The 144,179-nt window shown below is 31.4% G+C and overlaps 9 protein-coding genes, 1 long non-coding RNA gene and 2 pseudogenes across 17 annotated transcripts; 7 read left to right on the top strand and 5 right to left on the bottom strand.

Annotated features, from left to right (window-relative positions):
* The first annotated feature begins 11,550 nt into the window (after positions 1 to 11,550).
* LOC148566378 (putative F-box protein At5g55150) lies at positions 11,551 to 13,275 on the top strand. The gene is made up of 2 exons (XM_088486436.1): positions 11,551 to 11,736; positions 11,859 to 13,275. Exon 2 carries the CDS (start codon positions 11,899 to 11,901, stop codon positions 13,117 to 13,119), a length of 1,221 nt encoding a protein of 406 aa, XP_088342562.1. The 5' UTR covers positions 11,551 to 11,736; positions 11,859 to 11,898; the 3' UTR covers positions 13,120 to 13,275.
* A 1,451-nt stretch (positions 13,276 to 14,726) lies between these two features.
* LOC148566377 (deacetoxyvindoline 4-hydroxylase pseudogene) lies at positions 14,727 to 15,949 on the top strand (annotated as a pseudogene).
* Positions 15,950 to 27,091: 11,142 nt separating this feature from the next.
* On the top strand, positions 27,092 to 29,173 carry LOC107644838 (uncharacterized). Its single transcript, XR_015883806.1, has 3 exons — positions 27,092 to 27,461; positions 27,662 to 27,720; positions 28,988 to 29,173. It is a non-coding gene; the product is annotated as an uncharacterized LOC107644838 (long non-coding RNA).
* Positions 29,174 to 38,947: 9,774 nt separating this feature from the next.
* Positions 38,948 to 68,310, bottom strand: LOC107644837 (vacuolar protein sorting-associated protein, putative (DUF1162)). 6 transcript variants are annotated; one of them, XM_088489139.1, is made up of 48 exons: positions 68,066 to 68,310; positions 67,451 to 67,587; positions 66,742 to 66,819; positions 66,452 to 66,561; positions 65,956 to 66,049; positions 65,577 to 65,620; positions 65,060 to 65,128; positions 64,860 to 64,918; positions 64,149 to 64,356; positions 63,717 to 63,785; positions 63,512 to 63,591; positions 62,070 to 62,219; positions 61,327 to 61,390; positions 61,026 to 61,127; positions 60,667 to 60,858; positions 60,155 to 60,282; positions 59,718 to 59,868; positions 59,538 to 59,633; positions 59,311 to 59,412; positions 58,187 to 58,245; positions 57,983 to 58,085; positions 57,293 to 57,481; positions 57,073 to 57,189; positions 56,424 to 56,704; positions 54,665 to 56,238; positions 53,338 to 54,557; positions 52,085 to 52,369; positions 50,512 to 51,084; positions 50,345 to 50,416; positions 49,848 to 50,252; positions 49,307 to 49,496; positions 48,450 to 49,218; positions 48,053 to 48,169; positions 46,922 to 47,195; positions 44,777 to 44,890; positions 44,608 to 44,691; positions 43,912 to 43,962; positions 43,654 to 43,833; positions 43,268 to 43,578; positions 42,804 to 43,154; positions 42,645 to 42,708; positions 41,578 to 41,724; positions 41,262 to 41,366; positions 41,059 to 41,169; positions 40,880 to 40,984; positions 40,412 to 40,481; positions 39,593 to 40,289; positions 38,948 to 39,285 (listed from the first exon to the last, which is right to left on the bottom strand). In XM_088489139.1, the coding sequence occupies exons 2-48, from the start codon at positions 67,539 to 67,541 to the stop codon at positions 39,249 to 39,251; spliced, it is 10,542 nt and encodes a 3,513-aa protein (XP_088345265.1). In that variant the 5' UTR covers positions 67,542 to 67,587; positions 68,066 to 68,310; the 3' UTR covers positions 38,948 to 39,248. The 6 variants fall into 6 exon arrangements, with proteins under 6 accessions (XP_088345265.1, XP_088345267.1, XP_088345268.1 ...); XM_088489141.1 differs by having other exon boundaries at positions 57,073 to 57,141; positions 68,066 to 68,264; XM_088489142.1 differs by having other exon boundaries at positions 61,026 to 61,123; positions 68,066 to 68,264.
* Positions 68,311 to 69,678: 1,368 nt separating this feature from the next.
* LOC107644836 (uncharacterized) lies at positions 69,679 to 71,471 on the top strand. Of its 2 annotated transcripts, none has more exons than XM_016348777.3 (2): positions 69,679 to 69,808; positions 70,693 to 71,471. In XM_016348777.3, the coding sequence occupies exon 2, from the start codon at positions 70,776 to 70,778 to the stop codon at positions 71,154 to 71,156; it is 381 nt and encodes a 126-aa protein (XP_016204263.1). In that variant the 5' UTR covers positions 69,679 to 69,808; positions 70,693 to 70,775; the 3' UTR covers positions 71,157 to 71,471. The 2 variants fall into 2 exon arrangements, with proteins under 2 accessions (XP_016204263.1, XP_016204262.1); XM_016348776.3 differs by having other exon boundaries at positions 69,696 to 69,830.
* Positions 71,472 to 73,270: 1,799 nt separating this feature from the next.
* LOC110271661 (receptor-like protein EIX1) lies at positions 73,271 to 74,372 on the bottom strand (annotated as a pseudogene).
* A 3,272-nt stretch (positions 74,373 to 77,644) lies between these two features.
* LOC148566376 (uncharacterized) lies at positions 77,645 to 80,196 on the top strand. The gene is made up of 5 exons (XM_088488613.1): positions 77,645 to 78,013; positions 78,324 to 78,915; positions 79,139 to 79,578; positions 79,707 to 79,769; positions 79,867 to 80,196. The coding sequence occupies exons 1-5, from the start codon at positions 77,660 to 77,662 to the stop codon at positions 80,194 to 80,196; spliced, it is 1,779 nt and encodes a 592-aa protein (XP_088344739.1). The 5' UTR covers positions 77,645 to 77,659.
* A 3,691-nt stretch (positions 80,197 to 83,887) lies between these two features.
* Positions 83,888 to 85,171, top strand: LOC110262681 (uncharacterized). Its single transcript, XM_021103232.2, has 4 exons — positions 83,888 to 84,126; positions 84,229 to 84,487; positions 84,670 to 84,753; positions 84,842 to 85,171. The coding sequence occupies exons 1-4, from the start codon at positions 83,945 to 83,947 to the stop codon at positions 84,917 to 84,919; spliced, it is 603 nt and encodes a 200-aa protein (XP_020958891.1). The 5' UTR covers positions 83,888 to 83,944; the 3' UTR covers positions 84,920 to 85,171.
* Positions 85,172 to 102,556: 17,385 nt separating this feature from the next.
* LOC107641520 (uncharacterized) lies at positions 102,557 to 103,753 on the bottom strand. The gene is made up of 4 exons (XM_088488842.1): positions 103,615 to 103,753; positions 103,323 to 103,387; positions 103,019 to 103,229; positions 102,557 to 102,910 (listed from the first exon to the last, which is right to left on the bottom strand). Exons 1-4 carry the CDS (start codon positions 103,666 to 103,668, stop codon positions 102,557 to 102,559), a joined length of 684 nt encoding a protein of 227 aa, XP_088344968.1. The 5' UTR covers positions 103,669 to 103,753.
* Positions 103,754 to 107,191: 3,438 nt separating this feature from the next.
* On the bottom strand, positions 107,192 to 113,685 carry LOC107644834 (uncharacterized). 2 transcript variants are annotated; one of them, XM_016348775.3, is made up of 7 exons: positions 113,027 to 113,685; positions 112,707 to 112,941; positions 109,277 to 109,866; positions 108,472 to 108,664; positions 108,182 to 108,246; positions 107,878 to 108,088; positions 107,192 to 107,797 (listed from the first exon to the last, which is right to left on the bottom strand). In XM_016348775.3, exons 2-7 carry the CDS (start codon positions 112,851 to 112,853, stop codon positions 107,444 to 107,446), a joined length of 1,560 nt encoding a protein of 519 aa, XP_016204261.1. In that variant the 5' UTR covers positions 112,854 to 112,941; positions 113,027 to 113,685; the 3' UTR covers positions 107,192 to 107,443. The 2 variants fall into 2 exon arrangements, with proteins under 2 accessions (XP_016204261.1, XP_016204260.1); XM_016348774.3 differs by having other exon boundaries at positions 109,277 to 109,869; positions 113,027 to 113,672.
* A 10,654-nt stretch (positions 113,686 to 124,339) lies between these two features.
* LOC107644833 (F-box/kelch-repeat protein At3g23880-like) lies at positions 124,340 to 127,323 on the bottom strand. Its single transcript, XM_016348770.3, has 2 exons — positions 126,008 to 127,323; positions 124,340 to 124,776 (listed from the first exon to the last, which is right to left on the bottom strand). The coding sequence occupies exon 1, from the start codon at positions 127,292 to 127,294 to the stop codon at positions 126,176 to 126,178; it is 1,119 nt and encodes a 372-aa protein (XP_016204256.2). The 5' UTR covers positions 127,295 to 127,323; the 3' UTR covers positions 124,340 to 124,776; positions 126,008 to 126,175.
* A 4,060-nt stretch (positions 127,324 to 131,383) lies between these two features.
* LOC107641519 (uncharacterized) lies at positions 131,384 to 132,741 on the top strand. Its single transcript, XM_088487519.1, has 3 exons — positions 131,384 to 131,513; positions 131,771 to 131,930; positions 132,516 to 132,741. The coding sequence occupies exons 1-3, from the start codon at positions 131,384 to 131,386 to the stop codon at positions 132,715 to 132,717; spliced, it is 492 nt and encodes a 163-aa protein (XP_088343645.1). The 3' UTR covers positions 132,718 to 132,741.
* The last annotated feature ends 11,438 nt before the right edge of the window (positions 132,742 to 144,179 follow it).

Here is a 144,179-nt window from a genome sequence, read left to right as displayed (position 1 = left end):
AGTAAAATAAAAAATTAATTACTCTCAAATTAAGATAGTTAAATTTATATTTTGTAAAAGTTACAAAATTAACCGTAATTAATTTCTCATATTATTAATTTTTTATTTTAGATAATTTAAATTTAAAATTTAGATAAATATAAATTTAGAATAATATTATTACACATTCAAATCTTTTTGTTAACTAAATTAATTTAATATAATAAAAATAATTTTTTTTTCAAAATCAATGATATTTCATTAATAGAAATAAAAAGAACAAGTGTCCATATTACAAGGACTCAACAAAGCAAAAAGAATCTCTCAATAATCATTAGAAACGAACAAAATGTTAAATTTTTTGGAGAAGAGCAGAATAAGAAGATAATAATATATGTGAAGTTGTCATGTTGAAAATACATAATACAAAGAGTCACCTTATTTATAGGGATATTACCAACTAACCTCATAAATATTTCATCTACTAATTATTGGTCATTACTAACTTAAATCTCAATTGCTAACAACACTAATAATATTTTAATATGCCTCCGCAAGCTGGTGGATGGAAGAGGTCAATAATCTCCAACTTGGATAAATTTTGATGAGATGGTTGAAGAAGAGGCGTGTGGCGCGAGACGCAGAGGAAGAAGGAAGACACATGTGTGGCAGGCTGACGATTCTAGTCACGACGAAAAGGAGAAACAAGGCTACTGCTCTAGTTCTGTGTTCGAGAGTGAGACAACCAGGAAGGAGCAGGAAGAAAAAGAAGAGAGAAGAAAGGAGACGTCGGGGACGTCGACGACGTCAACGGATTGAACAGATAGATAAAGAGAGAAAGAAAATGTACAGACAGGAGATGTTTTTTGACAGAGGAAGAAGAAGAAAGGAAAAAAAGGAGAAGAGAAGAGAAAAAGAAGAGGTGACGGTGACAACAAACTTTGAGAGGCGCGTGAAGGCGCGTTTCAACTCTCAATGACCATAATTTTAGGTAATAGAAGGAGAGAGGGAATGAAATAGCCAAGACAACACCAGGTTATTGCGAAGCTCCCCCATATTGAAAACAGAAAATCATCAGTTTAGAGGAGAAAGAATAGAACCAATGAAAAAGTTATATTTGTTTTTGGAGATGATGGCCGTAGAAAAGGATCAACACTAAGAGTGATAGTTACTGCCAGTAAGGATAGGAATGATAAAGACAGAGGTTGGAATTTTCTTAGGATAAATATAAAAAGAGCTAGTGGGATCTTGTGCTATGTTAGAAGATGATTCTACATTAGAGAGGAAGAAGACAATGGGGATTGATTATTTGGGTTTGAAGAAGAAGCATTGTGATCTTTCATCGAAAAACTAATGGCTTATCCTCTTCAAAGAGGATACCATGGCTTTGATACCATGTTAAATTTCTGGGAGAATAGCAAAATAAGAAGATAATAATATATGTAAAGTTGTCGTGTGGAAAATACATGATACAAAGAGTCACCCTATTTATAGGGATATTACCAACTAACCTCATAAATATTTCATCTACTAATTACTAAGAGAAAAAAGTGAATATTAATAATAAGAACTAAGAGAGAGAGTGGCACAGAAGATCTTGGTATAACTTTTTTATCGAAGCTACCGTTACGACGTTTGCGCTCAAAAATCCAGATATTCTATTCCTTTCAGGCCATCTAAAGAGTTATCGCAACTTGTTGCAGCAGAGATTGCCATGCGCTTGAGTTGCCGTCAACCACATGAGTTGAATTCAAGAACATCCGCACCAGGTAAGTACCAATTGAATTGAGATTGTCCCCAAATTTTTTGAACTTTTCTGCATCTGACCAAGCAATGAAGTTGGGTTTCTTCTTCTTCATGACAGCAAGGGTAAATTTTACTAGTGGATGGAAATCAGCAATGAAAAAGAAAGGAAATTAGTAGATGTTCATAGTAAACTTTTCAGAGAAATTTGGATTTTGTGGAGAATTGAGAGCTTCTACAAGGATGTCCATAGACCTCTTAGACTCAACATTGGAGAGCAAAGCTCCAGAAACTCATGAAAGAAGTTGTAAGCAATTAGGTAGCCTATAGCAACATTGTAATTGTTTGATCTGTGCAAAGTCCATTTAATTTTGTTTTTATTGACAAAATTCTACTATTAATATAACAAAAATAATCTATAGCTAACATTATTTCAAGTCTTATTGTTAATTTGATTGACTTAGTTTCATAAAAAAAACTTAAATACGTAATATTATTCTATAATTTAATAAAAAGTTGATTAAATTAAATTAAACATTTTATAATTTAAAAGTTTTAAATCATTAACTTTTTTTAAATTAAATAAAAATAATTAACAATTTCAGCAAAGTATAAAATAGAAAACAAATGACATATTTAAATAAATTATAACTCAAAATTACATAATTGCAACATTCTCAATCTAGTTACATCTCAATCTAAACTTAATCTATATAAATTGTCATACAGAGGCTTTTATAGACGGAAAAAAATTTGTCGGTAAATAATTTTTTACGAGACTTTTATAGAACAACAAAATTCGTCGATAATTTTGTCATGAACCAAAAATTCGTATGTAATAAAGACTAAATCTGTCTGGATTAAGCAATTTTCTAGTTGTGACTCATCAACCAAATTTCGTTGAATATAAGACTAATAACTTCAAAAATTTAACATATCCTACAATCCTAAACAACCTTCTTTGGTACCATTTCAAGTTATCAAAATCCAACCACCTATTAGCTTATTATTTCTAACATGCACTTGTATTAACATCACTAGAATACTCTAACTAACTACCACACGATTTATATTAACATTATTAGAATGACTAATCTATGTTTAAAAAAAGAAAATTTATTCACTAACCTCGAAGTGGATGGCGCCATCACTACGCACAACTCTATCTAGTCGATATAGACCATTCGGGTCGTCCTCCATGTGTTCAGCTTCCAATATTCCTGGGTTGCTTCTCGATGATTTCGGATCTGGATGGTGGGGTTGGATGTGGGGTTTGTATGTTTTGTAGTTCGAATGAATGAAATTCGATTTGTATATATAGCCATTTCACCATAAATCGAATCCATTGAATTTAAATTATTTGAGATAGGTGTTGCATGTAAATCAAATATATGGTTTCGATTTACACAAACTACTAAATTAAAACCATTAGCTTTGATTTACTATGGGCTTCTCTTCACGTTTATGAATTGAATTAGATGGATTTGATTTACTAGCATATATAAATCGAATCCATTTGTATCGATTTAGTATGGTTTTTTTAATTTGAAGTCACTAGCTTCAATTTATATGCAAAATCCATTTACATGCAATTCGAATCTCATGAGTTCGATTTAGTGCGTATTTAGGTAAATCGAATTTATTAAATTTGATTTATATAAAAATGCAACTTAGGACATTGAAATATTCTTTTACATTTTAGAGAATCTGTATAATATTAAAATGTTAATGGTTTATTAAAGTAAATTGTCCTAATTATTTATATCTAATAGATAAAAATTAAGATCACTTATAGCTCAGGCTTATTGTCTTTATCAAACAGCTTTGCTCTTGAACCCTATGCATCAAAAGTTTTAATTTGAATAAATTGCCAAAAATAAAAAGAGAAAAATTATTAAGAGGCAAATAATAAAGCCAATCTCAATCTCTTCATATTCTTAGTAAGTAGTTATTAATATTGATCTATAATATACGGTCATTCTCTGAACTTAATCAAATGGAATGTATTCATACCCTGCTTTAAAACATAAATCAGGTTTAAAGTAAAGAAAATTCAGAAGATAGTTAACGAATAATCGATTTTTCAAGAGGTCAAATAGAATATTATAAAGTGATAATTCTTTCTAAAGAAGTTATAACTAATCCTTACTATTTTTTACTTACTTCTATAAGAAAGATCTTAACAATTTCTAGACAAAAGAGACGGTTATTTGTCACCAATAGTAAAACTATTTCAACGGTGATTATTGACTCATCACCTATAAATACATTGATACCCTTCAAGTATAAAAAAAATCCAATATACTATAAATCTGCTCGTATTTTTACTAACTTAAGTATCAGAGTGTCTTGCAAATACCACCCCTTCACCTCCTCATGAAAAACTCAGACAGCGACACGGAGGACGAGTCATCAGACGTCGTCACAAAGAGAATATAGACCTTACGTTCAGGCCCAAATACAACCCAGTTTCAAATAACTCTTCGAATATGATGTATATTGAATTAGTTCATATTGATGAAATAATAATCCCGGAACTATTTATTTATTTGCTAAACTTTCTTAGCTTTATTCAGAGGAAAAATTATTTATTTAAATACCTCGTAGAAATCATTGCTTATTGTTCTTCGATTAAGGTGGCAAGCAATGTTATAATGGCTTTTTTACTGAAATGCGCATGAGAAATTCTTTAATTCGCAATATACGCACGGTTTGATCTTCCTCTTTAAATACGCACGGCTATTTTGTTTGGGTTAGCCACGAAATGGTTCTAGGCAGCAAGTCAAGAATGATGAGCACGAAATGGTGCATTGGGTCTGACACTGGCCACATCTTCTACAGCAGGCGAAATGGGAGACCTCGCCTATGACACACACGAAATGGTAGAATTCGTATACGAAGCACACGAAATGAACCAACTCAATGCAGACACACACGAAATGGGCAAAGTAGTGGAATACTTTGCTGTAGTCATGTTTTCAATTTTTATGTATTATTCAAGGGCCTTTTACAATGCAAATTGTAATCATGTTTTACATTACCAATAGTTTAACATAGATTTCATTTTTCCTCAGAATTTAAAAGTATCATTCTTTTAATTTTGATCAACATTTATTTTTTTTATTAGCTTACATGTTTTTCTTCTCATGATGCACTAGTTGATATTCTACTCTAAAACATGTTTAACTGGCTGCAGAAGCAACTTTGTGAAAGAGAACGTACAATTCATGAATTGGAAAAGAAAATGAAAGAGAAAGAAAGAGAACTGCACACTATTAAATTAGACAATGAAGCGGTATGTTGTGATTCTTTTTTCCTCACTTTTTTATATTTTACTTTTTCCGATACTTGTTTTTCACATATGCTGCTTGCTTGTATTTTTATTTTAGGCATGGGCAAAGCAAGATCTTCTTCGTGAGCAAAACAAATATTTTAGGCATGGGCAAAGCAAGATCTTCTTCGTGAGCAAAACAAAGAGCTAGCAACTTCCAGGTTTTCTTTGATATATACTTTGCTGTCATGAAAAGAGATACATACATGTACTCTTTCATGTGTATGGAAGCTCTCCTATTTTTAGTTGGAAAAATGACAAATTGGTTATTATCCAATTATGTTATTCTCAACTTTCAATATGCTTCAATGGATAAAATCTTTGCAGAAGGGAGCGTGTTCATTCAGAAGCTGAAAGAGCTCGGCATATGAAATAAATACATGATCAGAACATATTCAAAAAAAAGACATGCAGCTTATTGAGTTACAGGAACAGGTAGGCTACTTATATTGTGTGCTTTGTTGTATATTTTTGTTTATTCAGATTGACATTGATGAGCCGTATCCTCAATTCGTGTCTGCTGTCCCAGATTTAGTCTTTCCATTTCGCTTCTATCACACTTAAAATGTGTTTCCCATTTAGTGCCTGCACTAAGTGAAATGGTCCTCTCATTTTGTGACCACCATACCAGGAATGATGTGAAAATCCATTCCATCCTAAAAATAGCCCTGCGCATTTTGAGAAACATTTTTACATATACACATTCTGGGAATTAAAGAATTTTTCATGCGCATTTCAATAAAAAAGCCTGTTATAATCCCTGTAAAAACATTCTTCAATGTTTTGTATTCTGCCTTTTCTGATCTAAAAAACATCAATGCATAGAGATAGATTAGTGCAAAAATTTGCAATAACGATGAATTTTAATTTAGATAAACTATTATATTATGAATAATGTTAGCGAACAAAAAAGATATCAGCCAAAAACCAACTAAATACCTATAGATAAATCCAAAATCTCTACGAATTAATATATAATGTGTTTACACGTATTGATAAAATAAAAATATGAACAAATTAGAACAAGACACGTAGATTATATTTTTCACGTTAATAATTAATTTTTTTTAAATACATATTATATCAATATTTTTACTAAATCACCTTTATATTTTAATAAAAATAAAATATAATTTTTATTTAATTTTTACAAAAAAATAAATATTTTTTTGTATTGGACAAAAATAGCCGAAACAGAAGTGCGTTCATGGAACCGTGGTCAACCAAGGTGACAAGAACAGTCTGGCAGGTATCCATGCTTAGAGTAGCAGACATCCACCGTGTGCCCATTGCAAACGCAGCATTGCACTACTTGGAAGGTGCGACAGTGCCGCAACCTGTCCTGGAAGAGGGAGTCGCGACCACGGCCATAGGAGATGCGACGAGAATCAACGACGGCTGTGATGGTTTGCGGATCATCCAAGAAATCAGCAGTGGCTGACGCTCATGCTGGTTGCTAGATATAGGGGTGGCAACACTACTCGAACCTGTGGGTACTCACTTTATCCTTACCCACTTAGGGCGGGTAATTATTCGGGTTCCCGCACCGAAGAGGGTTTTTAACGGGGCGAGTTCTTGGGCGGGACGGGACAGGGTCGGCTTTAGGTTAAACCCGTCCCTATCCGCCCTGCAGTGGCGGAATTTGAAACAAAATTTTGGGCGGGGGCCAGATAGAAGATAATTGTCGAGATGCTTTTGATATGGATCCATTTAAAATAAGTCCGTCTAACCTCATCTCTCTGATTTGGGTGATATTGCCAAATTTGAAGCCGTTTTCCAGGGTCTCGTTCCAAAGAATTAAACTCATCAGATGCATCTCTTTAAACTTTTGAAGGTTGTATCTCACTTTCTTCGTGATTCATTAAAGTAGAAGAACTAACTATCCACAGGAGTTAATATTGTAAAAGTTATACGTTTTCCTTCTTCAATATTAGCCTTCCTCTTAAAAAATGCATCAATTCTTTGATTTTTTATGATTATTTTACATAAAAATTTAAATATATATCCTGTAAAATATGTAAAAAAGAAGTTAGAAATATTAAAATTTATAATATTTATTAAATTTTTTTATCATATAAAAAAATAAATTAAATAAATAGTAAAATATAAAATAATATTAAATTATATAAATAAAAAATTGATTGGGCTTACTGCGGTTTGGAATACTGAGTGCAGTTTTGCCGGTAACTTCGAGTATACTAGCAGCAGGTTTTGCTACTAGTCCTGTAATTCCTAAAGCAACTCCTGCAGTAAATAAATATGAAACAGAAAAGTAGTCAGTAGTCCGGAGAAAAGTAATACCATATCTCACGAAAAAATTATGACAGGGCATTCTTCAAGTTGCTCTAAAATTCAATTCGATTTACCTGAGAGGACACCGGGGAGACCATGCTTCTCAGCTCCACTTACAGGTGACTGGAGAAGACCAGTCAATCCTGTAAACAATAAAGTTATGGACAACTTGCATTTACACAATAAAAATTATGCTAACACAAACAGATCAAGAAGAACCAATAGTGGCACAAAAGAAAAATCCAACTAAATTGCATAGGTAAATTTCAATGTAGATGCTAATCATGTTAATTGCCATGCTAACCTATATCCTACACATTCAAAGATCAATGGCACCCATCAAGTCAAGTGGGAGCAGAAGTAATCAAGCAGGGCTCGTTAGAAGTAGGAAGGCGAGCTGCAAAAAATCGTGTCCTGTCCCCTGAAGGGAAAACTATAGCTTTTGTTAACATATCCATCCGCTGAAGGTTTCTCTTTGGACAACATGCAACACAATATTCTTATTGGATGCTATAACATGAAAATGATGAAATCATTAACCAACCTCTAAGACTTCATTAATTTCGCCTTTGTTATCTGAGGTTACAGTTGCCTGGTGTTTTTCCATATGTGAGACTGCTTGGTCGTCATATATGTAAATGCAACAATACCCTGGAAGTAAAAGATTCGCTATGGTTAAAAAACAAAGTAATGTAAATCGAATTATCATTGTGGCAAAGCAAGAAATACCTTGCGTGCAGCTTTACTGAATTGGGAAGCCGCATCACTGATGGCATACACTGTGTTGCTTAAAAGACTAGAGTTGCCTTGGGCCATGCCCGTTACAAGTCCGGTGGGACTCTGAAGGTTATACCAATAGTGCTAAATCCATTAGTTAATTGAGTATCTAAGATAACCGAAAACAAGTGAATAAGAAGAATTTAAACTTTTACATGCATAATGCACTTTGCAGGACTGATAAGAAATCTCTAATGCCAAGACCCATGCTTCTCACAAAACCCAAGGGAGTACCTATGCACTTTAGATATGGTGTACTGTCACACTCAGAATCTCTTAACATTCCTGAGGCGCCACTGCACCCTTGGCTGCTAACTACACTGTATGCACCACACCTGTAAAATGTACACTCTTTCACTCATTTGTACACTTTTATTCTACCTCTCACACTAGTCATCTCCAGGCACATAATAACTCAAAAAAATTTGGAAACTTAGGAGACAATTCCTGCGAAAAGGTTACATATGTAAAATATAATTTTTTTTTTCCAAAATTTAGGAGCAGTCTTCTTGGTGTAGAATTTTCTTGATTTTGTCATGAGTCTGAACTTTATATTTCCATATGTGAAAATAAGTGTATATTTTCACAGACCAAATGTTCACTAATGAGTATAGAAATCCTTAAAATTGAAACCTTAATGATGAGGAGAATATTTTACAAGGAAAAAGGAAGATTCGAACTCTACCTAAATAAAAGAAAGAACAGAAAAATAATAGAGGCCAGGTAAAAAGTAGTGAACTCTTAACGCTCTGAAACTCCTAAATGCTTGATGGAGTGCATAGATTTCATGAGCAGGATTCAGAAGCAAAGAAGAATTCTATTCACGTGATATATCAAAAAGAGTGTATTTTCTGACCAACTTTAATTTGTATACACCTCCATCAACTAATATTGTTCCTGGCCCCTTTTGATCCCAACTAACTTTTCTCTGTTTGGTGGTATCAGTTATTTTACGGTTTTTAATTTTATTTTCATACAGAAATATCTTCTGTGATATTATATATTTTATTATTTTGGTAAAATTTTTACTTCTTTACCTAATTGTTTCTACTTTATTTTAGTCATTTTTTTTGTCTTCCATGAATTTCAGTAAAAAATATTGTTTTATAGAAATTTTTATAATATTTTGAATGATCAAATAGATTTTCATATCAATGATTAATGTGAAATAAAATTATTATTATTTGCAGAGATATAATGATGGAGTACATGTGAAGAGATTGGAACTAATCCTGTTTGAGTTGCTATCAGAAGCATTAGGCCTTAAGCCTAGTTACTTTTAAGGACATAGATTGTGCAGAAGGACTTTTCATGCTTTGCCCATTATTTTTCATCGTGCCCTTAGCCAGAACTCACTTTAGGGTGAAGTGGCCATTAGGATACTGCTTTCTGTTCTTCTTCAACACTAAGGGTGTGTTTGGACTTCCGTTTGAAAAGAGAGAAGCGTGTTTAAATTTAGAATAGTGCTAGGGAGCCAATGGCCTAAACTATCTAGAATAAAATGAATAAAATGAACATCACTTATACTATCTAGAATAACTATCCGGATACCAGAGATAATTATTCAGATATCAGGGATAATAAACATCTCATGTTATAAAAAGTTAATTTTGGGTTCACCAAGGTTCAAACTCTTAACCTTTAGATCTGAAACTCTAATACCATGTCCTGAAACCACTCATCCCAAAAGCATAACCTGATAGGAGAATGTAACACTAATAATCATATCTCTAATACTTTCTAAACCTTCATTGTACACATTGTACGCTTAGGTCATTGGCTCCCTATACTTTCTCTTAAATTTATTGAACGTTTATTTTTAGGTGAAAATTCAGGTGCAGTCGACTTCACGTGAAGTTGATAATTGAGAGTCGTTAGATGAAAATTTAGTCAAATCAGTCAAATCATCTAACGGCTCTGAACTATCAACTTCACGTGAAGTCTACTGCACGTGAGTTTCCACCTTATTTTTATGTTTGGCAACGTTTTTATCCTCTAAACGCAAAAATAATTTATATCTTCAATCCACGTTTACCAAAAGCTACCCATTCTAGCTTTTTCGTTCACCTTTTCACCTTGTATTGAAATTTATGTTCTATGTACCAATTATATCCTTCATTATTTATATGTTTGTTGTTTGCTTTATAATATTTTTTCTAATACTCTCTTATGTATATTATTATTTTTTATAAAATTCTGTTTTTTTTATATGAGTTCTTTTACTGTTATTGTTATTTTTTTTTATGGAATATTTTTTTTACTTTGTATTATGATTCTATTAATTCTATTAGAATACTAAAAAATATTGAGAGTACTAAAAAAATATATTAAAATTTATTTAAATATTTAAAATAAAATTATAAGATAACATAAAATAATTATTTAAATTCATGTCTTTTTCTTTAATTTTTCATCTAAAAGTGATTTTAAACAATGTAATCCAAACAATATTTAGTTTACTATAATCCATTTTAAATAAAAATGACCAAATATAAATCATGTCAATATTAACTTACTCTTTATCAAAATTAATTTTATAAAATCAAAATTAATCTGCTATTGCCTATAGGATTTTAAATGATAATGTTCAAAATTTTTTGGGTATAACAATTTACATAGACTAAGTTTAAGAATGAGATGTAATTAGATTGAGAATGTTATAATTATACAAATTTGAATTACAATTTATTTAAATATGACATTTGTCCCATACTTTATACCTTGATGAAATTGTTAAAAATTATTTGTATTCAACTTAAAAAAAGTTAATGATTTAAAAATTTTAAATTATAAAATATTTAAATTCAATTTAGTCAACTTCTTATTAAATTATATTTATTTAAATTTTAAATTTAGATCTTCTAAAATAAAAATGTTGATAAAGTGAGAAATTAATTACTGTTAATTTTATCATTTTTATGAAATATGTGTTCAACTATCTTAATCTAAGAGTAATTAATTTTTTATTTAACTACTTTATTAATTTTTTATTTTAAAAGATAGTCATTTTTAAATTTTAAAAGTTTTTTTTTTAATTTTTTTTACCAAAGATAGGAGACTCGAACCCGCAACCTCTTAATTGAGTATGAAGATACTATATCATTTGAACTATAATTCATTGGCAAAATTTGGAAAGACATGTGACTCGAACCCGCGACCTCTTAATTTTATAGTTTTTATGAATTGATATCTAAATTTTATCTAATTTATTTTTTATAATAAATTTTAAATTTTTATCTTTTAAATTAAATATTAATTTTTAATTATTTTTAATATATTAGACGCTATCTTTTAGATACTATAACTATAATAATAATAATACCAATTTTAAATTATATCATTCAAAACTTCTTTGAGCAACCGCTAATTCAATATTTAAATAAGAAAATCCTCTATATAAAGTGTAACCCCAATGCAAAAGCTCTTCCGCCTTCTTTTCCATCTCTAATTATCCTTCCTTTCGCTTCAAATCTTTGTGGAACATCAATTCCGTTCACATTCTCTCTTGAACTCCCTCTTCTTAGTCTTATATATATATATATATACAGCTTCTTCAACCAACACTTTCATCAGCATCGGCTTCGGTGCAGCACAGAGTGACTTTTTTTTCTAGGGTTTGGTTCTGACGATTATTATGAATCCTTTTTCGTGTTTGTAGTTTAATTTGTGGGTGGAGTGAATTGACGTTTTATTTTCTATGAATTTTCAAATTCTGACCCTTTTTTTTTGTTTTCAGATCTGACTCTTTGTAACTCAACATAGCTTGCGTCAGAGACATGGACGAGATTAATCGATGGGCAGACATTAATGAAGATTTGTTTAAAGAAATTTCAAAACGGTTCCATGCCTACGATGATTACATCCGGCTTCGATTGGTTTGCAAAGAGTGGAGCTTGAAACATCCAAAGATTCCCAATGGAAACAAAATTCCGTGGTTATTGTTACCTGACGAAACTGTCAAGAATTATTCCTACGAAGACGAGGAGATTCATCATCTCATGCAATTAGGTGCTGCAGATGATGAAACTCTTGATACTTGTGCCCTTGAAGAGAAAGATATTTACCATATCATGCTGTCAGAGATGCAGTCGTACAACAAGTTCATTCGCGGTTCTGGTCATGGATGGTTGATTGTCCAATCCATATCTGATGGCACTATACAAATGTTAAATCCATTTACAAATCGTAGTTTGGATCTTCCTCCAGTCTCAACTTTACCCACTATAATTGATTTCCAGCCTGATAATCATGGGGATGAATACACAATGTGGGATTTCCGTGACATTAGGATCACCCTGGATAGAGATAGAACACATAGATTCCAAGTTGAAAAGGTTATTATAAACTCATCTCCTGAGCATGACATTGAAAATTTTATGGCGGTGGTGATATTCGGACCTAACCAGCGATTGGCCTTTTACAAGCCTGGCAATATGAGATGGGTAGAATTTCCAACCAGAGATAAGGGGTTTAATGACGTAATATTTTTCCAAGGAAAGATATATGCCATAAACAATTACGGGCAGCTATATGAATTTGATACAAACACAAGAACAGGGCTTAAGGGAGGAATCCATGAAACCAGACCTCCATCTGAAATTCCCGTAGGCCCTCTCAGGCTTAAATATCTTATTGGGTGCACCAATGGAAGTTTATTGATGTTGACAAGATATGTTAACCTTCCCTTGGGGATGGAATTAGGGACTTCCAAATTCAATATCTATGAGTTAAAAAGAAACGGGAAAGAATGGTCAACATTAGATAATTTAGGTGACTATATACTAGTGATTGGATATAATTCATCTGTTCAAATTTCTGTGCCTTTTCTAAGCAAAGGAAATCAGATTTGGTTTACAAATAACCAAATGGAGTTGCAATCATCATTTTACGATCCTGTTGCCCAAGATATCGGCATCTTCGACTTGGACCATGGAAATTTCCAGAGAGTATTGTTAGATGTGAAGTTCTTTTGTCCTCCTGTTTGGTTGTTATCCTAATTCATACTCCTTAAGCTTTTGTCCTTGTACTTTAATCTTTTCAAATTTCAAGTCTTTTAATTTGTTTAGACTATTTATTACATATCCTTAAAATGTTAGTTCTCCCCGTATGGTGAATACATGTTTGCAAATTATTATGACGCTTTTAGCACAACATATCTTTGACTTTTATTTATTGCTTTGGATGTTTGCTTGCAATTGAAGCGTCTCTTCTGGACTTGGATTGGGATTAGCAATGTTTACGGCTTATACTTGTCTTTCTGTAGAGATGGCAATACCATCCGAATCCGCAGGTACCCATCCCGCCCCAATCTGCTTGGGGGTGGGTAATTGCGGGACGGATTTTTACCGGAACGGGTTCTCGTGCGGAGTCGGGTTGGATTTAGGTAATACTTGCCCCTACCCACCCGATATATATATAATAAATAGAATTAATAAAAAATATAGTAAGACAATTTTTTTTATAAAAAAAGTTAATAATCATATGAAACTATTCATAAAAAAACGAAATTGATGTGATAGGCACTACATAATACTTCATATCATTTGATTTCACACATTAACCATTATATATTACTTTTAAAAAAAATTCATATACAAATATTCAAAATATTAACAAAATTATTTATAAAAAAAAATTAGTATTATATTCATAAAAAATAAGTTTTATAAGACAAAAATATGCCATCTTTATATTTTTGAATTTTTGTTGATTTTTAAATAAAATTAACTAAAATTTTTAAATTACCTTTACTCATTATCTTTAACGTCAGACACCATCTTCATTTTTATTTTCCCATATCTCAAAGACTCAAACTATCACGGTCCTCCGTCACTATCATTTTAGCCACCTTTGACACTGTAACAATAACTACACTGCCACCGGTCCACCACCACCACTAAATCCATTTTATAACTAATCCATGGATTCAATATAACCCAATTAAAAAAAAATCGGGATTCATTCTGTTCTGAGCATGTCTTCATATGAAACTGGAATTGAATGGTGGGATGGATTTTTGAAACGTTAGTTCGAGCATGTCTTCATATGCGTGCAAAAAATTTCAGCTTCAGTGACCGAAAATGTTCCTAATTTGGACATTACTACGGTTATGTATCCATTATAATCCTCAGGGAGACCATCAGTGATTGTTTGAATGTGATCATCATTATCAAGCTGGTAGCCAATTGCAGAAAGAGTATCTACGGGTTTTCTAATTTTGGATAGGTAATCAGTAATGGTGCCAGTCTTCTTGACGCACTTATGCTGTGATTTGAGACTCTGAATGCGGGTCTTTGATGTGGTGGAGAAAAAATTATTGATAGTGGCCCAGGCATTATAGAATCTGTGACAATGGAGAATCTTGTTCTTGAAGGGGTTGGTCATTAAGGCCATCAGCCACGTAGTGAAAGATAGATCATCTTGCTTCCATGCTTTGAATGCTTCGATTTCTTGAAGAAGATCAGTAGTTGAGGCTTCAATTGGTGAACCTGTTTTAGAGGTTGAATCTGCTTTAGCTGCTGATGCAGGTTGAGGCTTTGGGACTAGTTCAAATTGAGTAGGAGCATTTGTCCAGTAAAGATGATTTTGCATAGAGAAATTCTGGATGGTAAGCCAGACACGATGCTTCCATGTGTTGAAATTTGAATCTTCCAACTTCTCAGCAATAGGAAGTAAAGGTAATTCACGATTATATCTAAAATCGGCAACTTCCTCTGCTACCAATGTTAGTATTCCAGTTATTGATTTGGGATTACTACACGAAGAAGGTAATTCACGCCATGAGATCATTCAGAAAGTCAAAGATGCGGGTGAGAAATGGGGTTTCTTTCAAGTGGTCAACCATGACATTCCACCTTGTATTTTGGATGAAATGCTTGATGGTGTGCGTAGATTTCATGAGCAAGATGCTGAGGTGAAGAGATAATTTTATTCACATCATATTACAAAGAGAGTGTTCTACAACACCAACTTCAATTTTTATAAAGCTTTAGAAGTTAATTGGAGGGACACCCTCTCTTGTCTATAGGCACCAGGCCCCTTGACCCTCACCAGCTCCCTTCCATTTGCAGGTATATGGAGAAAGACTAGAACTCTAGCCTGGTTGTTGATTTGGTAGAGACTCACATGTATTTTGTCATCGTATAAAAGTTGATAATTGAACACTGTTTGATGATTTGATTTGATATGTTTGCAGAGATGTAACAATTAAGTACTTAGATTATGTCAAGAAAGTGGCACTGACTCTGTTAGAATTGCTTTTGGAGTCATTAGGCCTAGAACGCACTTACCTTAAGTACATAGATTGAGCTAAAGGGATTTTCATGCTTGGACATTATTACCCTCCTTGCCCTGAGCCTGAACTCACTTGGGGGTTAAGTGCTCATACAGATGTAGGTTTTGTAACTGTTCTTCTACAAGAACCAGTGGATTGATGTCACTCCTATTTCTGGTGCTTTCATCATTAATCTTGGTGATATGATGCAGGTGATTATAATAAATTCATCAACGTTTTTGGTAGTGATTTATATTGTATATCCAATTGTGTATTACTACGTTACTATATACCTTTGTATATAATCTTCTACAAAATTAAACAAACATTTAAGTTCTTCAATTGACCTATTAATGTCTTAGCACTTATTACAGCTGATCACAAATGACAAGTTTATGAGCGCCAAGCATGGAGTTCTTGCTCGGAAAGCAGGTCTACGAGTTTTGGTTTCATGCTCTCTGAGACAATATGTTCAGAATGAATATCCAAGAATGTATGGACTAATAAAAGAGTTGGTGACAGAAGAGAGTCTTCCAATTTATAAGGAGATATAAATGCCGGACTTGATTAAACTGGCGTATACTACAAAGTTAGATGACGATGTCTCTCCACTAAAACACTTCGGGATATGAAGCATCAAGAATTAAAGATAATCCTTAATGAAAGTATATTAATTTCAAACTTCCTTGAGGAATTCTAAAGTGAGAGATTCAACATTTACTGTTATAGAAACTCTCGTGTTTTGTATCTAAATAAAATTCATCTGGTGTATGTTAAAGTAGATTACGTGAGTTATTTATGCAATATCAAATAAGGGGTTGTAGTGTTAAGTGTTGTACCATCATAAATCTCATCTACTGAGATATTAAACCTCTCAAATCATTAAAAAAGTTTAATTTTAATGCATTGATATAGTTTATTTTTGACATACTGACAGTATAAAATGTTTTATATAAGAGGAGGTCTTTACTCTTTAGTGGTTATATTGTTTTGGACTTTTGGTGGCTAAGGTGGCCAAGCTCAATAAACGAATTTGGGATTGACATATGTTACATTTAAAGAAAGTGGATGTAGGATTTGACCCTTCTAACAATGGTAACTCAAGTAATTGAAGGGAAGTAAAATATTTCAACTTTAAACTATAGTAATTAGAGAAGTTTTATTGTGGCATTAGTTTTGGTGATTAAAAATAGTAAAAGTTTGACCGATAAATAAAATATTAACACATAATAAAAAAATTAAATTTAAAATAAAAATAATTCTCTCTTGTAATTTCTTATATATGATTATTTTTATCAAAATTATTTTTTAATTGTATTTATAATTATTATGTTATTTATAAAAAATTAATTTTTTATAATTATTTTATTATTATTATTTTTAATAATTTCTAAAAACAACACCAAAACTATTTCTTTAATTATTTTTATTTTAAAAAAAATTTATAATTATTATTATTATTATTATTGCCAAATTGATTTTTTTATATATTTTTTGTAATTTTCAAAAACTAACACTAAAATGATATTCTCTCTCATAATTTTTTATGATTATTTTTAAACTAACACTAAAAGAGATATGATTATTTTTAAACTAACACTAAAAGAGAGAATATCATTTTGGTGTTAGTATTTTAAAATTACAAAAAAAAATAACTAAAAAATTATTTTAGTAAAAATAATAATAAAAAATTATTTTTTAAAATAAAAATAATAATAATAAAAATAATTAAAAAATAATTTTAGTATTATTTTTAGAAATTATTAAAAATAATAATAATAATAAAAATTGAAAAATAAAAATAATAATAAAATAATAATTATAAATATAATTAAAAAATTATTTCATTGTTATTTTTTATAATTATAAAAATTATTTTGATAAAAATAATCATAAGAAATTATAGAAGAGAGAAAAAATCATTTTAGTTTTAGATTTAATTTTCTTATCATGCCATGTGTTAGTATTTTATTTGTAAGTCAAACTTATGCTATTCTTAATCACCAAAACTAATGCCACCATAGAACTCCCCTTTATATAATCATATTATCATATTTATCTTTTTGAACTACTATTCATACCCTCAATAAAAATAGTAATTATTTTTTATGATTTAGATAAATAAATATGATTCAAGACGACAACAATAACAACATTATTATTATTATTATTATTATTATTATTATTATTATTATTATTATTGCTAACATATTGACACATGACAATATTACTATTAATAAAAATTTTAAAATACTTTTTTAATAACTACAAAACAAATGCATTAAAAATTTTAACTTTTTGTATTTACAATAAAAAAATTAATTTATAATCTTAACATGTATTTTTAAGATACAAGTTAGCTATACAATAATAATAATAATAATAATAATAATAATAATAATGTTGTTGTTGTTTTTATTTTTATGACCCTTGTAAATTAAGTCCACATATTTTGCTCGGCCATACTAAATTTTATTTTTATTATTTTATTTAGTAAATTGTATTTAATTTTAATTAATTAAGAGCTTATCAATTAAATAATATGTCCACCATTTATTATTCATTTAGCATGTTTATCATCTACCTACCACTCATTTAAAATTACATGTTTTTTTTATTATATTTTGTATGAATTTACATTATAATAATATCACTCCTATTTTGATAATCTCATTCCTTAAAAAAAAAATCTTAATCATTTTTGGATCAAGGTGTTAGCTGTCCATTATCTATTTTTTGGATAGTAGAAACTTAGATACAGTTTGCTAACTGAAAGTCGTTAGATAACAATTTAGTTTATTAAATTATTTAACGATTCTAAACTATTAAATTCACATGAAATTAACTGTATTTGAGTTTTCACTGTCTAGAAAATGGATAATGGACAGCTAATGCAAAAAAAGATAATTAGTTTTTGTGCAAATTACCCAAAAACAGAAGAAAAAAAAGAAAATATTAACTTAGAATTCACCTCATTCTTGTGTTGTAACGCAGACACATGGGTTTCAAACTGATTAGAGCACTCGCATAAAATGGTTGAAAGTAGAATGAGTTTGCTCCAAAACATTTCTTAAGCAAATACGTGGGTGATGCATTTGCGTGGAGTGTTGCTCCAAAGCATCCTTTATCGAGAATTTTGAATTTCGGTGTACACAAACGTATCGTTGCCAAGTTTATGATCAGACATCAATTTTTAAAATTGGCGGGTCCTCGGTGATTACACTGCAAATCGGAAAACCAAGATTTGCTTAGTTTTAGAAAGAAAAAGTGAAAAACAAAGAACCGTAGAAAGTGTTTTGAGTGTTGCTCCAAATAATATTTCTCGTTAAACTTGGAGGCAGGGCAATGTGCACAAATATATTTTCTTGCAGGTTCAGGAGGATCATGAGGAGCAGACATTGCATTTGCATTTGAAATTTGGGTGAATAAATAATTTCGAACCATTGACCTCTTCTTTAGATAATGCATGCATTTCCATGAGACTAACTCACACTTCAGATATTTTAACGATAATTATGATATATAATAATAATATATAAGGCTTTCATTTAATAAATTTTATTATTTATTTTTAACTTAATTATATTTTTAATTATGCATAAATAATAATATAAATATAAATTTTTATTAAACATTTACAAATTAATAAAATAAAAAAATCTTTACTCGTTACAATATATTCTTTTAATAAATACTTATAAATATATAATAATATATTTGATATAAATTAATTATTGAAATATAAAAATAATTATTATTATAATATAAAAATAAAATTAAAAATATTTTTTATGCAAATAATATTAAAATTTTATATACTTATTTAATTATGATCGGATTAATCGGTTCAACTTGTGACCCACCAATTAAACTAATAATCTAATGACTCAATAACTTGATCGCCGGTTCGATTACCGATTTGATTCTGATAACTATTAACTAATTAAAAAGAGAAATAAAATAATTTTTATACTGATGATTAAAATAATTGGTAAATGTACGTGAGATAAAAAAATCTCTAATTAAAAATTATTAACTAATTTTTTATATTTAAATATTTGTTTATATTCTAAATCATATCTTTATAAACATATTTTTTCATGGAGAACTATTCTCATATAAATTTAAATAATTATTTAAATATATAAAAATCTAATAAATAATTAAATATATATTAAAGTTAAGCTATATATATAATAAACACTGTTACCTTTAGTCACCAAAAAAAAAAAAAAAACACTGTTACCTTTAAAGTAAATATGGACATGATCTTGTTTCTGGAACTCGGGATTTATGTTTTTAACCACTAGATTAGAAAATAATGATGTTCTATGGTTATTAGTTAGTTTTCATTGCACACTACTATTCATGTCTTTGATAACCCTCTTTATTTTTGTATAATCTAATTTTTGCCATACCTCATTTCAAAGAGGCTCTATTTATTATATTTCATTCATATCAAAATTTCACAAATTTTAAATCTTCTTTTTAGTATCAGTGAGGTAAGAAATGTCGTTTCTAATCTATTTTTTTTATTTTTATATAAAAATATAAAAGGTTAAAAAATCATTATATAAATATATGATGATCACTGTATATATTAAGTGAAATTAGAAAATAAAAAATAATCTCTGGAAAAAAAAAGGGTAATCTGAAAGGAATGTAATGACCAATCTTTTCTTTAAAACGTTAAAAATAATCATTTAGCTATGTGCACATGCAATTGAACAACGATTGTGGACAGTAATACTTGCAAATGAACCATAGAGAAGACTTTTTTGTTTGCCTGGGTTGATTCCGAAAGGAATAGCAAACTGATGCATAACTAGGAAATTTTATTCATATTAGTTACCTTTTATAGGGTTTATTATCAAGGAATAGCAAACTCTTTCAATCCAAAAAGCACATTTGAATTCCACATTTAACATTATTTCAATTCACTTTTTTAGAGAACCAATTTTGGTTGCTCGAGTTACTTCAATTCACTTTTTTAGAGAATCAATTTGGATTGGTCGAGTTATTACTTTTCAGCTCATTTTTTCGGTTAAATAAGTATTGAAATTCGAATTCCGCCTTATGCGTACAGTTGGTCAGCAGCATATTCTTAAATGGAAAGTGTTTTTCAGAATATATTAAAATTGCGATGTCAAACATGATTGCATAGTAAACTAGTGATTTGACCGATTTAATTAATAGTTTGGACCGAAAATGCAAATAAATTGTCAAGAATCGAATGGTTCGCCACGAACCGGTCCAAACTGACTGGTTCGTTATAAATCTATGAACCGATCGGTCCTACGGTGCTCATTCCATCAAGACATGCTATCAAGCTGTTTTGTTCATTTACTACTTTATGTGCTAATTATTATATATATTATATACATGCACAATTGAATTATTTTATATTTATTTAATTTAATTTTAGTTTTATATTCACTTTTTTTAATTTATAATTCTTTAAGATTTATACGATTATTAAAATACGTATTAAATATTTCAATATTTACATTTACATCATTAAAATGTTAGTGAAGATATTTATTTTAAATTTTTTAGAGTATTGAGTCAAGTAGTAGATCTTGGAGAATTTCGACTTAGGACTAATTAGTAGGGACATATAAGCATCACCATTAAATTTCACATGATAAATTGATAAAGAGACATAATGTGTCCACTGTTTACTATCGTGGAGGACCAAATTGGTATTTTATTTTTTTCAAGGGCTAATTGATCTGAAGTCGAAAATTTCAAGGACCTAATTGTCACTTTACTCAAATTTTTACTGTTTTATTTTTTTATTTACGTTGTACCGGTTTTACCAGTTCAACCAGTAATTTATCAGTTGAACTAAGAAACTAATGAACTAATAACTTGATTGGTTTGATCATCGGTTCGATTCGGACAACTATGTATGCTTGCAAAAATAATCTTTTTGGTATTTATTATAAGTGTGAAGTAATTTTTTTGAGTCAATTTTTTATTATGAGTTCATAAAACTACTTCTAATTTCTAAAATATTTAAGAGAAGAGATTTTATGACAAAATTGATTTAATTTTAATAACATAATAAAATAAAAATGATTGGAATACAAATTTCTAAAAAATTTATCACATGAACTTTCCTATTTATTTCATATTTTTTTTGGGCATTCTAATTGAATGATTATATTATAGCTTCAAATTTTGATGGACAATTTAATATTAACACACCCAATGATAGATAGGTTAAAGAATAATAGCTATAAATTAAAATAAGTCTGTCTCAAAATTTTATCACTGGCAATTTTCAACCATAATAAATTAATAATATATATATTCCATTATGAAATGAACATCTCTTGGTACTGAGATACGTGGCCAGACTTAAAACCAATTAACTTGTTGTCTAATTTTTTTAATCAATTTTTAATGCATGTACAACCATTCTAATTTCTTAAATCAATTTTTAATGCATGTACAACAATAATCTGGCAAAGAGATTGCTAGTATGTTAATTTATTTAACTAAAACCCAATTATTAAAATTTCTTCATTATTTTATGTTTTAAAGAATCGCATTTTCAATTATCAGCAATATTTAAGATTTCTTGTTGATCGATCTCATTTAACTCTTTTATTATTAATTATTGATTAAATCTTCTCAAATTTGTAATAATGTACCTTACTACCTTGCACGAGTTTTGAAACTTACTGAGTAATCTTTTCTGTTTGTCCCATCTCTCTCAGATTCCTGTGTCGTCCGTTGACCAAATTGAGGTCACATTTGAGTCAATGATGGGATAAATTTCCTGTTTTGAATTTGCCATATGCTTCATTAATTATATATTAAACCGAAGCTACCAAAATTTTGATATATTTTAAAAGAGAGCTGCTACACATACAAGTCTTTTTGGCGTACAAGTTTATACAAGTTAACCCTAACTTAATAAAATTCACTTTTATAATGCAAGAAAGAAGAAGAAGAATTTTGAATTATGCAAAATTTATCAATACACATATACCAAAAATTTTTAAACAATACAATATAAATGACTTGTATAAACTTGTATGTGTAAATAACTTGTATGTGAAGAATAATTCTTTAAAATATTTGAATAAAATATGACCTTGCTTCTCAGCTTATGTATTTTCTCGATTAATAAGGACAAATGTGCCAACTAATTTATTAATTAAAATATTTTCTCATGTTTCGTGGGCTTTAAAAAGACCATCTAAATATATGATGAAGTGAAAGTAATTTGTTAATATCAACTGAAATAATATAATTGAAGGATTAGACTTTCCATCCCCATTAGTGATTAGACTAAAATACTCCACCAAATTAAATTACAAGTAGTTAAAGGATACGTATTTTAATTTTATCCATCTCTTAACTAAGTATTCTGAAATTCATTAATCATGTTTATTTAATGAGAATAATAATAAAAAAAAGCGAAACAAAAACCTAAAGAATTTATAATATGGACATATAATATTAGTCTTTTGGGTTCTCTTTTAATATATGTGTTTGTATGTGTATTGAATAATAATAAAATTATTTATTGATTAATACCAATACTAAATAGTATAATATTGGATATATGATAGGATTAGTATTTAGTATTAGACCTATAGTCTAATTAGAGAATTATATTATAAATAGGAGTATGATGTAATAATATGAGATATACATGATATAATAGGAATTCTAAATACAGACAGAAAATTCATCTGTAAATTCGTCAGTGAGATAAAACAGAATTTTTTTAGATTTTTTCATTGCAAAATGAATACTTTAGGTTTATTTTCTAAGTTTACTCCATCAAATACACTGTAAATTGAAAAAAAGAAAGCAAAAAATCACATAGATAAACATAATATTTATTACATGATACCTATAAAGTTGGGTGTTATTTTTCAACATCATTGGCCAATATTTCACTGTGTCAATAAAAAGATACCAAAAAAAAAAGATGATCATCCCAATATTACATAAATCTCTTTCATTAACTGATGTCACAAATTATACTAAACACTTAAAAATTGGATAATCTAAAATATTAATGGTGTTAGTCGAAAAATATTCTCGACCGGAACAAGCCGATTCGAAATGTTGGAGAGATGATAAGATGGGAGTAAAGGTCTAGCTAACGCAGGTGCAGGCATTTATATGGAAGTTACTTAACACGGACTCGACTTAGACATCTTGAGGAATCGAATAAGTATTCGATTGAAGAATCAAACAAGTGTTCGAATGAAGAATCGGATGGTTACACTAAGTAGAGAAGTTGAAGGCTTTCTCCAAGTGAGAAATTTATGGGTAACGTTTATCAACAAAAAAGCGGAAACAGTTACCTAGGAGTGTGCATACAAGACAGCACCATGCAATTAATGGTCGGTTATAGAAGTAGATTATAAATATTAGCAAGTTTTAGGAAATAAGGGTTGGAACTTCTTTTCAGAAATACACTCAAGCACACTCACATCCCAGTGAATTTCTGAGTCTGCATTTGAGTTCAATTTATGTAGGGTTCCTTCCATTGTCTTTATCTTTTATTTATGATTCTTGTAAGAATTTATCTTTCAAGTAAAATTTATCTTTCAAGCAAATTTATGTTTCAAGCAAACTTTACTTATCGTACTCAATTTACATTTCATTATCTTTTAATTTTCATATCCAAAGTCCTTTGATTCAATCGAAGGCATTTTTTTCGCTTTCTTTAAATTTTAACGCAACCCTTTTCAATTCCAATCGATTTCACTTTTCGAATTCTTTGTTTTTCACTTCTTTTATTCTTTTACAATTTTTAATTTGTTCTTTATTTTAATACTGGTCTAATTCGAGACACTTTGATGCACTTATAGAAAACTGGTACCTGCAAAAGAGGAGTAGGTTTCGCTCCCAAACTATTAGATATCGAACCACCATCGATTTGTTAAAAATCGACAAAACAAATTAGCACGCCAAGTGGGACAGTTGTAAATTGAAGTGTATCAAATGCAATTGAGAAGTGGAAAGATCATTCACATGACTGATGAATTGTCAAATGTGAATGGTGGTTCGTCCACCAATAACAGCATACCAGTAATTGTGCAGTCTGCGGATGTTACTTCACGTTCGGAAGGTGTAGTTGGAAGTGAAAGTATAGTAGTAAAAGTATAGTGTCGGACGTAATATTTGTCCACGTGGTAATTTACCACCAGTCCAGCCTCCATTAACCACTAGATGGCCTCCTTATGGTCTACCTCCTAGTTATACTCCACCAGTGAGTGGTTTTGTTCCTCTTTGTTCGTTTCGGGAGTGTAAATGGAGTGAATAATTCTCAAAACCCACAACAGCATTCCAAGTATTCTCGTGATTATAATGTGGGCTCTACATCGAATGCTTCTTACTCCATAGCAGTATTTCGACAACATGTAGAAAAAAATCATCATGATTTAGTCAACTTGTTGGCTCAACAAATGACCACAATTCTAAATCCTATGATGGCTGATCACGAATAGAAATTCGAATCGTAGATTTTTTATGGTTGGGAGGCCTCATATAAGGCTCTGCCAACATGATTTGAAGCTATATGTAAAAAAAAAAACCATCAGCAGCTGTGCATTTCAACATGAACATAAACCACAATAACAATAAAGTGCTAAATGAGTCAACTCGCAATAACCACAAAGTCCCACATAGTCCATGTCTTCACAAACGATAACAAAAAAAAGGTCCTAAATGAGTCAAACCATAATAACAACAAAGTCCAACATAGTCCATGTCTTAGAAAACGATAGAAAAAACAACAAAGTCCTAAACGAGTCAAACCACATTAACAACGTAGTCCAAAAAGAAAGTCCTAAATGAAACAAACCACAAAGACAACAAAGTTCAACAAAGTCCACATATGAAGATACTACTTGCTAAAATTGATGCCGGGGTAAATCGGTTACGGCTTTTTCACGGAGGATCAGTCCGTAAGTCATTGCCCTTATCGCGAACACATGCAGCACCTATACAATGATATACAACAATAATGACATCTATATAGACTTCCCTAAATGTGAATTAAAGATAAATCCTACCCACAATACACTACAACAAATATGGGCTTTAACAACGCTTTAAAATTGTTCTCTTAGATAATTATAGACAACGATTTTTTATGGTGTTACTGTTGAATTCAACTTTTCGTTATTTTATAGCAACAAACTAAAAATGTTCTCTTTGACTAGTTTAAAGAACGTTTTATAACTGTTACCCTGGTTTAGTTTTAAGCAACAATTTTTTATTGTTGTCTAAATAATTGCACAAAAGAAACTGCATAAAAACCATGGCTAAAATGCTACACTTTAAAACCGTTCTAATAGATGGTTTTAGACAATAATTTTTACGGTGTTGCTGTTCAAGTTCAATTTTTCATTACGTTATAGCAACAAAATAAAATCGTTCTCTTTGATTATTTTAAAGAACAGTTTTATAACCATTACAACAATTTTTTATCAAACAACAATTTTCTAATATCATTTAAATAATTACACAAATTAAAAGATACATATAAAAATAATTATAAATAATCATACAATTTTAAACAATTTTCTCTATAAATACTAAATTTATAGAACACTAAAAAATTATTGTTATAAACATATAATAAATATTATTTATAAAAAAATAAATTTATAACAAATATTATATATTTTTTATTTCATTCTCACTCTAAAATTTAACATAATATTTTTTTAACATTTTAAAAAAATTTCAATAACCTCCCTTCAAAACAAAATACAGAATTGATCTTTTAATATTTATTAAATTATTATTAATTTTAAATAAGAGTAATTACTTAAGCCTAATTTATAAATTGAGAAATAAATATTTTTATGTATTCCTAAAATAATTTTATAATATTTTGTAATAAAAGATGAAGTTGTTACAAAAATTTAAAATTTTTATAACAAAAAATTAATTTATCACAAAATTCAATATTATTTATTTCAAGTTATTTGTTTATCACAAAATACAAGTATTTTTTGTAACTAAAAAAATTATTTTAAAATGTTCAAATTTTTAAGGATAAAAAAATTTGTTTATATGGTTTTTTTTTTGTTGGATAATTTTATTTTATTTCAAAAATTTAATTTTTTAAATATTTTTTATATTCATTAATTATTTTTATAAAACGTTAAAACTTAATTAATTAATTTTTAAAAAGTATAGATATTATTTTATATTTTTTAAAAAAATTAATATATAATTCTTATTAATTATCAAATTTTAAATGTTAACTAAAAATTAATTTTGAAACTTACAAAAATTTAATTACATTGTTAAACATAAATAAAAATTGTTAAATGTAAAAAAAGGGTATAAGTAAAAAACCTAAGCCTCACTTTCACTTCTTTTTCACTCTCTGCGCCTCCACTCCTTTTTCACCCTCTCTAGGTCTCCATATAACACTCCGATTTTTTATTGAATTATTCTCAGAAATTCTATGATGAGAAATTCGTTAAATATATAAACCATCCCATCATAAAATAATACGGCAGATTTAGACTTGATAAGTGAAAAAATTTAATACACCATAAAAAATAAGAACGTGTCCTAAGTTAAAACCGTATCAAACCACTCTTTTCCCTTCTCACGGTTCAACCGAACCATACTCCCTTTTAACTAAACCAAACAAAAGGAAACCCTGATTAAAACTCATTCTCTCTTCTTCTCTCACAACCGAACGGCGCTTCAAAGGGAACCATAGTCATCTCTTCAAGCATTCAATGCTGTGGTGTGGTGTTACAAGAGGAGGAAGCCACGAAGCTTTCTGCACCAGCTCACCTCTTCCCTACCTCCTATAGTATATATGGATGAACCAAGCCTCTCAATTCTCCTGGAAACAACAGAAATGCACGACAAGAAGAGAAGAAAGGAAACAAGAGTGGCGGCCAAGGAGAAGAAGGAGGAAAACCCAGGCAGAATCATGATCATTTTCGTGCATCGCCATCAGGGAAGAAGAGAAGGACAGCCATGGAAGTTGCTACCCGAAGCCAGAGGAGGAGCTCTACCCCTTTTCCTTTTTTATTTCCTTAACGTTCTTCTTGCTGGGTAAGAACCAGTAGCTTCTGTATTCTTCTGTTCTTTCCCAATTCGAAAGTTCCATCCTTATTAAGCTTCAATTTCTTTAATTAATGGCTAAACCAATCAAGCTCAGTCCATCACAAGAGTAAGAATCCTTCTCTTGCTCTATATGAAGCTAGGTCATTTGGCCCTATAAATTAACAAATTTCTTTAATTATGATTGTTAGGGTTTTTGATTTAAGATAAGCAAAGGACAAAATTTAGTTTGTGAAATTCTCAGAGTAAGGTAAGGGTTAGGAACAAAATTAGTTTAGTGCTATGTGCAATGAACTGTTATGATAATTGATGATAATGATTGTGTGTATTCTGAAGTTGTATTTGCTATTAGTATTTGTTGATGATGATTTTGTGTATGGAATGTTGATATGGTTGCTGGAAATCTAGTTGATGAACTATAACTCGAGATATGTTATTATAGATGAGATTCTGAAAAAGTGATGTTGCGACAATATGGTTACATTATACCTATTGTATGAAATTTTGATATATTGAATTAAGAATTCTTGGGCTATGTTAAGAGTTGAGACTAGTATGCATGACTATATATAATCTTGGAATTTATGAGTCACAAGTAGGAAAACAAATTTGTGATTTGAGAAGTAAACATCTATGCTGCAGAATTTCTGTTAACTTTGGGCAGCAACTTGAAATAAAATCTGGAAGCAATTTAGATGTAATTTTTGGTCTAAATTATTTTTCTAATAAACTTCAAGAAGTAAAGATTTCTCCGTAAAAATTTCAAGGAATTTGGCCAAGTGGTTTGAGAGATATGAATTTTTAAAATTTAGTAGTTGCTGCAGAATTTTCTGGTCTTCTGGTTCTGCAGTGTTAATTTCCAACCACTAGAACGTTTGATTTATTTGACATTTGAGTTTCTACCAAAGGATTTTGAAGTTCTGTAAGTCTATTTTGATTGAGTACAAATTTTATATCCGTAGCTATTTCGTAGAGTTAAGTAAGTCGCTTGGAAGCTGGGCTGCTTGCGGGAAATTCAGAACCGATTTATAAAAATAGGGCAACACTTCTAATTGACAATTAATTAATCAAATGAAGTGCTATGAATCTGAAACTTATTTATTCTAAAACTTAGGGGTGTTGAGTTTATCCTCACCAAAATTTAAAAGCAACGGATTAGAATTTGAATTTATTATGGATTTTACAAAAACAGAGCTGCGTGCTGTTTTCTAAATCTTTTTGCTGTTTTCTAAATCCTTTTGAGTGCAGCAGCAGATTTTCAAAATTTGTTATCAAACTCAATTCTAATCTAAATGCAATGAAAATTCAACTTAAATTAAAAGATCATGTCCAAATTTGGCAAAAATATATGTAATTAGTCAAATATAAATGTGAGAGTTTATGGCAGAGAGCAAAGTTAACTTGTGATGCCAATATAATGAGTTATTCTTTCTTTTCCAATTTTCTGTTGTTGAACGTAATTAAATCTGTCTCTTTTCAAATTTTACTGACTGTTTGTGTGTACACTTCTTGTATAGGTTGATAAAGCTATAGAGGAATACAAAAGGATGAAGGGAGGGATACAAAGCGAAGGAAGGCAAGCATGTGTACTCATTTGTTATTTTTGTTTCCACACATGTCGGAATTGTGGATTTGATTAAGCAAACAACATTTGAGAAAATGATATTGTATTATTTAATATCAATTTGTAAACTTTGAGAAAATCATTCAAATAGCTAAGGTTATTTATTGACACTAAATTAAGAAATTAGTTGGAATTAATTTCAATAAAATATGAGAAAACTATTGTAAATAAAGAATTATATAATTACAAAAAATTGTTGTCAAAAGTCACAAAAAGACAATGGTATTAAAATTGTTGTCAAAGGCAGCTACAAAATAACAACGGTATTGAAACCGTTATAAAAAAAAATACCAAAGGCAATGCTTTTAAACTGTTGTCTTTGTGAATAACAAAATTACTAACAGCTTAAAACCGTTGCCTATCCATTTATGGTTTTAAACCGTTATGTCATGCAAGAGAACGGTTCTAAACAGTTGTTTATCCAGTAACGGTTTCAAATCATTCTTTAAAAATTATTGTCAAAACTGTTATCTATGCCAATAACTATGCAAACAATTTTTTGATTGTCATTGCCTTAGATAAAAAATCGTTGCCTCGCATTAGTAACGGCTGCATATACTACAGGTAAAAAATCGTTGTCAAAATGTTACCTCAAGTTTTAAAAACGGTTTTATAATCTGTGACAACGGTTATCAATTATTGCAAAAACTCTTATTTATTGTAATGATACAATCATGCAATTCTAATAGATTCAATTGTACCGAGTTAAAGTAAACACAATTAATGATACATGTGACGGGTGTACATGCATCCTCAACTATCCCATCACCAATATCATCATCATTGTCCTCATTAGTGATGCCATCGTCATCATTAGCATAACATCTCATTGTTCTCGTTAGTGATGTCATCTCGAGTTTTGAAAATTAAATAATAAATTAATTATAATTTATTATTTTATTTAAAAAATATATTTTTTAAAATAATTAAATTAAATTTTATGATATTTTAAATTTAAAATTTATTAAAATTTTTAAATAATTTTTATTATAATAAAACATTTAAAAAAATAAAATAAAATAATAATAATTATTATTATTAGGTGAATACTACCCAACCCCCTCTAAAATAACATGTAAGTTACCCTTCATTATGTGTCAGATTGTAATTGGTTCTTATCTTAACCATGGTTGGGACAAGAAGCGCTAACGTCATCGCCATCTACTGCCCTCCCACACAACCTCTCTTCCCAGTATAGCCAGCGCCTCTTTTTGCCATGTATCACTTCTTACCCACATAATTAATGGTTAATTTGGTTATTAAATTTTTTTATTAAAAAAATATATCTTTATTTAATTACGTGATGGAACATATATTTATATGTAAAATATAATATAATAAAATAAATCTATTCAAAGTATTTAAAAGTATAATTAAAATCATGAACATACAAATATAATAATAAAATTTGTACTCCAAACAAATAAACATATTTTTTTAGCATACATATATTATTTAAAAAATAAATATATTATTAAAATTAATAACAGAAATTTAAAATGATAAAATGCAACTTTCTTACCGTATTTTTTATAGTATTTTTATTTTTTTAATTTTTAATTTATTAGTACTTTATTATTTAATTAATAATTAAACAAATTATTTTTATGAAAAGTTATTTTTTGTATTATATTAGAGAAGAGACCAATATAGCAGTTTAAAAAATAAATTGTATAAATATTTAAGAGATATATATGAAATACATACCTAAAATAATTATTTTTAGGCATGTATTTCATATTTATCTCTTAAATATCTATCTATATAATTTACTTTTGTATTTAAAAATTTTAATATTATCTATTTTTTATTTAAAAATTATTTTTATATTATTTTTTAAATTGTTATATTGGTCACTTCTTTAAGATAATACAAAAAATAATTTCTCATGAAGATAATTTATTTAATCATTAATTAAATAATAAAGTACGAATAAATTAAAAATTAAAAGAATAGAAATACTATAAAAAATACTTGTAAAAAAGTTAGATTTTATCATTTTAAACTTGTGTTATTAATTTTAACAATTTATTTTTTTTAAATAATTTATGTACAATAAAAAATATATTTTTTCTGATTTTAATTATACTTTTAAGTACTCTAAATAGAGTTATTATATTATATTTTACATATGAATATATGTTCTATCGTGTAATTAAATAAGGATTTGTTTTAATAAAAAAATTTAATAACCAAAACTAAATATTACTTAGGTATGTATTTCATATTTATCTCTTAAATATTTATATAATTTATTTTTTAAACTGTTATATTGGTCTCTTCTCTAATATAATACAAAAAATAAATTTTCATAAAAATAATTTGTTTAATTATTAATTAAATAATAAAGTACTAATAAATTAAAAATTAAAAAAATAAAAATACTATAAAAAATAGGGTAAAAAAGTTGAATTTTATCATTTCAAATGTCTGTTATTAATTTTAATAATATATTTATTTTTTAAATAATATATATATGATAAAAAATATGTTTATTTGTTTGGAGTACAAATTTTATTACTATATTTGTATGTTCATGATTTTAATTATACTTTTAAATACTTTGAATAGATTTATTTTATTATATTATATTTTACATATAAATATATGTTCCATCACGTAATTAAATAAAGATATGTTTTTTTAATAAAAAAATTTAATAACCAAATTAACCATTAATTATGTGGGTAAGAAGTGATACATGGCAAAAAGAGGCGCCGGTTACACGAGAGGTTGTGTGGGAGGGCAGTAGATGGCGATGACGTTGGCGCTTCTTGTCCCAACTATGGTTAAGATAAAAACCAATTACAATGTGACACATAATGAAGGGTAACTTATTTTAGAGGGGGTTGGCTAGCATTTACCTTATTATTATTGTTACTTAATTCCGTTCAATTAGCCAAAATCATTAAAGCAAACATGCATATATACATATATAATAACGACACATACTTTTATTTATTTATTATTCTTGACACCTAACAACTAAATTGTTAATGATCTTTATGATTACCATTAATAATTATTTAGTTTCCATAAGGCCAGGCCACAAGGAAAAAGGATTGGCCGAGGCCATTAAGAGAGAAAAAGAAAGAAATGGAAACGTGGCCTTAAATACATATATGTATATATATAACTATGACACCTAACAAAGCTTATCACCACAAATTACCATCTAATCTTCTGGCTCTCTCCTAACCGAATTGAAGTTGGAAGAAAAGAAAAGAGAAGTGACCAAGAGTGAGAGAGAGAAACCGTGGAACCTCCGAGTTTTTGGTTTTGATTTCTTGTGATATATAATTTTAATAAAAAATTTAATCTAGTAAAAGTGTTTGTATTTTTTTTTTCTATATGTTAGCGTTATTTTTGTCCGGTAGAAATTGATGGCGACGTAGCTCCTCTTTCTCTTGAGTTTGGCTAATTGGAGTTCTAGGAGGTACAGACGATTTCTGACGCTTTTCTCTTCAGTAACTCAATTAGAAAGCTTCTCTAGAACTTTCGTTGATTTTGATTTCATACGGAGGTAAGGGTTTTATTTTAAAATTAACAGTTTTCAATTTAAGGATGTCCAAAAGTATAGTAAATAATTGTCAATATATTAGTAATTATAATGTTATTGAGTTTGGATTTTTTAGCTGTGAGTGATTGGCTGTGTTTGTGACTGAGTTTTTGGTTATGAGAGTGAATGGAAATTGATTTCTTAATTAGAAGTAGTAATTCTGAGAGTTTATAAATGATTTACAAGAATTAGAATCATATGTCGATTATTGAGAACCTTATGTTTGAAGAGTACTATGTTTTAAGTTTAATCTATTGAGAAAAGATTTTTGTTTTAAGTTATAATTTGAGTTCGATTTATTAAGAAAATTTTTTTATTAAACGTTGAAAATTTTGATTATTTAGAAACTAATTGATTTAAGGTTATGATAGATGAGTGAATAGGTGGTGATGCAGAGGTGTAATTGATTATTTGGTGGTGCGGAGGTATGTGCAATTAAGCGGTGATGCAGAGGTACGTTTAATAATGTAGCTGATGCGGAGGTGTGGGTATGTAATTGGTGATGTGGAGGCATAATAAAAAGAAAGGAAATGAGAACTAATGAAGGAAATAGATACTTAAGAGGGAAAAAAATGAGAAAGAATGAATAAGATAGATACTTGAAAAGTGTATGTTAAAAAGGTCTTGTGCCAAAATGCTAATGCGGAAGTACCCGCCTAACATATAGCCTAAGGTTGCTAATGCGGGAATATCCGCCTGACTGATAGCATACGGTTGCTAATGCGAAAGTGTCCGCCTAACTAATAGCCTGATATTGCTAATGCAGGAATGTTCACCTAACTAATAGCCCGTTTCTACCGTGATGCCAAAATATCCTAACTGACATATGGGTTCGCCCATGATGATAATTGTGCCTGACTGACACGGTAAAAAACCATATTCGGGGTTTGCTCTGAGTAACGTCGGGTTGCGGGTAGACAACTGACGCGTGAACTCATGGCCTACATAGGAAAGGCATGCATCATATTGTTTGCGAATTTGCATTTGATTGTGGTTGTTTATCTTGTTTATTTGTGATTGTACTGTTGTCTTGGTGACTTGCTTGTATGCTTGATTCAACATTTTACTTGTGCTGTGGACTTAATAATGTAGTGGGAGCTGATGTTTGTGGATTGAGTTTAGGTATATTATTTGCGATTCTGGCTTATTTAGATATTGCGATAATTGAGGAATATTGTTAAGAGATGACGAATTGTTAATGTGACGCAGATTTTCTTTATGTAATGTGATTTAAAGAAAGGGTTTTACATGGTTTTAGGTAAGACTTAAGAAGGATATCAAGGGTTTAATAAAGAAAACCGTTTTCGGGTTATGAATTAACTATTTGTATATTATTCTGTATATTTTTACGGCATTCGCTATCCCTACTGAGAACATGCGAGGACGACGTTCTCACCCCCTACAGATCTTCTGTTTCAGCAACAGGTTCAGGAAGCCCTTGGCAAGGAGCCGCGACTAATCCACAAAGTTTTATATACATGTATTCGTATTTTCTGGATTCTGGTTTAATCTTAGATTTTATTTTTCCTTCGTCATTTATTGTTTTGTTTGGCTTTTTAGAGGGACAGGACTTGTATTTGAGGATCTTGGAATAAGTCTATGTATATATTGCTATGTGAATATATATATTTTTGTAATTAAGAGATTTAAAGTGAAGATTTTTCGTTTTCCTGATTAAGATTCTAGTTCGTATTCGTAAAGGCTCAATCTTAAATAAAGATAGTATAAAATAAAATAAGTTTAGAGGTAAGTAGCGCTCGAACTTTTAGTACGATCATGAGGTGCTAACAGTTAGGGTGTTACACTCGTCGTCATTGTCATCCACCCTATCCCGAGGTGCATTTACTAGGGTGCGTATAAAGGCATCTACCTCCGGCTAGGTGTGGAAACAGGCCAGGCCAGGCTAGGTTTTGCTCTTAACAGGCCTGACCTGCCATGTAGTTAATTGGCCTGAACCTGGCCTGCAACCTGCTATAGGCTTTTTTTAAAGTACTAAGTCAGGCCTGTTATTCAGCCAGGCTTGGCCTGAAACCTGTTAAAAGGCCTATCATTTTTTTTTTACAAAAAATATTTATATGTAATATGTCATATTTATAAGAATTTTTAAACTTTTAAAGTATTTAAAATATATAAAAGTATTTATAGTAAAATATAATAAATTTAAAATATCTCATAATTTTGTTAATAATAAAAAATTATTTATATATTTAATTATGTTTTAACAGACCTAGGCATACCTAACAGGTCAATAAGACTAATTAGTGGGCCTGGTCCTGGCCTATTATCATATTAAGGCTTTTACAAGAGTCTGAGTCTGTGCCTATTTTATAACAGGTCAGGCTGCAAGCCTCTGGCAGGCTACCTGACCTTTTTCCACAACCTACCTCCGGCTCCTCGTCCTCCGCCTGAATTGTTACTGCAACTATGTTAAGATCAAAACGAGGTATGATCCCACTAGGAACTGCAGGATCAACAAATTTAACGCCTCGACCGAGCTTACTCCTTCTTGAGTCAAAGGAGAAATGAACCACCTAGATGGATCCCCAGAATGCCCATACATCAATGGCATGTGAAGTCTCAAATCTAAGGACATACGGCCAGACACCACATCAAATGGCCTATCGTCTTCAAGTTGGAAGATTTGACTTTGATCTAGATAATTGCCCCACTGTGATTGATCTGTATCATCAAGAAACCTCTAAATTTGGTTCATGGTGGCTTGATCCTCTTCATGGATAAACCACTGTTGTTGGCCCACTTGGTTAGAAGACGACATCCCAGGACCTTGATGAACTTGTTCTTGTGGATGTGCTTGTGATTGTGGCTGTGGCGGCACTAGTTGTTCACCAGGAGCATTGACTACGGCCAACAGCAAGTGATTTGAAAATTGACATCTATACCAACTCATATAAAACTCATACGCATGATAAGTAATGACTGGATTAAGATCCGTAAGTTGGCGTTCAATTCGGTCCTATCATATTGATATCCACTTATTGTGTGCTACAATCCAATTCAATTTTTTTCGGTCCGATCAACACATTGTTATGTGCACCGCCAAGATCCCTTGCGACACTCAGAATGCCTTGTTGCATACCAAAACTGTCTTGTCACCCTATCAGTTGGAGGCCACTCTATGCACTCAAATGAGATCAAAGGAATCGTTGCATTCCAACGTAATCCATCGTGACGGATATTGGTCGGCACCAGGTAGGGAGAAAGCCTGTCTTGATTGTATAAATCCCACACAAACTGCATCAATATGGAAAAAACTACATTTTATCTCAACAGATACTAAGGATTGTAAACGAAGATGAAATGACAAATAAATTAATATATGAATCTATACCCTAACAGCATCATCCACCGAGTCCAATAACTCCCTAAACCGTCGTGTTGTCTAATTTCTATAATCATTCGATCGAGATGTCCAATCAACCCACCTGTCAAAACACATTTCAATGCTCCAAGTAACTAAGTTATTATGCGAAATCAATTAAGTCAAATAAAAATCATGAATTTAAGAAACTATGCACCACATTACAAAGTAACACATACCGGCAAACTAGTGAAAACCGTGGAGTTTGAGGAATTGGAGCTAGTAAAGGCATCTGCTTCCAAGCCCATATTTGGAGGAGAAGAAGCACTGGACCATCTATGTCCTTACAATCTAAACGTGATGCTTGACACAGTGATCGATACATATGGGTAAGACATGGCAAACCCCAGCTAAATTCCCTTACCTAGTGAAAATCGCAGAACAACGGGAGAAATTTTCAATGGATCTGGTGCCAGATTTGTCACAGAACAATGTCGTGCCAAACAACATCATAATATAAGCTTTTACATACCTTTGTATAGCAACAACATCAGTCAAATCTACATTATTTTTATATCGCCTAATCCAGGTCAACTTAATGAAACTTTCCCGACAATCCTTTCCTATGGGTGCACTTCCAAAGTAATTTTATAGATATCTAATTTAATTTAATTTTGTATTCTCTATTTTTTGAATTAATTATATTTAATTATGTACCATTATTAATATAAATATAGATTTCACTAAAAAATTATTAATCTGCTTGATCTATTTCAATGTTAGTATTGTGATTAAGGTTATCTGTTTTGACTTTTAATGCTAGTGTTAAAACTTAAAATCTACTGATATTATAGTCAGATATAAGCTTTGTGAGTTAATTAGGTGATGTACTAATATAATGGTTATTCTTATTGTGTCGAATTAAGATACTTGTAGTAGTACTAACAAATTTTATGTTTAATTTTATATTAGTTCTTTTTATATTAGTAAAGATATGTATTTCAAATTTTAATTTCTTTGATTATTTTATATTTTATCTTTTTTTTATTTACGTGAGACTAGTTCTATCAGCTCAGCCAGTAATTTATCGGTTGAACTAATAAACCAATAAACTAGTAGTTTGACCGATTCGATTACCGATTCGGTTCTGACAACTATACTTGAGATAAAAAAAATTATCTAGTTAAAAAATATTAATTAGTTTTTTATATTTAAATATTTGTTTATATTCTAAATCATACCTTTATTAAAATATATTTTAATATAAAAAACTATTCTCATATAAATTTAAATAATTATTTAAATATATATAAATCTAATAAACAATTAAATATATATATTAAAGTTAAACTATATATATATAAAATAAATACTATTATCTTTAATTTTTTTTATTTTTCACAATATTTTTTTAGGAGTGTTAGGGGATCAGCAAGTTTTGTAATTTCTAGCCATCAATTAGCCATTATTAGTGTTTTTAATGGTGTGAGATTACATCTAATAGTGTAGGATTGCTTAATTTCTTTTTGCTGGTTAAATGCTGGCCAAATTTTAATAAACTGCTGATCCCCTGAACTTTCTCATATTTTTCAATTCGACAAGTTAAAGATGAATTCTTTAAATTTTAAAGTATGTCGATTTAATAAATTATTGTATATACAAAATAAGATTTGAACTCTTAATATTTACTTAAACAAACTAATAAATTAATGATTAGACGAACTTAAATTAGTTATTGTTGCTTCTAATCTAATACAAATATACAATGAAAAAATTATATAAGATAATATTAACAAAAATAGAAATAGGAAAATAGTATTTAATATAAGAAAGTCGAGGGGATTAAAATCTGGCTAGCATTTAACCATCTAAAAAAAGTTAGTAATCATACACCATTAGATATAATTTCACACTATTAAAAATATTAATGATGGCTAATTAATAATTACAAAACACAAAATCTGCTGACCCCTTAACATTCTTCATTTAATATTTTATAATTTATCTTGTATATATTATTCTTTTTTCCCCAATTTCAATTTGCTCCCCGTATAAAAAGTTAGTGATACACTAACACGCACATTCACATAGAGCCACTTAAATAAAGATATCTAAAACATCATTTTTTTAAAATATTTTTTAGTAATTAAAATTTAATATATATAATCGATTAAATCGTATTATTTTTATCAAAATGAAGCCAGACAAATTAATTTGACTGAAAAGTAGTGAATCAAATCATGAATTGGTCTAAATTAATATTTTTTATATAAAATAACTATAATACCCTTATTATAGAAAATGACTAAAATAATTCTATTATACATATTAATTTTAAAAATCTTAAATTCTAGTATTTTATTCCTCTGCTGTCGTAGAATTAGAATTTAGAGTTTTCAAAATATATATAATAGGAGTATCATTTCATAATGGACTGACATCTGTTTAAGAGGCGCCAACGGCAACAGCACTAACACAGCAGCGCAGAAAGAAGAGGGTTAGAGAGAGTGGGAGAATAGAGTTGAGAGAGAGGAGATTTTGAAATGAAAAGAGAGAAGGTTCACACTTTGAATTTTAAGACTTGTTACCATCAAATTTAACAGCAGATAAATCCAATGGTAACGTATTACGAATCACAAAAATACAGCATTTTACTGATTAAGTTTACCGTCAAATTTTGAAGCATATATGCTCAAGACGTAGGAATCAATTCGAAACCGATCCTCGGGAACTTAGCACCAAAACGAGATGATCGATTTTCCTTTCATTTCTTTTATTATTCCCAATTAAATGAATCTCCAAACAAACAAAATACGTAAAACATAACCATTGAACGTTGAGTTTAATAGTTTAGTGTTCCAACTTGGAATTTCATTTTATGTGATCGAAGCAAGTTTTAAACAAATTGTTGCACATAATTAGTAAAAATAATCCAAGTCAACAAGTTATGTTTCACGCTAAATGCATGGAGTTAATTAAGCCTTAAATAAAATCTTCCTATATATGATCTATCACACCTTGTACATCCATGACTATACTTCCAAAAATGGGACAAACACAAGCAAATGAAACACCCAATAATTACAAGGATTATAAAAACAAAATAATAACCACTATTCTATACAACTATGGGAAATATTTACTCTCAAGAACAAATGGGGAGCAAGGACATAAACAAAATATAAACATATAATGTACAAGAATAATTACAAGTAGAGAAAATTCAGCAAAATCTCTGCTCAGTGTGGTTGAATTGCTCTCCCAAATATAGAAGAATCACATCCCCTCTTTCACGTTTGCTTCATTTTTGGTCCTGGACAGAATACGAGTTTATGGAGGGTGCCATAACAATTAATTGAATACATGGACAATGTGATACTGAGTGTGTTATCTCCCGAAAGACAACAGCAAAATTTTTTCAGAGATGCATCTATGATGTGTGCAAGAAAATTAGGCCCATAGAAATGCAAATGAGGAGATTAATGTGTATTCTTTTTTCTTTTTTTTAAACTTGGCAAAACATGAGATGAGACCCGGTTATCCAGAACTATATGAACCCTCTATGAGATAGACATTGTACATCGTGCAACTACTCAAACTTCCAGTAGAAAGTAACATACCTGAGATTAGCCCGATGCAGGATGCGCCCGCAGTGTGAAGCTTTGCCTTTCCATTCTTCAATGGCAGACAACAAAAGCTGTAACAAGTTGGTTGCATCTTCCTCAGATGATAGCTCCAAGTTCGTCTGGGGGAGTGGAAGATGAGTTGGATTATGGTTCCAGTGCACAGCTCTGGTTCTACTGCTGCTTCGCTTAGGAGAATGGTGATTTTGTCTCAATAGGGAATCTGGTCTGCTACTAACTATGTGTACAACCGCTTGAGCGGCGTCAGCATATACTATGTTTTCCAATCCAATCTCCCATTCAATTATCCACTCGAGATCAGCAGGGATGCCGGGGAACTCAGGCTTGCTCAATGTTACTAACCAAGGACTGAAAACAATCAATACAAATCTCTCTGTTAAGACGACAAACTTACCAGATTCTTTGAGGGCTTTGCAAGCCACTAACTTCTCGTCTTTGAATTTTAGACCATCCTCAGCCTCCAGAAGGACGGATATCCCAACAGCTTCTTCCCATGAATAAGGTTTTAATGGACGTTCATGGCTCAGAGGCCTTGGAAGACGGATCCTAAAGCATTGGGATCTCAATTGATTGGGCTTACTGCGGTTTCGAATACTGAGTGCAGTTTTGCCGGTAACTTCGAGTATACTAGCAGCAGGTTTTGCTACTAGTCCTGTAATTCCTAAAGCAACTCCTGCAGTAAATAAATTTGAAACAGAAAAGTAGTCAGTAGTCCGGAGAAAAGTAATATCATATCTCACGAAAAAATTATCACAGGGCATTCTTCAAGTTGCTCTAAAATTCAATTCGATTTACCTGAGAGGACACCGGGGAGACCATGCTTCTCAGCTCCTCTTACAGGTGACTGGAGAAGACCAGTCAACCCCTGTAAACAATAAAGTTAAGGACAACTTGCATTTACACAATAAAAAAATTATGCTAACACAAAGATCAAGAAGAACCAATAGTGGCATAAAAGAAAATCCAACTAAATTGCATAGGTAAATTTCAATGTAGATGCTATTATGCTAATCATGTTAATTGCCATGCTAACCTATATCCTACACATTCAAAGATCAATGGCACCCATCAAGTCAAGTGTGAGCAGAAGTAATCAAGCAGGGCTCATTAGTAGTAGGAAGGGGAGCTGCAAAAATTCCTGTCCCCTGAAGGGAAAAAGCTTAAGAAACATATCCATCTGCTGAAGGTTTCTCTTTGGACAACATGCAACACAATATTCTTATTGAATGCTATAACACGAAAATGATGAAATCATTAACCAACCTCTAAGACTTCATTAATTACGCCTTTGCTATCTGAGGTTACAGTTGCCTGGTGTTTTTCCATACGTGAAACTGCTTGGTCGTCATATGTAAATGCAACAATACCCTGGAAGTAAAAGGTTCCCTATGGTTAAAAAAACAAAGTAAATCGAATCATCATTGCAGCAAAGCAAGAAATACCTTGCGTGCAGCTTTACTGAATTGGGAAGCCGCATCACTGATGGCATACACTGTGTTGCTTAAAAGACTAGAGGTGCCCTGGGCCATGCCCGTAACAAGTCCGGTGGGACTCTGAAGGTTATACCAATAGTGCTAAATCCATTAGTTAATTGAGTATCTAAGATAATTGAAAACAAGTAAGGAAGCAGAATTTAAACTTTTACCTGCATAATGCTCTTTGCAGGCACTGATAAGAAATCTCTAATGCCAAGACCCATGCTTCTCACAAAACCCAAGGGATTACCAATGACACCAGCAGAACCAAACACCTGCAAATTTAGAAAGCAGGAAAGGGTGAAAGGCTGTTGAACATGTGACACAACGTTGCATAAAGAAATGCAATATACTACAATGGAAATTACAAACTTAATAAAAGAACATTCATGGTATTGTTAATCAATAATACTTTATATTTATAACCTGCAGAAGGAAGAAACCATAAGCAGTTTGCTATATGAATTAATTCAATTAACATTTTACCTTGTAGATCTCATGAAGTAGTTGGCGGTTGTAATGCCTAATTAGAATCTCCTGAATAGATTCCCAACTGGCCATGTGGTGAGCAATACTTAAATCCTTCAAATAAATTTGAGCCCCCTCAACATCAGCAAGAGCCATTAGACCTCGCTGAAATTAATCATAATCTGTTAGAAAATACTATCTAATGTAGAAGAAAATGTGAGGAACCTTAGTATCATCATAAAATTAATCAAAGATATCTAGAAAAAACCATGTTGATAAGAAAAACCTTATGAAAATCTATTCTTAGAATTGGTGTACTGTCACACTCAGAATCCCTTAAAATTCCTGAGGCGCCACTGCACCCTTGGCCACTAACTACACCGTGTGCACCACACTTATAAAATGTACACTCCTTCACTCATTTGTCCACTTTTATTCTACCTCTCACACTAATCACCTCCAGGCACATAACATAACCACTCATAAAAATTTGGAAACTTAGGAGACAATTCTTGCGGAGAAGTTACATATGTAAAATAGAATTATCATTTTTTCCCCCAAAATTCAGTAGCAGGCTTCTTGGTGTAGAATTTCCTTGGTTTCGTCATGAGTCTGAACTTTATATTTCCATATGTGAAAAGTGTATATTTTCACAGACCAAATGCTCACTAATGGGTATAGAATCCTTGAAATTGAAACCTTAATGATGAGGAGAATATTTTACAAGGACTCGAAGTCTGCCTAAATAAAAGAGAGAACGGAAAAATAATAGAGGCCAGGTAAAAAATAGTGAACTCCTAACACTCTGAAACTTAAGCTTAACAATTAAAAGATGTTATACATGCAGAGAATGACAATGTGAATGGCAACTGGCAAGAACCATTTTCTCCAAAAGATAAAGCTATAGAGAAGAGGCAAATGAAAGACCTCTCATAACATGACCATTCACACAAGATTTATGTTGAACTAGAAATTTAACTCTTATTCAATTTCATTCATGCTCTTGCTATGGAGCCAGCAGTCACCAGTATCACAATAGAATTAGTTTTGGATAGAAAAGGATAATTTCAAAAAATGTTACTTACATGGATAAGAAATTCCTTGGATGTCAGGATCCGATTGTGAAGCATCCATGGGGCACTAGAAAAACTACAAACATATTATTTATACCAAGTCAATATGTAAGTAATGAACAAAAGAACAGAAAAATACTGTTAGAATAAACATGGCAATGTACATTTTACCTCAAAGTCATTTTGATTGGTGCCAATTCAAGAATTTCAATATAAACTTTCTTCTGGGTTCTTGCCAAAAGATAAATATCCTGCCAAGGGGCCCCAATTGGAGTGATGGAAGGCAATGCCACATTTTTTTTTGATTTTCCATTGAAAAAGGAATCAATTCTTGGAGGACATTGGTCAGTAGTTAATCTCAATTTCTCAGTCTGAACAAAGGAGGAATCCTTTAGTGATGCTCCCTCATAGTGATCTGAAGATGCCATGATTCCACATTGCATCCCACAAGTGATATTTGTGAAGAACTCAAACAAGCTTAATATGACTTCTTGTTCAATCTCAAGACGGAAATCTGCCATCCTGCAAGTACACAGCACATTATGATTATTAGACTGAAAGTATATTAACACCAAGAGGTACCAGTAATATAAACTGAAAAAAAAAAAAAAACATCAAACTTGGGAGATAGTAACCTCAATTTTATGTATTCAAATGAAATAAACGAAATGTCTTTCTTCCTCCACTTCGATATTTCTAGGCTAAACACGGGAATAGAAATCTGATTTAACTTTTCAATTCTTTTCCCCCCAACATCATCCCTATATTTCACGTTGTCAGCAGCACAGGACTTGTATCCACTATCAAATGACAACATAACAGGATATGGAGTGGAGCGCAACTGGTTGTCAATTTGTAAGAAGGCTATCTGCAAGGAAAGGCTTTGACGATCCAAACTCTGCAGTAGCTCAATTTGTATATCCTTAATACAGCCAAAAAGCAATTCCTACAGAAATAACAGTACTATTATGAGAGGTTGAATAGAAACCGGATACTAAATGAAAGTTTATAGCATGCACACCTGTGAGTATGAATTAATCAAAGATATTCCAATACACGGAATAAAAATTGATATTTTTTCCTTGTACTCTGACAGCTTAACTTGTTTGTGATCATATAACCTTTTATCTGCAGTTTGTCGGATATCTGATTTTTTAACATCATTAAAAATATGATAATTTGAATCGAGAATACTGAGGACCTGCAAATATTACACATCGTCATCGAGAGGAAGCGCTGAGTTCGAAATTATTTGAAATCAAAACCACCATCGAATTACCTTTGTTGCTCCCTCTGCATGCACTGATAAAAAGAAAGTCCTTTCTGGTTTCTTCAATAAACATGTAAATAAGCTACTTTAGAAATTAGACTTGGATAAATGACTCTTTTATTGATAAATTCTCTAGACTTCAACTAATATTATGCATGAGATAAACTGTCATTTGCAAAAAGCAATGCATTGTGAGACGGAACTTAACTATTTATTTTATTTTATTTTTATTTTTAATAATTGCATTAAGGACTAGGGTAACAAGATACAGCTTCAGATGGAATACAGATGAAACCTTCCACTAAACCTTCCTTTGCAGACTATCGGATACCCATCACAATAAATAGAAATCATATGTAAATCTCTCTGACTCCCCCATATCTATGCATCAATTTTTGTAACAAGTAAATTACTTCATAGAGTACCCACAAGCACAAAACCAAAACTAGAGATATTACGATGGTTCAAAACTGCTCACTGTCAAAATAAATCAAGTCCAAATTGCTGATGGCACACTCAAACAGCGTTGGAAAATAATGACAAAAGAACATGAGAGGAGAAGAGAACTCAACACAAAAGGTTAAGATCCTTTAACTAGAAAGCAAATACCAAACCTCATTGCTAAAAAATTTAGCTGCTCAAAGTTTGTAACAATTGACGAAGTTGTACAATAGGAACATAATGTAGAAGGGTAAAATGGTTTACCTCGGAGGTTGGCGGCAAACATACAGGCCTATATTCTTTTACATCATCAAGGGCATATGATCCCAAAACTCGCTCTCCAGGTACCTTCCGTTTTTAAAGCAATCATCCCTAAGTAAAGTAATTGGAAGTTTCCATAAACCTTTCTAAATTGAAATGAGAAAAGCGTTACCTCGACTGTAAGACGATGAGGATAGCAGGGTTCATCCCAAGTGTAAGGGTAAGAACTGTATGAGTGAATGACTGTGTCAAACATTTCACATTTCTGCTGATATATTCGCAATCTCTATAACATAGCCAAGAAAGAAAATAGTAAATTTCAACAACCATTACAATAAAGCAGCTCACGCATATTTAGTGCTTGTCTTTAATAACTGCAGGAAGTAAGAAAAGCTAGCACAAATCAGAATTAATAAAGCACCAATTATAAAGGAATTATAAGTGCTGTTTCTGTGAAATAAATGGAATTACTTTTCAGTTGGTTTTGCATATTGGAAAAAATTTTACAAAACCTGGATATTTATTTATTTAAAACATCTTACGAAAAGTTAAAAGTTTTAAGTATCTTGGGTGCATCATACAGGATAATGGAGAGATTGAGCAGGATGCAAATTATAGGATCCAAGCAGGTTGGTCAAAATAGCAGAGTGCGTCTGGTTTTATATGTGACAAAAAGGTTCATTTAAAACTTAAAGGTTATTGCACTGCTATCAGACTGGCTATGCTTTATGGTACAGAGTGTTGGGCGACCAAAGGAGAACACGAACATAAATTAAGTGTTGCAGAGATGAAGATGTTGAGATGGATGAGTGATCATATGCGATTAGATAGAATAAGAAACGAAGATATAAGAGAGAGAGTTGGAGTAGCACCTATTGTGAAAAAGATGGTAGAATCGCGTCTCAGGTGGTTTGGACATGTGAGAAGAAGACCGACAAAGCACCCAATCAGGAGGGTGGATGAGATGGAAGATGGACAATGGGTAAAAGGCAGAGGAAGACCTAGAAAGACGATCCATAAAGTGGTCAAACTCTCTCTACATGTAAACGGTCTCTCTATAGACATGATGCATGATAGACTGATAGAGTTCAATGACGTCGTTTGATCCATGTAGCCGACTCCACCTAGTAAGACAAGGCTTTGTTGTTGTTGTTGTTGTTGTTGTATTTATTTATTTTTTACCATTTTGATAAAAAATCAAATTTCATTAAGATTGGAAGAAAAGGTACAAAGAAGCCAACGAAAATATATCTCCAGCAGACTAAAATACTACAAAAAAAAAAAAACATTAATGATCCGTGGCCTTCCAATCTCTCAACATGTCTGAGAGGGAAAGTTCTCTGAAGTGCCCAGGAAGTTTACACCATATAAGGCTTGGTACCTATTCTATTTCATACAACAACTTCCCCTGAAAATCTATCATTAAAAGAGCATAAGTTGCATTCTAGGCAAATACTCCAGATAGTTGCATATATGCACATAGATGTATCAAGCAACCATAACTTTTATCAGGGTTAGAAGACAGTAGCATTATCAAGCAGCCCAAAACATTGCCTAACTCAGAGGACTCTCTATCACTAAGGTTCTGAAAAAAGTGGATGTTCCAAGAATAGGAAGCCTGTAAAAATTCTTATAGGAGAGTTATGTAAACAGAATAGGCAATAAAGACAGGAAAATGACATATAAAAAGGAGAAACACCTTTTCAATTATCTTCCAACAAGAGAAAATGAGAACTATCCTTACTTTTAGAGAAAGGAAAGGGTTTAAGGTAGCATAATCACTAGCAGGATTTGCATCCCATCCATTTCCGTTCATGCCATATACCTGATGCCATAAAGAATGGGGCTCTAAAGGTAAAAGCCATAGCAATTTTGTTGCCAAACTGATGTTCTTTCTTATGAGATTACCAAGACTCGTCCATTCCTGAATATGTATTAATCGTCCAATATTAACCTAGGTATTACTTATTGAACATTAACTGTATAAAGACAATAAGTATTTCATATCTTACAGAGCTACTGTTCCCTGAAATGGCTTTAATCTGTCTATCCAAGGAACCATTAAATTGAACCATACAGAATGATTAAAAGACTTAATTCACAAGCAAGAACCATGAAATGACAGTCAAAAAAAGCATTAAATCATAACAATAGTAGGCATTCACATGAAACGATAAAGAAATCAGAGAATGCATATTGACATGCATAACAAAGAGGGAAAACAATCCAAAATCAGATTTTAATAGCAGTAACCTTCAGATTCCAAATTATTTAAATTCCACATGGTGTAATAATGAAACAGAGAATAGAGACCAACCTCCTTGGAGAAATTATCAATTCTGTATGGCATATACCCTGTATCATCATCCGACAAAAGAATCAAGTTGGTGCCTGAGTTTCCCTTAATGCTTCCAATTATTTTTTCATCCCCCATTGATATGTCAGCATTCTGCACCTCAACTCGAATCATGTCTGAAGTGCCAAAAACAATGTTCCTCATTTTCAGTTGTGTATCACCTAGATGATCTGGCAAAAAGCTTCCAGACCACTGCCATCCTGATTCATTGTAACAAATTGAGACAAGCAGCTCCCTGTAGCATATATTAGAATATGACTAGTTTACATAAGTGGAATAATGAGATAAAACTAAAAAATAAACAGGAAGAAAAGAAAACAGGAAGGAAAACAGTGCAAGAGAATGAATGAATCACATAAATTGAATATTTAGTAATGGAAGCATTTTCGATTGCATGCTGATTCCACTAACTGCAAATGGAATATTCAAATAGAGAAACTAGCTAAAGACTTTTCAAAACAAAAATTACAGGCATCATAGAGGCCCTAGATTTTCTGAACAAGAAGTTAGAGAGAGTGAAGGAAGAAGTCAAGAAGATGGACCGACAAGAAATCCTTCTAACAGGAGCAAACTTAATAAATATCAACGATAAGGCTAGACCACAGCTTCCCAATCTCTCAACTATATTCCTCTAAAAAGATTATGAGGTTTATACCAAATATAACTAAATCTAATCCTATTCCTACAAACCAAACTTGTCCAAAAGTTTATTCTAAAAAAATACTTGAAACAGTGGCATATATGTAACAATGCCACAAAGATCTGGCTTCATTCGTTCTCCCAACACCAGCAATAAAAGTCAGGAAAAACTGATCTACGGTTGCAAAACAAAGTGTTCCATAAAATTTAGTATAGAAATGTACCAATCAATAGCTGGCTAATCAGGTATGTGTATCTATTCATGTAATGAGTTGGACAAAAAATCAGTTGCCAATATAACTAATGCATCAAATTCATGAGCCTTTCACAAGACCTCGCTAGTACCTTATCATTTTATGTATAGGTAAATATCACCACTCATGCAGAAATATACAAGTCTTCCAACTAGCAATTTCCAACAGAGACAAAATTCAAATTGACCAAGACACATACCTAGTCATATCTGTCCAATGAAGATGAGCATGTTCCCCTATTCCTAAATAAAAAATTACATCAGTTCCCTTCTGTTTGTAAGATATTTCCTTGCTGCATGCATTGCTGATTACAAATCTGCAGATTAAAAACTATTCAATAACGAGATAGGCTGACACTATATGTACATCCTCATCTACCAACACCATTTCAAATTAAATAGGGAACAAAATGAGTCAATATGGCTAACATAATTGAAGTTTAATTAAGAGTATTATAGATTAATAAGTATAAAACTCCTAACCACTTCGTCAAGCAGGCTTAACTCTTATGCCACTGGACCAACCATCTTAAAAAAGCTTAAGCTTAAGCTCCAATGATAGACTTTAACAATCACAATATCCACAAAGTATGTTACCTAGGCTGGAAAGTGATTGCATTTGTCCTCCCAGTATATTGTTCACCAATTGTGTTAGAAGTCACAGCTACAATGAATGCAGAATTTGACGCTAACTGAGGAACAAGAATCGTACTTGAACCACTTGGTGGTAGCAGAGAAAATGGACTTGACCACAAAGAAAATGGCAACTGTTCGCTAGCATCTCCAGGGAAATATCTACTTAATTTAACCAAAATCTCATTTATAGCAGAATTAGCGGCAGGAGAATACATACATGGCCCAACCTTTCCATGCTCCTGATTACCGGAACCAAAATCCTTCCAAGTTGACTGGATAATGGAGATGGCTGTATTCTTCGATCTTCCTAAAGATGAAATCCCATTTGTAGAACCACTTTTCCTTCGTTGTCTTCCTAAACTTCCATGGTAGTTACCAGAGAATAATAAGGAACTACCTGGGAAGCTCGGAGTGTTTGCAGTAACATCCTCTCTGCATGAGATGGTATGATTCTTCAAAAAACTCCTTGGGTTAAGAGGAACTTCAGCATGTAACTCATGGCTGGATGACAGGAGAGAGAGACCATCCTTTTTTGTAGAAATTGTTTCGTTTTCACAAAAATCATAATACGAAGGAATAACAAATCCCCTCTGATTTGACCCACTAGTTGTTTCTTTTATACACATAGGAAAACCCATGCAGTTATATAAGATGAAAGGAACATATATTATTACTTCCCTGCTACCAGAATATACATCTATCACCTTCTCCACTGTAACATACATATGACCTATAGGAGAGACGAAGAAAATAATTATAAAGATGCATTCACAATACATTAAACAAAAGAAAAAAAAAACTACACAAGAAAAAGTTACCGTCTGAATTAGTTGGTTCAAATATCAGGGTTTCAGACAGTGAAAACTTGGTTTCAGTTTCACTGAACTTGGCCAGAGTGCAGAAATTTTCTAAACGAGGAAACTTGAAATCAGAATGTTTAAATCCGTCAATGCAGATCTCCACTCCTAGATCATGAGAGGGATCAATATGATAAACAGAAGTTTCCACCTAGACAGCAAAATGTTGTGAAATTTTAGCCTGTCAAAGATAAAGAAACAAACAACTAGGTGCATGCTATGATGGCTATCATTATAGTGGCTTCAGTGACTATACAAATTTGGTAACCCTTCAAAAGTGTTGTTAAAATTAAAGTGACGTTTTTATAATATTTGAAAACACTTTCTAATTTGAAAAACAAAAATAAAAATTGTTGCAAAAATATAAAAAAAAAATATGACCTTTTAGCAACACTTTTTAAGTGTTGTCAAAGATGTATAGCCACCGTAGCCACTATAATTATATTCACCATAGACTCCACCCAAACGACTATCACAAAATAAAGAAACAACCATCACAAACCTCTGAAACCCTCACAGTATGATTTACCCCTGAACTTTCACTAACCAACAAAACTTCCTTAGGAAGGTAGTTGCTAATTATTAAAGGAGCACTTAGGATCAAGTGATGAATATAACGCTTTTTTTCATCATCTGCAGAGATATTACTGTTCATCCAACCAGATGAAGTCAAGCTGATATTCTTAACTGATAGGCAGCAACGAAATGGATGACTACTTGGGTGAGATGGATAGCAGACAAATGATTTTAAATTTCCTACTCTGCTATTCACTGATAGGAGATTTGAGAGGTTGTGAGCTTCACTCCACAAATAAGAGCTCCCCATAGGCCGCCACCTTACAAAACCAGCTTCAGCCAAGTGCAGTGGAAGTGGTAACTGTTTCCCTGGGTGTATCGGATCTAATATCTGAAGTAATTTAATGATACATCATTGAAGCAATATAACATCTAAAAATATGCAATAACAAAATTGAGTTGTACACGGAGAAACTTATGTACCGTCGGTGACACACCAAATGGAATATCAAACCGCAGCTCAAGAGGAATAGAAGTTGCATTTTGGAGTACAACCTGTCAGTGAATATCATATAAGGAAACAGAATGAGGTATATGGAAAATTCACAGTTTTTTCTGAAAAAAATTTAATATTATCACTTTGTACATACAGTGGAGTATATTCGAATTAACTTGCTATAGCGCAGCACTGAAACGTCAAAAACAACGGGAACAATGAAAGTAGGCCCTGTACTCATTCTACCATCCTCGTCATTTTCATTGTATGTCTTGGAGAAATTAACCTCAAAGTATGTAACTCCTACTAAATCCATTGACATTGGGTTAGATGGCATAGGTGTTCCTTCAAGCTGCACAGTTATATAATGATGAGCAAAACCATTTAGCCTCTGATCATTTAGACTATCAGAAGAATGAGAAGGCCTGTAACGTGAAAGCCGCTCTTCAGTGTTTTCATCCATGTATATTGGAATTGTGGAACCTGGGTTTACATATTTTCCATATTTCTCATTGGAATCATAAAGTTCATCAGGATTTAAAGGACCATGATATACATGATATAGAAGAGGAACAGAAGTTAGGTTTTGTAGGACATAGGGAGCACCACATCTTCTCGTACACATGAGCTCAGCATATGGCGAATGGATAAGTTTGTTGCCATCATAATTATTCAATCCTACCAGCCCCAGCACATCCAAGAGCATCTCAGTTGTGCGTGAAACACACTGCAAGAAACACACCTCACCATTGAAACTCCAGGGTAACTTCTTCATGGTGGTAACCTCAAGTTACACACAGTCAAATCCCACACCAAGTATTGATAAACATTAGCATATCAAAAAACTACCAAACAGAACAGTAAGTGTAGATTAACAAGACTGAAATCCGCCAATTTATTCAGTCATTCAAAAGAGACATCATTTTAAGAACAATTGGAATTATTGTAACAAAAGAATTTATGACACTGAATATTATGCACTAACTACTAATATATCTACAGGATCAACATGATCATCTGGGAGCAAAAAAGAAAGCACCTGATCCAGTCAATTTCACAATTTTCCATAGAGATGAATTATAGTCATGTCAGAAAATAGATTCCTAAAAAAGGGGGAAAAAAAAGAAAGAAGAGGAAAGATAGAGAGGAAGACAAATGATATCAAGTTTGAAGGCCACATAAATCTATCTCCCCTGATGTGTGGAGTATATTCAGAAACAGCATCGCATTTGTTTTTGCACTGTTCTATGGCTAATGCTTTGTGGAATACTTTTTTCTTTCTGTCTTTAGTGAGCGTTTGGTGTGCCTGCCATCCTTAGATCAGTTTTTGTTGACTAGGTTTGCTGGTTTTTGGAGCAGGAAAGAGGCAAAATTTTGGTGGCATTGTGCAGTATACGCCCCTATTTGGAGTATTTGGGTTGAGTGCAATTTAAGCACATTTAATGATGGATTTTCAGATAAGTTTTATGGGAGAGAATTAAACATTTGGCCTCTAGTGTGAAACTCATTCTCTGTTTTAGAGGAATTTCCCTCTTAAGACATGTTGAGAGATTGGGAAATTAAGTTTAAATGATCCTTTGTTAGAAGGATCTCTTATCCTCCCATCTTGTAACATTCTTTTCCACATCTTATTGATATTATTTTTTTATCATAAAAAAAAAAAAAAGAAAAGAAATGATATGCCTCAACCTTTTTTTTTTAAAAAAAAAAAAGAAGAAATGATATACCTCAACTAAGGATTCTGTGATATTAATGTTCAGCTGAGTAGTAGACTTGAAAATGATTTCTGTTGGAACAGACATACTCAGCACAGTACTCGTTTCTTGTTCTCTAACTAAAGTCAATAGAAGCTGCCAAGGTTCAATAAAAGGCTCCCACGACACCTTCTCAATATTATTGTAATTAACTTGAAGATCACCAGTAACTGAACATTCCATAAGTTTTTCGCTTGTCTTTACATGAAAGAGGATGTTTCTGACTAGAATCTCCATCTGTGCCCCATTATAGCTCCACTACAAAGAACAGAAAGGGGTTAAAACAGCAAACAGATGAATATATCAAACTCTAGCATAACTATAGGATTTAAAACAAAACCACATAAGGAATCAATATATAGAGTTTATTTGTCAAAAGAAAGAGAAAAGAATGCGGTTACAGATCTGATTAAATAAGCTCTAAACAAATACAGATAAATTCACAATTTAAATCCTTATCTCAAGTTTAGGAATATGCTAAATATAAATCTTCATCTTCCAACTCTTGTAAATTCTTAAATTGTTGGTAAGAACTCATGATTGATCATGACACTTTACTAGATCCCTTTTGAAGTAATAGATAAGCTAGAGTCTAAGAAGAGATCACTTAAGAGTAGGAAGCAAGAAATAGGAATCCCTAAGGAGAGCCTGTAAGACAAGCTACCAGCATCATACATAAACACAAGTATTCACTGTTTCAGTTGATCAATAACAGGATTCAGATCTCTCTCTCTCGATCTCTGTTTCCCTAAAATAGAGCATGTATCAGGCACAGGCTTAAACTACTCCGTTGTGGACTTCACCCTTTTGATTATAAGAATGAACCCAGCAAAGATCAAACTACAACCACTTGTTTATAAGGACTGCAGAATCATTTTCATGACCAACTTTCTTGAGAGTTCAAGAGTAAACTAAATGCTCACAAGACCCTAAGGTAAGTAAATCCCAACACTTCACCCGACGATTCGAGCATGGAAGCTGTTTACTGATAAACAAATAACTGGCTTCCAACCATGTGGAGTTAGAAAATGCATAGGGACACAGGACAGTCACAAATGTATATAATTATATTTTATGGTTTGATATATACTGCTATATGATTACACCCATATCTTGTAGCCTTTTAAAAGATCATCTCATGCATGTCATATTGCACCACATCTCACCCCTACCACCCAACCACAAAAAATCATACAAGTTGACTAGAAACTATATTAAGAAGATACCTTTCCATCTGTTAGCAGAATAGAGACTTTCCTCATATTAAACTTGAAAGCAATGCCGCAAGCAGAATACTGGGAAGAGCCAGATTTGGGAATGTCGAATTTTATAGCACCCCATAAATAGAATGCAGGATGTGAAAGCCACACATCTGAATGATCACATATAATCTCCACCCTGGACTCGGTTGTGTTTGTTGGGTTCTTGCACAGTACAGCCTCCACATGAACCTGAAAGATATCACAAAGAGGCGAAGATGTATATCTTCCATTCTCAATAGTCATTATTACACAGCTCAATTTTTCCATGTTGGACTTCAGATGGAAATCTCTGCTACTCATGAAAAATTCAAAACCATTCATGTTCAAAGTCACTGTCAAGAAGTTTGCGTCTTTCTCTTCAACCAAATCAGAGGATGCACTTAAAGGTGTCACTTTGAGACCTTCAGAAAGCTGAAATTCCATGCAAGGTTCTTCACTAACCCAGACAGGGATGTGAAATGAAATAGAAATGAGGTTCGACTTAACAATCATTAAAACAACATTCTCTGCTTCTTGTGATGTAAACTGCGATGAGTTAATGTCAGAATCAAGGAAATTGGAAGCATCACATCTTGCTGTCATTTTTACAGAATCAGCTGCATTGAAAGACAAGCTCTTGGGTGTTGCATCTGTAGAAACACTTTTGTCCAAACTTACACTCAAATGATTGAGGAATTTAAGAACCTCAGTCCACTCACACAGATGAAGCCAAACATCAAGAGACGAAAGACTGAGGCTGACTTCATTCTGACTGTCCAAAGATTTAGAAAAAGATATTTCAAGTACTAATGTGGAACAGGGAGCAGAACTGAATTTTGCTAACATAGAATCGTGTGGGGAGTATAACACAAGGGTGGAGAAACCTACATCTATCGAAACCAGTGAATCATTTACCAAGGATGCAGAGCAAATAAATTGGAAATCACCCTTAGCTATTAGTTCAACAGAATCTTCTTTTTTGTGACAGAAGCTTATCAACAAAGACTGAGTGTGACATTTTATTTCTGTCAATATCATCATTGAAGCACCCGGAGTCGTTGAAATGGCACCAGTTGCCTTTAAACTTCTCTTCAAATCTAGGAATTGCAGAAGATCTGATTGGAAACATTTTGATTTATCTTCAACAGTGGAGAACTCATCAATAACATCCAATAGGGCCAAACATCCATCCAAAAAATTACTCTCTGTTTTTTGACAGAAAAATTTGTAAGTCCAAGTGGATAATACTACTTATGAATAATTCAAAAGTAAATAACAAGGAAAAGTTGGATAAATTAAGAAGAGGGTTTACCTTCAGCAATAATATAACAACTGCTGATGTTTGTCATGCAACATATGGACGATGAAGAGCTGTTGCAACTAGTCTCACCATATGGAATTCTAACCCAAACATCAGCATTTATGGGGGCAATTAAAGTATTTAACACAAACTCAGTATTTTGTTCAATTGTTGCTGATCCATACATATCATTCTTGCACAAAACAAATAATAGGTAGACATCCCGGGCAAACACATTTACACAATTATTCCTCTTGGCAAGCTTCTGAACAGGAACTAAACATTCAGGAGGGATGCTCTTCAATATGTTGTCAAAACCAGAATTCTCAATAAAACTACCATATAACTGCCGCATTTCAACCTTTAGATATTGGTATTCATTACTCTCCACTGGAAAAATAAGAGTAGAGTCCAAGACCTCAAACTTTACTGTGATACTCATTTCATTTTTAACATATACATCGCTCTGCTCCACTACAGGAGATCTACCACTTGAATCACCACCCCATTCAGCTAATGAAAAGTAACCAATGATGATGGAGAGATACTCAGAGGGTAACATGCAGTACACATGCTGAACACTAATACTTACTTCCAGCCCAATAGTTGAAGATATGTTCTTTCCTTTCCTGACACGCACATTCAAAATAGGAGATAAATTTGAGCAGGGACCCCATAGATAATCTTGGAAATTCCGGCCCCACCAAGATGATGTGAGAACCAATCCTTCGAAAGAAGACGAAATATCAAAGCTTTCTTCACAAAATAAGAGACAGGATTTAGATGTAGGTACCATTATTGTTCCAATAATGCATGATGAGTCGTGAAAATGTACTCGTATTCCCCAAACATGCAGCTCTATAGAAATAACGTTAGAGATACTCGCAATCCCAGATTCCTTTAGATATCCAGAATTGGGTCTGGACTTTGAGGGTGAAATGTGGGAAAATCTGGACCTTCTTCTCATGTTAATTTTGGAACATCTAATTTTTTTGTCCCTCAGAGTAAAATATTTTCTCCACTCAGGAATGGCATATATAAGTGCACTCTCTAGATTATGCAGAGAGTCAGTATTGTGAATTGTAACAAATGGAAAATGATCCACTGGAATGCATGCAGAATCAGAGGAACCAAATTCGAAATAATTTGAGAAGCCAAACTTCTGTGACCCAAGAGTTGATAAAATGTTTGAAACCTCAGAAGTATCACTGCAAGCAGAGTTCTCAAAATTGATATTATAGGAAGACAACTTATTGAAGAATCCAACAAAAAGTCCCACAATATGTGGGTAACAGTGGATGTCAGTATTATTTAGGTACATAATACACTTGTGACAAAGTAAATCAGTTCCAGGAGATTCATAATGCATTGCAAAACATGCATCACCAGATAAAGCTGCATCAGAATGTTGATCAAATTCATTACTTGGTCCAGAAACAGACTCTTCTCCAACTGCACTAATAGGAGAAGATAAATTCCCAGAGGAAAGAACCAAAAGGCTGTCTTTTTCATCTTTCTTTTCACAAATAGAGACCATTAAAGATCTTATACTAAGAAATAACTCCTGAAATTCCATTGAACCATACCTGCAAAGTACAAAGATTTCGTTTCAGTGAACATTAATAATCTGTTTTGTCCTAACAATAAACTCTGTTTTAGTATTTACATACATTAAGATAGCTTGCAATTACTTAAGCCAATCAAATGATAACGTAAACAATAATAGTCCATAACTGAAGAGACGGACAGAGAGACATTTTTGAAAAGATACCGCATGTCTATTTCTTGTAGGGAAACCAAGAGCTCTGAGCTGTTATCTCCACTATTTTCAAAGTCCACTTCCAGATCAACTGAGCCAAATTTTGAACTAATGGATATTCCAAAAGTGGAAGATTTTGGCGTAACCAAAGGCACATTAGGAGGATAAGGCCAGTTCAAGGTTTCAGATTCCCTGCTCAGATGCAAGGTTCCTTGATAAGTGATCAATTCTAAGATTGCACCATATATGGAAGGAGAGAAGTGTGCTTTAAATGGTGCTATGAAAACATAGACCTGAAATTTAGAAATATTAGGAATCAGCACGCAGACACAGAGAAGATGGGAGGGGCGTGTGTGATAACAAAAGGGAGGGGAAGGAAAATTACTATTTAGTTGCAGATTCATTTATGTGGGATTAGGATTCTCTCACATTTCCGACAAAATCAAAGTTGTAATGTAGTGACAGAAAAAAACAATTAAAATTGATCAATCAAACACAAATAGTCATAGGTCCAACAATAACAAGATTTATGTCTTATAACACGATACTCTCATGTTACTGAAAAATAGAAGAGAATCATAATCCCATTTGTGTGTGCAATGGTGTATATGTGACAAGTGAATGTTCACATCAGCTTAATTTTCACTAGCATGCTGATCACCTCCAACTGTTTCAAAATGGATTCATCCGGGATTACACAAGATGCCAGGAAGAATGTTGCACTCAATTTCTGTAGAATAGAAACCTTTTCTGACTGGTCAGAACCAATTAAAGTGATCTATAGAAACAACAAACAATCCCATAATTAGCATGATCCAAGCTTCAGGATATATAACAAATATATAAATCAACAATAAAGCTATTGGGACTAAGGACCCAACCTGGAAATCATCGAGTCTAACATCAAAATAAGTGTACAAATCTTGAAGTTGGATTCCTATACAAATATCTGATGCAGATATCGAATTTAAAAAGCTCTTCACACAGTAGGGTTGGTGGTCCTCATCATTTGAAGAGAACGATTCAAGATTCTCAGTTGATTTCAAGCATAAAGACCTTGAATTCATCAACTGTGGTAAAATAAGAGTAATTAGAATTATTAACAGCACAAAATGATTAGAAACCAATGTGAACTATAGAAATGCAAAGGGCAGACATTTAAATCTCTCTCTCTCTCTCTCTCTCTCTCGCACGCTCTAGTTGAGTGAAGCTTTATTATTATTTTTTTATTTAATTGAGTGAACAAAACAAACCCAAAAGAAAACCATCTTAAAAGATCATGCACTTTACCAAATAGAGGGTAACCACATAATCTTATCCCACAAATTTTGAATGTTAAAATTTTAGCTAGTTTATAGCAAACCTTAATTCCTATCAAACAATGCTAAAAAATTGAAGATCATTCCCAATGCTTGCCAAAAGAACTATTTCCAGAGACTAGCAACAGCCACACAATGCAAGGGAAAAAAATGGCATAACTTCTAGTTTCCCAGCAAAACTAATTTATACATTCACATCTTCAGACAATAATGGACACAAATCAATTATAATTTGGAATATAATGGAGTTACCAAGTTGCAATATTTTGCTGCTGTATTCCTCCACGGAATATTAACAGAAACATCAAAGATAGTAATTTCCCACATAACTTTCTTATTGTTCGCGAAAACATATCTGCATATTAGATGAAACCCAATTGTTATGCTATGGTTTGAGATCTCACTTGCAAGTTGCAATAGAAGTTATGTTTGAGTAATAACTAAAGTACAACTTACTCTGCTTTGGATAAGAGCCGAGCATTGTCATTTTTCATTCCATTCAGTGACAACAGCACCTGCAGTTGGACAAAGAAAATAGAAATCTAACACCTTTTATCCCAATTACCCTCCATATACAACTATAATGAAACATCTAAGACAGAACATTTGCCTTCCAAATATTAAAGACATCCATGTTGTTCAGAGTATTGGATAGTGCACAATTGTGTCATGTGAATCATGTACCCAAACTCAGCTAGTGGAAAAAGTCATCAGAAGTTTCCATATTACTACAATTCCAGATGTAGCAGAAGTTACAGAAAAATTGGCAACCTATATGCTGCAACCAACTCTAGAGTAGGGATTGACTACTTGAATAGAAACATAATCATAACCATGATTACAAATTATCAAACCCTTCAACTTTGACATTCAACCTTTTTCTTTTTTGATGAATGAAGAAATGTTGTTAACAAGGAGGGAGAGAGATATTACAAAAGGCAAGGAGGATGTGATCTTCAATGCAAAAGATTAGGATAAACAAAAAATACATCAAAGGAGCAAAATTTCCAATATATCTGGATCTCTGAAAGAGATACCCCTCTAAACAGATCATGCACCTTGACCAAGTAAACCAACACATCTAACACTATCCCACAACGCTTGCTTGTCTGGATGTTTCTCATTGAAGATGCGGGAGATGCTGCAGCAGAATACCCCAAACAGTAGCACAGATAGCACACTACCACAAATATTTGGCACCCTTCCTCCTCCCGAAACCAACAAAGCCAATCAACGAAAAAAAAGATCTAAACCTCTATGGACACACCCAACATTAACCGAAGATACCAAACAATGCAGTCATAAAAAATCAGACACTATACAATGTAAAAACAAAAGTGATACTGATTCCGAATTCACCCCACAAATAACAAGAACATCAGGGAAATAGCCATGTGAAGCCTTCAAATAAAAATAAACAAAACAAAATTAACATTGAAAGGTACTAATCTCATTATATGAAATTCCTTCATAAAAGAATTTAAAATCTCATTGACTGAACATAAGTACAACTTAAACAGGAGACTAAGGGAAAACAATTCAAAAAGATTAGCTAGCACATCAATAATCATGGCACATACCCTTTCATTATGAAATTTGAAAGTTGTAAAGACATCATAAAACTCCAGCAGATTCAAAAAGATGCTCCCATCAAACATCACTTGAATTTGTTGAAGCACTCCCTGGAACATAAAATGGAAGAAATAAACATAATACAAAAAACAAAGAGAACATTTCTGCTTTTAACTTGCATACTTACACAAATACAAAACAACTCTTAGTGACTCACTAGGCGCATCAACAATACCTTTACTGACATGGCTGTATCTCCATCAGATGAAAAATCTACTTGAATGCTGCATGCATGATCGTCAATATCTGATGTATTATTTTCAATGAAAGGCTGCAAATAAAGAAACAATACCATGTAAATAGAACTCATGCTGATACACAAATAATTGTACAAAAAAAATTACAAAATACAAACCCTTCTAATATGTACAATCACTTCCTGGCTATTTGGAAGAACTACTTTCGCGAACTTGAATTTGGATAAAAAAACTCCATGTTCTTTGTAGAGCTTAGACTCAACAATCCCACCTTCAAGAATTATTTCTGCAATTGCTTTACCATACCTCCTAGAAAAAATGAGAGAGAGATAATGAGAGAAAGATGGAATAATTAGTTGACTATTAATGGGCGTTTTAATTCATTTTACACAAACAATCATTTCAATGAAACAAATTTAGTGAATTCAAGATCACCGGCTTCTTTGAAATTGAGAATATGCCCTCTTACGGACAATTTTTTTTCTCTTCTGATGGAGAAAAAATATCTGTAAGTGGCAAACTACATAAAGGATCAATCAATCCTTAGTATAATAGGCAAAAGACTGCTCTTAAGAGTATGAACAGAGCACAATACTTGCTACGCAGGGTTGTAGAAATCTGATTAATTGCAATCTTCAATGCCAATGTGCATAATTCATGCTTTGTAGCAATGTCAAGACTGGATGAAACTACAGGATGAAATTCTGTTGCCTCAGATATATCCTGGAAATGAGGAAAAAGTAAAAATAATTAAATAAATAAAAGGGAAAAAGGCATTCTACATAAATAACTGAAGATTCCTACAGAAGTCCTATACAAATCAAGGGTACCGCTACCTATTAGCACTTTGTGGTTAAAATTTGGCCATGTACCTCAATAAGTCACATGACTGAATTTTTACATTATATTTTAAGTCATGATTACATCATAGCAGTCAAAACAATCAAAACTGCATTCTCCCAAGATGCATTCCAAATGGGAAATTAAAGCAAAATATCATTTGTGACATCCAAATTAATCATGAGGGCAAACCAATCAAGCACAAGAATAGACCATTCCTCAATATAAGGTTACAATTTAATTTAATAAATAATTAAGCACCAGCACCTCAACATCAAATGACACAACTCCTGAAAATTGACTGGAATCATCAGTTCCACCAGCACCAAGCATACCACGAGATAACCAATTCAACCATCCCCGTGATTTGACTGCATGGTCATCTATGGACGACTTTTCTGTAGGAATATCAATGTGCATCCTCCCATTGTTAGGAGCAGAACACCCTGAAAGTAATTCCTGAAAGAACAGAGAAACACTAGCCGTAAGAATCAACCACACAAGGATAAATCACATTAAGGACGTGCGTAGCATCAATATTGCCCAAAACATGCCAATCAAATAAAGAATACAACACCAAACAAGCAAAAATTAAGTATCCATCAAATGACCTTTAGCACACTTACCCGCATAGCATATTCTGCAGCAGATCGATAATTCAGAATATCATCCAAATCTGATTCTTTCTCCATTTCTTCCAAATCTTGGAGCACATCTTCATCAACTGGCTAATAAACACAAATCTAATCATCAATGGGGAAGAATAGAACTAACAATCCACAATAACTGTATTTCTTGAAAACAAAAATGCAAATCATTGAATAGTTATATCTTTCACATACATACGGATCAAATATGTTTGAGAGAGAGAGAGAGAGAGAGAGAGAGAGAGAGAGAGAGAGAGAGAGAGAGAGAGAGGGGGAGCACCTGTTGTTGTTGAAGAAAATCCAACTTAATCTTGTACAAGTTAATATATTTCCGACGGTAGCTTCTGTGTACAGGAAACAAGGATTTATCAAACAAGGTAGGTGACTGTCAACGAGAAACTGCATAAGGAAGAACCTCAAAAGGAAATCAAATATAAAATCTTTTTCTCAAATCGAACAAAAGAAGCAAATAACAGATAAAAAAAGTAAGAATAAATGCAAACATGAAAGATATGTGATTTTCATGTGCATCGGAGAGCAAAAAAGAAGAATGGCCAATTTGGATGCACTGTTTTGTCATCCTCTAACACAAATATAAGTAAAAGGTAGTGCTGATCTGTCTAGATTGTTTACTTGCAAACCATATTTGAATTCCTAACTCATTCCCTAAAGACAATCACTTTCAACCTTGATGATGATAATTGTGTTTGCATTTTCTATTAACTGACGTTTTGTAGATGCATTATTCCACATCTTTAATCAGTGTTTCGCGTATCCTAGACTTAGATCAGCTCTTGCTGACAAGGGAGATTATCCACCAACCAAACACTCTCTATAGGTCTTAGGTGCTACCTCACTATCAACATAAGGATGTCAAGTGTGTGGAATCACAAAAAGAAGCCATTTCTCAAAAACCACAACACCACTGAAAAAGTCAAGCATGCATTGAGTATCGTCGAAAGAGAGAGAAAAACAAAATTATCTAATACTTTATTAAGTAAAATAATCATTGCATGAACTCACAATCTATCCCCAAGGTATCTCCATGATGTTTTCTTTTGTTTCTTGCGTACATCTGAAAGGACTGATTCTTGTGCATAGTGCCACCAAAATATTTGCCAACCCTTAGATTTTCTTGGTAGAGGACAGTGCCAAGGACGAAAGCGGCCATACCTACATAATATGAAAAAATAATTAAAAAACCTAATAGTATACTTTAATATGAGGACCAAACGCGTATGTACAGACAAAGAAACAACAGTATAAGGGGGGAAGTTGGAGTAGCGCCTAATGCTGAAAAGAAGTAGAATCTCATCTCAGGTAGGATGGACATGTAGGGAGAAGATCAGCAAAGCACCCAGCATGGAGGGTGGATCAAATGGATGATATTAGGTGGCGAAAGGAAGAGTTAGACCCAAGAAGACCGTACACGAGGTGGTCAAAGAAGACATGTATATGGTCACACTGTAAACATGATACATGATAGGACACAACAGTGTTGTTTGATCTATATAGCCGACCTCACCTAGTGAGATAAGACTTTGTTGTTGTTGTTGTTGTTGTTTATACTTTAATATGAGTAACGATTGTACTAAAGGTGAGTTTGGTATGAGGTTAAAAAATGGGGGGAGAAGTTTTCATGGATGAGATTTACATTTACAGCCAAACTCACCATAATGATGGAAATTATAAGATTTTGAATACAAGTCAAGATGCTACAACAAGCAAAAACAAATAACTCCTATAAAGTGATTTTAGACTGCTTAGCAATGATGGTAGAGAAAAGAACAAAATAAATTACACAGCTTACTTGCATATTAAACTGCTAGGAAAGCTGATACAAGAGTTTTGACAATTCACCCAAGCGTAAGCTCTAACTCAGCTAGAATACTAGTACGATTAGGGTATCTGTCTCCTGACCAATGCTAAAATGGGTCATCAGATTTTAGCTGGGGGTACATAATAGAATTGTCTGATTGGTGGAACTACTGGACATCAAGATCCTTACACCTTATAACATACAAGATACACCAACCAATTGTTAATTCAATTTTAAGATTGAGTTTATATTTTATATAAATACAAATTACTAAGAAGCCAATGACCAAAAGCATCTTCGCTTCCACTGGTTTGTTTTTAACCCACTGAAATAGGCTAATTTGACAGGCTCTTAGAAGAGGGGAGAACTATTAAGTTAAGAACCTTCTTTCATGTGTGATCCATGATTCTTCTGCTAAAAATAAATTGCTAAAGAAGAATAATAATAAGATGATGAGTTTGATAGTTCAAAAACCTCTGCTTCCTTATTTAATGAATAATGCAGGTTTCATTTTGTAAGTTTCTTCCTCACAATTATTTCACTTCAGATGGGGCTAATAATTTATACATCACGCAAAGGTTTGTTGCAAGGGAACTGCTTTAACAGTGCTACCACAATAATTGCAGGCTTTGAGCAGTGAACTTACTTTTCTCTTAACCTACAAATGCAAACATAATCCCACACGATAAACATCTGTTGCAACTGACACTCATCTAAGGATACAACCTGATAAATATAAACAATATTAGAAAGACATAAAAAAAGATGTATGGTATCAGAGAGATAGGCAGGAACAATTTAACAAATGACTTAATTAGCAAACTCCAAACACCACAAGAAAGGGTACCAACCAAACCACTCATTTCAGCACTGACAGAATACTGTGGTGCATCATCATCAGGCCTATGTGATCTGTTAGCCTGGAAGAAAGAACAGAGAACCAAAATTAAATAAGAAGAAATCCTATTCAACATATTAATAGTCATTAAATAGAACTGAAATGGAATCTTGCACTAAATCATGTTTCATAAATCTAAACCCAAGTAATTAAGCAGGGCCAAAACAAAATGAAGAAAATACAGTACACATTTACCAAGCAATTCATGGAAATGTGTAGCAAATAAAAAGGAAGGAGAGCTATGGTGTCTGCAATCTATAACAACTTAACGAGAAATAGTGTCTAGAAAAAATGTAACAGGTACTTTTTTATACAGAGAAGGCATAACTATAATTAAGATAAAAGATAAATATTAAAATTAAGAGTTCTATTAAGATATCCATACCGAAAGAGTTATGGTTACATCACAAGGAGCCAATATAGAATTATAATATTCCCCTTCAGATCTTATATTAGTTGCTAAGTGGGAGTTACTCATCCAATTCACAGTTACCAATTCCATTGAACCATGAAATATACTGGAATAAAATTCCAGTCCTTTAATCTCTACGATTTTATGCTCTTGGCCCACCCTCACCCTTGCATTATAAGACCTGAAAAATGGAGAATAAAATAAGTCAAATATTGGTCAACATATAAACTGCCATATTAAAAAATTTGCACAACAGCATCAACAGAACAATACAAATTAGTTAAATTTTTTAACTTTAGTGGAGGTTGATTATAAAATGCCTAAATGGTTTTGGTGGGAAAATTAATATTGTTATTGTCAGTGAAATTTAGGTTAAAATGCAATATTAACAAACACCAGTTAACTGAACAATGAGAAGGCCAAAATAAGCACCAGCGCCGCCCCCCCCCCCCCCCAAAAAAAAAAATGTGTTTCCTGTCCTATCATGTAGCTATAAATGAAGACAAAATTTACAAACAAGGTTATGATGCCACTTTTTTTCGGAGACTATAAGGAATCTAATCGAACTCTATTTTATGTATACCCCCCCCCCCCTTTTTCCCCAAAAAAACAAAAAAAACAAAAGTGTGAACAGGCACAGAGAGAGATTCACTAGTAAGCAAGATGAAAGTGAGAGAGCATCACCCAGCAACATTTTGCTTCATGGTCAAATTAGAGAACTTCAAACCAAACATAACATGCCCCTGCAAAAATACAGTAAAATTATGAGAAAAGAAAAAGCCAATTGGATTTATTATCCAAAAACCACCACCAAATCTGTGGGTTTGTGTTGGGTCCATTTGAAGGGGAAAAAGGTATGGCAATTGGCATGAAGATAAACTTACCATGTCATTCTGCATATCACTGTATAAAACATGAAAATTCCTAATGTCTACTTGAATGCTGTCAAGAACCTGATGAAAAAGGATAAAGCATCAGGGGTCATATCGTATCACAAATCATGATAAAGCTCATTGGTACCAGGTATGATATTACCACTTTCTTTTTGTTTCTTCATTATTTTAATTATTCTTAATAAAGGGAAAGCAAAGAGAAGTTAAAAATAGATGAAGAAACTTACACACACACACACACCCCATGTAACAAGTGGATTTTTTACCATCTGAAAACCCATTCCTAGACCAGCAACTGACCACATAAACATTGGTGTGACAACCATTGACATGATGGTATCAAAGGCTATTTAACCAAGAAGCCAAGAGTTTTAATTCATGTTGGCTCCACTAGCCTTTAGCTCTTTATTTAATCAAGTTTCCGCAACATATGACTGACATGTTTTGATCGGATTGACATCAAGAAATAAGCATAAGAAACAACAATATCAATATAAAATAATTCTACCTTTGCAGTGATGTGAGAAATGAATGATTGGCCGGCATTGCTACCTGCAGAAGATAAAGCTATTAAGTTATTAACAAACCAATTTTATGAGTATTTCAGTCAAACATCAAATGGATTTAAAAAATACAAAATTAAAATAAAATACGAATGAATTAACACAAATGACAAGTCCAAAAGCTCAAACTCCAAATTTTATATCTTCTTTAGTAAAGTTAAAAGATGCAACAAAGCTAATCAATCCTTTTCTTTCAAAAATTAGGACAAATGCAATAGGGACTAAAAAACTGCAAATTGGGGAGATTGTAGAACCCAACTATAAACAAAATCACTAAAAGGAACTTTAATGGGTAGGACTTCAAATTGAAAACAAAGGACTTACCACTCACACGTCTGGATAACTTTTCCAACTCTGCTGCTGCTAGCTTAGCCTTTTTGCCAGCAAATTCTCTTTTCTCGACAGCTTCAGCACCCCACTATCACCTCAAAATTAAATTGTTACGGAAGAAAAGATGCAAAGTGGAGGAAAAGATATCCTCCCAACTAAGAATACAAAGAAAATCAAAACATTTGTGAACTGCGGATTTCCAATCTCTCAACATGTGAGAGGGAAGTCCTCTGAAGAGACCATGTGCTTTACACCATACAGATGACTGACACCTAATTCCTTTGATGTAATGTGTGGATGCTAAATAGGTCTAGTGTGAATGTATGACTTGATATCTAAAATTTCCTTGTCTTTGTTAGTTTGTTATTTTCATTAACTCATTAAGTAATTATTCTATGGACATATAAATAATTGTTACAAAGCATCTAATACAGTCGTGAAAGTTTATGAAACAGATGACTGTACTCAAAGTGAAAGAATTAAGACGTACCTCTTGATCATCTCTCTGGGATGCAGAAACAAAGACATCCTCTAAAATAATTATAATAGGATCCCAGGGCTTTTTCCAAGGAATTTTGATGCTTAACCTCCCAACTCGACCTAGCCAAAAATTACAACCTCCATTAGGTTAAAGAAAATAGGAGCACCTTTGCACATACCTTCCATCATCCATGAATTTTTCTAATCAACCAATGTATCAAGGGGGGAAAGAATAGTACGGAATAATGGTAAAACGGAAAAAGTCATTAAAATGTATATAGAAGGATAAGATCACTGCACCTTGCTTTAGTGCAAACGGAAGCTGGAGATAATCAAATGCTTCAAGTATTAGCTCCACATTCTCTAGTAGTACCACCTCTAAATGATAACAAACATTCAACTTTAAAATCAGTCCACAAACAACCTTCAGTTAAACATACTCACAGATACAAAAATAAGTTCACACACACGTTTAAGTCCTTCAAACATACAAGCAATACCTGTTTCATCCTCATCTCTTCCACCAATAAATAGGTCATGACATCAGTCTGGCCCTTCATTATTAATTTTTGACATTCAATTGGTTTTTTTATGTCCTTTTTTGACATAAAATTGGTCATTTTATAATTTGACATTTGAGGACCATATGATGCATTTAATATAAGAGGACAACATGGATGGCACTTTATCTTCACCACAAGTCCAAATGTTCAATCAAATCCATTTCCGCAAGAATAAGTGGCAGCAGGAAGAGTATCAATGTAAACTATATTATCAAGTGTGAATGAGCTTTCTAGCATTTACAAGTAAAAGTTAAAACCCATAATTTATGGTTTAATGGACTAAATCAGAGAAACAAAATCAACCCTAACCCAACACCATTACAAGGAGCACCAAGCTCAGCTCAAAAAATATAAATTCATGTCATGCTATCATGTTCCCAAAAAGGTGCAGTATTAGACATTATGCAAGATTATTACCAAAGAAGCACTTAAAGTGTGTTACGTACCAAGTCTAATCTTCAGCTGCTCTTTCTGGATATCTTTGAAATATCGACCAAGGTAACCCAAGAGCAACTGCTGAACCAAGCCTTCAAACATTGCTTAGGTATTATATTTGCCTACACAACAACATCAATATCTTCATCTGCAGAAACTAATTACAGCCAGGTTAGTGAAAGCAAACAAGGATTTGAAACAAGCAGAGTAACAGAAATGCTACTTTTAAACACTTCTTTTTTATATTAATATAAGACTATCAACCACTTGGTTTGAAGTTTGAACTATCATGTAAAATTCAGCTGATTCCATCTTTTTGGTGCAATTGTGCAAAGCAATCAGAATTTCCAAGCAGAAGTTTGTTAAAACTAGTCCTCACTGGAAAATCACAGATATATAAAACCAAACTGAAATTGAACCAAAATCATCTAGCTCAAATTTAAGTACAAAGTCGATAAACGAATTTCCACAACGCAAATTGATAAGTCATTAGTCACAACTAAACACTAACCACTAACAACTATACAGCATTCAGAAACAGAAATTAGGAATAAAAAGAGCTAGAGTAAGTACGGAGAAGAAAACGAATAACAAAAACGTTGAGAAAGAAACGAAAGCAAACGCACGTGGAAGAACGAAGTAGGTGCAACGGTGTGAGCCGTCAAGCAGCAACCGAAGACCGGAAAGACGCCACCGTCGACCTGACGTGATGCGACCGGAAACCGGTGACCGACGAGGCGCGCGCGGTAGCTGGGAGATGCGAACGTCGCTCAAAATCAAAAGCAAGGAAGCTGTGTGTTCTCGCGAGTGACACACAGAATTGTCGAACTTTTTCTCTTTTTTTTTTTATTATTAATTTATTCCGCAACTCTTTTTTTGTATGGACTCCGCAAAATGGTTTAACTAAAAAAATTAAACGGGTCATGGCCCATTCCATCTAAAATAAAGTACTATTTTGACCCTTGAATAAGACTCCAATTCTCGAGAAATTAGTTTTTAATTTGTTGGGTTAAGAGATATAATGAAAAATAAAAAAAAAATTATTTTAGTTTCCAATGTTTAGGTTAAGGGTGTTCGCGGACAGTTCGGTTCGGTTTTAAGAAAAAAAGTCATTCGATCCAAACGTTAAATTTATATGCGGTGCGGTTAAGATTTGATAAATTTTTTTGGAAATCCGATCCGATCCGATCCGATTACAAGCGGTTTGGATCGGTTTGAATTTGTAGTTTTTTAAATAAAAAAATTAAATACATATAACAAGTCTCAACATCAAATTTTAAACAACTAACAATGACATAACAAGTCTTAACAATATTTTAAAAAACCAACGATAACATAACAATAGAAATAAATTTATAGGTTAGTTAAAATAAATAAATAAATAATATTTTGAACATAAAATATTTATTAAATAATAATACATGAATAATAGAAAAATGTATAACAAATTGAACATGTTATAAGTATAATTGTAAATATAATAATAAAATAATAATATTATAGCACATCGTGCGGTTTGGATTGGATTGGATCAGTTATAAAAAATAGATCCAAAATCCGATCCAATCCAGCGGTTTGCAAAAAATAGAATCCAATCAAATCCGAATTAGTACGGTTTTAATCTATTTTTGGTTTGGATTGGATCTGATGAACGGTTTAATTTGAATCGGTTTAAATTTAAACACCCCTAATTTAAGTCAAATTCTAATTTGATCTCTAATATTTCAAAAGTCTTATTTCTATCCCAAAAAAATTTAAACAAATTTAATATTGTCTTATGATTAAATTTGAGCATAATAGTTATCAAAACAAGTGACCTGAACATTAATAATATTATTAATTATTAATTAAGTCATATCTTTTTTATTTGTTAAAAAATATAACGAAAATTTTTTTCTTCTTAATTTTTTTTTGTACAAAACTTTAAATTTTAATCATTAATTATTAACTCTTCAAAATAAAAAAAAAATATTTATACTAATAGTTATTAATGGATTAATTTTATTTACGTGTTGAAATCAAATATTATCAATTTTTATATAGGTAAATTATTTATATCAAATTTATTAATAGAATAATATTAAACTCGCTTAAAATTTTTTAGGAATTGAAGTAGAATATTTAAACAATTTTGCAATTGAGTTAAAATTTTTAAAATATTAAAAATCAAATTAAGATTCACTCCACTAAAATAATATTTTACCCAAAAATTAAAAAACAACGAACAATTATATTTGCTGTTTGGGAAAAAAGGAACTCAAATTGTTGTAAGAAAGCTTTCCTTCGAACATCGCTTTACACAGAGAATCGCGTCCCTCGCCCCTTTCTGACGCTGATCATTCTTGGAAAAACCCTATCTCCTCTTCAAAGTTAGTGCTGCGAATTCTCAAGGTTCTTTTGTTTTCGGTTCTTATTTATTTTTCTTTTAATTTCTGGGCCTTTTGCAATAATACATCATTGCTTCTGTTTCATTTCGTGCAAAATTGTTCGATGCGTAGAAGAAATGGACACAGTTCTACTTATGATTTTAAATTTAGGGTTATGCGATCCTTTGGTTAGGATAAAAAGTTTTTCTTTTCGATTTTCTAATATAATATCCCTTTATGGTCAGGACAATTTGGTTTGGGGGATCATTGTTAGGGTATCTCATGATTTCATAATTTCTTTAATTGATTTTCTGATTTAATTCAAACCTGGCATGCTTAACATGTCTGTGATTTGTGGAATTATCTTTTATGCATTTTAAAGCGAATGTGTTGGGTATTTCAACTTTTATAGCAAAACTTGAATTAATAACATGTTTGTTTACAGGTCCCATAAATGTGATAGACATTTTTTTATTTCTTTTAAATATATGTATAAGAGTTGAACTTGAACTTTGAAAATGAAAAAATAGACAGTGCTTCTCATCCAGTTTCTTTCTTTGAACATCATATGGATGGATTATACCTCCATATTGATTTAGTTTGTGAATGCTTTGTATGAGTGTTGCTTTGCAAATATTTTATCATTTCTCTTGAGCAATGTTAGAAATCATATGATCGGATGTATGTATAACTTGAATGTCTAAATATCCTGGTTGGATTTTAAAATGACACTTGCGTTGCTACTGAAAGAGGTTGTTGGATGTCTTTGATTTTCAAAAACCCCAGTCTCTCATCTGACTGAAAAAATGACACTTTGTGTTCCTTTTTGGCTTATTTACTCTGATTTTTGCTTATTAACATTAATTTATTGGTGATATGTTTTGTAGGTTGTGCATTTATCCATTTTGGAAACTTTCTCAGCATTGCATTTGCTTAAGCCATTAATTAGAGACATCCAATTTTGCTAATCATGGATAGACGACGCATGACTGCCACCAGGCCTTCAGCCATGTCTTCCCCTTCTGTCACTGCCACTGCCACCACTACCATAACCATTGGAAGCTCTGATCCATCATCCTCTTCCTCACAACAAGAACAGCAGCAACCAGAAGTCCTTTTCCTTCCATTAAGTCGCAAGAAGAAGGTCACATGGAAAGAGGGCACGGTAGACAATGAGTTTATGCAGAAGAAGAGCTCCAAGAAGTGCTGTATCTTTCACAAAGAGAAGTCATTTGATGAGGATGACAGTGATGAAGATGACAATCCAGATAACTCCGATAAACATGCCCACGATCACAGTGATGGGGGTTGTTGCTCCAAGAGTAATGATGAAGCTGGTCCAAGCAGTTAAGGTTCTGATTGATCACAGCTGTGATAGATAAAACTGAGAGTCATATTTTTTTGTAAATGTAAAGTGTTTCTAGCAGTCAATGAAGCAGGAGTTTTAAAGTTGATTAGTCAATGGAATTGTTGGCCTGTTGCTTGGGTTGAAAGCATAAAATCATGTCATTGAAATGGTAGCAATGCTTTTGTTTAATGTTAATCATTTTTTCTTTGAAACTTGATTTGATCACAGCTACCTTACTGTAGTAGAGAGGGCTTCATGTTTGTTGAACATAATACACACTAATCTTCACTGCAAGTTATAAGCTCTTCCTTTGTTCTATATGCTTATGTTTTTTATGATACAAAGATGGTTTTTACTTTCTAATATTATTTGCCATCATCATTTTATTATTATTATCATGGCTGGAATGATTGTTAAGAATAATCCTTGAATGATTTTACCATCTTATTTCTTTAAATAAAGTTTGCAACCCATTTTTAGGCGAATGGTATGGTAGAGTCAACAGAAAAAATGAAAATTATACCGCTGGTCTTAATGGCTGGTTTGGTAAGTTATGCTACCCTTGTCCACTGTATATATACATGTTCATCTTTCTTTGAATAAGGTTTTGGATTCAAGTTCTTTAAAACAATAGTTCTCCACTTGAATAAGGTTTTGGATTCAATTTCTTTATAATGATTAAAATTGTTTCATGTAGATTGTAGAGATTAGTTATGGATTAAAAAAGTAAAATAAAATAACATAATTCATAGCTCCTGGATCTAGGAAATTTTGACAATGGGCAAAATATACATAATATGATAATATGCACATCTAACTTTATCTCTCTCATTCAGATGATAATTTAAAATTTTTTGTCGTTATCCTGGATCTGCTGTAAGGCTCTCTACTTCGAATTCGAAATACTTCCTTTTGTTATAAGAGGCTATCCTGGATCTGCTGTAAGGCTCTCTACTTCGAATTCGAAATACTTCCTTTTGTTATAAGAGACTTAACGCATTATTAATGGAGTGGTGGTAGTAACTTTGGAGCAAAAAAAAAAATTGAGAAAAGGGGAGAAGTGGGTTCATCCTTTTGTTATAAGAGGCTTAAAGCATTATTGATGGAGTGGTGGTAGTAACTTTGGAGCAGAAAAAAAAAATTGAGAAAAGGGGAGAAGTGGGTTCAAAACTAATATTATAGTGGGGGCAACTAATCTTTAGGATAAAGTATACTTTTTGTCCCTGAAGTTTGGCAAAAATTTTAAAAATATCCCTAAGTTTTATTTTGTTTCAATTTTGTCCCAGAAGTTTTTTATTTGTATCAAATATACCATCAACAGCTCAATTTTAAAAATATTTAAGACCAATCTAACAATAATATATGAAGATTATGCTTGATTTGCTTATATTGAGAGTTGTTCTTATAAAATCGTTGGTCTTAAATTTTTTGAAAAATTAGCTGTTAAGGGTATATTTGATGCAAATCAAAAACTTCTAGACAAAATTGAAACAAAATAAAACTTAAGAGTATCTTTGAAACTTCTGTCAAACTTTAGGAACAAAAAATATACTTTACTCTAACTTTTATTATTCAGAACTACTAAAAGTTTTTTAAATCTCAGAGTCAAGGAACTTGCCTCCACTACTTAAAGAGTAAATCCGTCCCTGGCTCCCACACACTTAAAACTGAATGGTGTTTTGCCTACTTTTGTCCTTGTTTAAAAGACTGACTCAGTCTCATGTTGACTGAATCAACCTAGTCCAAGTTGTAGAGAGACTTGCTTTTCCACTTTTGAAATTTGAGTTTGATTTTATACTTTTAACTAATTGATATGATATATATATATATATAATTATATATACACACCACTTAAGAACTGAAGCTAGTTAAATATATTTTGAAAGAAATATCAACACTAAAAATAGAACCCAAGATACATTTTTTCAAGGCAATATGATTTGCTTAAAACTGAAAATAGAAACCAAAATGATTCAAGAAAACTACTTTAAAAATATGTTCATCAATCACAAATTACCATATGCTTTTAGTTTTTGTTTGACTTCACAAACCAGTCCTTCCACATCCAAATTTTAAAGAGAAACCTGACATTAATCGGTTATTTAATTAGACGGATACTTCTCTTGTAGAACCACTACTTGTTTGTTTCAACATAATCATCATACTCTATAATCAACAATATATAAATACTGAAAAGTTTTTATCCACATACATCATAATTTACATATGCTATTTTATTCCTAACAAATGAAAATGGCCTCAACATCACCAATGCTAGTTTTTGTCCCATTGAGTCGGTTGTGACCGAGATTTAACGTCCTCAAGGATGATAAATTCGCCAATGATGCTGGAGTAGGACCTGTGATGGTGTTGTTACTGAGATCCAAGACTTCAAGATGCTCAAGCTTGCCTAATGAATCTGGAAGTTCCCCACTTAGTTGGTTTCCTTGTAAGACAAGGCTCTGCAAGTTCTGAATTCTTGATAGCATCTCATGGACTTCACCCTGAAGAAAGTTACTGCGCAAATCGAGCTGCACAAGAGTTCAGCTCAAATTAGAAATCCATGAAAGGATCCCTTGATTGAGATTGTTGTTTGAAAGATCAAGCACTTGGAGATTTGTGAAGTTGGCTTTCCCTTTTGATGGTGCTAAGTTATCAATTTAACAATTCTCCAAGTGCAATTCGGAAAGGGAAGGAAGTGCACCAAAAACTTGAATCCAATCAAGTTCTTTATGTAGGTCTGTACTACTCAAATCAAGGTATTGTAATGAAGAAAGGGTTGAAATCCAATTAAGGTTACCAACTTGAAGAGCCTAGTTGTATCCAAGATTAAGATGCTGCAGGTTTGAAAGATTTCCTAGCTGATAAGGGATTAGTCCCATGAATCCACTTAAGCTAAGGTCCAAGTATCTTAGTCCCTTCATTGAGCCAAAGAAGCTTGATATTTGAGTATGAACAAAATAGTTCAAACTCAAGTCCAGGCTCATCAAAGATTCTAGTTCAAGCAAGGAAGGACTAATCTCACCACTCAACTCCATGTAAGGCAAGTTGAGCAGGGTGCTGAGATTGAGTCCCACGACTAGGCCGGTGATGTTGTCGCAGCGAACTCCTAGCCATCTGCAGCAGTCCTTTTCATTAGACCATTATGAGAGCCTGTTAGAAGGGTCTGAGAGTCCATGCTTGAAGCTGAGGAGTGCATTCCTTTCTTTCTCATGTCATGTTTTGCCCTTTTGCCATGCATAAACTGAAGTGAAGGAAGGTTGTTAGAATGATGAACAGAATCGAGAGAAGAGATTGAGTTGCATATGGGGATGCCATGATAAATTACTAAACCAGGAGGAATATTATTGTATATACTATATAGTAATAGTAGTTGCTTAACACAATAGTGTAGGGCAGTTTATATGTGAAATTATTAGTCTATAACTATAACATATCTATCACATATATGACTCTGAAATGCTTCTGAATATGTAGATGGGAATAATTTGTGTGAAGTATTAGTATTTATCTTTTATTTTTTACTTTTTGCTTTTATTAAGGAGTTGGAGCAAAAAATCTGTTATTCGTCTCACTTTATTTTGCAAGTATTACTCTTATACAAACTTTTAACTAACTCCTATGTTTATCCACATGGTATTTTTTTCTAAAAATGGAAAATATATTTTCTTTTTCTTTATAAGAACAGCAAATTGCACGCTAGTGCTTATTAATTGTTGGTGGGATTTCACGTACTGTTGTTTTTTGTGAAGTTTATAGTTAATACCTGTTAGATGATAATTTAGTAAAATTTGAGTGACATCCGCACAATGCACGAAGAGATAGATTATTTATACTATATATTATATTTTAATGAATGTTATATTAAAATATTTTAGAGAATATATTATAAATATATTTTGAATTTATTTATTTTTAAAAAAAATATAGGTTATTTATATTACAATGTTTTTCTTGTGAAGATATATTTTTATTAATAAGTTATATAATGAATGATTAGATTAAACACTTGACACCATTCATTTTTTTTTTTTCAATAGAGAGAATCCACTCCCACAATTTACAAGAGCTATAATTACTTAATGAAAAAATTAATCCAAAGGACCACTAATAATAAATAATTATTAAGAAGGACTAATTACATTAAAATTATTTTAAAAGGCCAATTTAAATCGATTCAAGAAAAAGGATTAAATAATTATTTTAAATAAACAATAATATCTTTAATCAATTTTTAACATTAAAAAATATAAAAAGAACTCTAATTCAATTTTTTTTTTAATTTCTAAATTCCTAAATTTAATAACTCTAAATTTTTAATCTTCTTTTATAAATATTGTATTATATAAAATAGACTAAAAGACAAATAGGTCCCTGACCTTTTAAAACGGGGACATTTTCGTCCCTCAAGATTGGAAAATACATTTCGATCCCCCACGTTTCAAAATGGGAGACAATTATACCCTTCCGTCCGTTTTGGGCCAAAAACGGCAACGGACCCAGCTGACATGGAGGGGCACTGAATGACTTGGCCGTTACGCTCGCTGAGGTGGATTGGGACGAAATTTAAGTGGACAAATTAGTCCCTGAAGTGCCAAACGACGCCGTTGCCACCATCCCCCATATTTGAAGCTTCGCATTCCCCATAGCACCCAACCCTTACTCCATATATTACAGAAAACCCTACCAGAATAGAAACGCCCTTCTCCCTCCAAAAAAAGAACGACTTCCTACAGTTGAAAGCGGTGGTGTGGTCAGTCGAGGTGGTTGGTGTTGAAGGTTACGGCAAGCTTTGCGTGGAGAGGAAGCTGCCATCATCTACAGAGGTAAGGGTGATAATGAAGAGTTTGTGTGTTGTTTAACTGAGAATGCATGGGGTTGGGTTATGGGGGGACTGCAGATTTTTTTTTTTTTTTTTGGGGTAAAAGAATGAGGAAAATGTATGTGAAGTTAACTGATTTAGAAATTTTGATTAGGTAGAGTTTAATCTCTGGTTTATCTACCTGTGGACAATGCAGATGGATGATATGTATGTGGTACCTGTTTTTCACCACGGAGGCCGTTTTGCTAGAAATCCCAGTGGAACTCTTGGGTATATTGGTGGGAAAGTTGAAAAATTTCCGAAGATGGACTTAGACTTTGTGAATTTTGGGGATTTGGTGACATTGTTCAAGGGTTTGGGGTATGCATCATATAGGACAGTATATTGGTTTGACCCAACTAGCAGTGATCTTGAGGGTGGACTGCACATTCTGAGAGGAGATGCAGGCATCAATGAACTCCGAGAGAATAAGATGAAGAATTCAACGACGGATGAATTCTACATTTACTTCGACCATCCAGTTGATGAGCCAAAGATAGTGGATGAAGCTACTGCGGCAGAAGCAGGGGTGGAAGAGTTTGATGACCCAATTGATGTGGACAGCATCATGAGAAAGCTCCAACCATCACCATCCACAGAAGCTGATGGGCAAGAAAGTGAGGAGGATGAAATGTATAAACCTCCTCCGAGTGACTCAGAGACTGTTTCGGATGAGGACTGTTCCAGTATTGATGAAGACGATGATAGGATGAGGAAAAAAAGAAGTGTGAAAGGAAAGGAGAAGGTTCTGCCAAAGACAAATAGCAGTGTGAAAGAAGGGACAGGGGCAGAGTCAAGTGGAGTTAAAAACAGAGGTAGAGTAAGGAGTGCAAGGGGTAGTGCTGCCAAAGGTGATGGGCCTACTGTGAAGACCAGAGGAACAGCCAAGCCCAAAGAAACTGGGCCAAGAGAAAAGCCCAAAAAGACCAGGCCTGCTCCGAAGCCCAGAAGGAATGGGCCTAATGCAAATCAACAAAGAAGTAGGCCTGCTGTAGATGCTGAAGAACCTGTTCCTAATGTGCAACCCAGGGATCTGCCTCCAATTGGACTCTATGTGAGTGAGGAGGTTTCAGATGATGATGATCTGATTTATGAGTATGCATCAGAGGAACTCCACACACCAGTGTCTTCAGAGGATGAGGGAGAAAAGCATGAGTTTCCAGTTTTCAATGAAGAGTATGGGTTCGGGGAGGGTAGGTTCGAGATAGGAACAAAGTTTGCAACAATTGATGGGTTCAAAGAAGTGGTAAAAGACATGTTTATTTCTGAAGGGAGGGAACTGCTGTGGATCAAAAATGATAAAGAAAGGGTGAGGGTTGGCTGCAGAGGTGAAGAATGTCCATGGCTAGCACATCTATCCTACAACAAAACATTGTTATGTTATCAGGTAAAGACTTACAAGGCAGAGCATACATGTGCTAGAGACCTGGGCAGCAATGCAGCTGATCAACACTGGGTCAGCAAGAAAGTGGAGAAGAGAATGGCTAGTTAACCTCATATGACTACTAATGAGGCAATTGAGTTTCTTAGAGAAGACTTTAATCTAGTGTTGCATCCGAAGATGGTCTACAGGGCAGTGAAAGAGGCCAAAGAGAGGATTATGGGAAATGAAAAGGAACAGTATGGGAAGCTTAGGGACTATGCCATGGAGATCATTAAGAGTAATCCGGGATCGACTGCAAGAGTTGATGTGATCCCAATCCCTCAATCCCTACCTGTCTTTGACAAAATATATATCTCCTTTGAGGGTTGTAAGCAAGGCTTTAAGTCTGGGTGTAGGCCTTTCATCCATCTAGATGGAGCATTTTTGAAGACATATCATGGAGGCCAACTACTGTCAGCAGTGGCACAGGATGCCAATAACCAATTCTACGTAGTAGCATATGGAGTTGCAAGATCGGAGACGAAGGAATCCTGGAAATGGTTCCTCACACTGCTTCAGGAAGATCTGGGTGATGCACATCAATTTGGTTGGAACTTTATGTCCGACCAACAAAAGGTCAGACTTCTATATTACTGCATATTAGTGTATCATGTTAAATTACTGTATATTAGTGTAGGATATTAATATAATGCATGTATGTGGTAGACATTAAATTTCTGCATATTGGTGTAGGATATTAAATCACTGCATGTATGTGTTTGAAATGGAATTTAGTGCATATATGTGTTTGCAATGGATATTAGTGCATAGGTGTGAATGATATTTTGAATACTGCAAATATGTGTTTGTAATTGAAGTTATTGTAAATTACTGAATGCAATTTAAACTGCTGCATATATGTGTATGCAATATTATGTGTTGGCAGGGTCTGCTACCAGCCTTAAAGGAGGTAATGCCGAGAGCACATCATCGGAACTGTGTGATGCACATGTGGAAAAACTTCATAAATAGGTTCAAAGATATGCACATTAGAGACATCGTTTGGGACTGTGCTAGGTGCACCACTGAACCAGAGTTCAAAGAGACCATAGAGAAGCTGAAGGGGGTGAATAAGGCAGCATGGGAGTATCTGATGAGGTTTGAACTAGCCACTTGGGTTAAGGCTTTCTTCAGTCATGGCCCCAAGGTGGATAACCTAACTAACAACATGTGCGAGGTATTTAATTCAAAAGTCGTTAAGTACAGAATGAAGCCAGTTTTGACTATGTGTGAGGAAATTAGGTGCTACCTAATGCGGAGAATGACCAAGCATATTAGGCTGTTAGAGCACCATAGTGGAAAGCTTGCACCCGTTCAGGAGAAAAGGTTGCAGAGGCTGATAAAACCCAGCAGCAGGTGGATTGCCGAATGGGTGGGAGATAACGAACGAAAGAGATTTCAAGTTAGCAGAAAGCAAACCAAAGTAGATGTGGATTTGATCAAACACACTTGTTCATGCAATGTTTGGCAACTGACCGGTATATCTTTAATTTTGAGTGATTTTCTTTAAGGCTGATCTACTATAATGCTAGGTAATATGTTTTGAATGATTTCAGGGCTGATCTAATATAATGCTAGGTAATATATATGTTTTGAATGCTTTTAGTGATGATGTAATATATTGCTATATAATATGTTCTGAATGATTTTAGGACTGATCTAATATAATGATAGGTAATATGGTATGTGGTTTTGATTTAGGCATGCCATGCATTCACGGTATTGCTGCAATTAGAAAGAGGCATGACCAGGTAGATGATTATGTGCATCCCTGGTTATGTATGGAATCTATTCACAAAACATATGCACATTGCATAAAACCAGTTCCAAGTGAGGAATTTTGGGTAACCACTGACCAGCTGAGGCCTGCTCCACCACCCATCAAGCGACCTATTGGGAGGCCTAAAGTACACAATCGCAACAAGGATCCTGCTGAGGCTCATATTCAGGGTGACAAGCTTAAGAGAAGCTTTCAAGTGACATGCAGCAAGTGCAATGAGAAAGGCCACAACTACAAGACATGTAAGGGAGCACCAAGCAACCCAAACTGGAAACCAAAAAAGAAAAAAGCTAAGAAGACTGATGCAAACACAGAACCCTTGGAGCAGCTTCCCCTATCACAATCAGTCCCTCAACCAGAGGTATCCCTGCTATTGTTTAGGATCGATCTGTACATTTTAAATTTTGTCAGTGGTTACGATGTCCTATTAACTTTTTTTTAAGGACTAATTTGTCCATGTTCTTTCCTTGTTTGATCTATGTTGCATAGGATCAAAGCCAGACACAGACTGAAAGTTTGGCTGAGAATAGTGCTGTGCAAGAGAAGTCTACAGTAAGCATCCCCCACCCTAACTAATACACTCATAATCACAATCACTTTATTCATGTCAATGCATTTGAACAACTGAATAAGTTGGTTACTTTTGCAGAATCATGTCATCAGCCAGAATGCTGCAGCAACAACACCATCCGCTCCAGTGCAAATTCCATTCAAGCCTCCATCCCAGCAGCCAAGAATGGGGCAACCCAAAACCCCAGCTACTTCCTCCAAATTCAGACCCAAGCAGACAATCAGAAGGCCCCGAGCAAGTGCAAATTCACCTTCAAATCCACCTGCAACTCCACCCCCAGATACAACCCAGACTCAAAGCACCAGTGCCAGTGTCGCTACATCAGAGGAGACCTTCAAAGTCGCTGGCAGTGAGGCCATAGGAATAAATTTCATCCCAACTCCTGGATCTAAGAATCAGAAGAACTGAACACTACTGAATGAATTTCTGTTTTTTGTCATAGTCTTCAGTATAAATTAAACAACACTGTCTACTTATTGTAGTTTGGCAAACTTGTTTATATGCCAACCAGATATTTTGTTATTTTGTGGCAAACTTGTTTATGTTTTGGATTAAGACGGATACATTGTTGTTCATATTTTGCTCATAATATATGCAGAATTACTACCTTATATAATAGCTGATTCACATAATTACTACCTTATTTTTTGTTCAACAATGGCAATTTTCATTGAATAGCCAACAATGGCAATTTTCATTACATCATCAACATTGTACATCAACTCATCATCCTCACCACTTTAAGATATATACAGCAACAACAAAAACTACACTAATCAAAGCAATATGCCACATAGTAATTTTTTTCTCCTTCTCCATACATAACAGTTTCCTCTCCAACTCTTTCATTTTTTTCTCCAGTTCCTGGCTTTGCACCAGTTGAATTTTTTCTTCCAATTCCTGACTTCGCACCACATTATCTTCAATGTCTACACCTCCAACATCATCCACAGCACCCAATGCTTCAGACTCCATGGCCCTAATTTTTTTCAAGTGTTCATCAAGCCACACAAAATACCGGCAACACCGTTCTTTAACCTGGAGCAATTTTTCAGATAACACCATAATTAGACACATAACACTCTCATCCAACTACTATAAAAATAATTGCTCACCTTGAAGAATGGACACCCGAAAAATATTCTATTGGGATTAGATGCTGTTCTTGACTTGTAAAGAATGGCATAAACGCCGCAGAAGCACTTCGGCGCAACCCCATCTCGATCACAAGCTCTAGCAACAGCGGATGAAGATCCCCGTCCAGGTCTTGTGTATGAAGAACCCCCTCGCTCATCATGGACGATCGCACAAGCAGCGGCCATGACTTCCACCTTGCGTTTGGATGAAATAGGGCTCACTGGTGGCAACGGCGTTGTTTGGCACTTCAGGGACTAATTTGTCCACTTAAATTTCGTCCCAATCCACCTCAGCGAGCGTAACGGCCACGTCATTCAGTGCCCCTCCATGTCAGCTAGGTCCGTTGCCGTTTTTGGCCCAAAACGGACGGAAGGGTATAATTGTCTCCCGTTTTGAAACGTGGGGGATCGAAATGTATTTTCCAATCTTGAGGGACGAAAATGTCCCCGTTTTAAAAGGTCAGGGACCTATTTGTCTTTTAGTCTATAAAATATTACTCATCTAAATCTCTAACGCTATTTATACTTAACCAATTAGCAAATGGCAGTGCTATAGTGCTGAAACTAATATTTTTCATCAGGTGTTGAAATGAGCTGCCACGCTATATAATGAACGCGTGTTGCTGTTGGTGTGACAGGAGAAGCTGTTAGTGTGACAAGGGAAAATCAGGAAATAAGTGGAAACATCAGAATACAGTAATTGGTCAGAATAGTATCGGGTAATTAAACAAAAAAATTTGTATAAAGTGAGGTGGTTATAGATTGTTAATTTTTATTACAATTGAGTTTTTCCTTTTTTTTTTGTTACAGTGAAATTTTTTGGTAAGTAGGTAAACTACTAGACTGGACTTACATTGTGTAGAAATTAGGAATGATCCAATATTTTAAAAATAAACATTTTAATACTAATACATTAACTAATACTCCTACATAAATTAATTAGCTTAGTTCATAAATTCAAGAAAAAAAAACTTACTTCATAAATTTTTATTTAATAATAAATGGTTAAATTGTTATCAAATAGACTAAATATTTTATTTTTCAAAATATCAACTGAAATAATATATTTACAAATCAAATTTTTAATTTTTTTAATATTATAAAATATTTTTTTACTAATTTAAATTGGTTATCCTCTAATACACATTGAATCAACCTGTTAACAATGATTTAATACAGTTAATTGAATAATAACATTCTCACTCATTTAACGAAGCACAATTTAATTAATTTTATTTTAAATTATAAAATTAAATTTTTTTAAGTTCTTATTTTTAAATCATTTAATTCATACTCAATTTTTTTCTAATTTTAAATTAATATTTATTAATTTTAAAATTATAAGACAACTTTTTTTTTTCCAAAAACCAAATATACATCACTAGCAATATATATAAACACATTGTATGACTATGTTTATTTTCATATTGCGTACTTACTGCATATTACTAGTTTTAATTAAATAAAAAATAAAACTTAACAAATATTTGAAGCATTACAAGGATTTATTATAACTATGTTAGAAAATGAGTGATATAATAACTATGTTGTCTAGTCCAATTTATAATTTTCATCAAATTTCTAAATTTTGTTCTTATAATTAATACTACAACTATATAAATATCAAGGTGTTAAAAAGAGGAGCATATGGCATATATACTTACAAGCCATTCACGTTGTCCTCGTAATCCTTCAAAGACATTTAGTGTGTATAGTGTAATGGAAGTGCAATATGAAAATAAACGCAGCCATACAATGTGCTTGTATTGTTAGTGATGTATAATTGTATATTTGTTATGTTTTATTTTTTATTTAATTAAATAAAAATAAATATTTAAAACTAGTAATATGCAGTAAGTACGCAATATGAAAGTAAACATAGTCATACAATGTGTTTATATTGCTAGTGATGTATATTTGGTTTTTGGAAAAAAAAATTGTCTTATAATTTTAAAATTAATAAATATTAATTTAAAATTAAAAAAATTGAGTATGAATTAAATGATTTAAAAATAAGAACTTAAAAAAATTTAATTTTATAATTTAAAATAAAATTAATTAGATTGTGCTTCGTTAAATGAGCGAGAATGTTATTATTCAATTAACTGTATTAAGGGCCCGTTTGGGAAACTCTAGAAGTAGCTTTTTTTAACTTTTGACTTATGAAAAGTAGTAGTATTAATGTCGGGTGCAATTTTCAAAACCAAATTGCAACTTTCTAAGAAGCTATTTTGGAGCTTATAGAGAAGTTAAAAAAAATGACTTCTCTCATAATACTTCTACTTTTCATTATATTTCTTTAAAATAAGCACTTTTAGAGTTAAAAATCCAAACACAAAATAACTTATTTATAAGTTACTTTTAACAGAGTCATTTATTGTTTAAGTTATTTTATCAAAAGGAGCTTAATTAAGTTAGTTACCCAAACTGGGCCTAAATCATTGTTAACAGGTTGATTCAATGTGTATTAGAGGATAACCAATTTAAATTAGTAAAAAAATATTTTATAATATTAAAAAAATAAAAAATTTGATTTGTAAATATATTATTTCAGTTGATATTTTGAAAAATAAAATATTTAGTTTATTTGATAACAATTTAACCATTTATTATTAAATAAGAATTTATGAAGTAATTTTTTTTCCTTGAATTTATGAACTAAGCTAATTAATTTATGTAAGAGTATTAGCCTATTAGTTAATGTATTAGTATTAAAATGTTTATTTTCAAAATATTGGATCATTCCTAATTCCTACACAATGTAAGCCCAGTCTAGTAGTCTACCTACTTACCAAAAAATCTCACTGTAACAAAAAAAAAGAATAACCACCTCACACCAACAGCTTCCCCTATCACACCAATAGCAACACGCGTTCATTATATAGCGTGACCAGCTCATTTCAGCACCTGCTGAAAAATATTAGTTTCAGCACCATAGCACTGCCCATTAGGAAAATAAATTTTAAGCGCCAAATTCAAATTCGATATCAAATTCTCTCTATCAGCTTCAATGTCAGATCATGAAGGCGAACAAGAACAAGAACAAAAATTCATCTGTGTCAACTGCAGGGATACAAAATTCCTCTCCAAAGCTAGACTGGATCATCACTCCGGCCACAAGCATCCAAAGTACCACTACATTTGCAACGATTGTGGTAACAGATTTGAAACTCAAGCTTCCAAAACGCAACATGAAGCTGAAGTAAGATTTCTTTTAGGGTTCTTTCTTTTTTCTTTTCGTCAAGATTTCTTTTAGGGTTCTTTCTTTTTTCTTTTCGTCGGTTCTAATTGGTTTTCGTTACAGTGTGATCACAAGAGAAATGGCCTCGGAGGATGATCTTCTCGCCGGAATAATGCGAACTCGCTTTCTGAACAACGACTTCGCTCTCCCTCCGTCGCAACTGTTCCTCCACCTCCCCGTCCCTCACCTCCACGCGCCGCCTATATCCTCCGGGCACTCCACGCTCCCTGTCTCCCAGATCGCAGCCGCTCTCTCCACCTTCCTCTCCTCCGTGCTGCTACCTCACAAAATCCATCTCAAACTTTTCGATCGGAATCCCCAGGTGAGTTGAGCCTCTCTGAAACTTAGAAGCTTGTTTATATCTGCATGAGTTTGATGAGCAATAGTGAATCATTTTGCGCCTTGTGTGGATTACATCATCGGTACCATAGTTTTTGCTCTGAAACTATATCTCTGTGCAATTCTAAGTGATTGTGCTTTTTGACTTATTTGATTGCACTTCAGCAAGAATCTGAGGCGTCATTTGAAGAGGATGGACGCCAGAGCTGTAGAAATTTCTGCTCCAAAGCTGAAACTGAATTTCCTAAGGTAGCTACGTGATTCTTGTTCTTTTCGTTTCTTTTTCCTGTTATTTTTGGTTTATGGCTAAAGTCTTGGTGTTATTTATTGTTCACAGGAGACCAAAAGAACTGATTGTAGTGATAAGTGTACACCTGAGCTAGATGCACTATTGGTGAGAGATGCTTTTTTTTAATATTGACAAGGCTCTGGAAATGGAAGATGGATGTTCTGAATTTAGATGTAAATAAAGAAAGTTTGGTGCCTTCTTCATATGTTCCACCTATAGTGTCCAATTCTACACCAAGTACTGTATTAAATACTGAGTCCATGGTTGTTTTGGAAAGTAAGTCCTGCCAATAAGAACTTTTCTTACATCAATGCGTAACAAACTCAAATAATAACCAAAGTTGTTTAAATAAATGTTATAGAAGTGTATGCATTTGAAGAGTCCTACTTGGATTTCAATTGCTTTATTTGATGTTGCTTCTTCAGACACTATTGCAGCAAGTTTTACAGCATTCGATTTGAAAACCGAACTGCTGTAATCTCTCGAAAGCTTTGAGGAAAGTTGATAGCTTGCCGTCTTTCTCTGATGTCTCCACTTCTCTCCATCCACTGTGAATATCCCATCTCCCAATAGGTCCCTCAGGATTTCATACTGATGCCGTCCCTGAAACAAGTTATAGGAACTTTCTAGACTCAAGCATCGAGACTATGTTACGGATTTAACAATATATTATTTTTCCACTATAGGTTGGGGAATAGATATTTCATATGTTCATCAAGAAGATATGAAATATTTAAAATGTAGGAATCAACTATGCTATCACTATGCAAACTGAAATAACCAACTTTTCATTCTAGCCACAAAATTATCATATATCTGAACTTGTCTAGTTCTGTTTTTCAACAACTAATTCTGGTATAACTGATTTTCATGTAACGTATTTATGTTTGGTTGTAACTATTCTGAAAGTAAAAAATATTCACTTTTGCAAAAGAATCAATTCTAGAGGCTAGAACTGATTTTGCAAATTAGCAAACATGCACAAAAATAACCAAATATTGAGGATTTAACTTTGGCACTTTGTAGAGTTGATTTAGTACCTTGCCATAGTTTGAAAAATTTGTCTTGAGGATATATTCTACATTTGTGGGGTCTGAAGTGCACACTTCACTGCTTGATAAGCTAAGCAGCCTATAACTGCTGTGCTTTCTTGCAAGATCTGTCATGTAATCATGTAGCCTGTTGAAGTTGACAAGTTGGTGGAAAACAGTTCCTGCAATGGGGTGGCGTTTTCTTCTCCGGCCATGTCTTTCGGCAACTAACACTGCTATAACTAAGGCTACAACTGTTGCAGCTAGATATTTGCAATCAATGCTAAAATAATCTAGCATTTTGGCTCAGCAGAAGACTATTTACTACAAAATTTTGATCATGGAGAAACTGAATTACTTATAACAACAACAGAATTATTTATAATATTTTTCATAGAAAGGTATTTAAACACTATGTTTGTCACCCACTGGTCTACCACCCTGTCATTTTATTATATGAGAAAAACTAATATTATAAATTTTTTATAACATTTTCAGATAATTAAAAATAACAGATGAGTTTTTATTTTATAATTAGTTATAAAATAATCTGTCTGAGTTCTGTAATTTTGTGTGGGTCCTAAGTTCAGCAATAGTTACTACTATCCTTATTGCTTTATTTTACTATATTACTGATAGTTTTAAAAAAATCACTTTTAACCATCAGTTATTTTGTTTTTTTTGTAGCAATTAGATATAATCGTCTTATGTTTTATTAATCAAAAATTTTAGTGGCAATCATACATTTGACGATAAAAAATTTTTTAATAATCGCAAAAAGTATATAATTGTTACTGCCACCAAATTAAAAATAAAAATTAAATAAAACATACTATAAACGTTATATTATTGCCACCAAAATTAAATTTTGTTATCGGATGATATGATTACAACTATATATTTTAGGTATCTATATATTAAAGTATTATTTTAATTTTTAACCATTAATATTAGTCAAAAAAACAAAACCCATTAATATTTATATTAAATCTTATATACATAAATGTTTATTAAATAATTTATTACATATTAATATATAATTAGAAATGGCAGGATTTTGTTATTGATATGACTGTTATAATTCGACTCCATATGTTATAACTCAGTCAAACATTATAACTCAATTCTATACACCAAAACAAATATTATAACATCTTTATATGATATCATTTTTCTTTAATACAAATTATTCTTAAAACGTAATTATTAATATCTTACCTCACATATAAGGGAGGTAAGACATTTTATAAAGCGAGAAGAGACATAATTTTTGACACACTCACTAATTTGAACGTTAAAATGCTTTTTGGATATACTTCTCTCCTTTATTCTTTCTGTACTAAAGTATAATTCTTTCCAAACAAAACGTTCGAAATTGACTGTTGGAAGACGAGCTATTCCGACCATCGCGGGAGAACAGTTATATAATTCTTTTTTTTCTTTTCTAAAACGTTTTTTTCTTAATTAAACTCATGTATTATATGTATACATATTCGATAAATAAAATAATGGATTAATATTGTGTTTATTAATATCAAATGTTGAGTTCCACGGTTTCAAAACCGTTACGTGAAGTCTTGACCACGGTTAACGTTGTTGCTAAACCGTAAATTAAACTGTCGCTCTTTTGCTTTTCATTTAGTGAATACACTAATAATAATTATTTGGTAGAAATTTATGTGCAGTTAATTTTATGTGAATTTGATAGTTAAAATTGTTAAATGATAATTTAGTCAAATCTATTAAACCATTTAATAGCTCTTACGTATTAATTTCACAAGAAATTAACTGCACCTGAGTTTTTATTTAATTATTATTATTTGAATAAAAAATAAAATTTAATTTTGATGTACTGTCTGTGTAAAATAAATAATTTTATATGTACATCTAATTACGTAACATCACATTAATAAAAATAACTATTTTTTATATTAACTGCATAAATAATTATCTAAAAAAACAGATATAATTAAACAATTATAAAAATATTTTATACTATTAATATATCAAATTTAAATTTTAAAAAATAAATTAAAAATTTAATTAGCATGAGGCTAAGACAATAAAGAATGAGTTAATGAGTGGCAATAGGATAAAAAAGTATGACAATATATAGTCCGCCGTAATTCTTAATTACTTATTCAAAAATTTCCTTCTTTTAATTTAGTCTGTTTGGGACTCTTTAGACTTTAATTTATCGACGGATAGCTGGAGAATAATTTTTTTTTTTATAAAATATGATTTTTTATTATTTAGTATTTTTTATATATATTTTTATTTTATTTAAAAATATTTAAAAAATATATGATAAAAGATTATACTTTATAAAAAAATAAAAAAATTCATTTATAATAGTCAAATACGGTTGTAATTAATTTTAGCTTCTTTGTTGTTTCTCATCCATCATAACACGTATATATCTTTGACGTCGGCTAATTAATCCGCTGTATTTGGCTTTTAATAAAGAACGAGAACTTGAATTGCTGGTGAAACCTAAAAAGCAGGACCTACGTAATTACGTATGTGGCTATGTCATTATGTCACTTATCTTCCTTGAAATATGAATGAATTGGAAGTATTTTTATTGCCCAATGACCTGGAATATTACAAGTTTTATTTGGACGGTAAGGATCTAATTTAGTTTTCCAAAGTTTACATATTAGTCAATTTGATTTTTTCAAAATTTAATTGATGTAAAAAAATTTTTAGATTTAACATTGTAATTTTATTTGATTTTTTTTTTTAATTTTCAATTATGTATTTCTCAAATTTGACATAGCTACTCATCAATTGGTCTCCAACTTCTCGATTACTAATTATAATTAAAAGATATTGTTATTACTAAACAAATATAAAATATAATATTAATTTATACAAAAATAATTATTTATTAATTAAGTTTAACCAAATTGTTATAACCATTTTTCACATAATGCATTATTTATTATGGGCATACTTTTTTTTCATTTTCTTCAAATATGCCTTTTTATCTTTTCTCTTATTTTTGTATTTTCTTATTATCATTGTCATCGTCATCACTGCCGCCTCCTCCTCTTCGATCTTTTCATTTGATTTATTATTTTTTTTCTTCTACTCTTTCATTGTCACCACCACCACTATCATTATCATCTTCTTTTTTTTTTAGTTAAATATTACACAATTAGTTTAACAATAAAAAAAGTACATTATATTTCTATGATACGGTTAAAAAATTTCAATATCAAAATAAAAAAAGTTTTATCACAGTTAAAAAATTACGATGCTATTTTTTTGATAAACTCAATAATTCAAAACTCTCTTTCTTTTTCCCCTCCTTCCTCCTCTCTTTTTTTATTGTTTTACATTCTCATAATTATTGGTTTACTCTCTTAACAAGAACCTGTGTTATAGTTACGAAATTTTTAATGTTAAAATTAAAAAATTGTGTCATAATTAAAATTTTTTGGTACTATTTTCTGATAAATTCTATATAATTCAAAACTACTCATCATTCTCCTCTTTTTCTTTAATTTAATACCACACAATCAATTCAATGATAACAAAATACATCATTTTATTCATTTAATTAGAAATAACACATAAATTTTTAGTAAATGACACAAAAAAATTTTAAAAAATTATAAGTCCAAAATCTTAACTCACTCAACCAATAAAATAAATTTAAATATGTATACAAATCGAAAAAGTCTAGAAAACCAACTACAAAATAAATTAATTAAGTCAATTTTTTTTATTTCTGATTTTAAAATTTGAAACAATTAGGATAGTAGAAAATTATTATTTTTTTTTTATAATAAACCTATTTTTCAACTAATTAATTAAAGTTGGTTTCACTCCTAGTTGATTTTCTAACAGAACCGATACAAATAATACATATGAATTTAATTAACCCAAAAAAATTATATAACAAAACCCTGTCATTTCTCATTATATATTAATACGTAATAAATTATTTAATAAAATTTATTTTTAGTGATAATAACATAATATTCATTGTATGTATTATTTAACTTTTATTTTTACGGCAATTATATGTTTGTTGGTATTATTATATGTTATAGTAACAATTATATAGTTTTTGTGATCATTAAAAAAAAGTCTTATTGACATTGCTACTAAAACCTTTTAGTAATAAAACATAAAATGGCTATAAGTCCCAAAACAAAATAACTAATAGTTAAAAGTGATTTTAAATTCTTGAGTTGACTATTAAAACATAAAATGGCTATAAGATCAAGCGATTTTAAATTCTTGAGTTGACCCAGGTTTTGAGGAATAATGCCACCAAAATGATTAGAAGAAAGATCAAGCGATTTTAAATTCTTGAGTTGACCCAGGTTTTGAGGAATAATGCCACCAAAATGATTAGAAGAAAAATCAAGCGATTTTAAATTCTTCAGTCGACCCATGCTTTGAGAAATAGCATCACCAAAATGATTGGAAGAAAGATTCAGGTGTTGTAGATTCACAAGTTGTGCAAGACTGTGGGGTATTAATCCATCAAACATATTATCTCCAAGATTTAACACAGTCAGTTTTGTCAAGTTTCTAATAGAAAAAGGAATGGGACTAGAAAATGAATTTGACATCAAATTGAGGTACTTTAGATTTTTAAATTGTCCCAACCAACTCGGCAAAAGACCACCAAATTTATTTTTACTCAAATCCAAGTACCCTAAAGCATGACTATCACAGCTAGATAGAGTTCCTTTATCTTTGAAAGCCAACACTTGACAATTGCTTTGGGACAAATCAAGGAATTGTAAATGACATAAATTGTTCAAAATTGATGGTAGAAAACCCTCTTCTACAGTAGTAAAATTATTTTTAGAAAGACCAAGATGGATAAGACTCTTTAACTCAGCTAAACATGATGGAAGTGAATTCAAATGGTTGTTTGAAAGGTTAAGAAATGTAAGAGAAGTCAAATTGCGTAAAGCACAAGGAACTGGACCATAAAGGATATTTCTCGAAAGATCTAACCTAACAAGGTTTTTAAACTTTCCCAACCAGAACGGTACTATTGAATTCAAATTGTTTTCATTCAAGTTGAGGACCCTAATGGAAGTCAAATTTTTCAAAGGATCAAGGACTGTAATATTGTTCGAAGATAAATCCAGCTTGACAAGATTGTGAACCTTGGCTAACCGTGAAGGCACAGAGCTTAAAAAATTTCGTGAGATGTCAAGGACTTTGATGGAAGTAAAGTTCTGAAAAGCATGTAGAACTGGTGAGTCTTGATTAAGACCATTCCATGCAAGGTTGAGGAGTTGGAGACGGGTGAGATTTGTGAGAGGGAAAATAGGATCAGAAACAAGCGATGAAGACACTTGTCCAAGGCTACATGCAGGTAGGTGTAAGTGTAAGAGAGAAGGAAGCGTGTTAAGTACCTTAAACAAATGGTGAGCTTGTGGCATGGAAAGATCCACTGCTTTCAAGCCAAGGTATTGTAATGAGGAAAGTGGAGCAAGCCAACTACTATCGGTAACGTTGGCAAAAAAGAGGCTTTCAAGATAAAGAGCACGCAAGTTGGTGAGGTTTCCAATACTGCCGGTGGGAAACGTATATGATGCAGCTGGTGCATAGTATACTCTTAGAGAAAGATAGCGTAGGCGTTGCATAGAACCAAGGAATGCTGGATTCTCTTGGATTGCAACACCAGAAAGGTCCAAATAAGTCAAATGTTGAAGTTGTGACAGATGCCGAGAAAAGTCTTCCTCGGCAAATGCGTCAGCTGGTAGGCAAAATTCGTTATCAGGCTGTTGTGGTTCTGTACTTGTTTCAACGGTGAAGAATACGGAGCAGGGATTCTTGAGATCGATCTTGACAACATGTCGAGTGACATTGTCGCAGGCTATGCCTTCCCATTCACAGCAATCACCATCTCCTTCCCAAGATGGAAGTGGTTCCTTATCATCAGAAAGGATCAAACTTCTTTTGAAATTGAGGAGAATCTGTCTTTCTTGTTGAATGCAGGCATAGAAACCTCCAATTTGAGTGATAAATAGCATCACTAAAACCACCGCAACAGTAGCATTGCAGGAGTATTCTTTTCTTCTCATTTTTTTTTCAATGAATTGAGATTGAAAAGGGCAAAAGGAAAGGCAAGGCAAGTGTCTGTATATGTAAGGTGTTGGTATGGATATTGGATATAGTGTGATATACAACTCCTCCAGCGTCTACATATTTATAGCGTCTCAACAATAATGTGTTTATCTTTGAGTAATTATTTCTAAATAATTATGATTTCATAACTTAGTAGTTATTATCACATATTTAATTTATCTTTGAGTTCCGACTTTTCATCGCATCTTCCAAATTTTTCATAAGAATAATTCCTTCATTCACTGTATTGATGAGTGTGGGAGTCATATTGACTCGTGAAAGTAATATAATTTAAAAATAATAAAATAAAATATTCAGTCATAATTAACGAATGATGAGAGACTGAGAGTCTTTACTCTTTACTAGTTTACTCCATCTCTATAATGATAAATAAATAAATATTAATAACAAAAACAGTTAAACATATATTCTCGTTCGATTTCGCTGTATATCCAACTATTTTTATCAGTTAACTTTAACTAAGTTTGACGGTGATATAAGAATTTTTTTATTTTAATATCAAAATTTTTTAATCATAACATAAAAAATTTTTAATTAATTTTTTTATTATTAAACTAATTAAATAATATTAAATTCATATATAAAAAATTTAATTATTTCTATGTTATTTATAATATATTAATGTATTTTGTTAGTTAAACTTATTAAAGTTTTAAATTTGTAGTTCTATGTTATTCATACAAAATTTTGGTATCATTTTCAATAAATCTTTTGTATCATTAACAAAAAAAAATTAATATGTCAAATTTGTTATTATTAAACTAATTTATGATATTAACTAATAAGATGGTAATGATTGTGACAATGAAGGAGAAAGAAAAAAAAAATCAAATATAAGATTTAATTATTCTATACATCTCTATAGTTTTACTAAATTTGTAATTAAGTTTTTATATATTTTTTTAATTGAGTTTATACATTGTTTTTAATTTTATAATTAGGTCTTTTCTAGCATAAAAAATATTAGAATTAATTGAATATTTTTTCGTAAATTAAAGGTATTCATAATTAAAATTTTAACTAGATCTTTGAGCGCATGAATTTTGAGAGAAATATTCGATTAATTTTAATATTTTTAACATAAAAATGACATAATTATAAATTTAAAAGTAATGTAAGAACTCAATTGAAAAAAAAAAGTATACGAAGCTAATTAAAATTTTGATGAATTTATAAAGATCAACAAAATAACTAAACCGAAGGAATAAGATCATAAAAAAAAAAAACAAGAACGACAACAAAAACATATATAAATAACACATATAAATTTAACTTCGTTAAACTTGATTTTAAAAAAATTATTTGTCTAGCATTTTTTATCTTCATTTATACGTGAATATATGTCATTATTATCGGTGAATACTAAAACTTTTGTTATACGAAAATAAAGATTTGGATCCTCTAAATTTTAGATTTTATTTTAGAGGATAAAGTATAATTTTTTATTATTTATTTTATAAGTGAGACTAAAAAAATATGAAAGATAAAATACTTAAGAATGAGAAATCATACTTTACTCTTTCAAATAAAAATTTAAAATTTAGAGAATCTAAATTCTGAAAGTAAAATATATTTTCTTTCTAATCTTTAAAGTTTTTTAAATTACTTCTAATGATTAATTTAAAATAATTTTATTTCTAATATTTAAAATACGATTAATTAGTATTTGACGATTAACAAAATAATTTTTTTCAATTTATTCTCTATACAAATCATATAATTATTCTCTTCCTATCATTATTAACAGTTTAACACTTATTATTATTATTATTATTATTATTATTATTATTATTATTATTATTATTATTATTATTTGGACCAACTTAAAAAGTTATTGCTAATCTAGATACGTATAATTACTATTGAATGGACTTTTGGTAAAATAGATCAAATTTATTTTAATGTGTAAAAAAAAGTATATATTTTATAGATTAAAGAAAAATATTTTGTAGAAACCTCTAAAAAAGATAAAATGTTATTTTCCCTAAAATTTTTAGTTGAATAATTTATATATTTCATGATGCTAAGCTTGTGAGACTACTACATATTTTGGTGAAGTTTATGAAAAGTCTTCCATTTTAAGTCAGGAAATTTTGAAAGGTGAGTCGATCAAACAAATAAACATGGTTGAAGAAAAGTAAGTTGAGTTAACTACTTTAGTCTTGAAATTGGTGACGAGTTGCACTGATTTAGTTTTTAACTTTTCAATTATTATAATTTGGTTCTTTAAATTTAAAAAGAATATTAATGTAGTCTTTCGTGTATTTTCTATCATTGAAATTCAAGTCGTTAGTGATGTGACTCAAATATTGTCACGTTAGACATATTAAAACGACATTATACATGTTTTGATATTAAAAAAATATTAAATTATATCGTTTAAAGGTTGAAACAATTTTTTCATAACTAAATTCTTTGTCATAACCCTTAAACGAACTTATATATCTCACGATGCTAAGCTTGTGAGACTCCTACATATTTTGGTGAAGTTTATGAAAAGTCTTCCACTCCAAGTCAAGAAATTTTGAAAGCTGATCGAGTTAATCAAACAAACAAGGCACACATGATTAAAGGAAAGCGAGTCACATCAACCAAGTCAAGTGATTCGAACACTTCTGCTACGTTGTTTCATGGAAGACGTCCTACTCCTACATGCACACGGATCTTCACCCAAAAAACACGACATGGGTTTTTCTTTAGTTATTTTTAGTTAATTAATTAATTAATTACTATTAATTCATTTATTTAATGATAATTATTATTAACCTCATCTTGGCTAAAAATAAAAATTTAATAATCGTTATAAACAATGAGACAACTATTACTTCTTAAATTAATTTTTGAAATTAAGTTAGACTTATTTAATTTCTTATAACAGCAATAATCTATTAATAGTTATCAATCAAATGTTTAAGTTTGAAATGTATTTTTTTCCATAAATAAATTTTACATGAGCAATGGTGTGTTAAGCGAAATAAAACGTTAGAAATCAATTTGGTAAATACTTATACGAGTTGCAGTACTTTATATTTTATGATAAAGAATGTCGTCCATAAATTAATAAAAAAAATATGAAATATTACTTTTGAATTGGTTAAATTTTGTTCAAATAATCAAAAAATCATTTTGGTCTATTAAACAATTAAAAAAGCTAAAAAAATAAAATAATGCAAACGTAATAAACATAACATACACCAATTAATCTAACATAATCTAACTTATATGATTTTGAAAGCTAAGTCAATCAAACGAAAACAAACACCATTCAAGTAGACTAGGTAATAATACCAACCAAGTCAAGGGGATTCAAAGACTTTGGTACGTTGAGATGACATTATTGCATGTGCATGCACCTCCACCCGGAGGAAACCACATGAGTTTTTCTTTGATGATTTTTCATTACTATTATAAATTTATAATTGCACCGTACCATTATTGTAATGTCAAGTCATTCCTTATTATCATTTGCGACGAAATTTCATTGCAAGATACCAATAGACTTTAGCGGCCTGTGTGGGTAAATTTTTTAAATAAATAATAGTAGTAAAAAACAATAAATTTTAATATTTTTTAGTTGTCAATTATATTTAGTATAATAATATACAAATCTTTATTTATTTATTTATTTATTATATAAAAAATATTTTTTAAAATAAAGAATATTTTTAAAAAATATATAAATTATAATTTTAAAAAAATATTTTTTTTATTTTTTAATATTTTTATTATTAAAAACTTATCAAATACATTAAAAAATAAAAGAATTTAATAATTTAATAACAATCAAGCAGACATTAACAACAAAATTAATCATTGTCTAATACTCATCATTCTTACACATCTATTATTATTATTATTATTATTATTATTATTATTATTATTATTATTATATAAAAGTTGATACCAAAGTCTTTATACATTAGATTTAAATCATTTTTGTTTTATAATGATGCCAAATCAGCATATTTGCTTACTTGGCAAAGTTTAAAAATCAACCATTCAAATTTTAGAAAATTAAAACATAAAAAAAAAAATTGTAATTCTCACAATTAATTAATTAAATACAATAAATATCTACACTAAAAGTGATTATTACAACAATTTTTAAGTTATAAACTATTCAAATTTTATATTATTTGACGTATGTATATATCATATACATAAGACTCTTACTGCTATTATTTTATTTCACAAGTCGTAGTTCACTTATGAAAAATATTTATACCAATAAATGAAGAAGAGCTTATTTATTTAAAAATAATTCTATTATATGATTAGATACAAAATAAAAATATTTATTATATTTTTAAAACAAATTTATGAAAAAAAACACTCTTATTATTTTTACTATTTATATTTTTTTCATTATTTTGTGATACTTTATATATAATTATATTTTAAGATCTTTATAATTATACTTATTTAAATCAAAGAATTAACTTTAATCATTTTTTGGTACTATTTTGAGTTTATATCACTTGAGACATTGTTTGACACAATGAGTTAAAAAAAAATATTAACAAATATTTTTACTTTATACTATTTAAATTATTTTTATTAAAGATAACTTATTCAATATATATATACACCACACACAGACACAAAATATATATTCTAAAAATTTTTAATATTATTATTATAGATGTCATTGAAAAATTGTATACACTAGAAAAAGAAGAATAAGTAGATATCAAAGAAAAATTTACAAAAAATAAAGTTTTTGTGTTACAATATAAAATATTATTAACATATTTTTACTTTATACTATTTAAATTATTCTTATTAAAAATAGCTTATTCAATATATTATATATACACATACAATAAATATTCTAAAAATTTTTATTCTTACTATTATAGATGTCATTGAAAAACTGTATATATTAGGAGAAGAATAATAAGTAGATGTCAAAAAAATTTTACAAAAATACCAAAAATAAAGTTTTTGTGCTACAACATAAAAAATATTACAGATTCAAATTATAAAAACTTTCATCAAATTATATCAAATTATACTTATCATAAAAAAAATCCATTAAATTATAAATTACTAACACAATAATTATTATAAATTCAAAATTAAATTAAAAATTTTAGATCAAAGTGCTACAATAACTTTTGTACTATTTGATAGAGAAGCAAAAAAAATATTAGGCACAACTACTTTAAATCTAATTACACTTCAAGATAGCAATGACACTAGTCAAGCACCATTTTTCAATTGAAAAATTTATACAATTTCATGTGGTATCAAAGTCAAAAGTTGCTAATTAATTCTTTTTTCGTTGTGAGTTACCATCTACAAAAAATGACAGCAAAGTATGAAATTTCAAAATTTAGTAGGAGTAATTTTTCTGTAAGGAAATTGAAGATAAAAGCCGTTATGAGAGAAGACAATTGCGTGACAGCAATTGAAGGTACTGGAATTACAGATGAAAAATAGAAGGAGATGGATAACAATGTTGTTGCAAACTTACACTTGGCACTAGCTGACTCAGTTTTATCAAGTGTAGTAGAGAAAAATAGTAGAGGAAATTTGGGATGCTCTCACCAAATTATATGAAGTCAAGTTACTTCACAACAAGATATTCTTAAAAAGAAGACTTTATACTCTTCGAATGAGTGAGTCCACATCGGCAACGGATCACATCAATAATCTAAATACGTTATTTTTTCAACTCTCATAATTGGAATATACGATAGCAGAAAATGAACGTACAGAACTCTTACTTCAAAGTCTACCAGATTCATATGATCAGCCTATCATTAACTTAACTAATAATATTTTGACTAATTATCTTTCTTTTGATGACATGGCTGTTGCGGTTCTTGAAGAAGAATCTAGGCGCAAGAATAATGAAGATATATTAGAGAACTCAAAACAAGCAGAGGCTTTGTTGATGACAAGAGGGAGATAAATGGAGCGTGGTTCCAATGGGAGTCAAAGTAGACTAAAGTCACAAAGTAAGAAGCAGGTCAAATGCTACAATTGTGGCAAAAAAGAACACTTCAAGAAAGATTGTTGGAATAAGAAGAGTATAGAGAAGATTCTAGAAGGATCAAATTCTCAAGGATGTGTTGTGAGCACCTCTGGTGATAGAAAAATCCTGTATGGTGAAGCAACAATTGGTTCTAAAGGCAGCAAACAGCTCACTGAGGTTTAGATTGTTGATTCAGAAGCAACGTGGCACATGAATCCTCATCGTGATTGGTTTTGTACATATGAACCTGTCTTGGAAGGATCGGTGTTTATGAAAAATGATCATGCCTTAGAAATTGTTGGAATGGGTTCTGTCAAAATAAAAATGTTTGATAGTTCTATTCGTTCATTTCAATGGATAAGACACGTGAAATGCTTGAAGAAGAATTTGTTGTCAATTGGACAATTGGATGAACGTGGTTGCAAGATCCATATTAAAGGTGGGATTTTAAAAGTTGTTAAAGGAGCTCTTGTGGTAATAAAAGCAGAAAAGATTGCAGCAAATCTATACATGCTCGTGGGAGATACTTTGCAAGAGGCAGAGGCATCAATTGCTTCAGCAAGCCAAGAAGAAATGACGATGATATGACATTGCAAACTGGGCTACATGTCAGAACGAGGCTTGAAGATTCTTGTAGAACGTAATCTCATTCCCAGGCTCAAATCGGTAAACTTACCATTTTGTAAGCACTGCGTTATAAGCAAGCAACATAGATTGAAGTTTGGTAGATCAACTGCTCGGAGCAAACACATATTGGAGTTGATTCATTCTGATATGTGAGAATTACCGGAGATGTCCGTAGGAGGAGAAAAATATCTTGTATCATTTATTGATAATTACTCTAGGAGGCTATGGGTGTACCCAATCAAGAAGAAGTTAGACGTGTTTGCGATATTTAAAGAGTTTAAAGTAAAGTTAGAACTTGAATCTGAAAGTAAGATCAAGTGTTTAAGGACAGATAATGGAGGAGAATATGTCGATGGTGATTTTCTAATATTTTGCAAGCAAGCAGGTATTCAACGGCAATTCACAGTTGCATATACGCCTCAGCAAAATGGTATAACAGAGCGAATGATAGGACTCTCCTAGAAAGAGCACGAGCTATGTTGCAAACTGCATGTTTAGCTAAGTCTTTTTGGGTAGAAGCTCTTAAAATTGCTTGTTATTTGATGAACCAGTCACCATCAACTGCAATTGGGTTGAAGACACCAATGGAGATGTGGCAAGGTAAGCCACCTAATTATTCTTCTTTACATATATTTGGTTGTTCTGTGTACGTGATGTACAATTCCTAGGAAAGAAATAAGTTGGACCCAAAGTCTAAAAAATGTATATTCTTGGGTTATGCTGACGGAGTTAAGGGGTATCGCTTGTGGGATCCCACTGCCTGTAAGGTAGTTGTCAGTAGAGATGTGATATTTGCAGAAGATGAATTGCAAAAAGAACAAGAATGACAGCACTGTTAAAGAGATAACCACTGTTCAAATAGATGAAAAATGCAGAGAAGGTGATCTTTCTGAAGCAGAACCACAGCACGAAGAACAAGAAGCAGAGGCCAATGACATAGAAGTTCATCGATCTACTCGACAAAGAAGAACACCATCATGGCACTCAAATTATATTTTAATAAACTATGATACATATTGTCTTTTGACAGAAGATGGAGAGACAACAACTTTTATGGAGGCTATGTGCAATCCAGACGCTTCTATGTAAATGACAGCAATGCAAGAAGAAATTGAGACATTACATAGGAACCATACCTGAAAACTTGTTGAACTTCCAGCACGTCGGAAAGTCATTGGTAACAAATGGGTTTACAAGATTAAACGAGATAGTAATGATCAGGTGGAATGATATCGTGCAAGATTGGTTGTCAAGGGATATGCTCAGAAAGAAAGTGTTGACTTCAATGAAATATTTTCTCTAGTGGTGAGACTAACTACTATTAGAGTATTTTTGGCTATTTGTGCTATATTTGATTTACATCTAGAGCAATTAGATGTAAAGACTGCTTTTTTTTCATGGAGAACTTGAAGAAGATATATATATGCTCCAACTAGAAGGTTTTGAAGAACAAGGAAAAGAAAACTTGGTCTGCACGTTAACTAAATCTTTGTACGGTCTAAAGTAGGCGCCAAAGTATTGGTACAAGAGATTTGATTCTTTCATAATTAGCCTTGGATATAACATACTTAGTTCAGATTATTGTACCTATTACAAGAGGTCTGGTGATAATGATTTCATCATTCTGCTGTTGTATGTGGATGACATGTTGGTGGTAGGTCCCAACAAAGATCAAATCCAAGAATTGAAGGCACAGTTGGCTAGGGAGTTTGATATGAAAGACTTGGGACTAACAAACAAGATTTTAGAGATGCAAACCCACCAAGACAAAAGGGATAGGAAGATTTGGCTATCGCAAAAGAATTATTTGAAGAAGATCTTGCAACGCTTCAATATGCAAGAATGTAAGCCAATTTCAACCCCACTTCTTATGAATTTCAAATTATCCTCAAGTATGTGCCCTAGTAGTGAAGCAGAGAGGATGAAAATGTCTTGAGTACCGTATGCATCAGCGGTGAGAAGCCTTATGTATGCTATGATTTGTACAAGGTCAGATATTGCTCAAGCAATTGCGGTGGTAAGTCGATTTATGACAGATCCGGGTAAATAGCATTGGAATGTTGTTAAGAGGATCTTGAGATACATCAAAGGGATCTCGAATGTTGCATTATGTTTTGGAAGATTGGAATTCATTGTCAATGGATATGTCGATTCAAACTTTACAGGTGATCTTGATAAACGAAAATCTACTACAGGATATGTGTTCATGCTTGCAGGAGGAGTTGTGAGCTGGCTATCTAAATTACAGATTGTTGTAGCTTTATCTACTACTGAAGCTGAATATATGGCAGCTACACAAGCATGCAAAGAAGCTATTTAGATCCAAAGGTTGATGGAGGAACTCGGGCACAAACAACAGAAGATTCTTGTGTATTGTGACAGTCAGAGTGCCTTGCACATAGCAAGGAATCCTGCCTTTCATTCAAGAACAAAACACACTAGAGTACAATATCACTTTGTTCGAAAAGTAATAGAAGAAGGGAGTGTTGTTATGCATAAGATTCACACGAAAGATAACCTAGCAGATGCGATGACAAAACTAATCAATATAGAAAAGTTTGAATGGTATAGATCCTCATATGGCCTATCGAATACATGAACAACATAAATTTTGAAAATTTATCAAAATTAGTTTTAAGTGGGAGATTGTGAAAATTAGTAAAGCTAATTTTAGAAAATAAATAAATAAATAATAACTAAATAAAATGAAAGGTAATAAACAATCCTAATTTATAACTTGAGAATTTTAATGGTTGAAAAAGAGAAAAATTATATACCTCTAATTGACGGATGATTCTTATTGAAGAGACTCACCTATAAATTGAGTTTTTTTTTTTTAATTCATTTCAATTAAGTTATCCAACAAGAACAATAATAACATTGAGTTACATATAGAGTTTTATTTCTTTGAGAGGTTTTCTCCTATATATAGAGAGGAATATTCTCCTTTTATCAAGAGAGAGTGTAATGGTAATCTCCTTGTGATAGAGAGAAGTTGTAATTCTCAAAAAAAGTTATTGAATTATTTTCATATTTTATACAAATTTCTAATTTTTCTTCTCTATATTTTGCTGTATTATTTGTTTGGTACCTAACACTTCACACTTATATTTGAAATTAAAGTAAATAATTTTAACTATGCTCTTAATAGTACACTATTACCAATACATTTGTTTCAACAAAAAATACCGAAACTTAATTCCTATTACAACAAATAAAACAGAAAATACAACAAAAATTTTATTTATTCAAAACATCATTTATATTCTTTATTGATTATAAGAACCAACTTCACCAACACTAATATCATCAGACCTAGATGAAATAATAATAAAGAGATTAAGAAAAAAGAAAAATAAACAAATCTAAGGCACATCTTCATTATATGAAGAACATGAAGAACATATATATACAAAGATGGAACAAAAAAAAGATAATAGACCAAAAAATATATACAAATCAACCGTTCGAAAAAAATATATCTCCACAAGAATATATGATAAGAAGAAAAAAGAAACAATTCCAACAACAACCAAAAATAATAAAAAAAAAGAGAAACATCATGTAAAAATACAAAGTTCATCAATTAAAACAAATATAAAAATAAAAATAACAAAAGAAGATATAACTATATAAGTTTTAATATAAAAAATTTTTGTAGTATAAAATATTTTAAATAAAAAACACATGAAGTTTAATATTAATTTGTATATATTTTAATTATTTTTTAAATAATATAATATTTTTTAAAATATACTATATATTATCATTAATTTACCATCCCATACATTACGCGAATGTCACTCTAGCTAGTTTAGATAAATACATGTACTATATTCAACCATCTATGACACAAGGTGTATTCTATTTATACTCCCAAAAGAGGATGCTAATTAATATGTGGGAGAAAAAATAATACATAACCTAGCTAAAACTATATGCTTTAGAATTGAATTGGCAAAAAAAAAAAAAAAAAGAACAGATATACATCAAGATTTATTATTTCGGTTTCCCCCAATAACTCTTCTCCCATGAATCCACTTGTTGAATTAAACTTTCTTTTCTCCTCAAGTTTTCATGCAAAGATGGAGGGTCAAAAGGTGGGGGCATGGTGCAAGGGTTGGTGATTGCAGGACCCTTCACCATTGATTCCATCATGAATTGTCTTTCTCTTCCTTTAGCATTGCAAACCATTGATTCCACGCATAACTCAACAGCTTCAGAACTTAAAGTGGGTGTATATCTAAATAGTTTACCATAACTATTTAAGAGATGAAACATGTAGTCATACACATAATCCATCTTCAATTCATCATAGATGAAATCACTTGCTGCCTTTCCAATATTATTAGCCTGATGAATTATTATATTCCATAAAAAACAATTAGATATATATTATTGAGTTAGACATTTGTATTTCTTAGTGAACAAGTTGAACTTTGAATTTGAGTTTGAGGTTACCTCATTCTGATGAGTATTGCCCCATTCCACAGCAAATTTAATGGATCTGCATTTGTCATCTTCCTTAATTGGCCAATAATGTTGCATTGGAACCAACCCTCTTGTGAAAAAATCATAGTAGTGTGGATTTACAAGCAGTGTGACAGAATCACATGCTAGAATGTATTTTTGACTAACAGACCAAGCAGAACCTTCAATGTACACCTTATATCTGCATTGAATCATGATTTGGAAATGAGAAAGAACAACACATTTTAGTGATAAATGTATGAGTATGAATCTAAAGTATGAATGTTATACCGACCTATGAATGCATTGGCTTGCCAAATCTGATTGCTTGTACCCTTCTTTTGATTCCTTTATCCAATCCTGAAACGAAACTGATGAAGTTTAAGATTGAATGAGAAATTGAAAGAGGATGAAACTGAATTCTATATCACTCTATTGATTCTGAACTTAACAACAAATACAAAAATAAGCAAAATATCTTTCTTTTCTGTATTCGTATTTTCTATCCTGAAACACTTAGCTGACAAAATCATACAGGAAAAACAGCACTAGTTAAGTAAGATTAATAATAATAATAAGAATAATACCTGTTTATAAATACGAGCATTCCAATCTTGTTGATCTGTAACATTGCATTTCATGAGGTCTTTTCTTGTGTCAGCAACATCAGGATTACCTTTCCAGTAAGCATATGGCTCTCTTTTAAGTCATGTTGTTCTCTTGTTCCCTTCTTTCATCTCTCCTGACAAAATCTCCCATGGCTTTATGTTAATCTCAGCCCTATACATACATAACACAATTTGTGTACTCTGAGTTTTTTTAACTTTTAAATACAAATCGAAGGGTTCAATTTGTGTACTCCCACAATTTTAAAAAACACCAAATATTACAATGTTAAAGTATATCACACATTTTACTTTCATATCAACATTTTTTTAGCCTTAATTCTTTAGCTCGCGCCAATTTCTAGATTTAATTTTATTGAAGAAAATAAAATTGAAGTGGAAGAAGAAAATTCAGAAAAAGTGAATTTGTCATATAAACAAATACAAAACTTAAAATTAAAAGAAAAACCACAGAGTACTTATAGAGTACGTATTATTGTCCACTATTTATAACTATTAGAAAATTAACTTTACTAAAACCTAACTCAATAGGTTAAATAAATTAACTATGGTTATGAGGTAATTACTATTGTTAACTTTAATTAACCTCTAACTAAAACAAACTTTTCTATCATCTATTCTTAATATATAAATAAAAGTAGATACATAATTTTATTCACATTATTTTTAAAACATCTTTTTTTTTATTAATGCCATTTCAGCAAGATAGCAACATTGCTTACTTGGCAAAATATTAGAATCAACCACTCAGTTTTTGTTTATTATACTTTGTCATAGCCGTTGGCTTTGCAACTGGCTTTTGGGGAATTATTGGTGTTTTGTATCTCAAGAAGAATTGGAAGTATGCTTGCTTTGGATATGTGGATGAGGTAGCAGACAGAATTTATGTTGCAATTGCTTGAAAGTAGCAGAACTGAAGAACAGGTTGCAGTGAAAGTGCCTTGATGGGTGACATTGGCACATCATGAATATTCTGAAGCCTGCTTTCTAGTTTTTACCTCTTATTAGAATGTTTCACCTCAATTCAAATAAGGCATTTCCAGAAATACTATCCTTTGTTGGCATGTTTTTGTATTTGGATTTGGTATTTTGGTTGCTGGTTATACTTTGAGTGTTCTCTTTGGTTGTTCATTTGTATTCACTACAGACACCTTTTTTTGTCTTTGTGATGCTAGTTTCATTTTAGCTTTTTTTTTTTTTAATTACAATCTAATTAACTTGATTTTACACGTATGATTGAAATTTTCTCACAAATTTTCATTTAAAATGAAATGATTACAGTTGGATTTAGTAGCAGATGGATTAAGATTATTAGATGCAATTATTTTACTTTTTTATTTTTTAGTAGTAGTAGTAGCCGTAATAAACCACAATTTTGCATACTGATATTCAACAAATTTTAAGGAATAAAGAATTTACACACAGCTCTCTAGTCAATATTGCCATTTATTTTTTCTTGATTCTTGTTGTATTTATATATATTCTGTTATTTCCGGATGAAGTTAAAAGCTTAAAAATCCTCCTCATACTTGCTATCAATCATATATAGTAGATTGAGTTAATAGTCAAAATAGTCCTTGACTCGATCTTCATTTTCGTCACTGAAAGATAAAATTAATCAAAGTCGTCCCGAAAGATAACCAACATATTCACGTTCGTTCTTCCGTCATTTCGTTGACTGAGGTGGCTAATGTTCGCTAACGTCTGTTAGGTAGCGTTTGTTTTCGGGGGGCAGGACACGGAGACATGGACAATACTTGTTTAAAAAGTATTTGGAAATAGAGACATGGACAGTGGACATATTGTCTCCGAGACAGTTTTTTATACTTTTGTGTCCACTCTTTCACGAAGGACAATGATGGACACGGGATTTGGAAGAGTGGACACGGACAATTTTTTTTTATTTTGTTTTCCTTTTTTTCCACTATTACCCCTTCTTATTTTTGCTATTGTGTTGTTCAGAGATACTTTTTTCTTACTGTTCTTCTTCTATCTCTTTCTTTTCCAGGTACTCTCCCATTTCTGTAGAATTTTTTTATTGCGGGTAGATAATTCTTTTCTTTTTATCGTTTTACTTCAATATCATTTTAACCTTATATTATATATTATTTGATTTGTAATAAAAATAATAACAAAAATAATTAATCTTAAAACTTTTGAAAGATAAATATTAGCAAAAGTAAAATTGATCTTTTAAAATGCTAAAAAATAATTTATAAATTGTAATTGATTTTATATAATTTAAAGAAAAATCAGTTTTTTATAAAGAAAAATCAATTTTTAGATAAAAAAAATTAGTTTTTTTTAAATAAAAATAGATTTTTATATGCAAAAACTAATTGTTTTTCATGTAAAAATAGTTTTTTTTAAATTAATTTTTTATTTAAAATTAATTTGGCTTATTAACTTAAACAAAATTTTTTATTAATCAAACTCAAATTTATTTTTTTTGTTAATCTTAACCATATATATTCCTACATATTAATAATAAATTTTAAAATAAAATAATTATATTTATAAATTTTATTTTAATATAAATACTAATATATTTTTTTATTAAAATTTTTTGCCTCTTCAAATATTTTTTCAAGTTTCGTCTGGACTCCTACGTACTCTCATTTTTTATTAAATTAATTTGTATTGATGTAGAAAATTTGGAATCACATGGTTATTTTAGTCCTTTTATATAATATTTTAGTTTTGTCCATGTGTATCCAAACATAATACTAGACATTACATTAGTGTCTTATCCATCGTATCCAAACACAATACATAAAAGATAATTTTTAGTGTCTCCGTCCTATTGTCTCCGTTTTAGTGTCATGTTCTGTCCTGTCTCTAAAAACAAACGCAGCCTTAACTACCAACGTGGCACACAAACAAAAAGACGCAGTTTTGATTAAATGGCCTCCAAACCTTGATGCGTTGTCGTTTAGTGTCCAAAAAAGATTCAAAACATTACACATACGGATAAATAGAAGTAGTGTTTGCAATGCGGTTTAGATCGATTTTGAATAAAAGATTCATATGATCTAAATACTAATTTTACTTGCGATACGATTTGGATTGTATAATTTCTTAAAAAAATCCGTTTCAATCCGATTCAATTTTGAGCGGTTTAGATTGAATTGGATTTGCAATTTTATAAATTAAAAAAATTAAATATATATAACAAGTCTCAATATCAAATTTTAAATAACCAATAATGACATAATAAGTTTTAACAATATCTTAAAAAATTAACGATAACATAATAATAGAAATAAAATTATAGGTTAACTAAAATAAATAAACAAATCATATTTTGAATATAAAATATTTCTTAAATAATAATAATAATACATGAATAATATAAAAATGTATAACAAATTAAACATATTATAAGTAAAATTGTAAATATAATAATAAAATAATAATATTAAAGTATTTTGTGCGATTTGGATTAGATTGGATCGGTTTTGAGAAGTAAATCTAAAATTCGATTCGATCCGATCCGATCCATACAATTTATAAAAAATAGAATTCAATCAAATCCAAATTAATACAATTTTAATCGGTTCAATTTGAATTGAATTGAATAAACGGTTCAATTTAAATCATATTGGATTTAGACACCCTACAAATAAATACATATACTATATTCAACCATCTATGACACAAGGTATATTCTATTTATACCTGCCAAAAGAGGATGCTAATATATGGGAGAAAAAATAATACATATATAATCTAAAACTATATGCCTTAGAATTCAATTGGCAAAAAAAGAATTGATATACATCAAGATTTATTATTTTGGTTTCCCCCAATAACTCTTTTCCCATGAATCCACTTGTTGAATTAAACTTTCTTTTCTCCTCAAGTTTTCATGCAAAGATGGAGGGTCAAAAGGTGGAGGCATGGTGCAAGGTTTGGTGATTGCAGGACCCTTCACCATTGATTCCATCATGAATTGTCTTTCTCTTCCTTTAGCATTGCAAACCATTGACTCCACACATAGCTCAACTGCTTCAGAACTTAAAGTGGGTGTATATCTAAATAGTTTACCATAACTATTTAAGAGATGAAACATGTAGTCATACACATAATCCATCTTCAATTCATCATAGATGAAATCACTTGCTGCCTTTCCAATACTATTAGCCTGATGAATTATTATATTATTGAGTTAGACATTAGTATTTCTTAGTGAACAAGTTGAACTTAATTTGAGTTTGAGGTTACCTCATTCTGATGAGTATTGCCCCATTCCACAGCAAATTTAATGGATCTGCATTTGTCATCTTCCTTAATTGGCCAATAATGTTGCATTGGAACCAACCCTCTTGTGAAAAAATCATAGTAGTGTGGATTTACAAGCAGTGTGACAGAATCACATGCTAGAATGTATTTTTGGCTAACAGACCAAGCAGAACCTTCAATGTACACCTTATATCTGCATTGAATCATGATTTGGAAATTAGAAAGAACAACACATGTTAGTGATAAATGTATGAGTATGAATCTAAAGTATGAATGTTATACCGACCTATGAATGCATTGGCTTGCCAAATCTGATTGCTTGTACCCTTCTTTTGATTCCTTTATCCAATCCTGAAACGAAATTGATGAAGTTTAAGATTGAATGAGAAATTGAAAGAGGATGAAACTGAATTCTATATCACTATTGATTCTGAACTTAACAACAAATACAAAAATAAGCAAAATATCTTTCTTTTCTGTATTCGTATTTTCTATCCTGAAACACTTAGCTGACAAAATCATACAGGAAAAACAGCACTAGTTAAGTAAGATTAATAATAATAATAAGAATAATACCTGTTTATAAATACGAGCATTCCAATCTTGTTGATCTGTAACATTGCATTTCATGAGGTCTTTTCTTGTGTCAGCAACATCAGGATTACCTTTCCAGTAAGCATATGGCTCTCTTTTAAGCCATGTTGTTCTCTTGTTCCCTTCTTTCATCTCTCCAGACAAAATCTCCCATGGCTTTATGTTAATCTCAGCCCTATACATACATAACACAAATCAACATTCAAACGTTTCTTTAGCATCATCTCATTCCCCTGCTATACAACCAGCAATTCATCATACTAGAATTGTATACAGATATATGCATTGATTTGTTTAATAAATTGAGTCGATACACATTACATTACTGTTAGATCAGGTTTGACACTCATATTAGATAGGATCTACGCTTCATTCAATAATAAAGAAATGTGTATCTACTTAGTTATAGCTCAAATGGCATCGTCTTCTCATACTCAATTAAGAGGTTGCGGGTTCGAGTTTCCTATAAAAAAAAGTTCAATAAATACCAAAAATTAACTACTAGTATCTATATATAGATTCATACATGTTATTTTTATACTAATAAAATAATCAACCACCACCAAAAGAATTAGATATTTCACAACAAAATACTATAACAAACTTTTGTGTAAGACAAAATAAATGAATTATTTTATAAACATTAAATATGTATTTATAACGTGATTGATTTTAGTGTCTACCTAACACGGTAGATTTGATTACGATAGATTTAATTACGAATATAACTAATTTGAATACATATTGAATGGTAACAATAATCAAAATTAAAGTGAAATGTGCTTACCAACCCCAAAAGGACCAATCAGGGAAGACAATGTCCAATGTAGCATCATTAGCACAATATCTAAAGAGTGGTGGAGGAACATTGCTAGCATTATTAGAATTAGAACCACCATAACGTTCAGCCAAAATGACAGGCCAATCAACACAATCAAACATGAACTCCATATCTGGCAACATCCCAGGATACCTCCTTAACAATTGCAATATCCCCCACTTTGTAAAAACATCTCTTGTCTGAAACGCTTTGCCATAAGTCTCCAAATAAGCCTTCCCTTTAAGAATCACCAATTTGAAATTTGCTGTTTTTCTAGCCTTGTCTACCATCTCCTTTGTTATGCCTGTGTGGGCCCATGGTCTTAGATCCTCGTGGATCCAACGGAAGTAATCTGGACACGTGGAGCTTGGTAAACGGTCTTGATTGTCGGCTGGGATTTCTTCATGGTTGGGGCATGTTTTGTTTAGATTGTATGCAGTGCAGTTTAGTGGAATCTCTATTTGCTTTGGGGGCATTTTGGTCATTTTAGGCACATTGTTGTTTTCTGTTGTGGCTAGTATTGGTGGTTTGGAAGGTGTGCCTCCAAAAATAATTAACTGCTAAAAAATATTCACAACACCAAATGGTAAGAAATAAATTAAGATTAACGAAAATAAAACAAAATCAATAATGAAATTTTTTTTGTGTGATTTTTTTAAATTAACATTTTATTTAAAATAATTTAAAAACAAAATAAAAATGACATCATCAGTTAGAGAGTAACAAAATTACTGTCTTTGAATAAGATGCAAAATTTATATTTATGAGATGATTTTACTATCCATCTAATAACAAAAGAATTTATATTAATTCAGTGTATAACATAAAAAGGAATATAAATAATATATTTTTTAAAGAAAAATAAATTAAATGCTCTCTCTTTTCTTTTAATCAGTGACAAGTATAATTCCTTCCAACTCAATGCATGCAAATGTTGTACCTATCTCATTGGAAATACCTATTAGATTTCAATGCATAATTTCAATACATCATGATGATTAACAAGGCAAATTAGTCAAGGTTAGGTATTAAGCTTATTAATACTTCTCTAAGCATATATATAACTTTTGTTTTTAGTAAATTACACTTCTACCCTGATTTTTATCTACATTTATGGGCATATAACTCAAATAATATTAGAAAATCAATTAGTAATGATAACACCAAATAGTCAAACAAACACCAAGAGCCAACTAGAAATTATTAATCAAGAAACAAACAACAGCTCAAACACGTAACTAAATAGTTCAACTTGAAAACAACGTTGAATGTCACCTACCTAAGTTGCATGCAAGTGTTAGCATGAGAATTGTTTCAAAGGTAAACGCCATAACGTTATGTTTGATGTTAGATAACCAAGAAAAGAAGTACATGTAGTATAAGAAGGGAACACCTGTCCCAGTTTGGTGCAGTGCGGTTAAAAAATAACAATTTTTTTAGGGTTAAAACTTAAAACGTAAGTTAATGGATCCAAGATAGATTCCATGCATGACTATCAAAGTCATGAGTGGCTCCCACATAAGGACACGTGGCATACAAGTCTATCTTCTCATGTGTTGTAATTCAACTCAATTCCTTGTGACATTACCCGACAAAAGCGGCGCTTGTTAGGAATTAGGACTTGGAGTTTTCTAACATCTTGATAAGTCTTTCTAATTTCTCAATACCCAAAAAAAAAAAAAAAGACTTTCTAATTTCTCAAACTACATTGATTAGTGCTTACCAGCTAGTATTATCATAGTGTTACAATAATTCAATCAAATTGCCTAATGAAAGGTACATTACATTACCTCATGGGCTTTTCAGACAATGCACAAATCTAATATTCTCAGGATTTAATTTTTGTATACTAGACGTTGTAAAAAAAAATAATTAATATTATTACATTAATAAAAGTAAATGATTTTTGAATTTATTATTTAAAAATTATTTAAATACAACAATTTAATTGAATAATCATATACTTTCTTTTATTATTATACACCAAAATTAATTACTTTTTAAAAAAATAAACTTTCTTTTGTTTTTGCCTTTTTCAGCCAGTATCAACCCACACCTAATTAATTTTTATTTGACAAATCAAGTATCATATTCTTAACACTTACCTTTACTTATGTGTAAGAGCCTCATTTATTGTATCACAAATTCACAGGTCACAAGTCACAAGAAACCTAGCTAGCTACATGGTTGTTGGCCCTTGGGTCTACATAAACTACACACATGTAAAAGGACAAGTATTTATAGATTAAAGGACTTCTATATGGTATATTCTCTTCTCTTTCCTTTTTCTCTTTTTGTTACATATGCTATATATAAGCATTTACTACCTCCCTTAGTAGTTTGTTACTCCAATAATAAACTAGTATGGAAAAAATATTGCTTTAATTTCGAAATCTCACGACTTTATAACAAGCCAATAATAGAGTAGTGGACATTATTTCTAATTTAATAATGTATTATTTTGAGACTCAAGTGTTTGTGATCACTAAATACACAATTTCTCGTCAAATTTATTTTAAACTTTATTTTTATAGTAAAAAATTTTACTAATATAATAATAAATACTCCGATCCATAAATAATTTTTTAAACTTTTAACATATTAATTATATTAATAACTTAAAATTACTATCATTTCAATAAAAATATATTTTAGAATACAAGTTAATAAAATATTTGGATGAGATTATTGTATATCAAGTTGATGGTGGAAATTCAGTTACATTTAACTTTACGTAAATTAATAACTAAAAATTATTATATAAAAATATAGTGAAATCAGTGAAATTATTTAATAGTTATATTCAATCATTCACTCAACTTTAACATTAATGCATTATCAATAAACAATGTGCATGGTAACTTGGTTACCCTAAAAGGCCAAAACACATATACATGACCCATCTAAAGAGAAATCCTCTTATAAATCCCACTAATCAATCAATTATTGATGAAACCAATATTAAAGCAAACGAGAAAGGGAGAAAGGGAGAATCAATAACCATTTCTACCCTTGACAATTTTAGTACAAGACAAGGGTAACGTTCTCAACAAAGAGAAACGTTAAAAATAGCAAACCTCACTCACAATCACAACCAATCAAAGCATTTGCACTAAAACAGGGTAAAAGGATGTTATTTAATTGCCCATTAAAATTGTTAATTTATCCATAGAGGAGTGCTAGGGCCAACAATTTTTATGTTTTGTAACCATCAATAATTTTAATGATGTGAATTACTCACTTTTTTTTTATGGTTAAGTGCTAGCCACAAAATATAAAAGTTGTTGGTCCCTAAACTTTTTCTTTATTTATATCTTCATATACTCAAGGTTGAGTAACTATTAAAAAAAAAGCTTTGAAAAGTAAATATATGTTTTTGAAAAGTACAAATACTTACATGCGAGGGGAGAAGGAGCGTGTATACCAACGCGCCGAATATGAAGAGCATAGAGAACACTAGAACCGTCGTGGATCTCGTCGCGGTCTTCATCAACGGCCGCAAAATCCCGTCTTGACCAACCACAAGGATGTTGGTATCTCTCATGTTCTATTTGTTTTTTTTGTCACACACTCAACACAAGACACAAACACCAATCCTATGTTGAGATTTCGAGCTCGCAGCTCCCTTGTACCTGAAACGGTTCAAAGATGAAAACTTTGAAATGAACCTTCAATTGGGTCAATGAAGTTTCAGCCAATTGGATATGGAAAAGATACCTTTGCAGCTGAAATAGGAGCCCTGTTTTTCTCTTCCTCTGTTTTTTTTTTTCTTTTGGGAAATGGTGGCTGAATAAGAATTAAATAGAAATAGGGAATTGAACTGAGTACATGATTGAGCAGTGGAAATTCGCTATCTGATCGTTATGACACAGAGAGAGATTTAAGAACCAGTGCTTTTATCTCTCTCTCTTCTCCTTTATTTTGTGCTGTGTGGTGCGAGAATATGAAGAAGAAGAAAAAAGTGATAAAACTTTTTAACAAAGTAGAGGGTAGATTCGAGATTCACATGTACATAACTGATAAGGAAGAAAAAGAAAATGGGGGAGAGAAGGGAAATTACATGTGACAAAAAGAAATGATTAAATCATTGAGAAGAGAGTTGAAGGAGAAGAAGGAGAAGGGTGTGTGTGAATTGAAAAAAGAGTGCATGAGACAGGCTACTCTGTTGTTTATATTATGAATACGAAAGGCCACCTTAACATTAACATTGACATAGATAGAAAGATAGATATATGAAGTGAAATAAAGAAAGGACAAAAGGGTACGTGTGTCTTTGATGGCGTTGTGAACTAAACTTGATGGCCACAATTTTAGAACCGTACAGTTACAGAAGTTGGAGAATTAGCGGTGCAGACCTCAGAGTTCTATACTGTATTATATATATATATATATATATGATCATCTCAGGAATTTGGCTAGTTATGCTGTTATGGCCACAATTGACTTTTACCTCCATTAGTATGGAGACATTGTTTATACTAAAAAATTAGCAGCTGAAATGGTTTTATAGTATGCCAGGTTGTGTTGGAAATAAATTGTACAATTACGATTTAATTTATTATGTGTTAAATAATTTATTATTATTATTTAATTAAGAAATAATATAATAAATTTTTTTATTATATTTAAAGATTTATTATTATGACAAAAATTATAATATTAAAAAATAAATATTTTTTATAATTTAATTTAAATTATTTTTTATTATACATTATTTAAAAAATATTAATAATTCGAATAGATTAATATATAATAATTTTTATTGGATAAAAATTAATAAATTTTAAATTATATATATATAGATATTATATATAAAGATATGATGATTGAATTATATATTTTAAAAATTTTTAATTATTATAATTACTGCATATTTGTCGATAGAATATTTTTAAAATAAATTTTGTAATAGAGTTTTCTTTTGATATGTGAATATCATGGTAATTAATAATATATTTATAATACTTTGATTCGGGATAACTAATACTCTAAGACATTAGTTGAATGGATATTGCGCATGATCCAAATATTTTTTAAATTAATTATTAATCAATAAAAAATTCGCCAACTTTCGATAGATAATGAGTTAAGTTTGTGATTATAATGACTAAAATAAATAAAGTATCGGCCAAGAGGATAGAAGAATGAAGAAATTAATTTTTTATATTATTTATGGTTTATTATAATAATAATGGTAACAAGTGCTAGGTAGATAATGGCTTTTGTGAACAATAGACTCTAAAATTAGTCTAATAAAGTAAAAATACACTCCCAAATTACCCACTTAAATCTTAATATTAGGATAACCATCCGCACACTTAGTGAATTGAACATCTGATATATCTATTGTTCATATTGTTTAGTATTTTCATTGTTTACCTATACTTTTTCTTAAACTATACTTTAAAGGTTACCTAAGAGTTGAAAAGATAAAATGAATCATACTTTGTTCTTCCAGGATTCTTAGAAAAAATATATTACTTCATATTATCGGGTCATTGAAAAGTGTTGATTGATGCCAACCTTAATTAATAAATTTAGTATCACTAATTTACTATTCATTTAATATTAAACCTATAGGTCACACACTAACGAATATTATAATCTTTACTAAAAAATTATTTAATTATTATTTTAAATTAATCAAATAAATAATTATATTAATTTAAATAAAATATTATTAAATTTTTTGATAATCCCAAGAATATAATTAATAATAATATGATCATTAATAATATTAAATTAGAACTAAGAAGAATTAGTTATTTTATTTTTAAATGTGAATTATAAATTTGTCTAGATTCTAATAGATTTTTTTTTATCCAAACACATCAAAATCTTTGTATTTAATATATATTATTTGAATAAAATTTTAAATATAAAATAGATATTAAAATTATTTTATTATTTCTACTCGTATTATAAACACATTATAATCTTTCACATTATTTATAAGAACTATCGGCCAGTGAATAATAAGAATATAAGATGTAAGTATTTGTACACCAAAAAAATAACATGTAAGTATTTACTGTAAAAAAAATGAAACGAATTAATGGTTAGATATTTTATCAAATTTTTAAGATATTTTTATCAACATATTTTAAAATTTATGGTTTATTTATTCCAATTTTTTTTAATTTTCTTGTATATATTTATTATTCTTACAATCACATGAGACACAGGCAATACTTGTTTAGTTCAAATATTCTGATACTATTTGCCTTTAACATGTCTTCAAATTTGAAGACTAGGAATAATATTTAATGTTCATATTCATATATCAGCTCGCATCTCATTCTTAGGGCAAGTTTAATACACATCCTAATAAAAAAAATATACATTAAAATTAGTTATTAAAATTAATTAATTATATATATATATATATATAAACAAATATATTATGACTAATTGTAATATGTAAATAATATTTTTGTTAGAAAAAAAATGAATTTTGGAGATAAGTTTTTTGCACAAATCTCATAAATAAATTAAAGAATAAATATCTTCTCAAATTCTGAATATTTGTCCGAAAAATGAAGTATCTTCCATAATTAAAAAATTTTAATCAATACTTAATTATTTAAGTAAATAGTTTAAACAATATTTATTATTAGTCTAAACATCTCCTGACACATTAGTAAATTACTATTTATATAGACTGCTTAAATTAGTTACCTGGATAATTAGGGACTTATTATAAATTTTCATATTGTCAAAAAATAATTTATCTTTTAAACAAGAAAAGAGTATTATTTACTGTGAATTAAAAAAACCTTGTCCGTTTGTTTATCTATCGCTAGACTTAACTTCAATACTAATAGGCAAAGAAAATCATGCCTAAATACTATATTTTATGGGAAGATTTTCAAGTATACCGTTATATCGATATATCAGTGATTTTTAGCTGTTGATCTTAATTATATATATTATATATTTTTTTTATAATTAAAATTAACAATTAAAAATTAATGATACACTAGTATTACTAGTACACTTAAAAATTTTCTTATTTTATGATGCTCTTTTGTATGGATTATTGACTAGTCAAGAGTGTCATATAGCGTTAGGGTGAAGTGAAGAAACAATGAATTCAAATATCTCCAAGTTGGATTTAAAATAAATGTCGAGTAAAAAATACTTAACAACCCAACTCTAGCCAGTTCATTTTGGATGTTTGACTTTGTTGGATCATAGTAGTGTGATTCTAAAAAGTTATCCTAGCTAGGGCTCTAATAAATCCTAGATAAAATTATTACAATTTGATAATATTGCAGAAAAGTCAAAGTTTGGTATTTTAAATTATTATTGCTAATATTTTATTCCGGTGGTTTTTAACTTACTCTAAGAATAACATACAAGTTTTAACTTAATGAAATTGATTATTTTGTATCCTAATATCATCTTTTATTTATACAGCAGTGTGACAGGTTCAATAAATATTATTATTTTAAATTAATATTTAATTAACAATAATTTATACTAATATTTATAAATATTTATACACAAAATATATCATTTATATTTATTAAATTTTATACACATAAATCAATATAATTTATATTTATATTTATCAAAATTTACACACATAAATTATTATTAAAAATAATTTAACATTTATATTGACCAAATTTGATAAAAAATACTGATCTCCTAAAATTTTCTGTTATTTATATAGCAGTATTAATATGGAAACAAAATCCCTTTCAACGTATATGATCAGAATGGGAATATAGATTTATTCATATAATTTCGACATTGAGAAATGTAATAACAAAAAAAAAATAACATAATTAAGAATCTCAATAAACATATTTAAATTCACAATGTATGTGCAAAAGTTTCTTCCCTAGACCTAACTCTTAAGCAAGCGATTTACCAAACTTATAATTAGTGTTGCAGTTTTTGGTAACTAAACAAATCTTATATTTTTATGTATTATATTTTATATTAATAGTTTAAATTTAAGATTAATAATTTAAAATTTAAAATTTTTATATTTTATTTCTTTTATTATTAATAAATTAATTTTCAAAGAATATTACACTTTTTATTTTTTCTGAAATGCATTAATTAATATTTGCCAATATAATGTGCATTTGTGCAATAATAACTCTTGCACGAAATATATTACAGCATTTTCCTAACAAAGAAAAAAAAATCTTATTGAAAAAATTGTCTAACTAAATTTGTCAAGAAGTCATCTAACGACTCTCAGATATCAACTTCACGTGAAGTCGACTTGACCTGAGTTTCTACCTTTTAAAAAATACAATTTACTAAAAGTTATGTAATTTTTTTATATGGAAAATTTTATAACTTTTATGTTCTAATAATTATCTAATTTACAGAATTAATATTATTATTATAGGTTATTTAACCAAAGTATATATTTTCTAAAACAAAATATATGGTACCTTTAAATAAATGTAATCAACCCACACATGACACACCATCTTTATTTTTATCTTTTGAAATATTTTTTTCAATTTTTTTGTTGGTATAATTTTTCGTAATATATATGGAAGATCGAACAAACTCAATTTTCCTTAATTAAAAATAATATGAGCAGATCAGTATTACACTTTGCATTGAATAACTTTGTACTTTAAAATAAAGTTCACGAAAAAGAAAATTCTATTAGCATAAAGAATTAAATAGTAGCATTATTTTTAAAGTACTTTAATATAAAGTCCATCAATTGATAATTGTAGATAAAGTATCTTTGTGGATGAGCTTCAATTATTAATCATGGGGTTCACCACTTGTTGAAAAGGCTAGAGTCTTTTCAGATCTAAAGGAAAATATTGTAATTGTAATAATAATAAGAAACTTATTTTTCCATGCATGATTCACAAGTCACAACTTTCATGTATATTATTTTTATATTCATTTTAAAAATATAAATCAAGAATAAGATTAAATGTGTGATGTTATTTAGATACTTTTAAATATGTTTTAAAAATATTTTTTATTTTTTATTAAAATATAATTAAATACAAAAAATACATATGTCAGATAAATATTAAATAAATATTGTATTTAAAATATGTTTGACATTTAGACAAACAACTTAAATATTTTTATATGATAAAACATGAAAATTTTTGGTGAAAAATAAAACTAGATAAAAGAAATTATAACTAATTTTTAGGGTTCATATATTTCATATGGTGTCTTATTTTTTATTGTAAAAATAATAATATTTATTTTTTATTAAAAATACTATTCACCAAATATTATAATTTTTTTTTTGGTATTAACAAAATATTATACCTAAATCGCTATCTTAGGTAGAGGACCATGGTGGCCCTGCAATATAGGTCCTTTTTCTTGACAAAAAAATAATTAAAAGATTAGTTTGATAGAACACAAGTTGATGTATCCTGACCCATAGAAAGAAAGAAAAAACAAAAATAGAAGTACAAGTTGAGATCAAAGAAAGATGAGATCAATTTGTCGGTGGAGTTAAATTTCTAAAGCTGCATTTAGAACGATACTAAGACGGGAGATAGAAATTAAAATATAAAGACTAAATTAAGTTTAAAATTAAAATATAAATTTAAAATTTAAAAAATTAAATAAAAATATTTAAAAAATTATGAAAATTTTAGTTTTTATTCTTAAAACTTTTAATTTCGTATTTTTATTTTTTTAAAAAAATTAAAAAGACTAAAATTTTGTATTCTGTAACTAAAATCTTAATTCTAATTTTAAATTATCAAATACAATATTCAATTCTAGTTCTAGAAAATAAATAAAGTCTAATAGTTGAACTTTTTTTTTATCATAGTAGTACTCTACTTTTATTTTATTTATTTATTTTTGGTCTTTGTAGTTTGTACTCTATTTGTATTTAATTAATAATTACACAGTTCAATAGTTAATGGATACCTTGTGCTTTAGGGTTATATTAGTACTTCCAGTGATACTATGATAAATTGTCTTAATCACTTTAAGAAATAAATTGTGTTGGCATGGTATTAGAAAGTAGAAACCATTTTTTCATTAATATAGAAATTTATGAATAACTAATACAAGAAGTAATAAATAAATAACGTGCTCTATAATTTGAGTTATAGTATTTATAATCATACAGAATTATGAAAGTACTACCTGTTAACATTTTTCAAGCACCAATTTTTTTAAGTAGGTATGACTTATACAATAAGGCACTTGATGAGGAGTAAATCAGAAGAATGATCATTTTTTTTAGATCAGTAATAAATAATTCAACCTTTTTAGGGAGTACAGAGTACTAATGTCAAGTGATTAAATTTAATCCCCTTCGGCATTGCCATCAAGGACCAAATCAACCACAAGAAACAGATCAGCCAATAAACATAAACTAATAGTCAAGTAAACAAACATACATAATCAGAAGAATGATCATGTCTAATGTATAATATAAAGATGCTAATGTGTTTAGGAGAATAATTTCCTAAAAAAACCTTTACGTCATAAATTGGACAATAAGTTTGATTTGAAATATTATAATTTGAGCTTAAATTATAAAAAGAATAAACAAATATGTTATGTATATACTAAAAATTAACTATTAAATCAATTATTTATATAGAATATATATTAAAAAAATAAAATATAATGAAAGATTTGGTAGTTGCATTGGCTTTTACTTGCATATAACATTTTTTAAGAATAAAATATGAATGGGAAGATGTAAAACTATACTCATGTGTTAGATAACTTTTCTAAAAGAATTGTTAAAACTTAAAAGGCAAACCTTCTAGCCTAAGTTATTCACAAAGTTTGATCTTTTACTCATATTGTCATAATTTGAATTCAATATACAAGTTTTCTGGTAGTGTAGATGATTTATAAATACTTCTATAAATTTCTTATGAGCTCAAAGGTATACCTTAAGAACAATTTGAAGCAATTCATCCCATGAAAATAAACTTTTAAGATACCCAACTAAAATTTAATCTCTCTTTTTTTCTTCTTAACTCCAAGACTCAAACCCATTACCTTTCAAAGAAGAATCAAGTGCAAGAAGATAAGTTGAGAAGACACCACATCCAACTCAAAACCTTAAGGTAATAAGTTAATGGGTCTCTCATCTTATAAACTCCTCACTCTTTCATGCTTTCTTTGATGTGGGATTAACTTCAACACTTCTCATACTTACAACACTAACAACATTATAATAATGTTGGCTATGATTAAAAGATCATAGGGAGAGATGTGATTCTAGCTTAATAATCGATATGAATTTTTTGGCTTGGAACTTTTTGTATTTTCCATTACTAACAAACAAGAAAATCAACGGGAGATAAATGAAAAAAAATGAAAAGTGAAGCCAAAGTTACTTCTTCTTTCCTGCTTTTCCTTCTTTTCTCCTTATAATTTCATCAGCATATTTGATACCCTTACCTTTGTATGGTTCCGGGGTCTCCATCTACGAATTGAAGCAGCAAACTCGCCAATATCAGATTCATTCATTTATTTGTGAAACATGTATGAGTTAATATATGTGTATGTATATGCATCTGGAAATGTATGTAGTTAATAGTATAGATTAGAAGCAATTCAAAGATAGAAGTATCGATCTAAATCAAAGCCTTTAGGATGCTACTACATCTGAAGCTCCATGACAAAAACAACAAATTCCTAAAACTACCAATGGAAAGTTAAATTCACCTAAAAAAAGCATATCCTAAATTCCTAATTACTAGGTTGTCTAGTCAACACCTGATTACAAAGCATACTCTTAACAATGTTTTCCTGTCAAAGTTCATAAGAATTTAAAGTGCAATGTCCTCCTAAAAGACAACACAAGCTTGCCCCTAGACTTTTCCATAATAATAATAACACCCAACCCTCGCTCCCCTCTCTAACAATTCATTGTAGCAAGTAACTCTTATGCGCATTTTTTTTTACTTTGATCCATCTCTTTTTGTTTTTATTTTCCTTTTGTCTATGATTTGATTTGTGTTTCTGCGTTTGTTTGAAGTGAAAATGTACACTCTTTTTGTTCTCACTATTTAAATTGATAATATGTTTAATTGCTTCATTAGTTCAGTATAATTTTATAATTTTTCTTCATTTGTGTCTTTGTGCTTGTTTAATTGCTTGAATATTGTGTTTTAATTTGATTAATATAATTACTGTTTGAATTTGTGGTTTTAGAAACATTACCACTATATTGTGCCGTATGAATTTGGCGTATTTATGATGATAGTTTTGTTATCATCATTTTTCTATAATGAATTCAGATTATTTATCATAGATGATAGATTGATAAATAAGTAAATTAAATCAATACCTGTCTGGAACACAAAATTTTCTTATTTTGTATCAATTTTACTTGGTTATCACTCAGTAGTTTTCTATGTATCCTTTTAGAATGTTCAACTTCATGCGATGTACCATTGAAGCTTCTTTGATTAATACCCTTTTGAAGCTTATCCCTCAATTTCATGAGATAGAAGCAGAATATGCCTCCTTTGATTGGCACCTTATAACTCATTGAATCTTCTAGCATCACCATTAGGGACGGTTCTACATATAAGAATATGGGGGCAAGTGTCCCACTATAATTTAAAATTTTTTTGAATAGTATATATTAATGATATTTATTTGTTTCTATTAAATTATTGATTTTGACTTCACAATAAAATCTATTCTTAATATATAAAAGTAGGTACATAGGTTTATCCACATTACTTCTAAGTTATTTCTCTTCTTCTACTAACGTCATGTCAGCACCATCTCTTACTTGGCAAAATTTTAGAATCCACCACTCAAATCTTGCCAAATCAACTTTTATTTTCAAATAAAAAAAAAACATAAAAAACAACTAAAAAACACAATAAAAACCAACAACTTAACTTTTTCCAAATCAATCCTTATTTCTAAAACAACAAAAACACAAATTAACATTTACCCAAAAAAACCTCTAAAAACCAAAGAGCTTATTATCTTTATCATACTTCTCGAAACCCTCTTCTTCTTGGCACCTATCCGTACCAAAATCCGTACCAAAATCCTATTTCCTCCATCCTCTTCTGGTCTCATGAGCCATTGTTTTTTCCTCAAAACAAATTGTCTATCACGATGTCCATATCCGACGGAGCCGCATTGCATAAACTGCAGAAACCAGGGCAAACTCCATTTTAAACTCCATTTCTCCTGTTGCGATTTTTCTGTCGGAGCTCGATTATGGGTCTCAGACCAACGTCACCATTCGACGCCGCCAACGTAGGAAATTCGTCCCAAATATTTTCAACTTTGCCGTTTACTCTTTTCATTCTGTTGTTCAATATCATTTTCAATAGCCCTATTTATTTGTTAAAATAATAACATTTTAAATGTGAACTCATTGCAAGTAGCGCAGGTTTATGTATTCCTCTTTTTTAAACGGTTCTGTCCAACAGTCTCAACCAAAATTAGGTTTACCCACATTACTTCTAAGTTATTTCTCTTCTTCTACTAACGCTATGTCAACATCATCCTTACTTGGCAAAATTTTAGAATCCACCACTCAAATCTTGCCAAATCTATCTATCTATTTATAATATATAAAAGCTGATACTAACTTTCTCCACAATGAGTTTAAGCCATCTTTTCTTTGCTAATGATATCACATCAACAATTTTAATGACTTGGCAAAAGATGAAAATCAACCAATCACTATTTAGTAAAATGTTTTAAAAAAATTAAAACAAAAAATTCTTATCTATTATTATTCAATTGAATCATCAAGTACTAATTAAATGCAATAAACATATATTAAAAGTGTCATAATAATAATTATTATAAAAAATTTCAGTTACAAATATTCAAATTCTACAACTTATACATACAACTTATACATATTAATTTATCGTCCCGCGCGCGGGTCTCATTCTAGTTCTCATTAAATTCTACTTCTAAGGTAAGAATTCAGCTCTCTCTCTTTTTCTCTCTTCCAAAATTAGAAGGAGAGACTGGAATAACATCTGCTGATAGAATCAATAAACCAAATTTTGGTCCTCATGGCTCTCTATTTTATCCTATTCTTTTGTTCTAACTTGTTACTAATTACTTAAGAATAATCATCATTAACCGATTAAAGTATAATTGTTAATCCATCAAATACTAAGAAACTTGTTTGTGAAAAATTTGTGTGCTATTAATCCTTATTTACACACTACTTCTCTTGTAAACTAATACTGTAATTTACTGGTAACTGTAGGGTCTTATTTAAACCAAAGAAAATATGGCTGCTGCTATTGGGGGAGGGGCATTACTCTCTGCTTCTGTTCAGGTGTTGTTGGATAAGATCATTTCCACTAGTGTATATAAAAAGTTTTACCCATAATTAAAGTGATCTGCGTGCAAATTAATAAATAAGATTACTTCAAACATTACAGAACAAAATGAGGAAACACCCAAAATTGAAGTAATCTGTGATCCAACAATAATAAGGAAACACCCAAAATAATCACAATGACCTGAACTTTTTCCTACGCCTACATGAAATGGCAAGCATTTAAAATAACTTAAAGAACAAAAAACTGCAGAAGCATAACTCTGAAGAGGAATTAAATTTTAACAGGGTTGAAATTTTAAAAAGTTAAATCATACTCTACTATCTACCACAATAATGCAATAAACCCTAAACAGATAAACATATTGGGTGTTAATATTGCAATTCACATCAAAAACAGATTCAGTGTCAATATCCTAACTTACAACTAACTTCATTATATTATAATTTGCAAATACTAGCTCACTTTTTCATGACATTATCTTGAATAAATTCAAAATAAATTCACCAAACAACATATTTAGAACCAAAATTAGCATGATGAATAAACAGGAACAACAGTTAGTCAAACTAAGGGAACACCAAAAGTATTTAGGGCACCCTGATCTTCTGTATGCATAAATGAAATGCAGGGGTTTAAAACCACTTGCATGATTTCAGAAGAATTCATAGAAGTCAACCGTTGACAAGCAACTTAATTGCAAGCCAGAACCAAGGATTGACCATAATCTTTTGCACATACGACACTGGATATCTCGTCATACAGAAACATCATTACTAAGATTGAAAATATTGCTCTTGATCTTCAATATAACAAGATATTGTCATAAAATGTCTAGTTGACCATAAGATATGATAGCACCCATGGAAATCATGAAAACAAGTAAATATTTTAAAGGAACTAATAACATTGGCAAAGGAATTACCACACATATATATCACCTAATAACTGCTTCTAGTTCTATAAAATTTTGGTTCTTAATCTTCACTGCTTACATTCCTATGCTTGCAATAACATGCTACACATGTTGTATCATCTAAAGTTCTCAACATTACGGTTGCAACATGCTAAGATCTAATCACTATAACTACTACTAGTAGGAATTACCATTCTTGTACCCAAGCCATATGATTCAAGCTCTATTGCACTCTTCTGGTCTATCTTTGTAACCATTGGTGTCACATTTTCCAGACCCTGCAGATAGAAATTGTTTATATTTCCATTGACAACTAAGTCCGTAATTTAGTAACTTGCATATACGCGCTTATTTTTCCATTCACTTCTTCCACAATGAAAGTTTTGCAAGCTACTAATAAATAAATATTGATCCAAATTTGTTGGAATAAAGTTTAAACAAAGAGAGAGAAAGAAGGATTTTAAAAAAAGACATAATGTCAATTGACTTTTAGCATTGAAACTTATTGTGACATAATGCATCAAACTTATCATTTTACAGTTCAATGTCAATTGTGACTTTTAGCAGCATATTTTCTAGTGCATTGAAACAAATTTTCAGCTGCTAATGTGATATGTAATTCTTGGACTTGATAATTTTGTTGACAAAACAGCAATAGAACACTAAAAGCAGCTCCCTCATTAAGTTTTTGTTATGATACCCCTCCCCTCCCAACCATCCCTCTACAACATCATTTTAAGATCTTAAGTACATCTAACTTTTCTAGTGGCAAAAAATTCTCTCATTAGTCAATACTTCATCATCTTTTCTTCGTATTAACTATCTCACAGCAACAAAATTCAGAATACACATAGTTACCATCCTATTAGACATGTATGTAACAATCTAAGAAAGCAATCTTATTTTAGTTGCTATCCTATTAGACATGTATCTAAAGATCCAAGAAATCATATGCTGCATGACAAATTTACTCCGAAGAAAAAAAGAACTAAAAACAATACTCTGACAGGTAAGTTTTTTGGTTCCAACACTATTGGAAATGGAGATACACAGGATCAAAACCACCTTCACATAGCCACATAATTTCCACGGAAAAAAACTAATGAAGGTATATACATCATAAATAGAGCATCTACATCATAGATAGGGCATACTTAGGGTACTTTTGGCAGGGTAAGAGGATGTCATAATTTATTTCCATCTTTATATTATTCATTCCTATTAGTACAATCCAATCCCATGACTACTATAAATAAGATTTCAGCTTGCCATCAAGCTAGTTCACCATACAAAACATATGTCATGAAAAGATAAAGTAACCACTAACTAAATAAAGTGAAAATTTCATTACTTTTACAATGGGATGGTCGCGAAAATCATGTTCTAGATTCTTACTAATGAAAAAATCAACGCAACTTCATTTGTCTTTAAACTTCATCTAACAATTAGCAAAAATTAATAAACTTATGCAACAAGTAGTCATGATAAGGATGTTAGAATTTTATGCACCTGTATATATAAAGTTTGCAGCCAAAATAAAAGTGATCCGTCTACAAATTTGGATCCAACAACAAGAAGTAGCCAAAGTAAGGAATCACCCAAAATAATCACAATGACCTGAACTTTGCTGACAGAACAAAATGCTGCAGAAGCAAAACTTTGAATAGGAACCAAATTTTAACAAAGCTGAACCAAGCTCTCAACATAATCAAATGCATCGAAGTCAAGATTGTTGATATTAACGCGTTTAACACTATTATCTCTTCGGTCATAAAAAACTGCCTCAGAACCATGGCTGCCTCTCAACATGAAGACATTTCCATTCTCAAATACAAATCCTGGAAATAGCCATTCAACACCGAGATGGTGAAAACTAATCTTTAGCAATTGAGTCCAAGAATTTTCATCTCCAAACTCCTTCATTTGCCATGCAATAAAATGAGTGTTCTGGTAATCATGAAGAAGATACAGGCTATTTCCCCAAACTCCCAGAGTTTGCTCTTCACTGGGGATCTCATCGATACCCTTTGGAAGCGGAATCTCTTTACTTGTATCCGATTTCAGGTCAAAAGAAACAAGCGTTAACATATCAAGTGTAACAGCATTCCAATCATAACGACCTCCATGCGGGGTACGGAGAGCTATCCAATTAAGAGTGCCACCGATGAAGGAGCCATTATCTTCAGAAGAAAACGGAAAAGCAGGAAAACTTTTGATCCTCTTCCATGAACTGCCACCAAAGCTATAAACTTGCGTAATCAATGTTCCAGAAGAATCCCAAATGATAGCCAGTACCTTGTAACTATCACTTGACTCATCATACCCAAATCCAAGAACATTGTCCATATTGACACGTAAGCACGGCGAGTTCTCTGAAATACACCCTGTGAGAGGGTTCAATAAACGCACCCAGGTATCCCAAATATCGGTCTTGGGGTGGTCAAGAGCAAGGGCCACACAAACCAACCCGTTGCATGAACCCACAACCCAGTCGTCTACGTGTAGGGAGTAGCGATTCTCTTGAGCAACAAGAGTGGATGATGGATTCTGGATGAAGGATTCAACGCTACTAAACACTAAGTCCCATTTTTTTTCTTCGTCGAGGGTGAGGAGGATGCCATTTTTGGGTGAACGGTGAAGGTGAAGTTTGACGAAGTGAGGGTCGGAGATGATGGAGTTCCATGACTTGCACACAAGCTTCAGGCGCGTCAGAGGCTTTGCAGGAAGCCAAGAGAGGATCTCCATCACCACCACTTCACACAAGAGGACCGCCGCTGTTGGGTCTTCAGCCTCCATCTGGAGATTATTAACGCCGTTTCTGAAAACCAAAAATTTGAAACTTGATCAAAATAGTGTTTTACAGTATTCTTTCAATTTACTTAGTAGTGGAATTTTATTTTTTATTTACCTTTCTTCTGTACACTGGTACTGATTTTTTATTTAAATATTAGGTTATCAAACAACAAATAATATTTAAAATTTAATTTGAAAGATAATCCATCTATTTATAATATATAAAAACCGATACCAACTCTCTCCACAATGAATTTAAGCCATCTTTTCTTTCCTAACGATGCTACATCAGCAGTTCTAATGATTTGGCAAAAGATGAAAATCAACCAATCACTATTTAATAAAATATTTTAAAAAAATTAAAACAAAAAAATTCTTATCTATTATTCAATTGAAACACCAAGTACTAATTAAATACAATAAACATACATTAAAAATGTCATAATAATAATAATAATTATAAAAAATTTCAGTTATAAATATTCAAATTCTACAACTTATACATATTAAGACTTTTACTACTCTTCATTTCTTAATCTCTCATACTAATTGTCAAAAATTTCTTAAATTTAATATAACATTTTTATATGTTTTTCATTCTCATTCATTTATTTTTTTATTTATTTACAAACAAAAAAATCACAAAAAAATACAAAGTGTAGCCATTAATGCAAATCAAAAAATGAAAAAAAATAAAAATGCAATTTTGTATAATTTTAATATAAATAACCTATGTCTTTTTTTAAAATAAATAAATTTAAAATCTATTTATAATATGTTCTCTAAAATATTTTTAATATATTTATTAAAATATACTATATAATATAAAAAATCTACCTCTCCGCGCATTGCGCGGGTCTCACTCTAGTTTTACTCAATTTTCGAAACTTGATATTCAATTTGAGAATTTCATATTGAATGTGTTATAATCAAGGTTGCGAGAACCGGACCGATCAATGAACCGGTAAAGCAACTGGTTCACTGGTTCAGTGGTTCGACCGAGGTTCAACTGGGATTCAACCAGTTTAATTAAATATTAAATAAAATTATTACAAATTTAATATATAATTTTACATATTTAAATTCATTAATTTTTAAGTAAAAAAATATTTAATATGAAAATAATTTTAAATTTATACTTCAACATGAGACTGGTGTTATACTTCAAAATTAAACATTAGTAGTTTTCTTAAAAACACACACTCGATACACACACTCGATACATTAAAGACACTAGAGGTTCATAATTTCACAATTTTAAATATTGTTCTTTAAAGAATATATTATTATGATTATGACCATTGGGGAATAATACATGTTACTATAATATATCCATTAGTATATTAAAAATTTAAGATATAATAAAATTGAAGATGAAAAGTTTATTGATTGAGTTAAATTTATTGATGACTTTAAAACAACTATCTGAGGCAGAATTTCCACTCAAACTGCTAAAAATTAGTGTATACCAAAAAGAAACTTCGTCTAACACCAGATCTTGTTGAAGCTTAGCCAGGACCTAAAAGAGATCAGTAAACCAACGCTTCTCCCTCTCCAGACTCAAGCCATGATCCAGTTCCAGACAACAACCCTGAGGTAGGCTATTATTCCTATCGTCCTATTCCAGGCTTTGCTCAAGAATAAATATTGGATAGATTTGGAGGAAACCTTAACTTCAGTTTGTGAGGATTAGGACTTTACTGGCTATTGCTGCATCAAAGAAGTGATCTTGCAGGCAACATTGTCAAGCCAAGGCTAATTATTCTCTTATACAATTCAATTATCTCTTTTTGGGTTGCCAATATACAATTCAATTGAATAACACATTGATGAAATTTTTTATTGTGCAACAAGCCTCTTATAACTAACCAAACCCTAACTAGGTTCAACAAATTCAATGCTTTTCAACAAAAACTCATAATACAGACAACTCAATCTCCAAATCCAGAAACAGAAAAACCAAGTGAAACAATCCAAATTAAATTCAGAATCACATTAAGCAACAATACAACTCAGAATACAATCCCAACTCAGAATCTAGTACAAAAAATCAAACTCAGAAGCCAGAATCTTAGAAATCGAAACTAAAGAAGCAGCGACTTACTGGAGACACGGCAAGGGAGGAACGACGGTGACAGTGAGCTCAGAAGAGGATCAGTCTGCGACGACGAGGAACCAAGCAGAGATTCCACAGAGGAGAGGACGCGCTTGAAGAGGATTGAGCAACTGTTCTCGTGACGTAGAGGAGAGGACGCGCTTGAAGAGGAATGAGCAACCGTTCTCGTGACGTAGAGGAGAAGAGGATCGAGGAGGATGACGACGACGGCACCCTCTGTCACTGCCAACGACGATGATCACAGAAGCGGGCTTCACGACGAGCACAAAGACGGTGAGGAGGAGAACAATGGCGGCGGCTGGGGGTGACGGTGGCTGGTGGGGCTTCGCGACGAGCACAGAGACGATGAGGAAGAGAAGAGTGGCGGCGGCTGGGGGCTGTGATAGGGTTAGTTGGTTAAATTAGGGATTCTGGTGAATGTGAGAGTGAGAGAGAAGAGAGAGGGGTAGATACAAAACGACGCCGTTTAGGGTTATATTTTTAAACCAAAAACCCGCTAAAAACCGGACGGTTCTACCGGTTTACTGGTAAACCGCCGGTTCGACCGGTTTTTTGTCAAGCAGTTTCTGACTTTATCCGGATTGACTAGGTGACCGATTCTCAGTTAATCCGGTTGAACCGGCCGGTCCGGTTCTGTTTTCAAACAAAAAATAATATTTAAAATTTAATTTGAAAGATAATCTATTTATAATATATAAAAGCTGATACCAACTCTCTCCAATCTTTTCTTTGCTAACGATGTTACATCAGCAGTTCTAATGACTTGGCAAAAGATGAAAATCAACCAATTACTATTTAGTAAAATATTTTAAAAAAATTAAAACAAAAAAACTCTTATCTATTATTATTCAATTGAAACATCAAGTACTAATTAAATATAATAAATATACATTAAAAGTGTCATAATAATAATAATTATAAAAAATTTCAGTTACAAATATTCAAATTCTACAACTTATACATGTTAAGACTTTTACTACTCTTCATTTCTTAATCTCTCATACTAATTGTCAAAAATTTCCTAAATTTAATTAACATTTTTATATGTTTTTCATTCTCATTCATTTATTTTTTTTAATTATTTACAAACAAAAAACCACAAGAAAAGACAAAGTGTAGCCATTAATGCAAATCAAAAATGAAAAAAAAATAAAAATGCAGTTTTGTATAATTCTAATATAAATAACCTATGTCTTTTTTAAAAATAAATAAATTTAAAATCTATTTATAATATGTTCTCTAAAATATTTTTAATATAACATTTATTAAAATATACTATATAGTATAAATAATCTACCTCTCCGCACATTGCGCGGGTCTCACTCTAGTATTACTCAATTTTCGAAACTTGATATTCAATTTGAGAATTTCATATTGAATGTGTTATAATGATCAATTTTTAAATTTAAATGAGATTAATATTCTTTTTTAGAAATCAACTTGAAAAAATATTATTGATCCATCGATGTTTCTTCTTTTGAATTTAGTTTTAGTTTTTCTATGACAACTGCATTAATTGAAAGAATTTTTTGAACTATGAATATCATCAAGACCTAATTGTATGGGATATAAATTTTTAAATGATCATTTAGTGATATATGTAGATAAAAAGATATTTCAATTGTATTGTTAAGAAAAAGATTATTTAATTTTTTTAAAATATAAAACTTAAAAAAAATAGAATTTTAAATTATATGTTATTATTTAAATTAGTGTTTTAGTATTTTAATTTGATAAATAGATATTTTAAATATTGATCATATTCTATAATAATAATAATAATAATAATAATAATAATAATAATAGTTATAGTTATGCTACACGTGCATAAAAAATAATTATTCGTAAGAATATACATAAGTAATTTGGTAGTTAATTTTTTATGTACATGTAATATTTTTTATAAAAATTATTATCGTATTATATATATTCTGTCTCTACTATCAAAATTTTCTGGATTTGTCACTGAATTCGCCATGGTTGACATGTATGTTGAAATTGAAACTTCAGCTTATATTTCTGAGATTCTAGGCAAAGATAAGCTAGAGAGGAACTCGGTGATGGTCATCCGTTTTGATATAGTATTAAGAAAAGTAGTATTACACAGTACTTTGTTATATTTCCTTAAACCAAGTTTCATATGGGGTGAGGTAAGATTGATGAAATGCGCTCCACTCTTACTCAATGTGAATGGTCATTTTCTTTCTATTTGTACTTGATGAAACGTAACTTATTGGTGTGGTTTTGAGAACCAAATAACTGGTGCATCTTCATAAATTTATTCTTTTAATTTTTTTATTTTTATTTTTATACAAACTGTACTTATAATTTAACTGTTGCTGTATCTTGGACTCTTGGTGCAGGAGGCGGAGTGGTGCTTCTTTATGCTTCTAAATATGACGATGTTAAATTAGTTGTCAACATCTCTGGACGCTATGATCTGAAGATAGGAGTTGAAGAAAGACTTGGAAAAGGTTATATGAAAAGAATTAAGAAGGACGGTTTCATTGATGTGAAGAATAGGTCAGGTAACTTGTCAATTGATCATGCTGTTTCAATTCCTCTAAGATTGGATGAGGTAGTGAGAGATATTTAACAAAAAATTCAGTGTCCATAAATTTCTCATTTTTATGATTATATGAATATGAGGGAATTTGCTATTGCAGTAAGTTTTAATCACCCTTCTGCCACTTGTTGCACATTCTTTGGTTCATAAATTTGTGTGTTGAATTTACATGGTCTCTGTTTAAAAAATAAAAAATTATAAAGCAGAGGCAATGAAATGTAGGATAATGACTAAAAATCAGAGAGGCAGCTTGCAAGGTTAAATATCTTATGTGACAAATAAAAAATTGTTTCATTTTGATTCCCCCTAATCAAGTGGTGAATTCATTGCAGAATGTAACAAAAACATAATCTACCGTGCAAAGAACATAGAGGAGTTATTTCGAGTAGACAAATTATGAATGAGTGTGATATATATAATTCCGTACGTGAAAGATGATTTTGCTTGGAAGGTTATACTGCAAGTGAAAATTAGTAGTAATGGTATGAAATTAACCTTAACACATAGATGTAGCTAATCTGAAATCACATAATGTATGACAGGGTCCTTACAGTTCATGGTTCTTCAGAGACTGTTATTCCTGTTCAAGATGCATTGGAGTTTGCCAAGATTATACCAAACCACAAGTTACATATCATAGAAGGTGCTAATCATCTATATACTAATCATCAAGATGAGTTAATCTCAGTTGTCGTGAACTTCATAAAGGAAAACTTGCACCAAGATAGTGGTGCTGATAGCTAGGTATGCTCGCCCCAAGGTATGGATCTTTCCATAGATCTGTATAAGGTACTTAACACGATTCCTTCTCTCTTACATTTACATCTACCTTTCTGTAACCTTGGAAATGTGTCATCACTTGTTTCTGATCCTATTGTTCCTCTTACAAATCTCACTCGTCTCCAACTCCTCAGTCTTGCATGGAATGATCTTAATCAACATTCATCAGTCCTACATGCTTTTCAGAACACTACTTCCATCAAAGACATTGACATCTCAGGCAACCATCTCAGGCAGCACAGAGTTTATTCCATGCAAGACTGAAGAGTTGGAGACGAGTGAGATTTGTGAGAAGAACAATAGGATCAGAAACAAGTGATGAAACATTTCCAAGGTTACAGAAAGGTAGATGTAAATGTAAGAGAGAAGGAAGCGTGTTAAGTACCTTATACCGATCTATGGAAAGATCCATACCTTGGGGTGAGCCAAATACTTGCAGTAACGTTGGTGGAAGTAAGATCCGCGACGCAAGTTGGTGAGGTTGCTAATACTGCCGCTAGGAATAGCGTCCCCTTCTCCTTGCAGAGAAAGATGGCGTAGCCGTTGCATAGGCAGTCCTGTTTTATTCGTTATGTTTGCACAAGACCTGAAGAAAATAAATGAGATATGTTCTTAATCACGAAGTTCTAAAACTGAAGAAAATAAAGAAGCATTTAGTTAGTGATCTCAATTAAAGATTGAAAGTCAGCACCTCTACATTACTAAAACAACCTTTTAAAACCCCTGGAGCTGAATAATAAAATACTTTGAACTTGGAAAGACCAAAAGAGCAACACATATGTGACATTCAACCAATATTTCACCAAAACACAAATGTATAAACATGAGTGCATTCTATCACTCACCAGACCAGACCCATCGTTATTTGGAAGCTTAAATGTGACATTTCATCAATCAGTTTGAGGGCATAAAAATTAAAACCAAAAACAATAATAAAGACAGAGACAAGGAAGCGTGAGTAAAATGATTGGAGCAAATAACTCACCCGGAACAAACAAGTTAAGGTCTAACATGTAGTTGGAAAAAGAAAGGAAGGAGAATGCAACAAATGAAACCGCTTCTATCATAGGCAGGAATTTACTAGCAGGTTGGCAATGCAGTGCTTTATCATTTCCCTGCAACAAATGAATGAAATCATAGCAAGCAAGGTAAGAAGAAAGAAGCAGTGAATTGATTGGTTCAATAAATAAATAGAGAAGTTATGACTGACTTTATTTGGAGTTTGGCCTTTTGTTGGCCCCTTTATGTCTATTCCATGGTCTGGCGTAGTAAAGTTGTGCCAATTTCACAAAGCCAATTTCACACCAGTGAGCTCCGTCTACTTCTGCCTCAATCACACAGAGAGAGAATATAAAGAAGAGAGAGAGATAAAAGAAATCATAGTCAACTCAAATCTGCTACGTTATTTCATAAAAAGCAACATTGCATGTGCGAGGCAATTTCACGGAAATTTCTTGCATGATAACAATAGACTTTCACGGAAATTGTAAATAATATTCTGTAATGATAAGTAATACTAAAGAGCTAATTTTTTAGCCAAAATGCAGTGCTCTAATTGCTCCTTCTCCCTATGGTGGGTCTTGTCTTTCTTCATTTGGTGGCGGCATCCTTTCATTATTATGCAGGATTGGCTTCTCCATTATTTCCGGTGGAAGAATCTTTACTTGTTGGCATCTTATTCTTTTTTCCCGTGTGAGGTACTAGCTAGTGGAAGTAAAATAAAATTAATTCTTATACTTTCTAGTAATCGTAATAGCATAATTGTTCAACAAAACAAGTAAGTACTTCTTTTCATTACAAGATGAAATTCATACAATTTTCGGGAGAAATTTTTGACATGAGCATATGTTTTGCCAATGAATTGCTTTTCAAAAGAAACGAGAGGATAAAAATGTATTGGTTATTAATTTATATTCCATGCTATTATACCTTCGATAATGTATTTTATTATGTAACTAAATATATTAATTTTACTTTAATTTCTTCCTTTAGAAGAAAAACAACTTTAACCAATTTGGGTTGTATCGATTCAGTAATTAGTTAACTCATGTTTAAATAAGTGTTAAAAATTTGGATTTTGTTTTGTACATGCAGTAATTTATTAGATAAAGATAATCTCTTAAATAACTTTTAAATTAATGATGAATAAATCTTTGATCACCTATTAAATTAAAAAATATCGTAAAAATTGAAATTAAAAAAATTATAACAACTTTAATTTTCTCTTTTATTCCTTAGAAAAGGGTGCTATGAAGAAAATGATTAACTTCTCCTAAGCCTAATATTAACCTATTTGCAAAATTATATCATATATAAAAATAAGTTTAATTATTCTAAGTGCTTATAATTTTATTGAATTTTTAATTAGGTTTTTATATTTTTGTTTTCAATTGAGTTTCTATATGTCAATTTTTTTTTTAATTTAGTTCTTATTAACGTTAAACGTTAAAAAAATGTTAGTAACTTATGAAATTATCTATATACTCCTTTCTTTTACCTTTTTCATCACCTTTTTGTTATTCACTATGCTTTTTAGATAGCCACTTTCTAAAATCTTCTCTCTCACAACTATAGAGTAAAAATAATAATAAAATAAATAATAATAATAACGTATTAATCCCAACCTTCACATTTACAGGTTGTTTGTAGTAGTCTCAGCTGTGAAATTTGAGTAGTTAAGATTAAAGCTAATTTTAAATCCTGAATCATGAATCAGAAGGTACTCGGCCATGAAAATAGATCATGTGACAATGTCCAGAAAATTCCAATTAAGATTCTTACACAAAAAATTAAAAATAGAAAAAGTGAAGAACTCACGCAGATAACACAATTAAGTAGAGGTGTGTATAGGTCGAGTGAAACCGGGTTTGATGTGACCCAGATCCGACTCGAAATATATACCGGACCTATTTGTTAGATCCGAACCCGGCCCTAGACCCGATAAAACCTATACATTTTCGGGCCACGATTATATCGGGTAAAACCGGGCCGTTAACATTACATTATCTTGATAACTTCTTATAAGCTAGCATATGAAAATATCCAAACTTTCAAGACTCCAACCATTATTTGACATGGTAAAATTCACTTAGAAAAATATAACAAGAACTAACTCTTCTCTAAAATTAAAACATAACCATAATCAATATTAATATTGTCTAATAACACCAAATATTTAAATCAATATAAATAACACAATATTATGCATTAGTCTAAAATCTTATGCATTTTAAACATAAAACATTAACTTATAGTATTATAATAACTAATAACACAAAATATTAAGGTTTACAATACTTAAATTCTACATAAGAATAGCCATCATCCATCACTAATAACACAAAATATTAATTGTGTATGATGACCGGGCCACCGGGTCGACTTCGGATGACCCGAGCAATGGCCCGGACCCGACCCGAAATAATAACCGGGTCTATTTTTGAGACCCTTACCCGGCCCTAGACCCGGTGAAATCACACCAAAATAGCCTCTAAAGTGTTCGGGACCGGGCCGGATCTTCAGGCCGGGCCGGGCCATGCACACCCCTACAATTAAGTATACTAGACAAGTATGACAACAGAAAAATACAAATTATATATATCGTAGACAATCAGACAGAAATTATTTTTGTTATGGAAAGAGTGTTGGTGTTTTGGCAGGTTATGGGGGAGTGGAGTGATTTACCGGGCGGTGGAGGTAGCATCCACCATGCAGGGGGCGTGCTGTTCCTGCTGATCAGCCGCGTGTCAGAAGCCAAGCACTACGGGAGGCATGGAGGAGCTGGCGTCGCAGAGTTCCAATGTGGTCTGCACCACGGGGGGCATGTTGACTGCTGCCTCCATGCAGGGGACAGTCTTTCACCCCGATAAACAGCAAGCAGAATAGTGACTCTTTATAAGGAGCCTCCCATACCATACCCTCGGTCATTTATACAAGCAGTAGTAGTGTGTTGTGTTAGGGAGAGTAGAAGAAAGAAGTGTGTTACCCCCATAAGGGGGATTGGTGATCAACAAAGAGGGGAAGGAGGGTTGCCGTAGAAAAAAGAGAAAGATTGGAAAATAGAAGAAAAAAAATAGTTTGTATTTATTTTAAAAAATGGTTCGTAATTATTGTGCTCCGGAGGAACATATTATAAATTATTTGGATCATCTAATTTATGTAAGTTGGTAATTTATATTTTTATTGTGTGTTAAATTTCTGTTTTTTTTTTTTTTGTTATTTAACATATTAGAATATAATTTTATTTTTTTGTTAATTTTAGATTAATGTTATGTTATAAAAATACTATAATAAAATGTATATTATATGATATAATAAAAATTCTATAATAAAATATATTTTTTCTACCATAAAATATAAAAATACTATAGTAAAATAAAGGAGTAAGTACGATTTTGGTCCGTAACGTTTTGTGCTAGAATCGAAATCGTCCCTCTTGTAATTTTCGTATTAAAATCGTCCTTAGCGTTTTTATTTATATTAAAATCGTCATTTTTAATAAAATTTTTTGTTTTATTCCTAAACTACCACTATTCCTATTTTAATAATAAAAATTATAAAATTAAAAAAAAAAGGAAAACGCGTGTTTGGGGAAGAGGGAAGAAAACGCGTTTATACGAAGGGGGAGGGGAGGGGGACGGCGCCGGGGAGCCTCCGTCGTCGCCGCCGCCTCCTCCAAAACTCTGATGATGATGACGATGAAGGGGGAAGGGAAGCCGCCGTCTCGCCGCCGCAGTCTCGCCGTCCCGCCGCTGCCTCTCCGCCCCGCCGCTGCCTCTCCACCCCGCCGTTCATGCATGCTCCTCTGTTCATTTGGCTTTGTACTTGAATTTGTTAATTTGTTACTTGAGTTTCTGTTTCTCTGTTTCTGTTTTTGTTTGGAGGTGGGGGGAAGGGGAGGCGGGGAGGGGGGTGACGCGGGGTGGGAGTGCTGGGAAGGGGAGACGGAGAGGGGGGGTGACCGCGGGGTGGGGGAAAGAGAAAACGGAGAGGGGGTGACGCGGGGTGGGGGTGGGGGTGCTGGGAAGGGGGGTGACCGCGGGGTGGGGGGAAGGGAAAACGGGGAGGGGGGTGACGCGGGGTGGGGGTGGGGGTGCTGGGAAGGGGAGACGGAAAGGCGCGGGGTGGAGGGAAGGGAAGACGGGGAGGGGGAGGTGACGCGGGGTGGGGGTGGGAGTGCTGGGAAGGGGAGGCGGGGAGGGGGGTGACGCGGGGTGGGGTGGGGGTGCTGGGAAGGGGAAGGGAAAACGGGGAGGGGGAGGGGGTGGGGGGGGGGAGGGGAGGGGAGGCAGGGAGGGGGAGGGGGAAGGGGTTTAGGGGGGAGTCAGGGAAGGGAAAGGGGAAGGGGACAGGGGGGAGGGGAGGCAGGGAGGGGGAGGGGGACGGCGGCGGCGTTGGTGGTGGTGCTGGTGGTGCTGATGGTGGTGTTGGTGGAGGTTGTGGCGGTGGTGTTGGTGTTGGTGTTGGTGGTGGTGGTGGTGGTGGTGGTGGTGGAGGAAGTAATTGTTGGTAGTGGTGAGGGTATTTTTGTCCAAAAAAATAAAAAAGACGATTTTAATACGAATAAAAACGTTAAAGACGATTTTAATACGAAAATTACAAGAGGGACGATTTCGATTCTGACACAAAACGTTAGGGACCAAAATCGTACTTACCCCTAAAATAAATATATAATCTGTATCCGACCAACGGCCTTATAGCCTCAGTAACTGTATCCGAGTCCAACTTCGAATGATCCTGTGAAATCACTCCCATTGAGCACGTGTGCCTACCGTTGTATCTGCGTATCTCCCGACAACCTTTTTTCTTTATCAAGCTGGCTCGGATAAGCCAATCGCACCCACGCCCATACATCTTGCATTTTGCATAGAACGTCTGTGGCTCAGACTCATACACGTTGTAGTCAACTCGTCTAGCGATACTGTAACTTTTAATTGTTGCCACAACCGTCTTTCTAGAACTGTATTCCATTCCAATCTAGAACTCTCCGTCCTCAGGATCAGCAACGCCTACAGAAAGTAGAAATCATCGTTTATTAATCAATCCAATGTATAAATTAACAATAATGTATTATTCAGTCATCACGCACCTATGTTTGAATATTTCGGAAACTCCGGTGCATGCATGGCATCGAGATCCACCTCACGCATAAAAGGTGGCACGTTCATCGGTTGACTGATCGAGGGATGAACCACTACATTCTCCGCTGCTGTCTCAACTCCCACATCACCATCCTCGTATTCGTCTCTGGCTTCATAAGTGGCTTCGAAGTCCTCTTCACTGTCACTATTCATTCCCTCGTACACTGCAGCTCTATCATCCGCCACCTCTAAATCATTTTGAGTCCCTTCCGCGTCTACGGTTTCAAACTCAACATACAGCTCAATCTGTGACTGTCGCATTTGAGTCTGCCGGTGAATATGAAACATATTCTGCATACTCACTTTGTCTGTGATTGACATGGTATCAAACTGTATTAGACCACCAAAAACTACAACCGAATTCCGGTACAAAATTCTGCTCACTCTCATTAACGTACTGTTCTCCATGCTTTGACAGAGACCATTCTGAAGCTCCATTAACGTCATGGTGCATGGAACCACAAACGAACACGGATTCTGGCACACAAACCTCACTCCCTCATGAATATTACGTATTATCTCACCGTGATACACCACCAAGTTTGCGGTACCCTCCATTACACTACAAACACACTCAAAAAATACTCATACACTCTTACTCATAATGAAAATGGACCCGAACACTGCCTTATATAGAGGGAAACTTTCACCACGCCCCCCACGTGCTGATTGTCTCAGCCAATCACAGCTTGCCACATGTCAGAACGCCCCCGCGTGCTGACTCATCACACCCCCATGTGACATCGCCACATCAGCACGCCCCCATGTACTGCGCCAGCCAACCAACCATCTTCAGCCACGTCATCACGCCCCCGGCGTGCTGACGTCATCACGCCCCGCGTGATTCTATGTCCGTCCAACCACATGCTGCCATGTCATCTTCATGCCCCCCACGTGTAGCAGGCACCATGCCCCCTGCGTGTTGGCCTTGGACCAGAGACATCCACCTAGACGTAAAACACAATTTTTCTCCATAAACAACCAAAATACCACATTGTAAACCATATTCAAATTCTTGAGCCACGATCAGATGCAGATTGATTACCCTCATTGAAAAGGTATTCCAAATGCTTTTTCAGAGTTTCCAAAATAGAGACATGAATGCTATCAAATAATATACTTGGGGTTTTGGACTTCAAAGCAAAGCAACTACAAGATCCTCCAACTCAAATGGACTCAAAAATAATAAAGAACTAAATGACCTTAAACAAGCATAAATAGAAAAGACTTCAAGAACAGTAATATTATCTAAATTTTAAGGTGGATTCTGTAGTGCTTATAATTTGGTGTTTAATTTTTGCTTAACTTACTTTTTATGATAATTTTTTAATATTTAATACTTATTTATTTTTATACTTTTTAAATTAAATATTAATTTTTAGTTTTTTTTTAATAAGTTAGACAAATACTTTTAGATACTATAACAATCACCAAATTTAAATTTTGAGAAGAAGTGGATAATTACAATTTTACCTGACAAATTTTGGACTGTTCATAACCAAATATTACAGTTACAAGAACATCTTCTGGAATGAAATTTTTGGAAACTTGTTCAAATCACTACTAACATTATCATTTTAGAATATATTTTTTTAATAGAATATTCTATTATTTTAATTTTTTTTAAACAATAAAAACTTAATTAAAAAAATTAAATAGTATAAAAATTTAATTAAAAAATATATAAAAATTTAATTAAAAATTTAATAAAATTATAAAAAATTATAAAATAATTAAACCTAAAAATAATGACACGATTATCTTTAATTAGTCGTCCTAGGAATATATGATTATTTATCTATCATTAGATTATATTATGACATATTCATTTGACAGATAATAAAAATTTATACGGTTAAGACTTCAACGAATGCTAAATGCCCATCACACTCAGAGTGAGGAAAAAGTTATTGATTAATATTAGGGAGACAGTATAAGAGGCTTAACTAAGCTTTTATTAAATTAGGGGCACCATGATATATCCTGCTATATATGCATAAGTCGAGTTAAATTCCAAAGTGTGAGATTCACGGTTTGTATTAATTTAGTCTTTGACTTATCAATTGCACTATTTATATCCCCGATTTTATAAAAATTGCACCAAAGTCGTCTCTAGCCACATCTCCGGGCAAATTAATAAACGCCGGCAGTGACCTAGCACTGAGAAGTCACGCTGGCGTAGATAACGGCAAGCTGAGGTGGTAATTGAAACTGTTTGACCCAATGTGGTCCCTATACCTAGTTTTAATCTCAATTTCTAGCATAGCATCGTCACCTTCGTGTGATTGTGTATATGATCATTTATGTTCAACAACTACATGGATACGCAATATCATCAATTCACTTGCTAACTCTGTATGCACTTAACATATAACACCAAACAAGGAATGAATTCTAAAATTTCAGTTCAATTTGGTGTTAAGCAAGAACATTCACCAAGTGCATAACCAAAATTCAATCTCAATCATCATAAAAATTTATAGAAAACTGCACAATATGAGTTACAATGCCTAATGAAAACAAAATTTGAAGCCTATAATGATCAGACGTAAGATTTAACTTTCAGGCAATTTATCGATATGGTTGTATGCAGGATTCATAAACAGCAATTTCAGTTTAATGTAAGCATCAATCAACCCAAAAATTTCAACTAGCCAATACATATTAAGTCTAGAAACACAAATAATCAACTATCCTAAGTCTAACAAGATCAGTAAAAGCAGAATCAAAAAGCACTGAAATAAAATAAATAATTAGAAAAAAAAGAAACAGACACAGAGGATGGAATGGAACCTGCGTTGAGGAGTGAAAAAAGAAGATAGCATAAGGAGCGGAGGTAGTGTCGTAGCGGCACAGAGTTTCGCCACCGCTGGTGATTTTCACTGGAACTAGAAGGTGCAGACAGAGGTGGCGCCACGAACAGGGGTGTTGCGTACAGGAGGAAAGAAATGGAGAAATAGGAAAGAAAGAAAAGGAAGAAGGGAGGAGGGAGGGTTAGCGACGGTGGTCGCCGGCGGTAGAGACGGACGGACGGACGGAAGGTTGGTGTAGAGGTCTGCGGGCTGGGCTGGGTTTCAGAGAAGAAGAGAAGAAAGAAAGAAAGTTGGGCGGGTGTGGCTTCTCAGTGCCAGGTCACTGCCGGCGTTCATTAATTTGCTCGGAAATGCGGCTAGGGACAACCTTAGTGTAATTTTTACAAAGTCGGAAACATAAATAATACAATTAGTAAGTCAGAAACTAAATTGGTATTTCAGGACCATTTTGAGATTTAACTCCCATAAATCATGCTACCTATATGTAGCTATCTAATTAAATAACTATAATCTTGTGACCATTTCATAGGCCATAGCTAGATAAAAACATATATATTTATATAAAAATGCTATCTACTATTAATATGGAAATCATGACTGGCATATAACTAAAGTGATTATATGATGTTGATGTCATTAATGACGTGTATATATTTGTAGTAGGCTAAAACAGCTAGCTACAGGTCCAGAGAAGAAAAACCAAAACGATGCAGAGACTAACAACACACTTTTTTTCAGGGGATTGATGATGATAAAGAAATTAAAAATTTGGTAAAATAAACAAAATTTATAATGTAATTAAATTTTTTAAAAAGTTCTCTTATTTTTTAAAAGCGTTGACCAAAAAGTGATAGTGAAACATATATCTAAATCTAAATATTTTAATTAGTATAATATTTATAAAATGCTAATTTAATTAGTATAATATTTTAATTATTTTATAAATTTATAAATTATATATTGTATAAATATAATTGATAACTTTATATTGTATAATTATTTATTATTTTATATTTAAAAAAATTAAATTTTAATTTTTATGTTATTTTAAAAGATTATATTTTATTATAATTTTTTTAACATTAAAGTTCTAGTAACGATTCTTTAAATTTAATGAGTAAAAGATGATTTTTAACGAATTTTTAAAAATTATTTATTATTCTATTTTAAATTTATAAATTTGTAAAAATATAGATTTTCTAAAATTTAAACTAAAACACAAAATTTGAATTTTTGTTCTTATTCTAAAAACAATAATATTTTTCCAATGACTACCGAATACGTGTCCTAAATTTCAATTAGGTAAGTATCATTGTATTAAATCAATCGGTTTAAGCCTTGTTAATTTATAAAAAGATTGATTTTGCAATTCATTATGTTCATTAATTTTATATTGTTATTCAATTTTTATTTTATTTTTTAAAACTCAATAAAAAAGTTTTTTTTATATAATCAAAATATTATAAATTTTAAAATATATTCATTATTTTTTGAAATGATATTTTATATTAAAATTAATAAAAAATATTTTTATTGAAATAAAATTATAAATTTCAAAAACATGCTCACCACTCTTTTAAAATTATATTTTTTACTAAATTTTAGTACACAAAAATTATAAATTTCTAAAACATTCTTGTCACCCCTCTGAAATTATACTTTGTGGTATATTTCATAAAAAATGTGTCAAAATAAAATGCTATATAAATTAAAAAATATATTAATTATTCTCTTAAAATTATATTTTGTACCAAATAAATTTCTAAAAATACACATCATTCTTTTAAGATTATATTTTGCCCTAAGTCTACAAAAAAGAATTTTTTGTCAAAATAAAAAGTTACAGATTTTTAAAACATACTCGCCATTCTTCTGAAATTATATTTTGCACTATAATCATTACTAAATTTTTTTTTATTAAAAAAAGTTATATATTTCTAAAAATACTATTATTCTATTAAAATTATATTTTGTATCAAAGTCTACAAAATAATTGTAAAAGTAAAATTTCATAAATTTATAAAACATAACCATAATTTTTCTAAAAATATATTTTAGATCAAAATTAATTAATATAAAAAGTATTTTTTATTTTACATCTAATTTTAAAAAAGAAAAAAGATGACCAATGAGCATTGTGAACCGTTTTATTCCACTCCATCTCCATGTAATGAAAACAATAATAAATATTGTTTACTTAACTCTTTTAGTTAGTCTCTTCTTGTTGGAACCAAATAAAGTTTTAAAATTAAATACTTATTTGGAACAAAAGATAGTATTTTTCATTCTTTTAAGTTTTATAACATATTCAAGGTGATACTTCTATTTATCATAAATAAATCGTATTCATATACACATTATTTTTAATATAATTTATAGTGTAAAATATAATTTTAAAAGAGTGACGAGTATACTTTAGAAATTTTTAACTTTTTACTTTGACAAAAAAATTATTTTCTATAGAATTTAAGCA

The sequence above is a fragment of the Arachis ipaensis genome, chromosome B5 (assembly GCF_059453495.1).
Source record: "Arachis ipaensis isolate K30076 ecotype BB chromosome B5, ASM5945349v1, whole genome shotgun sequence".
Lineage (NCBI taxonomy): Eukaryota > Viridiplantae > Streptophyta > Magnoliopsida > Fabales > Fabaceae > Arachis > Arachis ipaensis.
Note: the sequence above shows the minus strand (reverse complement) of the source record. Positions and strands in the feature narration are given on the sequence as shown.

Excerpts from the sequence above, each read along its gene's own strand:
- LOC107641520 (XM_088488842.1), bottom strand. The coding sequence starts at position 103,668 with ATGAAATGCAATGTTACAGATCAACAAGATTGGAATGCTCGTATTTAT. Across the intron at positions 103,388-103,614 it reads ATGCTCGTATTTATAAACAG|GATTGGATAAAGGAATCAAA; the intron begins GTATTATTCTTA and ends GTTTCGTTTCAG. Across the intron at positions 103,230-103,322 it reads GCAAGCCAATGCATTCATAG|ATATAAGGTGTACATTGAAG; the intron begins GTCGGTATAACA and ends GATTCAATGCAG.
- LOC107641519 (XM_088487519.1), top strand. The coding sequence starts at position 131,384 with ATGGTTGACATGTATGTTGAAATTGAAACTTCAGCTTATATTTCTGAG. Across the intron at positions 131,514-131,770 it reads AAGAAAAGTAGTATTACACA|GAGGCGGAGTGGTGCTTCTT; the intron begins GTACTTTGTTAT and ends CTCTTGGTGCAG. Across the intron at positions 131,931-132,515 it reads TTCATTGATGTGAAGAATAG|GGTCCTTACAGTTCATGGTT; the intron begins GTCAGGTAACTT and ends AATGTATGACAG.
- LOC148566376 (XM_088488613.1), top strand. The coding sequence starts at position 77,660 with ATGGAGATCATTAAGAGTAATCCGGGATCGACTGCAAGAGTTGATGTG. Across the intron at positions 78,916-79,138 it reads CAATGTTTGGCAACTGACCG|GCATGCCATGCATTCACGGT; the intron begins GTATATCTTTAA and ends GTTTTGATTTAG. Across the intron at positions 79,770-79,866 it reads CTGTGCAAGAGAAGTCTACA|AATCATGTCATCAGCCAGAA; the intron begins GTAAGCATCCCC and ends TTACTTTTGCAG.
- LOC107644836 (XM_016348777.3), top strand. The coding sequence starts at position 70,776 with ATGGATAGACGACGCATGACTGCCACCAGGCCTTCAGCCATGTCTTCC.
- LOC110262681 (XM_021103232.2), top strand. The coding sequence starts at position 83,945 with ATGAAGGCGAACAAGAACAAGAACAAAAATTCATCTGTGTCAACTGCA. Across the intron at positions 84,127-84,228 it reads AAACGCAACATGAAGCTGAA|TGTGATCACAAGAGAAATGG; the intron begins GTAAGATTTCTT and ends TTTTCGTTACAG. Across the intron at positions 84,754-84,841 it reads CTGAAACTGAATTTCCTAAG|GAGACCAAAAGAACTGATTG; the intron begins GTAGCTACGTGA and ends TATTGTTCACAG.
- LOC107644837 (XM_088489139.1), bottom strand. The coding sequence starts at position 67,541 with ATGTTTGAAGGCTTGGTTCAGCAGTTGCTCTTGGGTTACCTTGGTCGA. Across the intron at positions 66,050-66,451 it reads CCCAGAGAGATGATCAAGAG|TGGGGTGCTGAAGCTGTCGA; the intron begins GTACGTCTTAAT and ends TTGAGGTGATAG. Across the intron at positions 40,482-40,879 it reads TAATTAATGAAGTCTTAGAG|GGGTTGACTGGTCTTCTCCA; the intron begins GTTGGTTAATGA and ends TATTGTTTACAG.
- LOC148566378 (XM_088486436.1), top strand. The coding sequence starts at position 11,899 with ATGGACGAGATTAATCGATGGGCAGACATTAATGAAGATTTGTTTAAA.
- LOC107644834 (XM_016348774.3), bottom strand. The coding sequence starts at position 112,853 with ATGAGAGATACCAACATCCTTGTGGTTGGTCAAGACGGGATTTTGCGG. Across the intron at positions 108,665-109,276 it reads GATTGGTCCTTTTGGGGTTG|GGCTGAGATTAACATAAAGC; the intron begins GTAAGCACATTT and ends ATGTATGTATAG. Across the intron at positions 108,089-108,181 it reads GCAAGCCAATGCATTCATAG|ATATAAGGTGTACATTGAAG; the intron begins GTCGGTATAACA and ends GATTCAATGCAG.
- LOC107644833 (XM_016348770.3), bottom strand. The coding sequence starts at position 127,294 with ATGGAGGCTGAAGACCCAACAGCGGCGGTCCTCTTGTGTGAAGTGGTG.